Source organism: Diceros bicornis, chromosome 40 (genome assembly GCF_020826845.1).
Source record: "Diceros bicornis minor isolate mBicDic1 chromosome 40, mDicBic1.mat.cur, whole genome shotgun sequence".
In the NCBI taxonomy this organism is placed as follows: domain Eukaryota; kingdom Metazoa; phylum Chordata; class Mammalia; order Perissodactyla; family Rhinocerotidae; genus Diceros; species Diceros bicornis.
The window spans coordinates 18,898,902-19,029,885 of record NC_080779.1 but is presented as its reverse complement, the minus strand read 5'-3'; the positions used below and the strand labels follow the sequence as shown (position 1 = coordinate 19,029,885).

At 43.1% G+C, this 130,984-nt stretch overlaps 2 protein-coding genes across 5 annotated transcripts; both read right to left on the bottom strand.

Moving 5' to 3' along the window:
• Window positions 1–8,809: 8,809 nt before the first annotated feature.
• On the bottom strand, window positions 8,810–50,146 carry FBLN7 (fibulin 7). Of its 2 annotated transcripts, XM_058534610.1 has the most exons (8): window positions 49,834–50,146; window positions 29,935–30,094; window positions 25,384–25,554; window positions 16,037–16,162; window positions 13,713–13,853; window positions 12,534–12,671; window positions 11,592–11,730; window positions 8,810–10,197 (listed from the first exon to the last, which is right to left on the bottom strand). In XM_058534610.1, exons 1-8 carry the CDS (start codon window positions 49,906–49,908, stop codon window positions 9,825–9,827), a joined length of 1,323 nt encoding a protein of 440 aa, XP_058390593.1. In that variant the 5' UTR covers window positions 49,909–50,146; the 3' UTR covers window positions 8,810–9,824. The 2 variants fall into 2 exon arrangements, with proteins under 2 accessions (XP_058390593.1, XP_058390594.1); XM_058534611.1 differs by lacking the exon at window positions 13,713–13,853 and having other exon boundaries at window positions 49,834–50,143.
• A 19,487-nt stretch (window positions 50,147–69,633) lies between these two features.
• TMEM87B (transmembrane protein 87B) lies at window positions 69,634–128,903 on the bottom strand. Of its 3 annotated transcripts, none has more exons than XM_058534609.1 (19): window positions 128,702–128,903; window positions 124,406–124,466; window positions 119,826–119,917; window positions 117,096–117,224; window positions 115,816–115,869; window positions 114,450–114,540; window positions 112,908–112,969; window positions 112,484–112,667; window positions 109,506–109,605; window positions 104,655–104,748; window positions 102,668–102,739; window positions 99,523–99,631; window positions 99,383–99,441; window positions 98,053–98,156; window positions 96,749–96,822; window positions 87,594–87,667; window positions 85,473–85,525; window positions 74,188–74,218; window positions 69,634–73,047 (listed from the first exon to the last, which is right to left on the bottom strand). In XM_058534609.1, the coding sequence occupies exons 1-19, from the start codon at window positions 128,858–128,860 to the stop codon at window positions 72,988–72,990; spliced, it is 1,662 nt and encodes a 553-aa protein (XP_058390592.1). In that variant the 5' UTR covers window positions 128,861–128,903; the 3' UTR covers window positions 69,634–72,987. The 3 variants fall into 3 exon arrangements, with proteins under 3 accessions (XP_058390592.1, XP_058390591.1, XP_058390590.1); XM_058534608.1 differs by lacking the exon at window positions 102,668–102,739 and adding an exon at window positions 101,362–101,433; XM_058534607.1 differs by lacking the exon at window positions 102,668–102,739 and adding an exon at window positions 101,362–101,433 and having other exon boundaries at window positions 117,096–117,170; window positions 128,702–128,899.
• Window positions 128,904–130,984: the final 2,081 nt, after the last annotated feature.

Here is a 130,984-nt window from a genome sequence, read left to right as displayed (position 1 = left end):
GTGGGAGCTGCATGAAGGCCCATGAAACAGTCCTCCTGGGCCCGCTCACGAATTAGCAAGGGTCTGTTGTTCAGAACCCTCCAGGTCAAATCACAGGATTGGGAAATACGGGTTCAGGATAGCAGTCATGCTGGCCTCTGTCTCCTCATTGGCCTCCCTCTTTGCCTCTGAGACCTCACCTATACTTCCTCTGTTGTCAGGAAGCAGCTTTAATGAACATCAGGCAAGGGCGCTGCTCACCCTCCGCCCTCTTTTGGGCTCAGCTGCCCTCACACCCCTTGTCTTCAAGTGACCTCTCTGATGATCGGGAAGCAACACGAGGGCCTTCGCTATCTCTGTCTTGTTCAAGGCTGTATTCCCTGAAAGGATCAGACACATAAGAGGCCCTCACTGCGTATTTATTAAATCATTAAAATATTAAAACGTTAAAGGAGCACTGTTTTTTTCCATATGAAAAATGGTGGAACTTTAGGTGAAAGAATAAGAAGGAAGGATTATTTTTTTTAACGCCTTGAAGTGGTAGAGGCCGAACCATGAAACAACACGGATAAGGATGATGTGTCCTTCTGCTCAAGTAACTCACGAATCCCCCAGACAAAGGCAGAAATGAAGGTGGGCAGCCAACAGGGGGAGAGAGAGCATGCGGGAGTGAGCACAGCTGGTGCTTTCCCTATGCATAAGCCAGGTGCATCCATGCCTCCCTCTGTGTGACCTTCATGTGCACATGGGAGGTGCTCTCTAAGGCTTTGCATAGTTCCTCCTGAGCAAGCCATCCTCTGATCTCATTTCCAAACTTCGGACTCTAAATTAGTACCAGTCACCAACAACCCAGTATACACATCATGGTTAATCACCACACACCAGTGGATCCAGGGACCATGGTGGAGATCACTGGTTGTTCTACTTGGGAGTTGATGCCCATCAGTCAGAGACCACCAGAACCCACCTAGAGTCAACAAAGTCAGGCTTATTTGCTGCAGCAAAAGAGACTTCATATCAGGAGACTGGGGGACATCTCAACAGGAGGGAGTTGAGGAAAGAAAATTCCTGAGTTTTTGAGACTAGAGTTAAGTCATGGGATGGTCTTGGCAGGGGTGCGTCAGATTTTGTAAACTAGAGTTAGTGGAAGAGTCAGTGGTCTTGTCTTTGTGAGTGAGCAGATGTTAGGGGTTTAAGCTTAGATGGTTTGTGACCTTCATGTCCTGATTGGGTGCAGTTTATGGGGTGTGAGTCCTAGAGCAGCCCATTTGGGAAAGTTGTGGTTTCTATTTCAATTCTCAGTCTCCCCCACAGCCTAGCTGGCAGCAGGGCAGTTTTTCACTCTGTCGAGGGGAAAGTGTGGCAAATGAGAGATGGAGGAATGCTAGGAAATGACCTGCCTACCCGACTGCCCTGTCTCCCGCCCCAGCGAGGGAGAGCTGCATGCAGCGATGCCAACAGAGACTGCCAGGGCGATTTCTCAGATACGGGGAAGGCCCTGACCTCGGAGGAACGTCTCTGGAATTCCCGTCCGTTTGTGTTTTGACTCACTTTTTTTTTTTTTTAATAATTTTATTTATTTTCCCCCCAAAGCCCCAGTAGATAGTTGTATGTCATAGTTGCACATCCTTCTAGTTGCTGTATGTGGGACACAGCCTCAGCATGGCCGGAGAAGCGGTGCGTCGGTGCGCCCCCGGGATCCAAACCCGGGCCGCCAGCAGCGGAGCGCATGCACTTAACCGCTAAGCCACTGGGCCGGCCCTTGACTCACTTTTGAGCTAGGTTATAAATGTGTTCTCCTTCCGTCTGTATAAGAGGAAAAGGAAATGCACACTGTGCGTTCTCTTTCTTAGGGCAGAACCTGACTCGAATCAAGTCCTTCTCTTGCTCTATAATGTCACCTGATGTTAATGAAAGCAGGGCTTCCAAGAGGAGTTTTAGTCAGGCCTGCTTGTTCACTGGTGGACCATGGAGGAGGGGCTTCTGCAGCTGGACTGCGGGAGTGAGAGCCGCATCACCTGCTGCTCAGGAATATTGCTGGAAGGGTGTGAGGGGCGGGGGTGTGTAGGGGCTGTGCGGAGGGAGGAGAGGTGTCGAGTGAGTTTTTGATCCTGTGGACCCTGAGGGGAGAAGGGCTTTGGTTTTGTTTGCGGTCCTCTTGGCTAATCCAGGGTTGGGATTAAGAGTATGAATTCCTTCCTTATCCCTGGAGTCAATGAATCTTTTTATGAAATATGCTGATTGAGCCCTTTGTTTCGGCATTTACTGCTGAAATAAGGAGAATTATGTCATTACTAGTTATAAAATTAGCCAACTTCTCTTTCAAAAAAAGAAAAAAGGCCATAATGTTTGAAAATCAGCCTCCTGAATGTCCCCAGTGTGACTCTACGCTCATTGCAAAATGGCCTTCTTCTCTGACTCTCAATTTAGCAGCAGTTACGCTAATCAAGTGATCATCTTTATCACTTTTAAGTGATCCAAGATTATTGATGAAGAAAAGGATGGCTGGGCTGGGATGTGGACTTTTGAAGAGAAGTGTGTGCGTGGCAGTTGGTGGCTGTCCATGTTCCCCGGATGGAGAGGACCCCTCTCTCAGCGAGGTGAGATGATGCACCCTCAGCAGATGTGCTGGAGGGGAGACTGGGATACAAGGTGCATTCGTTTCCTAGGGCTGCTATAACAGAGTACCACAAACTGGGTGCCTTAAAACAACAGAAATCTATTCTCTCACAGTTCTGGAGGCTAGAAGTCTGAAATCAAGGTGTGGGCAGGGCCACACTCCCTCTGAAGGCTCTAAGGGATAATCCTTCTTTGCTTCTTCCTAGCTTCTGGTGGTAACTAGCAATCCTTGGCATTTCTTGGCTGTGACAGAATGACACCAGTCTCTGCCTCTGTTTTCTTTCCCTGTATGTGTGTCTGTGTCTCTGTTTTCTCTTCTTATAAGGATACCAGTCATTGGATCAGGCCCACCCTAATCCAGTATGACCTCATTTTAATGTAACTAATTACATCTGCAAAAATCCCATTTCAGGCAAGGTGACATGCAGAGGTACCAGGCTTAGGACTTGAACATATCTTTTTGGAGGACACAGGTCAACCTACAACACAGGGCCTCATCTGTTCTCAAAGCAAGAGGTTGGGATAGAGCTGGGGTTTGGCCTTTAAGACCTCCTGAAACTCCTCCGTGTTGCTGGAAGCCTACCTCAACCTTTGAGACATACCAATCTAGCCCAGTTTTGCAATTTATCAACTGTGTGTGGAGTTTTTGTTTGTTTTTTGTAAAGCAGGTATAAGGAGTTCATTCCACTCCTCAGTCCATAGCATGATCTCATCATCAACGATAGAGGGATTCTCTCTTATTTTATTTTTTCTCTTTCTGCCCTGAGTCAGTCGGGATAGTTATGGTGGGGAAACAAACAACTCTAAAATCTCTGTGGCTTAAAACAGCAAAGGACAATATTTTGCTTGTGCTGCTCACATCGTGGGTCAGCAGTTCACCGTATCACTCGGGCACCTGAGCTGACAGGGCAGCCTCCACCTGAGTGGGGCCAGTTCCCATACTAGAGTGGAGAGAACTCTGGGGGTTCCAATATCTGCAACTACATACTTGGCCCTGAGGAGACTTGCACCATTTCTTAGCCAAGACTAGTCCCACCACTGCGCCCAACCACAAGGGGGCAGAAGTCCCAGTGAACCATGGGCCCAGAGGTGAGAGAATAGGAAAGATTTGGCCAAATTCACCCATGTCCGCCACAAATGCCATCTCTTTTATTTTGTGGCTTGTCCGTCACCTTGTTCGTGGGTTTCCATTAAGAATTTCCATCTTTAGGAGGCCCTCACTCTCCTCTTTCCTTCCCACTCACCTTTCTAATATTCCCTCCCCCAATCCCCTGTCTCAGGGCCCTGCTCTTTATAAACTAAATTAAAGCCAAGTTGTTTGTGGCAGCGATGGGTGGCCCCTCTTAAATAACGTATTCACATTGGTCCGTAAGATTCGAGGTTCTTCAGTCATCAGTCGGTAGACAAGTATTGAGCACTTACCATGGGCAGGCAGATACTGGGGCTACATCAGCGAGCGTGAGACAAGACGCCTGCTTTCATGGAGCTGGGATTCTAGCCCGTTAGATGCAGGATTCTTTGGGCTGCAAATAATAATAACTCCTCAAACCCAGTGAAACCATAACTGCGTTATCTCATATTGCAGGAAGTCCAGAGGTGGGAAAGTTTCTAGGTGTATTTCGACTAAGACCCCAGCTCCATTTCCTTTGACTCGGCCTTTCGCCAGGAGGCTTTTTCCTTACACTAGCTTCTCTCATTGTCAAAAAATGGTTCCAGCAGCAACTGTGATGACATATTTCCTCTCATTCAGTGGAAAAGAAAGAGACTTTTCCAGCCTTTCCCTTCGCTCTGCCTGGGACAATACCTGGACATGTGGCAGTCACCCAGGGAATGCCAAGCATGGCTGGCTCTAGTCTGGGTCTCCGACACTCACTGGCCAAGGACGATTCACTGTGGTTGCCTTGGAGCATGGAGGGTGGGTGGTGGATGGTCACCTGCCCTAAGACACAAGCTGGAATGAGGAGTGTATTTGTTTGCTAGGGCTGCCATAACCAAGTACTAACGACTAAGTGGCGTAAACCACAAAACTTTCTTTTCTCACAATTCTGGAGGCTAGAAGTCTGAGGTCAAGGTGTCAGCAAGGTTGACTTCTCCTGAGGCCTCTCTCCTTGGCTTGGAGATGGCCACCTTCTCCTCCCTGTGTCTTCACGAGCCTTCTCTCTGTGTGTGTTTCCTGATCTCTTTTTATAAAGACACCAGTCATATTGGATTAGAGCCCACCCCAATGACCTCATTTTAACTTAATTATCTCTTTAAATACCCTGTATCCAAATACAGTCACATTCTGAAGGACTAGAGGTTAGGACTTCAACATAGGAATTGGGTGGGGGTGGGGGGGCACAGCTCGGCCCATAACAGGGAGAGAAGGGGTCTGAGCAACACAGGCTTCTTTTTGGAAGATGGAAAAGGGAAATAGATCCTGGGTGGGCAACCAACAGGGTCCGTGCTGTGGGGAGAGACAGAAAAAAACCAAGTAAACAGATAATTTGAGATAGTAAAAAGTGCTTTTAAAGAAAATGAAGCAAGGTAAGGTAATCAAGAGGGACTGCAGAGGGGTGAGCAGCACTGGCAAGGGTGGCTGGGACGGCCTCTCTGAGGAGGGGATGTTTGAGCTCACACCAAGTGGAGAGCTGAGTGAGGAGCTCTGCAGGGAGAAAGCAGCAAATCCAAAGGCCCCGAGGTGGGAGTGAGCTTGGCAGAGTCAAGGGGCAGAAAGGAGGCCGGGGTCTTTGGGAGCATCATGAGCAGTAGGCCAGGAGGTCGGCAGGGGCCAGAGCATTCAGGGCCCTAGGGATTTGAGGTGGCACTCTAGGATCCAGCTGCCTTTGGGGAAACACAGCGATTAATTAAACATGGAGTGTGTTGACCTTCCACATGGCCAGGTAACTCTGCAGAGGTACATCTGTCCCATGGGCAGACTCCAAACCACCTAAAACCAGCACTGGAGGAAGAAAGACCCCCTAGAGGGTGTGTTCTGGTTTCCATCTTTCAAGGCCCAGCCTCCAGCCAAGTCTGGCACTCCCTGCTGGCTGAAGGCAGGAAAGAAGGAACGGGTACAGCAGCTTCTCTTAACCCACAGGACTCCCTCCAGCAAGAGGTGAGAAACAAACTCTTTCTATGAGGGAACTTGATGGCTTGGGTAGGGAAGACAATTGAGTCTAAGAAGCAGATATCTTTATCTACAGAAACACGTCTGCCCAATCAGCCAACTATAAAAGGAAGGAAGGCAAGCTATTGTATAAGTGCCGCTGCGTGACCGTTGGGAATCCTGGCATAAGTAAGCAACGTATACGTACCATAGAACCTGTTTTTCCCTTCAAAAGAATATCTAAAGGGCTTCCTGGAGATACAGAACTAGATTGCTAAAATCTAGTTTTTCATTTGAAAGTGGTCAGATTCAGAAAATTCTCTCAGGCCAAACCCAGTTTTCACCAAGTCAAACACTCTTGTTTCAAGTCAGCTGACATTTCCGTGGCTTTGCCAATACTGGATTTTGTTGGAAATCCTCCTGAGAGTGAGTATGCCAGGATGTGGCCTGCATTTCCCTCTAGGGTTCCTGTAATAAGAACCATTTTCAATGCCAACTTCTCCATGAACTGGTCCTGACCCTTCCAATGGTCTCTTTCTCCCAAGCTCTGACCTTGGGGATCTTGCAGCTCATGCACATTGGACTTGAACTCTGTTTCTACCACGGTCAAAAGTACCCCCCTGTGAGATATGTAAAGATCTTATTTCCCAACTTGAATATAAACCCTGTCTTAGGCAGAGATCATCTGTTTGAAAAGAACACCCAAAAGGGCTTGAGCAAAGGAGGACTGAAAGGACACATCTGATAAAACCCACAGGCCCAAAGCCAGGTTTCATGAGGCCCTGGAACCCTAAACAGGAAACCAGGAGTGGCAGTTTTAAAACATGGCCCTAAAAATCCTTTGAAACATCTCAATTTGACTCAACTCATGAGGACTCACTGGTCCATGTCCACTTCCCTTGACTCAGTGGCTGCTTGATCTCTAATTATCATTCCCCACTAAAAGGAACCAGGGATCCTTGGGGAAAACTGGATGACTTAAGAGCTGTGGCATAAAATATACAAGATGAGTTGAAACCTCTTGTCATACAAGATAACTATGAAACTATCGAAGACCACTAGGGTCATATCAATGGAATCAGCCAACTTGAAACAATTCCCAAGAGCCAAAGATAGGACAGTTTGACCAACAGTAAGGAAAATAACTGCAGTGGATTGAAACATACATCAAGTCTGTTTAAACCATGAGTCCAGACTGTACTCAAAGAAGAAAACAGCTCTCACTGAACAGCATTGAAAAATGACTGGGAAGCACCTTGGAAACTGACAAAGGTGAAAAAGTCAAGAATTTATCCTGCCTTTCCTATACAAACCAAACCTCAGGGTAACCAAATAATTGATGAAAGGAAGTTTCTCTTTATAAAGTATGCCAGCTAATAAACGAAGCACTAAGAATATTATTTGCAACCCCTAAAGAAGTAATGGATCTATGCAATCATCATCAATGGCTGCTAATATCAGAAAAGAGAAAACTAGAGATCATGTGGCTCCCACTGGAAGTACCTGTCACCACCAATAAAGCAGTCTTGCAAAAATAAATGTAACTGGACTCTGATTAAATCTCTAGATATAACTACTAATATTTAAGAAACAGAGAGGACAGAGGAACATGTTAAAAGACACTACAGAGATGCACTCGGGAAAACCCAGACTGTGAGAAATTCTACAGGACAAAGGACCCAGTACTCTGTCTTCTAACAAGCCTCCAGGTTATTCCATTATAGGCTGAAATGTGAGATTAAAGGAAACTTAAGAGGCATATCAACAAATTTCAGAACATGGACCTAATTCAAATGAAGAAATCATGAGGCACTCAGAAATTTGAACAATGACTGAATATTTGAAGGTATTAAGGAATTATTGCTAATTTTTTAGGTGTGATTGGTATTGAGGTTATGCTTTTTAAAAAGTCCTTATTGTCTAGAGATACATGCTGAAATCTTTACAGATGAAGTGATACAATGTCCAGGATCTACTTCAAAATCATCATAGGGTAGAGTGACAGTAGAGAAGAAAAAAGATTGTGTTAATTATTGAAGCTGGTGAATCCGACATGGAGTTCGTTATACTAGTCTCTCTATTTTTCTATATGTTTGCAACTGTGCTTAATAAAAATTTTAAAAGCCCCCTGCCTAAGAACATAAAACTATATTACCTTGAAGGGGATGCAAATTAATACCTGTTAACTATTAGCTCCTCGGACTTAGCACAGACTAGAACTCTGAAAGGACGAAGGAGAAGTTGGTTTCCACAGGGGAAAGTGAATTGAGAGGGTATAGAGAACACGATATTACCTAGGGAGGAAGGGCCCAGACATAATCCACAATCCACAGTCCCAAGCAGTCAGACATTCATATGTTTGTGCTGTGGGGACTGGGGCTCAGTCCCAGTGTGGGATTTCATAAATGGGAAGCAGGTTTGATGATGGCAGATCTCGGTGATGCAAACCACTGCTTTCGACTGTGCCTGGTTGGCATCCAAGTCATCATTATATACCAGGTTAGATGGGGCACCTGTTCTGTAGACCCCAAAATCACTCCTCACCTGCTGGGAGGTAAGAGGCTTGTCCCTCCGAACCACCCCTGCCCCCAGCAGGAGGGAATAGCACACCGCTGTGAAATCTCACTTTCAGGAACACGGCCAGGCCCTTGGACTCTCCCATCTGGTGTTCTGCACAGGGTACAGGCAGGCTTCTGACCTGTCACAGCACGAGTTGGAAACACAAGGCTTTGAATGATAGTTTTAATAAAGTCTTGTAACAACCCAGAAAAGCAGATTTGCGGGCCCTTGTTCTGTTGCTGGTGACATCACAGCTGAGCCCGATGTCAAGAGAAGAAAAATTGCCAAAGCAACTCTTGACTCTCTCACCCTTTGTCTGACAAAATAAGACAAGCATGGGTGTCCTAGAAACCACCTTGATATAGGGCTTGATCACTAAACTGGCAACATACTTCCTCTGGTTCCATCTCATACCAAGGCAAATACAAAGAATTTTTACATAAAATGTGTGTGATGAAATCTCACCAGTAGATTAGCATATATTTGGATACCGAAACTTCCTCAGAGCTCAGTGGGCTTCTAGGTTTTAACTTGAATGGTTTCCCCTACCCCTCCCCACCCCACTCCCAGCCCCAGCCAGTGTTTTCTTTCTTCAGTCACCTGGAGGGCATCATCCCTTGGCTCTTCTATCAGAAGTAGAAGGCCCTGGAATGAAGGCAATTCAAGCACTTTCTTAAACTCTCCATGGCCAGATGTCACCTTACCAATCTCCCATTCGGCCAAGCCACATTTCTATTGGTGGAGCAATCCTAGCATCACCTGTGTTTTCTTTCTTATTCCTTTATCCCAGTGGATCCAGCCTAGACAGGAAGAGAGCCAGGTATCCTCTCCTAGAAGGAACTAGGCTAGCTCATGTTCAGGGACAGGCCAGGTGGCCAGGGGGGAGCAATAGACTATTTCTCCAGTTATAGACCAGGCTATGTTTTGAGATATGATTTCTCAAAAGGGAATTAATTCAGGCAGAATCTATGCTTTAATGTTGGTTCCTTTGTCTAGAAGAATCTGCGTGGGGGTTCCAGGCCCTGCCGTGGCTCTCTGATGAGAAGGCTGGCAGGCATGTCACAGAGGGGAATGCAGACAAGAACAACATGCTGGGTCGTGGCAGGAGACCCACCCCCTGTGCCACAGGGACAGGGCATGACTGAGCCCTCAGCATGGCTAGAACTACTTCATAACAAGGCTTGACTATAACAATACAGGAGGACTGACAATCATTTCAGACACATACCATGAGCTTTTCCCTCCCAGCTAGTTCAAACTCACAATGCTATCCACACAGCATTTTGAAAAGTTGCCCATTCCCCTGTAAAAAAGATTCAAGAAAGTTAGTGCATAATCTAAGGGAAGGCCCTTAAAGGAGGAAAACATGTGATGGCAGCAGCTTGGGTCTTGTGGCTGCCCTTGTGTGTCACTCCATGGGACAGCATGCAGCACTGCCCTAGAAACCTGGGTGAACAGCAGGTGGGCAGGGGCCAGGTGGGCTAGGGAGAGATGTCTGTCGCAGTCAGTGCCCACAGCTGTGTCTTTGGGGAAGAGAAATGAGCCCAGATCTCTGTACCCCTGTGCCCTCATGGCACCCTTAGAAGTCATAAGGGGACACGAAGATGGTGACCTTGGACACGTGGTTGGCCTGGAAGGAGCGGTCCAGGTATTCTGACATGTCAACGTCCACCTCTAGTGTCTGAGGCCCCTCCAGGGTCTGGATCAGGATCAGCTCCCCCGTCTGCCGGTCTGAGCGCTGCATCACAAAGTGGCCGCGGCTGTTTCCTCCCACGATCCCAAACCGCAGGCTGTTGGGTCCAGGTCGGCCAGGGGCTGAGGCCGTGGCCATGCGGAAGAGCGTGATGGGTGTCTTCAGGTTGGAGGGCAGAGAAAGGTAATGGAAGGAGATGGTCTTGGGCAAATGGCGGCAGGGTCTGCTGTCCATGGGGCAGGGGTTTCGCTCACACTGGCTGGAGCAGAGAGGCAAAATGTAGGGAGTCAGCCTTTGGGAAACCCAGGAGGGCCTGCTCTGACCTGGCTTGTCTGCCCCATCACCCAAGTGACCCTTCCCAGCTACAGGTCCCTCACCACAGGTGCTCTGGAGCTACAGGCAAGTAAGTGTGGCTGGTGTCGGGTGTGGCCAGGGCAGAGGGGCTCCCTTGACCCACCTGTATAGGTATGCATGTGTGTGTGTGTGTGTGCATATATATTTATGTATGCTGTTACTATAGTTTTTCCAGAAATATAAAGCTGGGGAAGATTAAATAACAATGGTGCTGGTATTCAAACCAGATGCCCCTTCTACATGTGCTGAGACCTCTCTCAGTAACAGCGGGACCCTAGCAGTTAGCTGGCAACTGGAATGTGGTGCTCCCCACGTGGTGAACTTGCAAACACCCCATGTTTATTCTTAAAGCAGGAACCCCTGTCCTCCTTAGCCAGGGTCAGGGTCTTGTGGAAGTGTTTTTGATACTTCTCTATCTTACCCAGCATAATACTCAGATGCCATTTAGTATATTTGGTGACTCGAGTCATCACAGTTATGCAGGTTGAATATCACATCTGGCTGTTAAACAGGGATGTCCCCAAAGCCTATGACATACAGGTCCCTCTGTCCCTTCGCTCAGTGACTCTTGAAGGTCCTGGCGTCCTCACTCTCAGTGAATAACTGCCACTGACTTCCTCGCTGCTTCTAATCTGCTCTAGCCCAAACAGCCATTCAAGGATCTGAGTTTGTCAAGTCATTCATTCTAATGACAATGCTAAGGCTCTTGTGATCTCTTTTTTCAGAAGAAAATACATAGACTTTGTGATAGTTGTAGTTATTCTCCTTAAAGGCCTGTCTTTCATATTTTGGAAAAAAAAAATCTCTATTAGGTGCTGAGGTTACTAGAGGTCGAACTTCCCAGTACCAGAGGAAAAGCAGAGTGATATAATGCCAAGTGTACAGGATATGCAGTGTGACTGGGGTCTACTAGTTACTAGCTCTGTGAACATGTGAAAATGATCCTCTCCCAAATCTGTGTGATATACACCTGCCTCCTGATAACGTCACCACCACGGTCTTCCCTCCAGTGGCCCTCCCTGACAGTGCCATCATCCTCCATGTCAGCAGGGGAGTCCTTGGAACATCACTCCTATCAGGGCAAACTGGGTTCTTACTGCACAAAGCAGCAGTGCCTTAAATGCAACCACTTAAGTAAGCTCAGAGAAGCCAGACTCCCAGCTCCCTGTCTTTCATCTTTCCTTGGACATAACTGTACCCTATCCCAAGAACCTCTGGGAAGAATCCGGCCCAGCCACCCTGGGAGGCCTGGGTGAGGGATGTTTGTGCCCAGCCATGGGTGGCCCCGGCTATACTCACAAGGGAGATGTCTTCACGTAGCTCACGTTGCTGCTGCCCTCGGGGCACTCCGGGCTGACGCACTGGAAGCCTCCACCGGTGTTGATGCACAAGGTCCCCCGGGGACACACGTGCTGTGGGCTCACACACTCATCGACATCTGAAACACGGGACACCCAGTGAGGGTGAAGATCCCCCGACGTCCCCTCCATCTCTGACAGGGCCACATGAAAGGCCCTGCCGGGAACTGGAATGAGGTGCTCCACACATGGTGAGCTTTCCAAATACCCAACACTTCTTAAAATAGGAAACCCTGTCTTCCCTAACCGTTTCAAATCCAGGTCTTTCGGAAGTGCTGCAGAACCATGCTGGGGAACTCCCCTCCCTGGGATCCTGTCCTCCTTCCCCGGGGTATGACAGGTTACAGAGGTGCTGGAGAGCACACATGGGTGTTACCAATCACAACGCTTCTCTCAGATCTGCTCCTCCTCAGCCAAAGTGCCCTAGAGTCTTCCCTCCATGGCTACTGTCACGCCCTTTGACTCAAATCTTCCTGAAAGCCTTCCTACTCAGCCTCACCCCATAGGCCGCATGCAGACATCCTCCTTCTCCTTTGTATGAGTTCTCTGCTCCCTTCACATGTGAGTTCCCCAGCTGGAGGCTGGGTTTCTTCCCAACCCCACACAGTCCTACCCAGGCCTTCACGAATACTTGTGGGATGGATGGACGGATGGATGGCTATCTGGATGCCTTCTCCCCAGATTACTCACTACTCTGAGCCCTGTAGTGGAGCCCCACTAGGATGTCACTGGGGAACCCTCTTTTCTCTCACATTCCATGTCAGCCCATCGAGGAGTCCTCTGCCCTCTCTCCTTCTCCTCTAGTAGTTCAGAGGCATTGTCTGGTATCAGCTGGGCTCTCTCCAGCCCCACAGACGCCTGCCTCTGCTGCAGTCTCGCTCACCCTCACAGCTCTTCCCATCGGCCAGGGTCCGGTATCCACTGGGGCAGGCACAGCGGTAGGAGCCCGGGGTGTTCACACAGGCATGCATGCAGAGCCGGGGGCGCCCCTCCTGCCCGTAGAGCTCGCATTCATTCACATCTGGGGACAGAAGTGCCCAGTATGACTCCAGGAGCCATGCAGCGGGTGTCCACCCAGGACGGCTGTGCCTCCATTCCTGGGGGCAATGGCAGCTGTGTCACCATCTCTGACAGCTGTGGCTAAGTGGCTGGGTCTGGTGCAGCCACGAAGCCCTATCCCCAGCAGAGCACTCAGAAGAGGAGCAGGCATGCTCCCCTTCCTCCCAAGCCACGGGCCCACAGGGCTGAAGGGAGACGTGAGGGAGCTGGTAATGGTAGACCCTAGGTGGGCTCCTCTGTCTATGGCCAAAGACTAACCGGGGAGACCCTGCAGAGGCTGCAAATCAGGCCCGCCAGCCCTGGGAGCAGGGCTCCGGGCTGCAGACCCAGACTCCCGGCCTGGTTCGCAGCCCTGTGTCAACTCTCCTCTTCTTTGGCCTCATCTTTGGGCATGGCCTAAGAGGGTCTCATTTCTGCTGCTGTAAAATGATGCTGTTAGTACCAACTGACTGATTCTCAGGCTTGAACCCGCTGGTTTGACTTGTCTTCAGAAGGAACTTTGGTAATCAGGAGAGGTTAGCAAAAGTGGGTCAGTCAGTAAAGTGAAACTGAGAGGGGACCAGGGAATGAGTCCCAGACCCCTGCGCAGCTCCGGGGCCTGTCTGCTGTTCAAGCTCCCCGCGGCCGCCCGCCCATGTGGTTCCAGCCAAGATCGAGGGGGTGAGGGGGCTCAAGGCTCTTCTAGACGAGTGAGCATGGCTTGGGTGGAGACCCTCTCAGATTCTGACATGGGGGCGAGCCTGGGCTGCTTTCTCTACAGTCTTGCATTCTTCTGACCGCTGATGTCTAGTCTTAGCAACCATTAGGTCAACAGTTACTTACCTAAAACGCAAAGTAGGTGGGGCTGTCTGAGCTGGGCCCAGGAAGCCGCCCCACCTGCCCCCTGTACCCTGGGCGCGAGGGCTGGGTGCGCCCAGAAGCAAGGGGGCCGCGGGTGGGAGCCCCTCGCCCTCCGGTGTCCTCCCGCCTCTGTGCCCCCGCGCCCCCCACAGCCCGCGCCTACCCTGGCACACGCTGTCGCCGGCCGCGGCGCCGCTCAGGTGGAATCCGGCCTCGCAGCTGCAGTGCTGCGTCCGCTCCACCTGCGCGCAGCGCGGCGCGCGGCTGAAGGCGGGGTCGCCGGCCACGCTGCCCTCGGGGGCGGCTGCGGGGAGAAGACACCCTCAGGGCCGGGCCCTGGCGCACCTGCCGTGGGCCCGACCTTGGGCAGGGGCCGGGAGGAGAAGCAAGACGGGGGCGCGGCCCCTTCACAGAGCTTACTCTGGAGTAGGGAAAGGAAAGACAAGTGATTAACCAAAATCCCAGCAGACGGTCCAGGGCCCACCAAAGGGGGCGGAGGGCAGGGAGCACACCGGCGTATAACGTTGCATGGAAAAAACAGGCCACGCAACTGCACACAGAGAAGGACGGCAGTGATGTTAAATCCACGTTTTCACTTAAAAAGGCTTAACACCAGAATGCTAACAATGATCACTGAAGTTTAAAACCGTAGAGTTTAAAACACGATTTTTCTTCATTGTATTTTTTATACTTTTCTAAAGTGTCTAAGCTTTTTTTTTTTTTAACCAAGAACATAAATCAATTTTCTTATCAGAAAAACAGTGTCAGTTTTTCGAAGTTATCAAAGGATTGAGAACTCTCATATGGTTTGGGGAGACTGTAGAGAAACGAGTGATAAAAGGAATCAGTTGCACAAGGGGACACATACTGTATGATTCCACTTATATCAGATTCTTAGAGACAGAAAGCAGAGTGGTGGTTGGGGGAGGTTGGGGAGAGGGGGAATGGGGAATCAGTGTTTCAAGGGCAAGAGTTTCAGTTTTGCAATATGAAAAAAGTTCTGGAGATGGATGGTGGTGATGGTTGCACAATAATGTGAAGGTACTTAATGCCGCTGAACTGTACACTTAAAATAGTTTAAATGGTAAATTTTGTTATGTATATCTTACTGTGATAGGAAAAAAAAAAGGTGACTGGATTAAAAAAAATAGTAATCAGAGAGAGGCTCCCTCGAGGACCTGCAAAGACATAGGCAGAGCTGATAAGGAAGGCTCCAGGCTGAGGGACCAGATGAGCAAGCGCCCAGGCATTTGCTGGGCTGTTCATGGATACTGTGAGGACATGTGCTGACTTCAGATGTGCCTGCTCACTCCCTCCTTCCCCTTCCTGGTGGGGATGCCTGTCATGGGGATACTTTAGGTCTAAAGTGCCCCCTGGACCTGAGGAACAATTGCCTGAAGGTCCTGACAGCAGAAGCCCTAACGTGGGGTTTAGAACACTCAGTGTCCAGGACTAGAAATTTGGAGTGGAAAGGGGGCCCACTTCTTTTTCCTTCTTGTTTGTAGGGAGCAGGAGAGGCAGTGGGGCTGCCAAGAAGGTTCTGCCTCTGGCCTCTGTTTTCACAGAGAGCAGCCTCAGGAGCTGTCAGCGGGCCTCTGGGCTCCCAGGGAGGAGGGCCTCATGCTGAGAAGGCGCCCCAGTTGAACAGAATCAAGACACATTAAGGAGCAAATCTCTGGGAGCAATATTTAAAACTGACCTTGGGCTGGGTCCAATGCAAGGATAGCAAGTATCGACAAAGCTTCACCTCTCTGGACACTATGCTAACTACCAACTCCTCCTCCCCACACTGAGATTCCACACAGAAATCAAGACGACCAGACAGGCCCAGACAGGACACTCCAGGCTTTTCTGGCCAAGGAACAGAACGTCTTTTGGATTTGACTTTTTATATAAGAAACTTTGGTTGCAGTATAGTATGGGAACCCCCACCCAGCCCCCATGGATTCCTTATCATTGGATTTTCTTGCCATCTGCAAAAATAGCCACTGTGTGACTTCTAGACCTGCTGGCCGGGGATATATTGGGACTCAAGATGTGGCTAATAACCTCATCACCAGTCAAATGTCCAGTATCCAGGTCTGAAAATACTTTGGTCTGTATCAATAATAATAACTTTGCAGGATGCGATGGGAGCGTTTGAAAGGAAGCTGTTCTGCTGATCTGCAGAGGAAATGTCGACCAAGCGAAGGTGGCAGCAAGGGAACTTCTCTGCCAAATTCCCAGTCTGGGGAGTTTTCAGGTTGGGAGTCAGTCCTTCCACTTGCATTTTCTTCCATAAGAATGATCAAAACTCTGGTTACACAAGAGAGCTAAACTCCATCCCAAATAACCACCTCAAGGAACCAGTGGGATCAATGGATGAAAAGCCCACGTTTCCAGGTGGGGAACTGAGCTCCCCACCTGTCTGCATTTAGTGGCCCACCACCAGGGTCCTCCTCTCTCTGCGGTGGAACATCCTCACCCAGTCCCACAGCAGCTACGTACCAGTCTGGGCCTGATGCTGACAGCGGCTCCCAGTCCTTCCTGGAGGACAAATGCATTTGTACTGGTTGATTCCTTCTACACATGTCCCACCATTTTGACAAGGCTGGCTGGAGCATTCACTGATATCTAGGAAAATAAATAATTTTCAAATACAAGTATGTGAGTTCCAATTCTAAAACAAACAAACAAAAAGCAAAGATAGGTTAACTTTCTTTACATCGCAGGATGACTCCAGCTTTCCACCTCCCTACTCTGCCCTTGCCACTGTGCCCACAAGCAAGAGCTGGGAGGGGGGCAAGGGGGCTGAGATGTAGCCCACCCCCCATTCAGCAAACCACATACCCAGGCACACACTGTGCCCACCTGGAGCTCTGCCTGCGGGAGCTGGTCCATAACCCCTCCGTGCTCCTCCCAGAGGCAGCATTTTCCAAGTGTAGACAGCTGTAGCCGGGCAGAGTCAGCTACCTGTGGGCATGTTCCCACACTGCCTTTGAGTCAAGCCCTACTGCCCCCCAACTCTGCCCCTATCAGCCCAGATAGAACACCTTTTTTTTTTTTTAATTTTTATTTATTTTTTCCCCCAAAGCCCCAGTAGATAGTTGTATGTCATAGCTGCACATCCTTCTAGTTGCTGTATGTAGAACACCTTTTAAACAAGAACTCAATTCAGTGGAGTTACAAGAGGGAAGGATGGCCCATCGGAATGTCCAGAGATGGAGAAAATCAGCTCTCTCCAAATTCCCACGCAGAAGCCTTCCTGTGCTCAGCATTTCCTATGCAATCAAGGAAGTTTCTCTTTCTTAATGTTGGAAAGGGAAATGTTCCTTGCTCATAAACGCAACAGTCCTGTGGAAAAGCTATTTCTAGAGAGATGCATATTTAAAAGTTTAACAGGTTTTCTCTGTGTGGTAGAATTACAGGTAATTTTTCTTTGTTTATTTACACATTTTTGTACTCTTCTATTTTTCCAAAATCAGCGTTTATAAATTTTCTAATGAGAAAAAACGAGTTTTTAAAAACCTCAGGCCACATCAGCTTATGAATTCCTTAAGCCCAGTTTTAATGCACAGAACACAGGCCGTTTCCACCAGAGAGAGGTTTTTCAGTTCACTGACTTGACCACAGCATCTTGGGAACAAAACTGGAAACATCTCCTGTTGGCATAAGAACATCCTGTCCTGCTGTGTCTATCAAGAGGAAGAAAAAGGTGCTTTGCTCCTGATGAGAACAACAGCCTGGCTGTGGGTGGGCTGGCAGGGACTTCGTCTTCCCTTCAGCCTCCTTGTGATTAGGATGTTATGTAGACAGTTACATGGTTTCCATTATCAGAAAGGACCCAGACCATCCAGATGCTACTTATGAGGGGGAAGGAGCCATTTCAATTTCTCAGTAACCTCCACCTGGTTGCGCTCTCCCTATACATTCTGCTTTCAGATGACCTGTTTCCAGGAATGTGTCTGGAATGACACCGTATACAAATGCCACAGAGCTTGAAATTCCTGTTTCTACCCATTGTCCAGCCCCATCATTGCTCACCAGGGGAGTCTGAAAGTGGGCAGACCACTAGGCCATGAAGTTGTGGGCAGACAGCCAAAAACTGTGAACACTTGTATCTTTCAGTCTGGCCACAGTGGGACCAGCACCATTGTCTCTCCCCCACTGGGCCTCCAGTGGAAGGCACTGGGCCTGGCCGTGCCTGGCTGATGTGAGTGGGGGGTGGGGTGGGGGTCATAAGCTCCACAGAGAAATGGTGCCCCTGGACCCTGTGCACTGTCTCCCCCTCTGGATCTTGTTGCCTAGGATTTTCATTTCCACACAGGCTCTGTACAGACCTCTTTGTTTCTTATCTTGATGTGCTGTCAGGAGCATTCCCTGGCCTCATGCCCAGTCCTGGCATCCCGTCTGTGTCCTGAGTGAGGTACAGTTGTCATCACATCCACACCTGTCCAGGCTATGGCATTTAGTTAAGTGCATAGAGACCTATGAGCCGTCAAGAGGGCACTGGCAGAGGCTGCAGGAGAGGCTGGCAGCCAAAAGCATGGATGGTAATTCTGTTTTAATCTCCTGTTGCGTGAGCACCTACTACTTCCCGGGAACTGAGCTAAGTGTTTTACGTGTGTGATCTGATGTTTTTTCTTTTATTTCTAATTCGTTTTGTCATCTCGTTTCAATTTTCCATTTCTCCAATCATCTCATTTCTGAGGTTTTCTAATTTTTTTGTCTTTTAAAAATTTCTTTCAGCTTGTTTGGAAATACTAGGTTACGGTTTTCATCTGTTTTATGGGCACATCTTTCTGGCATTTCTTCATTGTCTATATAGACTATTTTATTTTTTCTTATAATATTGGTAAGGGATTTGACAAGAGTCCTTTTCTGTTACTTATATTTAAGTGAAACAAGTTTTCCCATATGGCTTTTCTAACTTCCTGAATCTCCGTCTCCCACTTCTGTGGTTTCCGATGTGGTGCTCACACTTCTTCAGCTCTGACATTTTGCTCTCCTCTCCCACTTTTCTCTGGACCATCTCTTTCATTTGCCCCTATTTTCCTTGTTGGGTTCAATTTAGATTCTCCTTCCATTAGAGCCTCCTCAATATTCAGGTTTTGTCCTAGAAAGTTTGAGAATTCCTGGGGGCCAGACTGCTCCAACAACTGAAACTTCCTATTGAAAAGATGAACCCTACACCTGGGAAAATTGGCCCAGGAAGGCCAGTACTGAGACAGATCCTGATAAAATTATTGGATTTTAAAGAAAAAGGAAAAATCCTTTGGGCCTCCAGGCAAAAAGACCAAGATACTTACAATGGCTACAATGGTATCAGTTAAAACAGAAGACATAGAGGAACACGTTTAAGATACACAAGAAAAGAAAACGGGAGACAGGTATTTTATGTCCAAACAAACTGACATCCAGTGGTAAATCTGCACACTGTCTGAATGTGGAAGAAGTTGGGGAACTGCCCCCCTGAGTCCCTCTTAAGGAATCGACTGGAGAGATGTCCACCTGAGGATGGCCGTGTTGCTCACCAAGGTGCAGCATCACAAAAGAGATGACTGACAGTCTTGCCCAAACAAAACAAAAGTCTCACCTGAATCTGATCAAGCCTCTGGAGTTAGCTACCAGAGTTATAAGAAATACAGAGACCAGAAGATCATGTTAAATGACCCCAAAGGGACGCAGTTATTAGCAAAATCGAGGCTGTGGGAAACAACACACTTTCTTCAACAAATAAACTGCAAAGGAATGACATGGTGGTGGGGAAGAAGACTATTTAATAGACTAATTTAATATTTAATAAAGATGTAAGAGACATATCAACCAATTGTAAAAGTATGCAACTTATTTGGACCCTGGTTCAAACACAGTGTTAAAAATATGTGCGATAATTGGAGAAATGTTTACTCTGACCAGGTATTTAATGATATTAAGGAATTTGCTGTGTCGATAATTATTGGGTTATGAGTACATGGTGGTCATTATACTATTCTTTCTACTTTCATGTGTTTGAAGTTCTCCATAATGAAAAATGTTTTAGATTGCTTGTCTTGGCATAATTTATGATTATGCAAACTTGGAAACAATAGAGGAATAGTTAAGTAAAGTATAGAAGAGCCCTTATGAGGAAGTGCTTCATAATCATTAAAAGTTTTGTTTAGAAAGAAAAGTTAATGGAGATTTGCTTGTGTTAATACCTATACACAGATGATACTGAATATGTAAAACTTGCATATATATGCTTAGATAAAAGTTTGGAAGGAAATTCATAGTTTTTAAATGTAATTCCTCATTCATTCATTCATTCAATCATTTGGTAAATCAGCCTGCCAGTGAGTTACTCAGTAACTATTTATTAAGTGGCTACTATACCAAAGGCAGCTCTTTCTACTCAAATCCTTTCTAAAAGGTGTCTGAGGAAAGGCCTCATGACACAGACGGTGAGTGAACTGGAGCTGTGCTCTCTTCTGACGCAAAATAACCTTCCAGACACCCAGCCCGGTGCCACGACCCAGCTTTTCCACAGTCTCCTTGTGTTTTGTCTCTGCGGACCCTTCTGTCTCCCCTGCCCTCCTCCATCTGACATCTCACGGCCCCTCGGGTCTCGATTCTGAACCACTTCTTTTCTATCTCTACCCTCTCCTCTCGGGTGCTCGTCACCATCCACGGATTCAAATATGTTATGCCAATAACTCCCAATTGCGTATATAACTCCCAACTGACGCTCCTTCACCCTTGAGCTCCAGACTTTCTGTCCATCCGTCCACCCGACATCTCTGTTGGGAAAGGCAGCCTCATGCATGTGGTCTTTCCACCCCCACTCAGCCAAATAAGAATGGGCCCTGGGCCTGGAGCACTTCCTCAACGTGAGATGAAGAGCCACACAGCCTGTGGCGGGTGTACACCTTGTGTGGGAATGTCTTTCCCTGTTGCACGCTCAATGAGCACTCTTTTGTTCTGCTTACATGCGTATGTTGTAAGCAGAACAAAAGGTAGCCCTCGGGCACACCCTCAGCCTTCAGTATTTCAGACTCCATGGGGAAGGGGTTGGGGTCCTTCCACTGCAGCACAAGAGGGGTACACACAGGCGATTTGCCCTGTGTTAGCTGTGGAGAGAGACCCACTGGCCACGTGTCCGACACCCACCACCGAAGCTGATCTTGCTCTGTCTGTTCTCTGTGTGAGTGAAGCGCCCTTCCATCCAGGGCCCAACCTCATTGTGTTTTCCTTGGCGACTCCAATACCAAGACACAGTGGGCAGAAGTGTCTGGAGTCCTTGGGATTGGTAACCAGCGCACTGTGTCTGCTCCCTTGGGATAGATAACCGGTGCACGGTGTTCTGCTCCAGGATCTCCACAGGTTGAATTAACGGATCTCCACTGGGATGTGACACAGACATTTTAACTGAACGTGTCCAAAATGGAAGTCTGACCAATGACTCCCACACAGATTGTTTAAAAAGAAACCTACATCTGTCGCTCAGTCTTCATTATCTCTGTAAGCGACACCATGCAGTCCATCACCCAAACCGGAGTCTGGGAGCCTTGACTTCTCTTCCGTGCTCACAGCCCACATGGGATAGCAGCAAGCTCCAGGAGTTCTGTCTCTAACTCTACTTTCAATCTCCGCTGCCATATCCCTCCCCTGGACTTCTCCAACAGCCGCTGGAGTGGCTTCACGGCTCCCATTCTTGTTGCCTCCGGTGCACTCCCTACACAGCAGCAACACACACATCCAATTACCACTTCTTAAACCTCTTTATTAAACCTGCTTATTGTGCTTGGAACTAAAATCCTACTGCCTGTATGGCCTCCGTGTCTTCACGAACTGGATGGGTGTCTCTCTACCTTGCCTTGCCCACTCAGCTCACACACTGCTCCAGCAACAAGGTGGGATTTTCATTTTTATATTTTATCTTTTCATTTCTTCAAACATGCCAAATTCTTCCCTTCTTCAGGGCCTTTGCACATGTTACTCCCTCTTCCTGGAATGGCACCTTCCCCATGCCGCCCACCTGCCCGATCGCCACATGACTAGATCCCACTCATCCCTTCAGTCTCAGCATCATTGTTGCCCCCAACTGTTCCTCGCCCCCATGGTATTTATTCTCAGTCCCTTGTTAGATCCCTTCAAAGCACTGACCACAATGTCTATTCATTGACCTTTGTGTTTGGTTACCTGTTTTACTGCCTCCACCTTAGAATGTGAGCCGCACGAGGTTGGGCAGTGTCTTTAGATTCAGTGATGAATCCCTGGCACTTGGCACAATACTTTGTGCATAGACGGTGCTCAATGAAAATTAGCTGAATGAATGAATGAAGGTTAATAAAAAGGGAGAGGGCGGAGATGACTGATAAAAACCATTCTTTTTTACTGGCATAGTGGTAAGGGACAAACGGATTTATTTCTCTCAAGTTTTCTCTTTGGTTACCCATGTTGTCAAAGGGACAAGGCCTGTGGCTATGGTTCCTCCAATTCAGAAAACTTCAAATCTTAAAAACACACCCTTCCGAGACAGAAAGGGATAAAAGGGAAATAATCCAGGAAGCCAAGTGGCTGCTTTCCATTCTGGAGTTCTGGAGCCTACCTCTGCCCGCTTGGTTTTTTAATGGCGCAATTACGTGTAATTTCCTTTCATGCTAAGTTGGGTTCATCACCTTCTTTCCAAGCAGTTGACTGGGGATGGGGTGAGGGGCGGTTATTACCAAGCTGCCAAATTTTTCATGGACACTGACATTTTGAGTCTTGGAATGAATCCCGTGATTAAGATTATTTTCCCCCACTGTGGTCACAACACACAGTGACTAAGATTGCTGATATGGAAATGAAGTGGATGCACACGATAGCTGCTGATGAGAGTCTAGAACCACCCTGAGGTGGGGGGGGTGTCCACTGGACTGTTGAACTCCAGCCATGTCCTGCCCACACTGTTAGTACTGTCACGGTTGGTCACCAAATAGCAGACAGAAGCACCGCTTCTCCCTCTTGACAGGTTTGGGTGGCACCTTACTAGAGACAGCACCCAGTCATCAGATAAATTCCTGCTGAGGACAGAAGTGTCAACCCAGGCACCGTCTACTAACTTGGGGAGAGGTCATGGCCAGCAGCTAGTTGAGCCCCGTGGCTGTGACACATAAGTGTTTTTGTTCCATCACCACCAAAGGTGGTGTAAACCCCCCTGCCCAGTTTACACTTAAAGAGATGAAAAATATCCATCTAAGATTTCAGCATGGACTGGTCACCTGGTCGCCTTGTTCCCTGAACCAATCCTTCTCAGATTTTAGATAGTAAATGTGGCCCTAGTGGAAGTCCAGGGTGGGCTGCACCAAGTGGTCCTCTGGCATGGAGGTCAGGGAAGAAAGACCAATGGCCAGGAAGAAGGCTAAGGGAGAGGGGAGACAAAGAACACAGCAAATCTGGAATGAGCTGGTAAGTTCAAGGGTGAGAATCAGGAGGAGCACTGGGTTAGACAATGGGAAAGGTCAGGAGATGCTGGCCACACTTGGCAGTGGTCCTCCAGGGAAAGTCTGGCTTCACATCTCAGGAAAGGGGACTGCTCAGGGGGACAGGCACCCTGATCCTTGTAAGGGCCAGCTTGGCCTTCCCTTCCCAAAACGTCAGTGCAGGTGGAAGTGAGCACGCACAGGTACGTCTCACCCGGCCAGGGCTGACACACTTAGTCAGCACATGGCCTACTTGTTGACGTTGGCTTACAGCAGGCAGCCATTCTGATTGGTTAGGACCCAAAATACATCAGCACTTCAAAATTTTCAATTCCTTTCTGCTTCTGGCAGTGACAAGAACCTAGAAAATGGTGTTTCTCAAAATTTAGATAATATCAGAGTCATACTAAAAATGCAGATTTCCCAAGTCTGATCCAGAAAGATCTCACCCGACTCAGTAGACCTGTTGAGGCTTCAGAGCCTGCCTTTTACAAGCTTTCTAGGTGACTCTAGAGCACCTGAAAGTTTGAGAACCCCAGCACACAAGTCATGATACAGTGGGACCCTCTTTTCCATTAAGGGGGTCCTGCTGCAGGGAGGCGAGGCACCCATACCTAACTGATGCATGCAAGTTCAAGAGGGAAGTGGGCAGACATGCCCAGGATCCTCTGGGAAGGCATCCTCTTCAAGCTGCTGAGATGGAGCTGGGCCGTGGGGAGCCCTTTGCGTCCCTACCTTTGTCAAGCAACTGTGTGTTCCTTTGCCCAAGCCATTTCTTAAAACTATGTTCCTGAGCCTCTGATGTTTCTAACCTATCTACCTAAAAATGCATTCTTTCAGCTCTCTGACGAACTCATCTTTGCATTTAAACCTCATGATGCTCACTCTACATGGATATAACCACCGAGGACAGAATATGTGGACAATCCCTGAGCAACACACCTGGGTAAAAATGTGTTTCTCCCCGCAGCACTGCCAGGGAGCCCGGGCTGCTGCAGCCCTTCTGAAGAGCAGGATGGCAGCACTCGAGTCAAAGGAAGTGAGCATGCGGCCAACTGCCCCCAACTCCAACCCCAGAGAGCTGGCCCAGAGACAAGGGGAGATCAGAAGACCTTATCCGCACAGTTTGTGGTGGAGGATGATGTGGCCATCAGAGGCAGCTGAGTGCTCTAAGAAAGAAATCAACTGGGGTCTGTAACTCAATCTGTAAGTTAAAAATACAGACACCCAAAGCAATGACAATAAAATGTCATTAGGCTCCCCCTTTGCTGCCAGTTTATCACCCATAAGGTGCTTAACCCGGATGGAGATCTTTCAAGGTCAAGGGTAAATCCAGACACTGGCATTTCCCCTGGTGTGTTTGCGTGTTACACGGCTTATATTTCCTGGTTGGTTCTCAGCCTGGTCTGAGAGCTGGAACCATTAGACCATTGAACCATTGGTCTTCCCAGGAAATGGGAAACGGAAGTCTAGCTCCATGACTGTGGTTCTGGTTGCCCTGTGCTTCTCACGTCAGTCCACACTCATCTTTAGAGATGGCATATTTTCTGATGTTCCTTTATGTTTTCAAGTTATTTTATGCATTCAAAGACCTCTCCATGCTGTTCTTCACAACCTACTTACTTATGGAATATTTACATTTCTCCTTCAACTCTTGGGCTAAAATCATGGACATTCTGCCCCAGCAGACGTCGCATGAAGCCTGCTCTAAAAATGTCTGGTATGCATGATTTTTTGACCATAGATTTTTGAAAAGCCAACACACTATGCGTGCCAAGTCTCATTTTCCTCTACATCAAGAAAGTACTGTTTTCAAGCCTAGCCTTTTCACGCCTCCCTCTCATCCCAATGGTCTCTCCTGGAGCCGTCCACACTAAGTCCCAAAGCAGACACAAAGGACACCTGAGGAATTTCCTTAACCCTACAGGTCACTAACAGCCTCACAAACAAACTGCAGCCCCAGGAAAGAGCAGCCACGAGGAACGCTTCCCTGGAGGACCTCCCTCGTGTCCCTCCCCCCAACGCACAGAAGTACCCCAACGTCGGTAAGAGCAGAGTGAGGTGTTGAGGAACATAGACTCTGGGGTCAGAGTGTCTGGGTTTGAATCAGCTCAGCCTGTCCCCCAGCTGTGTGGCCTTGGGCAAGTCCCTTCACCTCTCTGTGCCTCAGTTTCCCCATATGCACAACAAGACTAAATTGTTGGGAGGGTTTAGTGAGCTCAGGCGGATAGAGGCCAGCCCAGGCCTGGCGTGGAGGTGAGTCATCAGACACAATGGCCACTGTTCTGCGGTTGAGGAATGGTGGAGGGATCAGGCAGAAAGTGTCCCACAGAATGACCCTTTCTATCCAGCAGACCCCTGTGGGGCTTCAATGGGTCCAGCGCAGGGGGATGGGAAGGAGGGACGTACCTTTACAGTGGGGCTGCTCCTCCGTCCAGGTGCCGTTGGGAAGACACACCACGCTGCTGGGCCCAACCAGCCGGAACCCAGGGTTGCAGGTAAAATGGACTTCGTGATCCACTAAATACTTGCTTCCAAACTTTTTGCCATCTGGAGGGGCGTTCAGAGCAGGGCAGGAAACTGTAAGAGAAAAGGAAGGCTCAGAACCATTTAGACATCGCTCTCAATTACAAGGCTTCTCATCTGTAAGCGCCCCTCTGTTGAGGGCCTACTCCAGGCTGTGCACCAGGCTGGACGTGTTAAATGCGATGTCTCATCGAATCCTCAAAGCACTCTTGGGCATGGGTAATACATGCCCGCTTAGTGAACGATGGGGAGACCGCGGCTCAGAGACACCGAGTGTTGTGCTCGGGGCCTCGCAGCGAGAGAGGGTCAGAGCTGGGACTCCCCGCCGGGGTGGCTGACCCACCCACTGGCGCTGCTTTCTCGGAGCTCCAGCCACTCTGGGTTTCCTTAGGTCTCCTAACAGGTCGGCCTCGGCCCTACCTCCAGGCCTTGGCTTTTGCCCTTCTGTCTGCCTGGAATGTTCTCTCCCCAGAACTTCTCATCTTCGGCTCCTCCTCACTCATCAGGTCTCAACTTGAATGCCACCACCTCCCAGAATGTTCTCTGACCACCAGGCTTAGCGAACACCTCCTCAAGACACTCTCTAACCTATGAGCTCACTTCGCTTTCTGCCTAGCCTTTGTAACCCTTGGAGATATCTTATTGACGTGTTTGTTTCCATATTTGCTGTCAGTCTCCTCCCTCAGAATGCAGCTCGAGAGGGCAGGGATGACGCCTGGCCTCGTGTGCCTGCTGCATCCCCGGCACCAGCCCGGTGCCTGGCACAGAGTGAGTGCTCAATAAGAAACTCTTGCCCAAAGGAATGAATGAAAAATTATTTATTGAGTCCTTACTAAGTGCCAGGCACTGTATTAGGTGCTTGGGATAATCAGTGAACAAGATAGATAAAACCCAGCTTTCAGGAAGCCCCTTCTAGCAGGGGAGACAATTGATAACAGAGATCCATAAGCAAATGGCAGAATGTGATAAGTGTCATGTAGAAAATGAAAGTAGGGTCTGGTGCTGGGGATGCCAGAGGAGGGGTGCCATTGTGAGTAGGTGGTCAGGGTTGCCTCACTGGAGCAGAGTTGAAGAAGGTGATGGCATAACCATGCAGATAGCTGAGGGAGACTGAGGGAACAAGCCAGTGCAAAGGCCCTGAGGTGGGAGTGTGCCTGGCAGGTCTGAGGAATGTCAAGGAGACCATGGTGACTGCGGTGAGTGGAAAGTAGTTGGGGATGAAGTCAGAGAGGCACCAGAGGGTGAGAGAGAGCAGTCTGCACAGGGCATCGGAAAGGAAAGAAAAGGCCGTGCAACTTGCTCTCTGCATGAGACGGGGCCATCAGAGGGTTTGAGCGAGGCATGAAGCAACCAACTTGTACATTAACAGCGCCACTGGCTACAGCTTGAGTGTCCAGTGTCAAGTGCGAGAGCGGACAGGAAGGGAAGCAGAACCCAGGGGCATGAGGGAGGCGGCTCAGACCAGCCGGGAGCTGCGAGAGGAGACAGATGGCTTGAACCCTGGCTGTGCTGTGAAGGCAGAACCAACTAGATTTCCTGAAGGACCGCCGTGGGCTGCAGAGAGACAGAGGAGAAGCTCCCATTCCTCCTCTACCTGCAGCTGAGGGCCACACAAGGCGGGCGCTTGTTTAATGAGGGAATGAATGCCCAAAGTCGGGATAGGCTGGGGTTGGAGTTCGTTTAGTTGGAAATTCAGAGGTACTTCTAAAACACTTTAAAGTAAGTTCCAAGCGTCATTTGTAAAAAGGGGTTAGATGAAAACGACGCTGTTGCTTCAACTGTGTAGGCTGCAGCGAGGGAAAGAATCACTCAGCATCCCTCACTCGGGGACCGTCTGCCCACACACTGCTCAGAGGCAGCAGCAGGCTGCTGTGGCTCCGCCCCCATAGCCCCCCTGTGTCCTTCCTGCAGCAGCCGTGGCAGCCTGGCCCGGGGGAGAGGGGCAGGAGCCGGCCCCTCTGGGTATCTCAGTGCCCTAGGGTTACTGGGAACATGTGACCGTTGCTGCATCACGCTCCTTTAGCAAACCTCCCACTCCGCACCCAGCGGTGAGAACCTTGTGAGAAGCGAGCGTCAGCCCCGGCCCGAAGGTCGGGCGCTCCTGGGTTGCTGCCTCACTCCCTGCAAATAAATGACTTTATAGTTCTTTTTAAAAATCGACTACTTTATTGTCCTGAATAGGATTTCAAATGCTTTAGGAGAAAGGAGTAGTGTCTCTTTGGGGATGAGAAATCTTCAAAACTCTCAAAAAAGAAAAGTACCTACTGGAGCAACTCACAGGTCACTCGTACCTGAAGAGGCTGAACGCATCTGGCAATGGCAGGTGCTCAATGAATGTTAGCAGGACTAAAGACTGGATACAGATTGATTAAAAACCAGTTTGCAGTCACTTCCCAAATGGGAGCCACAGGCTTCTGTCCGTTGGAAGGATGTGCCCCTTGGCTGGTTCATTTCACTATGAGCACATCCTGGTGAGTCTACAGGGCCACAGGGAAGGTTCCTGCACCTTCCGGAATGAGGTTAACATGTAAGGAATGAGGTCAGCGGTGAAGCAAGCCTGGTGATTTGGGGACAGGAAGGGAACGGGGCTGCCTGAAGCCGATCAGTCGTGACGTTCCCCGGAAAGAAAGGCTGGGAAAACAGGAGGGAGACACTCAGAACAGAAGCCAGAAAGAGGAAGGCCAAGAATTCTGCAGGACTAGAAATTATCCTTCCTGACTCCCAGCAAATGGCCTTAAAAAAAAAAAAAAGCAAAAGATAATTTTCCCACTACCTGTAATTTGATCTGGGGCAAGCTTCTGGCTCCCCCGCCCCCCCCCCCCGCCCCCGGCACAGGCAGGATCCTGACAGCTGCCTGCACCCTCTTCTCGCCCCGCCCCCCACACACCCAGCCCATGTCCAACACATGGGAGAGACACAATGCACAGTGGCAATTTTTTAAAAAGAGAATTGGCCACTTTAGAAAATCTTGCATGGTTCAGGGAAGAAAGACCCTGAATCTGGGGATAAGAGGATTAGCAATTTAACAATAGCTACCTTTCTGTCTGTACTAGTGGGCAGAGGCCCCTAACACGAGCAGGGCAGTTTTATAAACTATGTCCTGCAGATTCTTCTTTGAAACTCCCAAGGACTGTAGGCAGCTCTGATCCCATGAAAACAGAAAGGATCTTTGGAGTTGAGCCTCTAGCAGGAAAAAAAATTACCAGATCTGGGACCTGCTACTGCTAACTCACTTCTCTTGGCCTCAGTATCCCCATCTGTAGCAGAAAGGAAGGATGTCCTGCTTGCCTCTCGGAGTCTGGCTGTGATGAGCCCCACCAAGGGCTGGGGCCTCACGACGCCTGGAAAGTGTGAGGAGGTTTGGCGGGTAGGCCTGGTTCTGCACCGGAGGAGCCAAGGAAAACAGGAGTCGCCTCAGGGCTGTTGAGACTCTGGATTTGCTACCATAATTTCCTTTTCAGGTAGGAAATCCAACGCCTTCCCAGGAAACTTCATCTCACACAGCAAAGAAGGCCCTTGATGAATGTGTCTTAAGTGAGGAAATGACCTCAGATATTCCATAGACTCATGACTTAGAACGAACAAGGTGACGTCCTGCCTCCGACCCCCATCACCCTGAGGAGAAGCCAGAGGAAACCCAGCTGCCCATTTCTGGGCCTTGGCAGTGGGAGAGCCATTACTGGGACAACCAGGAAAATGCCCCAGTGTCTGTCCGAGTCCTCCCTCAGAGAAGGGAGTCGGGGGGGGGGGCCCACTGTAACCTCACCAGACAAATGGGACTTGCCGTTAGTAGCCCCTCCCTCCCACCCCACTGGCACTAATGGGGGACTCATGTCACAGACTAATTTTCAGGCCTGAAAAACTGAAGCCAATGTTGGTTCATGGACTGTACCAGGCGTGCCACACTGGTGCGGGGCGTTGATGGTGAGGAGGTTGTATGTGTGTTCAGGGAGGGTGTACCTGGGAACCCTGTGTGCTTCCTGATGAATTTTGCTGTGAAACTAAAACTGCTCTAAAAAACAGTCTATCGAGTTAAAAAAAAAAAAAAAAATGGAGCCAATTGGGGTCTACCCGGGTGGGGACAGGGAAGGGCAAAGCAGCTCCTGCTCTAAAAGTGGTGCCTTTCCACAACTCTATCAAGACGCTATGTAGACATGAGAGTTGTTAAGCCTGGAACGCGATGGTCTAAGAGGAAATGGGTGGCATTCAGACAGCGGGGAGGAGAGCTGGCAGAAGCTTTTTCAACCCACTCACCTCGCACCCCCTACCAGCCAGAGTTAAAAAATGGGCCCCGGAGGGAGGGTGAGGCAGGGAAAGGCCTGGGAATCCACTGTGAGACACGGCGGGGGGGCAGGTCGGGATGGGGAGAGGACCCGCAGGTGAAGGGCCTGAGTGTCCTGCGGCCCCACTCAGGGTGCCGATTTGGGGACCCACCGGGGGGGGCGTCGGGGCCCACTCTGTTCACCGAGCTCTGCAGCGCGGCCAGCCGGCTCTTCATGTGGCGGATGCCCTCGGCGAAGCGCGTCTCCTGGCCCTTTAGCAGCTGCTGCAGCTGCCGGATGGCCGTGAGGAGCTGCTGCTTGTTGAGACAGTTCTGGGGAGAGAAAAAAGCACCATGACCACCCATTGTGGCTGCTTCAGCCCCACACGCTCTCTCTGGGCTTCCAGAAGTCACCCGGGCCCCTGGGCCCAAACAGCCCTCGTGGCTCACCAAGCACAACGCGGAGGTGGCCTCACAGAGCAGGCGTCCTTCCCGGCCGAGCGTTCTGGCTGGACGGTGACATCTGTCGAGTTAGGTCACCGAATGACGGCACCAAGCGCGCACGTCATAGCCCCAGTTCACCCCTCATCAAAAACGAAATTCCCATTTTCAGAGCAGAACTGGTGATTCTAAATGATTGAGTGGTTGAACAATTATCTGAACACAAAGTGCCTTCTCGTGAACAGCCTGTTACTTCCTAACTCTTCTCTCTAACTTAGTGCTCTGAAATCTGGGCCTTGGTGAGTTTTTTCTTTCTTTCTCCCTTGGACATTTTAAAAGCAGATGGATGATAAAACCTATAAAACAAGGAGAACAGGAATGCCCAGTTTTTCCTATGCTTTTAAAAGTGTAACAGGGCAAATAAGAAAAAACTCAACAGAGTCAAAGAAGCATTCAATAAAAGTCAACACCTAGTTCTGATGACTCTTAAAAAGCTTAGAAAACAAAAAAGAGGTTGATGCCTATCATGATAAAAGACTATCTGACTTAAAGCAACACCCAACACCATAGTTAGTGATAAAAATGTCAAGGTTTCCAATCTCAATTGCCTTTAAGAGCCAGGACGTGAGAAGGAGCAAAGGAGGGGTGAATTCAGTGGGCAGTGATGGGACCTTGGCCTTGGGGGGTCACGTGGCGGTTGTGTGTTACCTCAGCATGGCCTCGTCTAACCTGACTCATACAACCTGTGCAGAAGGAAGAACGCCACGAAGATATCGATGGTTATCTTGAGAGAGAGGCGTATGGATCATTTTTAATTTTATTTTTTATACTTAACTTTTTCCTACAATGACTATTAGTTTTATAATTCAAAAAAATTTTCTAAAAGCCAGCAGAGTGGCTGGAGGCACGTGGCCTCTGCAGCCTGGGTGGTTTCCAGCATACCCAGTGGAGCACTGCCACCGTGGTGGAAACGGAGCCACTGCCGCTCTCCCAGGGAGGCTGCCAGGCCGCTGCACCTTGGAGATCCCACCAAACAGATGACTCACTGGCCTGATTCAATGGACACTTTAGACGAAGCTGAATTCCCGGTTGCCCCTGGAACTCGTTAATCCATGAGGGCTCCTTGGCCTCCACCCTAACCAAGGCCTGACTGGGCCTGGCCCCAGATGCAATTGCTGAGAAGAAAAGTCGTGTTTGTTTTCCTTCCTCCTGCCCCATTGTGGTCCTTGTCACCCAGGTTCTGGGGCACCTGGGCAGTGACCTCCTGCAATCCCTTACCTGCCCAGCCCTGCACAGCCATCCCACCCAGACTTGATTTCCCACACCCACATCCCCTCCCTTTAAAAAAGAACAAGAACTGCTTTTAGAGATGGCTTCATAGCTTATGTGTGATTTACATTTGTGAAGTTCTTCACAGTTTACAAAGCTATTTGCCACTTCAAAGAGTACTACTGGCTGGCAGCCACTCTGTAAAGAAGGCCTGGGGTTGTCTCTCTTTCACAGATGGAGATACAGAGGCTGAAAGTCAAGCGACTTGCCCCAAATCATGCAGTTGAGGAGCAGAAGAGCTGAGCTGGGAACCCTGCTGACCCCCATCCCAGTGCCCACCACCACCACCCTAAGGCGGCCGTGCCCAAATGGACCGCCTCATCCTGTCTCATTTGTTCTTCACATGCTCCTGTGTGGTGAATGGTCTTACTGAGTAATTTGCGCTAGGGATTGATAATTCTATGACCCAAGCGAAATACCCTGCGGGAGTGGATTTCTAACTCCGGTACAAATTTCAGGTCAGGGAGCGTGGGGAGTGGGGGCAGGAAGTGGGGAAGGAGTGTGGAGAAAACATCCCTCACCACACTGAGCCAGGCGAGCAGCTGCCTCCCTTTTCTACCAGTCGGCCAGGGCCTTGACAGCTGGGAAAGGGCTGGCTGGGCCGCAGCTGCCCAGGGGGCATGGAAGGGCTAAATTTTAAAGTGCGGGAGAGATCAGCGCCAAGGCCTCTGCCAGGCCCCTGGGAGTGGTAACATGGGACACCCGTAAGCAAAGAAAGAAGGGCAGCCTGTGCGGAGGGAAAGTGGCCCAGGTTCCACGTGGCTGCTGGGCCAGTGGGTCTAACCTCAGTGCTCCTACGTCCGGGCACAACTGGCCTCTGCTTCTAGTGGCAGAGGAGCCCTCCTAGCACCCGCATTGTGGACAACAGTCACCAGCTGCTTTCCGTCTAAGTGCTCGTTACGGGTGAGATGTGCTCATCTTGCCGGTCACAGCGGAAAGAATTTCAAGACCAAGCACACTAAGGCTGCATCCCAGGTGGGGAGGGAGATGGGAGGGTTTCGAGCAGACTTGCTGAGGGAAGGTCTGGAAGCCTGGCCCATCCCTGCTTCCGACCTTGCTGGGGTGATGTCAACAGAACAAAGGGTGGTGCAGGAAGATCCTTGTGAGCCCAGAAACAAACCCATGCATATATGGTCAATTAATTTATGACAAAGGAGCCAAGAATACACAATGAGGAAAGGACAGGCTCTTCAATAAATGGTGTTGGGAAAACTGGACAGCCACAGGCAAAAGAATGAAACTGGACCACTGTCTTACACTGTGCACAAAAATCAACTCAAATTGGATTAAAGACTTGAACATAAGACCTGAAACCACAAAGCTCCTATAAAAAAACATAGGTGGTCAGCTCCTTGACATCGGTCTTGGGGATGATTTTTTGGATTTGACACCAAAAGCAAAAGTAAACAAGAAGGACTACTTTTTATCAAACTAGAAAGCTTCTGCACAGCAAAGGTAACTATCAACAAAATAAAAAGGCAACCTACTGAACGGGAGAAATATTTGCAAATCATTCATGTAATAAGGGGTTAATATCCAAAATATATAAAGAACTCATACAACTCAAGGCAAAAAAAACCAATCCAACTAAAAAATGGGCAGAGGAACAAAATAGAAATTTTTCCAAAGACATACAGATGGCCAATAGGTACATGAAAAGGTGTTCAACATCACTAATCATCAGGGAAACGCAAATCAAAGCCACAATGAGTAGATCTTAAAAGTTCTTATCACAAGAAAAAAAAACATTTGTAACTATGTGTGGTGATGGATGTTAACTAGACTTACTGTGGCAACCATTTTACAATATATACAAATATGGAATCGTTATGCTGTACACCTGAAACTAATATAATGTTATGTGTCAACTATATCTCAATTTAAAAACCATAATGAGATATCACCTCACAGCTGTCAGAATGGCTATTATCAGAAAGACAAGAGATAACAAGCATTGGCAAGGATGTGGAGAAAAGGGAACCCTTGTGCACTGTTGGTGGGAATGTACACTGGTGCAGCCGCTATGGAAAACGGTATGGAAGTTCCTCAAAAAATTAAAAATAGAACTACCATATGATCCAGCAATTCCACTTCTGTGTATACATCCAGAGGAAACGAAATCACTGTCTCAAAAAGTGGTCTGCACCCGCGTGTTCATTGCAGCATTATTTTCAATAGCCAAGACGTGAAAACAACCTAAGTGTCCGTCGATGGATGAGTGGACTAAGATAATGTTCATATATATATAATTCAGCCATAAAAAAGGAGGAAATCCTGCCATTTGCAACAACATGATGGACCTTGAGGGCTTTACGCTAAGTGAAATAAGTCAGACAGGGAAAGACAAATACTGTCTCATCTCACTTACATGCAGAGTCGAAAAAAACCAAACTCATAGAAACAGAGAGTAGATTGGTGGTTGCCAAAGGCAGGGGCTAGGGGGAGGGGGAAATGAGTGAAGGGGGTCAAAAGGTACAAACTTCCAGTTGTCAAAGAAATAAGTCCTGGGGATGTGATGTACAGCATGGCGATTACGGTTAATTAATACTGAATGTATATTTGAAAGTTGCTAAGAGAGGAAATTGTAAAAGTTCTCATCATAAGAAAAAAGACATTTCGTAAGAAAAAAACAATTTGTACCTATGTGAGGTGATGGATGTTAACCAGACCTATTGTGGTGACCATTGCACAATACATACATATGACGAATCATTATGTTGTACACTTTGGAGTAATACACTGTTATGTGTCAATTATATCTCAGTAAAACTGGGAGGAAAAAAAGAAATAAAGCTCCCAAGGGAAAAAACAAAAGAAGATCCTTGTGCTCCTGGCAATCCAGCGTGCCAGGGCCAGGGCCAGGGGGCCAGGGAAATGGAAAGAATTATTGCCTCTGGACCTGCGGTTTGATAGGTCTGCGGCGGCTGCTACTAATAGGGCACTTCCTTGATCCCAAAGTGCTCGGAATGGAGCCCATGGGAGCCATGCTCAGAATCTGTCGCCTGTAGTCAGACTTCGGCACAGGCATAACCGAGTTCATCGGCAGAGCGGGGTGATTAGGCTAGAAGCCTCACAGACTAAGTCAGGTGCTCGAGACGTCTGCATTATGGGGACAAATGAGGTCATGGGAGGGGGCTGAGGACCTAAGCGTTTCCCCTTTTCAAACTGAGAAAGCTTTATCATTTGGCTTGATCATAAAAATAAAACATATTCCCTGCAAAACAATTCAAAATACAGAAAAACACATCAAAGAACAAACCCCATGACCAGAGACAGCCACTGTTAACTTCTGGCTCAGTTCTCTCTTTTGGATGACACACACATGCCCACAGCACAAGTATCATCTTGCACAGGCTGGAGCATAGGACGCAGCTTCCGTCAGCTCCTTATTCTTGACACTGGATCCTGGCATTGTCTCCAGGTCAACAAGCGCAGCAACTCATCAGACCCGGGTCTCGATTTCACTTCTCTTCCTCTGTGCTCTTTTCAGTCTGGGGAGCGGGCTCTTTGCCCCCCTCCATTTGTCTGCCAGCTTCCCCTCCCACACCCACCACCATCTCCTGCTCTGGGCCAAGAGAAGCCACAGCATTTCCTTCTTAGTCCTTAATGAGGTCAGCCCGAGGGGACGGTGAGGGGCTTCGAGGGCCTCCAGGGCTGGGGGACAGGAAGAAGGCTGGACCCTCGGGTGTCACCCACCTGCGTTTCAGCCCAGCCTTGCCACAGCGAAGGGCTGGCTTTGGGCAGTCCCTTCCCATCTCAGCGTCCCAGAGGCTGAGGAAGCTGCCGTGTCAGGGCCCCCCCCTTTCACAGGCCTCTTCCAGGGTCCTCAAGGGCCCTCATTTTTAATGTTCTGCTCAAAGAGATCCCCTCAAATGGTATAAGTTTCCATCCCTTCAAAACCTGGCTTCACGCCCAGCTTAGGCCATTGACAATAAAGAATGAAAAATAATTTCTGTTTCTTTGAGTTATGAACTTATTGGAAACGGAACCAAGAAAAGACATGCAGTGAAACTGTTCCATCTTTGAGGAGAAAAACATCAAGATTTACCATTTCTGTCATCAAACTCTTCTTCTAAGGGGTGGGCGCTTCATCTAACTCAACACCACTGGCAGCGTTTGCAGAGAAGACTTGAAGCAGTGAGAGAAGTAGCAACAGGGGTCACCCATCCAGCTCTTCCCTAGCTGGGATGGAGGTGGCAGAGAAGGCTCTAGATCACAGTGCTGCGACCTGGGGTGGGCTGGGGGGGTGGTTTCTGGTCCTAAGGGACCTTAGGACCCTTTCTTGGTCCCTCCTCTGGGACCAAGAAGGCCACAGAACTATACTCCATCCACCGCCCCCCCCAGGGAAAATCTTGTCCATTTTCCCCCTAACCCATTCTCTCAAGATTAGTAACCCTGGTGACTCCCCAGAGCTCACAACACTCTCCTTTCTCTGAGACTAACCAGCGCTCCAGTAGAGGTGGGCCTCCAGAGCCATTTTGCACCCCGAGACCCCACTTGCTGGCCCAGGTGTGGCTCCAGACAAAGAACGTGCGTGTCCCTCCCAGCTCACGCTGCTCACGCTGTCACCATGCCAGAATGCATAGGCCTGACCCCTCCCACTCCATCCAGGCCTCCTTGCTGTCGGGGCTCAATTTATAAATGAAGCTGAAATGCCAGAGCCTGCTCTCAAGGCACCTGAGGGCACAAGCGAAGCTCTAGGGGTGTGTGGGGACATATAAGGGGGTCCTCAGGGCTTTTGTTCTTACATGACCTAGCTCAATAGTCTTCCTCACAGTGACAGTCTTGGCACAGTGACTATTTCCGAGGGCCACCTCAGTGATAGTAGAGCCCTGAGACTCATTCAGGCGGCCACGGATGACCCTGGGACCTCGGAGGGGCCGACTCTTGCGCTGGTTTCTCCTAAGCCACAGCTATGCGTCACGTCAGCGTTTTGTTAATGGGAACACAGATGTTTTGATGCCTTTAGGTCTATGAAAGGACGAGCTCACTTGCCAAATGTGTGCCTGCTAGCCAAGGCTTGAAGCCCTCGGCTCTGAGTCATGTCGATTTCGTGCGTGGTTTTTCTCCAGAAGTTATTTTTATTTTAGACCAAGACAGAGGCAGGTTATAACTCTGACTTCTCTCATCCCAGTGACCTCTACATAGAAGAGATGCACCCACATACAAGAGGAGAGAAAGTGGATGCTTCTGGGGAAAGTGAGAGAATTTCGCTTGGGGAGTTGCCCAAGGCCCTTGTATTAGTCAGGGTTCTCCAGAGAAACAGAACCAAGAGCATGCATAGCGTATATGAACACATCCTGGAGAGAGAGAGAGAATGACAGACAGATTGATTTTAAGGAATTGGCTTGTGCAGTTGTGGGGACCAGCAAGTCGAAATCTGCAGGGCATGCAGCAGGCTGGGGACCCAGGGAAGAGGTGATGTTGCAGCTTAAGTCCCAAGGCCAAGGAAGGCGGAATTCTTTCCTTCTCAGAGGACCTCAGTCTTTTGGATGTGGCCCACCCACATTAGGGAGGGGAATCTGCTTTACCTAAAGTCTACTGGTTTCATGCTAATCACGTCTAAAAAGTACTTTCACAGCAACAGTTAGACTAGTGTTTGACCAAATATCTGGGTGCCATGGCCCAGCCAAGTGGACACGCGAAATTAACCATCACAGCCCTCCAGCCAGAGCCTCCTTTGGGGCTCTGCACCCCAGCGTGCCCAGGGCATTCTGGGTTCTTACCATGCTGGCTGCCCATTCTTCTATATTTACACGCCAAGCCTCCTTCTTGTCTATTTTTTAAAATGGCCACAGGAGTGATGACAACAGCAGGAGCCAAGAGCCAGCACTGCGACCACACTTCAGAGAAGCAGCCCGTTAGATGCTCACGACAACGCCGGCATGTGGGCACCATTATTACGCCCACTTTGCAGCAAGGAAGCCAAGTAGTCACCTGGCCACAGTGACACATGCAGGATTCAAACACCAGTGCGCCTTCTCCAGGCCCTGATGTGAGAGGATGGCTGGACCCACCTCAGAGAAGGGTCCACGGAGAACCCCCAGAAGTCCTGCCTCCGCCCATCTCCTGACTCCTCTCGTTTTACAGCAGCCCTTTGCTGACCGTGACGGTCACCTCTGGTCACCATTGCCCCGGCCCCTTTGCATGCTCGAGGGTGGAACAAGTTACAGACAACCTGGAGTCCTCCTCACTGCGGATAGGATCCGGCTACACACTAGACGCTCATCGGAATGAATGAGGAGTGAAGGAATGAAGTAAGTGTGAGCCCAGGACCATCTTACTCATCTTATTCCCTAAACCCACTTTTTTCTTCCACCTGCTCGCCGCCCAGCTGACTTCTGTGCAGTGGCCACGTTCACCTGCAGACTCGGCTGTGCCTTGAACAGCATCACATTACCTTTAGCAAACATCTCCCCTAACGCCCAGCCCAGTGGGGAGCTCAGTTCACAGACACACGTGCACACACACACACGTGGCCACACAAGCAGCCGCAACCCCCTGCTGGAGCCCACCTAGCCCTGGGGCTTCCCCTCCCCTCTCTCCAGAACCTGGGGACCTCCTAGCTGCAGAAATGGGGCACGCTGTCCTTATTTCCTTAGGAGATTTAACCCAATATGACTATAGAAGAAGAGAGCAAGTTTAGAGAATAAAGAAGGAACAGAGGAGGAAAAGAAATTTATATATTGTATCTTCTCATTCACTCATTATTTATTTTTTGGTTGGTTGGTTTTTCTTTTTTTATATTACAGTATTCTTACTGAGGTATAATTGACACGCAACATTATATTAGTTTCAAGTGTACAACACAATGATTTGATCATTCATTCATTTGTTCGTCACTGCACAAATACTTACCAAGCACCCCACTATGTCCCAGGCGCTGACGTGAAAAACAGAACCATCTTTATCTCATTTAGTCCTCCTTGCAGCCCTGTTAGGGAGGCATTATTGTCTCCATTTCACAGCTAGAGAAACTGAGGCTCAAGGGCACCTGGCTGGTAGATGGTGGGGCTACCACGCACCACACTGCATCGAGTCCATCCATTCGGAAAGCACGTCCTGCCTTCTTTTTCCAGCCCCACGGAACTGGGATGAGGGGCTCAGAGAAGGCTCTGAGTTTGTCAGCGGCCCCTCTCAGTCCCCCTGACAGTCCCCCTCACACACACACACACGCACATGCACACACGCAGACCCTTCCAGGAACATTTGCACTGGGTTGCTGGTTGTTTTAGCGTGTGGCACACATGTGTACGCACATTCATACGTGATCCAAGATTTATGTGGCTTGTGAAAATCGACATCTGGATTTTACCAGAAGGCCGGGTCTCCTGCAGTTGACTCTAAGGAATGGAGGAGAGAGGGCGGGTGGGGAGAGCACCTGGTCCTGGTGAGCGGCAGGGGCAAATCGAACGGGAGGGACAAATGACCGCTGTGAGCCTTGGAGCCCTTATTCTTAGAGTGACTGACCTGAATGCTTGTGAAGGCTACATAAAATATGCTTTCAGATTTTCCTACACTCTCCAGCGAAAAATCCCAAGTGTTTCTGGGTGGGTGGGCCCCGGTGCCACTGAAATGATCCTGCCCTGGACCACGGCGCCCGTGTCCCACCTGTCCTCCCTGTGTCCTCACTTCCCAAGGACAGAGGTCAGAGGCCACACTGCAGCACTTCCTCGCTTACCCCGCTGACAACTCCCACCCAACAGAACAAAGGCAAGCTCCTCACCTGTAGCCAACAGAGTATATTCGTTTCCTGTTGCTGCTGTAACAAATCAACATAAAGGCGGCAGCTTAAAACAACACAGATTTATTGTCTTACAGTTCTGTAGGTCAGAAGTCCGACATGGGTCTCACTGGGCTAAAGTCAAGGTAAGATTCACAGGTTTCGGGGTAAGAACATAGACATCTTTGGGGGGCCATTATTCTGCCTACAGAGCCGTGTGTGGACAAGCCCTGCCACCTCCAGCTGTGCACAGGTCGGGCACCTTCTTCTGTCCACCAAGCTCCAGTATTTGGACCTCCTCTGTGTTTCTCCACACACCTCAGTAAGCTCATTTCTACCTCAGGGCCTTTGCACTGGCTGTTTCCTCTGCCTAGAAAATCTGTCCCTGGTCCTCAAAAGTCAGGCTCCTGTCTTTCCACTTCCACTTAGAAGGCCCCTCCTCAGAGAGCCCTTACCTGCCTACTTAATGTGGAGTAGCCTCTCAGCCACCCTCAAACACAGCACCCCATTTCAGTTGCCCACCTTCTGATACTCCTCAGGTTTGTCCTGTTTATCTCTCCCTGTTTGGTAAGCCGTGTGAGAGCAGGGCCTGTGTCTGCCTCGTCTTTCTCTCCCTAACACATACTGAGCACTTACTATGGGCCTGTTCTTTTTTTTTTTTTGCTGAGGAAGATTGGCCCTGAGCTAACATCCATGCCAATCTTCCTCTATTTTGTATGTGAGTCACTGCCACAGCACGGCCACCAACGAATGGTGCAGGTCCGCGCCCAGAAACCAAACCTGAGCTGCAGAAGCAGAGCACCCCAAACTTAACCACTAGGCCATGGGGCCGGCCCCATGGGCCTGTTCTTCGAACGTCATTCATTTTCTCCTTACTACAGTCCCACGAGACAGGTATGTCTATCATCCCCACTGTTCAAAGGAGGACACTGACTCACAAGAGGCAGGAACCTGCCCCAGGTCACCCAGCCTGGAAGAGTGGGAGCCAGGACGTGGACCAGGCGCTGGGCGTCTCCACCTGCTACACTGCCTCGGGGTCCCGCTGCCTTCCCAGGCCCAGAACAGCATCCAACTCAGCAGCAGGATAGGCCCTCAGGACACAGCTGTTGAATGAGTGCATTATCTCATTAGTTAGATTCCTTCTGGGAGGGTAAAATCTTTACCTAAGCAATCAGAGAAAAGGCCTAAATTGCAGGAGCCCCAGGGTGATACTGACATGTTTGCATGTTGTCACACTACAGTGTAAATGACTGATGGGTGTTATGCTTCTCTGGAAGCAGCTTCTCTTTTTTGCTCTTTTGCCTCTGATGCGACAGACAGCCCTGCCTTGGAGCTCTGTGGTGCTTTCCCAATCAGCCGGGAATCGTCTGATTCTCTCGGCTCCCTGGGCAGTGCACCGGGTCACTGGCCCCGCTCTCCGACCCCGCACTCCCTGCAGAGATGGGAAACACAGCCTGCGTGAGGGAAGGGCTCCTTCTGGGTTTGCAGCGCGCCCTCCCCTTCTGTTGAGGGTCTAGAGGCAACTTAGTCTCCAGCATAAAGAGAAGTGTCTGAGTCAGAGGCCAATGAGATGGCAACAGTGGGGCCAGGGAGCAGCTTGGAGACTTTTGAATCCCCTCCCACCTGCCACCTCCCTCCCCCCACCCCTTCAGTCTTTGATGTGAACAACTGTCATGTTCCAATCTTACGTGGAATCCCAGCCCCAGGATGAGTTCCTTGGGCCTCATTTCCCATCGAAGCTGCCTCCCTGGGAAGATTCTGGTGCCCAGACTGCCAAAGGAGCACACGTCTTCCTACACACAGGGGAAATACATGATTACTTCCTTGAAGTATAGATTTCACTTACTGAAAAGGGGAGGTTTGGATCCCGTCAAATTATAGGTGCTTAGTTTTTCTTTAGTGAAATACGTGTAATGGCCCTTATTTTAGGTCCCAGGCAGTTACTAGAAGCATGGAAGACTCTGGCGGAGGGTTTGAAAGGACGTAGACCGTTCTACCCACCCAGAGAGTCTGCCCTGTTGTCCCCAGGACCCCGGGCGGCACGAGCCTTGGGAAGGTTGGCCCAACAGCCCCACCATTGTGTCTATGGATGAAGACAGTGACTGGCACAGTCAGGGGATGGACGCCCCTCCTGGGGCAGCCGGAGCACAGGGCTGGCTGGGAAGCAGGCAGGGAGGGCCAGCACTCAAATGGTGACGGAGCAGCTCCACAGGCATCTGGCCTGGTCCGCCAGGAATCAAGTCTGGTGCCAAACAGGATCCTCCAGGGTGAGCTGGCTGGGAGGGCATTGACTCCTGACTGAAAGATTCCAGGCCAACCCAAGAAACCACTGTGCTGCCCGACCACGTCTCCTTCCCTAGCTGGCCGCATCTCAGTCCACACCCTCAACCCTCACTGCCCAGCGCCCCTGGGGCCAGAAATTGCCCCCAGGGAGCAAAGGGGACTCCATTCTTCTCTATAATCAGGGTCATCCTTGACAGGACTCGAGTCCCGTTCCTGAAGGTGCCAGGAAAAGATGTTGGCTGCTGGAGAAAGCAGAAGACACAAGGAAGGCCTCCCTGTCACCCGCCCTTAGCTTGACTCCACCCATCTGTCTAAACAAATGTGCCTGTGAGGAGTAAATCTCTGGGTCACTGTGCTGGAAGCTTTGCAGAAATGGTACAGTCCTTCTCCCTGTCCACATCCATACCACTTGCAAGGAGACTTTGCTGTTCTTCCCATGAAGAGGGAAATCTGTTTTCCCATCTCTGGATATGGGCTGGTCTTGTGACCTCCTTTGGCCAACAGAATGCAGTGGAAGCTTGGCACCAGTTCCAAGGCTGCGTCTCAAGAAGTCTTGTGCATCCTGCTCGGCCTTGGCCCTCTCCCACTGCTACCCCCTTGTGAAAAGCCTGGGCTAGCCGGCTGGAGGCTGAGAGGCTGTGTGGAGCGGAGCGGAGATGCACCAGGTATGCCACCCTGCACCAACCAGCCCCGGCTACCCTGGCAGATGAGTGAGTCCAGTCCAGACACGCTGAGTCTGGAAGTGACTAGCAGAACAGCCCAGCTGAGCCCAGTTCAAACTGCCACCCTGGTCTGCCTACTCCAGATCCAAAGCTGCTCTTTCAAAACTAAAAGCAGAGTCCTTGTCTGTTTTGTTCCCAGCGCCTGGGCCATTGTAGGCACCAAATATCTGTTTTATGAAATACCTCATTTTAGATCTGAGTGATTCACATGTCCCCGTTGCTTCAGCTCATCTCCATGCATTCGTATAATACAGGGGCTGGTGTACAAAAGTCCCTACTGTAGGGGTGGTAAACACTCCTGGTGCTGTGACCATGGCAGACTCCCCTAATCAATCATGCTAGCCTTTCACACTGAGCTCTACAGTGACCAACAACCCACCTCAGCCCAGATGCCCAGCGGTCCCAAGCAATGGCTCCGAATCAGCAGCTACGTTGACATTGATAAGCTGTCCACACTACCCTGGGAAGGAACACGCTTGGGTTTTCATTTTTCCACCCTTCTTCATCTCATTCGTTCTCAGACTAAGGAATAGTTCTCAAGTCCTCCCCACCACCCTCCCCCCACTCGGTCAGTAGGGGACAGTGGATGGGGACATCTTTCCTCCTCTCCCTCCTTCCTCTGGTCTTGCTCCCAACATTAGGACTCAGCTGCCGCTTTCTCAGGCACATCAGGCTCCCCATCTACAGCACTGGGACCATGGTGCTTCCACTGACTGCTTTAGAGTTTCAATGTAGAAAAGGGGGAATTTCTACAGCAGGAAAGTGATTTGGGAAGGCCTAACGATGGTGGATTAAAAAATCATTTTCCCAAGGATGTGTTCAAAAAAACAAGGGAGTAAGCCAAGAACAAGGAAGACATATGATCTAGAAAACGTAAACTCCAGCTCAGGCCACAGTCTCTGGGTAGCTGCAGGGCCACGAGCCCAGAGAGGGTCAGCAGGCCTGGGGAGGATGGGCTCCAGGGGAAGGCAGCCTGACAGAACGTCGAATAGGAAAGAGCTTTTAGAAACAATTGTGCTCATGTAGACGATGGACGGGGCAGAAGAGAAAAAACTTCAGGAAAACCAAAAAGTTACACAAGAAAGGAAGTTAATCATAGTAGACTATTTGGCTCTGCAGTGAACAGTGGAACAAAGAATTCATCTGTCATTACAGGCGATCAATTGTTTAGAAATGTGGAGTAATGTCCAGAGTATTTAAGAGCAGTTGCCTCGAGAGAGGACTATGGAGCAACTTCTTGAAAGCCACAAACTACCAAAAATCACCCAAGGAACAAAAAAGCTAACCCAAATAGTTCTGTATCTGTCAAAGAAATTGAATTCAGTTAAAAACCTTCCGGAAAAGAAATCTCCAGGCCCACATGGTTTCATTGGTAAACTCTACCAAACATTTCAAGAGGAACTCACACCAATTCTGAACAGTCTGTTCAGAGACTGAAGAGAAGGGAACACTTCACAACTCATTTTACGAAGCCAGCATTACCCTGGTAACCAAACCAGGCAAAGACAGTAGAAGGAAACGATAGATCAGGGATCAGGACACTTGATATGTAGAGAGAGGGCCAGAGAGGAAAAATGTTCATCTTTGCAGCCTGTACGGTCTCTGTCTCAACTACTCAACTCTGTGATTGTAGTGCAAAAGGGAGCTAGAGATGATACAATAATGAATCGGTGTGGCCAGATTTGACCAGCGGTGGGCTGGATGTGTCTCACAGTCCACAGTTTGCTGACCCTGCTATGCACCAACATCTCTCATGAACATAGATACAAGAATTCTCATGAAATTCTAGCAAACAGAATCTAGAAAAGTAGATGTATAAGACACCACAATCAATTAGGGTTTATCTGGGAATGTAAGGCTGGTTTCAAAATAAGAAAATCAGTCAAGGTCATCTACCTTGTTAATAGACTAAAGACAAACCACAAGATCATATCCATTGAGGCAGAAAAATCATGTGACAAAATACAACATCCATTCATAATAGATACTCTATCAAACTATGACTAAAAGGAAACCTCAGCCTGACAAATGGCATCTACAAAAACCAACAGCTAGCATCACACTTAATGTTAAAAAACTGGATGTGTTCTTCCTAAGTTCTAGAGCAAGGCAAGATGTCCACTCTCTTACTCAACATAGTACTGGAAGTTTTAGTCAGTGTAACAAGGCTAAATAAATGGCACAGAGATTAGAAGGGTCAACGTAGAAAAGTCCATTGGATTTCCGTATACTATGAATACACCACTGGAAATGAAAATTAAAAAAAAAATAATACCACTGATAATAGTTGCAAAAATGAAATACTTAAGTATAAATCTAACTGAGCATGTATATGCTGAAGACTAAAAAATGCTGATGAAAGAAATCAAAGATCTAAATAAATGGAAAGACATATCGTGTTCACAGATTGGAAGACTCAGTATTGTTAAGAAGCCAATTCACCCCTAATTGATCAATAGATTTAACGCAATCCCAATCAAAATTGCAGTAGGATTTTTCAAAGAGATAGACAAGCTGATTCTAAAATTTTAATGCAAAGACAAATAAGCTAGATTAGCCGAAACAATTTTGAAAAAGAATCGTAAAATCTTAAAATCAACCTGATCTTAAGTCTTACTATAAAGTTACAGTAATCAAGATGGTGTGTTATTGGTAGAAATAGACCCATACATGCATGATGCATTGATTTTTGACAGAGTTGCTAAGACAATTCAATGGCAATTCAACAGTCTTTTCAACAGATGGTGTTGGAACAATTAGATATCTATTTGCAAAAGGTAATCCTCAACATAAACCTCATACTTTATACAAAAATTAACTCCAAATGGGTCATAGATCTAAATGTAAAAATGCAAACTACAAAAATTTTAGAAGAAAATTTTCATGACCTGGGGTTAGGTAAAGAGTTCTTAGACTTGACACTAAAAGCACCATCCATAAAAATAAAAAATTGATCAATTTTTTATTTTTGACTCCATCAAAATTTAAAACCTTTGCTCTGGGAAAGACACTGTTAAGACAAGCTACAGACTAGGAGAAAATATTTGCAACTCATACATCCAAAAAAGGACTTATATTTAGAATATACAAAGAATACTCAAAATTTAACAATAAGAAAATAAACAACCATTACAAAAATGGGCAGAAGGCTTGAACAGACACTTTACCCAGTAGACTATCCATATGGCAAATAAGCATATGAAAAGATGCCCAATATTATTAGTCATTAGGGAAATGGAAATTAAAACCACAATGAGATACCACTACATACCTACTAGAATGACTTGGAAACAAACAAACAAACCTGACAATATTAAGTGCTGATGAGGATACAGAGTAACTGGCTCTTCTATACATTGCTGGTAGGAATGTAAAATGATATAACTGATATGGAATACAGTTTGGCTGTTTCTTACAAAGTTAAAGATACATTTACGATATGACCCAGCAATCCCACTCCTAGATATTTACCCCAGAGAAATGAGTATTCACAGTCACACAAAAAGCTGTATGGGAATGTTTACAGCAGCTCTATTTATAATGGGCCAAAACTGGAAATGACACCATGGGTGCTGTTCAGTTCAACGGGTGAATTGATAAACTGTATTACGTCCACACAATGGAATACTACTCAGCAATAAAAAGGAGCTCTGTATTCACAGAACAACATGGAAGAATCTTAAATGCATTATGCTAAGTTAAAGAAGCCAGACTCAAAAGGCTATGTACTTTCTGATTCCATTTAGATGAGATTGTGGAGAAGACAACCCTATAATGACGAAGAACAGATCAGCGTTGCCAGGGGCTGGGGTGGGTAGAGGGTGTGACTACAAAGGGCAGCATAATGCAGTTTTGGGGTGGTGGAACTGTTCTCTATCCTGACTGTGGTGGTGATCACGTACAGAATAGAGTTCTATGGTTAAAATCATGGAAATGTACACCAAAAACACTTTTTCCATTAAACTATAAAAAGCAATGTATCAAATGGGAGCGGGCAACCAAAAGAATGAACCTCTAATGGTGGAATTTGGAACCCTGTGACATCTGATGACAAGGAGAGGCTCTGGAGGGGGGAAACCTTCTGACACACCATAGCACCCCACAGGCGAGGAGGAGGCTGAGAGCCATCGTTGGGGAAAGAGGGTGAGGCCTGGGGGTTTGTTAAATGTTCTCTCTTTCTTGTCTGCCCAGCAAGGCCGTCTCTCTTCCAGCGGGAAGGCCACAGAGGGGCCAGTAATGTTGAGAAGGGCTCCACTCGTGGGATCCCCACACGGCTCCTCCTCCCCTACTTCCCCATGACCACCTGCTCTCCACCAGCCCGTCAGAAAAGCTGCAAGGTGACTCAGGACAGATGTGCTGACAAGAGGGACATGTGTGAGAAGCCATGGAGGTCCGCAGAAGAGAGAATGAGACCGTCCGTCCCCACAAGTTCACTGCTCCAGACTCTTGCCGAAAGCAGCCTCCCACCACCCTGTAACACACATGCACGCATGCAGTCACACACGTCAAGATATGCACTCACATACACACCCCATCACACACACAATCACTCAAACATTCACACAGACAAAAAGATGTGCACACACACTCACAGACACTTACAAACACATGCACACACACACAAATACACATCCATCATGGTTCCCTTGGGCTGTCACCTAACGCAATGAAGTGAGCACATTCACTGGCAAACAGAGGAGCCCACACAGGCTGTAGGCTGCTGCCTCTACCCAGGGGTCCTTGGGTCCATTTCCTCTGTGGCAGGAAACAGTCCCCATCAGTACACTTAATCTCCACCTGCAGAGTCTCCACCAGCCCACAGGTCTTACTGCTGGATCCAAGAGCCCCGGGCTCATACTACGTTCAGATCAGGCAAACTCCAGGGGCACCAAGTCACCTCAGGTCCTCCTGAGTCCAGTCGTGTGTCCACTCTGACTCCCCTGCCCTCGGCCCTCTCCTGGGTCCACAGCTCTTAACTCTGAAGGCTGGAGTTCCCCTGGGTCTCAGGCGCCTGCTTCATTAGAATCACTAGGGACCATTTTAAAAAACACATCAGCATCAGCCTGAGCCCCAACCCAGACCAAGTGAGTCAGAATCTCTGGGGTGAGGCCAGCATCACGATTTCTAGAAGCTCCCCAGGTGACCAGATGTGCAGCCAAGGTCTGCTCAGAGACTGCCCAGCCCCGTCCTGCTCAGACCAGCACCAGCATGACCACGCCACATTCATTCCACTGGGCCCCTACCTACCATGTGCTGGTCCCTGGGTAAAACCCCAGGTGTGCTCTCTGCCCCTGGGGCCCTGTAGTGGGGAAGACAGACAATAAACTCGAAACCTACCCAAATAAACCATTACGAACGTCATCAGCCCTACGTCAGAGCCCTTCAGAAAACCATAAAAGAAAATCCAAGGGCCGGGAGGGGACCTGTTTAGAGAAGGGCTGGGAAGGACTCTGGGAAGGGGCGCTTATTTGAGGAGAGACCTGACAGATGAGAAGGCACAGGTAAAGAGTGTTCCTGAGGCTCCCCCAGGCAGGGGCTGAGGGAGAGATCCCCCAACCACAAAGGACTTTGAGTGAAGGGCAGTTTCAAACCAATTTCTAGGGACAATCCTTTTTGCTGCCTTTCCCCTTCACAGAGCCCAAGGAGGCAGGTGCTTTTGCAGGCAAAGAAACCAAGGCATAGAGGATACGGAATTTGAGAAAGCCAGGACGTGGCAGGGATTGGACCCAGATCTCCCAGGAATGGAGCCTGAGACAGCTCACTTCTCTGCCTCTGCAGCAGCCGCAAACATCTGAGAACTGCCAAGGGCTCCTGTACCTTGCAGGTAACCTGAGAGACAGCAATAGCCCCATAAAATCAGATAATGGCAGGGCAGGGCCCCCCAGCAGCTCCTTGCACACCCTGTCCGTCCCCGGCTGGGGAGCTGGCTTGGGGACGCCCTGTCTGTTTCTGGCCTCGGCTCTGGGCCTGATTTCTGCTTTGTTTTGTAATCTGCAAAGCTGGTGGGAGACCCCTTGCTCTGTTGAGTGGCTTCATTGTGGCCCCAGACCAGGCCTCTGCTGCCTGCTCACCACTTCTGCACGAACACCCACCATGTCTGCTCTGAACTGAGTTCTCCCTGCCTGGAATCCCTTCCTGCACCCCAGGGGCTTGTGGGAGGTCATGGACGTGCTCGCCTGGTTGAGGAATTCAGTCCGTGGGTGAGTGTCTGTGGGGAAGAGGAAAGGCTTGGAGAGAGACTAAATTGGAGTCACTTGGAGTCACTCCTTCCTGGCTGTGTGAACTTGACTAAGTGACAATCTCCCTGGGCCTCAGTTCCCTCATCCACAAAATGGGATGACAATAGTCCCCACCTCATAGGGCTGCTCCGAGAACTAAGAGCCTGGAAGATGCTTAGCAAAGAACCCAGCAGTCATCAGGCGCTCAGTAACACGTGCAGGCTTTCCTTCAGCCTTCAGGTACTGTTACTGCTGTGGACGGTATTGTTGGGGGGGCGGCCCCCGCTCTGCACAGGCCACGCCCATCACAGAGGGCGGCGTCTCCGGCTTCCAGAGCGAGTCTGGCGCCTGCGGATGCTGAATTCCGCAATTCCAGGTTCACCTTCGGCAGATATATTTTTATCTGCATTCTTATCTTAATTTTAACCATCAATTCTTATTGGTTAATATACAAGTGAATCTGGCCTAGTAAATAAATCCAGTGCGACTCCAACAGGCACAAAGGGCAAGGAGAGGCAAACTAGACAGCAAGCTGCCCGCATGTGTGGGAAGACATGCGTCCTAAACCTAAGGCCCCGCGGGCTCAGGGGGAGAGCGCTGCACAACCCCCGCCTCCTCTGCCTGCAAGCGCCGCACACCGCTAAGCAAGTCCTGCGCGCGTTCAAGAACTGGTAGCCGTGTGGGCTGGCCCGGTGGCTTAGTGGTTAAGTGCGCGCGCTCCGCTGCCGGCGACCCGGGGTTCGAGTCCCGGGCGCACACCCACGCACCGCTTGTGCGGCCTCAGCGCGTCCCACATACAGCAACTAGAAGGATGTGCAGCTATGACATACAACTATCTACTGGGGCTTTGGGGGGGAAAAATAAAATGAATAAAATTAAAAAAAAAAAGAGTTGGTAGTGGTGAGAACGGTGTTTCAGTTCGAAATTTAAATGTTGGAGGTTGGAAGGAGGCAGCATTCTCCACTCCAATGGTGACCCGGAGCTTTTGGGGAGACCCAGGAAAGACCGGAGCTTTTGGGGAGACCCAGGAAAGACCAACCAACGTCTCCTAAATTCCAGGGAAATCTTCCTCCAACCCACGATTCTCACGCGGAGCCCTGTCGCAGCGGACCGAGGCTTTCGCACGAACTGCTCGGCTGGACCAGCCCCGGTGCTCCCAGACGCCGGGCCGCGATGCCTCCGAGGTAACAGAAGGGGCGTCCTACACCTCTCTCTCTGAAAACTGAACCCCAGCCCGAGCCTCGCTCCAAGCCCCCAACCCAAGCCTGCCCGCGGAAGGTGGCCAGCCCCGGTCCTCCGGCCTTGGCGTTGCCTCCCCTGCCCGCCGGACAGGGGAGAGGCGGGAGGGACACTGACCTGGGAAGCCCGCGACTCGGGGCAGGCGAGGAGCAGCAGCAGGAGGAAAAGCGCGCTGGGACAGCTGGGCACCATCTTGCCAATCGGAACCTCTCTGTTTGGCAAGGGGAAATCACTTTGCCTTCCCCGCCGGGTTCGTCCCAGCCGATGCGCAGCCGCCCCGGCAGGGCGCAGGGCGCCGGCGGCCCCGAGCGGCTCCGGCGGGAGCCCGGGAGCGCAGCCCGGCCGCCTCGCTCGGGAGGCGCAGACTCGGGTCCAGGCGCGCCGCGCGCAGAGCCCGGAGCACCCGCGGCCACGAGCGTCCGCAGCCGCCCGCACGAGACGGTCCCGGCGAGGCGGGGAGGCGCCAGCCCCTTGGCCGAGGCCGAGGAGGAGGGGCTGCCCGGCCAGGAATGCGCCTGGGAGCGCGCCCAACCCGCGCGGCTCCCGGAGGAGGCCGGGCGCGACGCCGAGGACGAGCGCGGGCATCCTTGGGCCCCGGCGGGGAAGCGCGGCCGGTGCCGCGCCCGCGTGCGGGAGGCTGGGACCCCCCCTGGCCAGGGCCGCTCCTGACCGTCCCCTTTCCCAGCTCGGGAGACTGAGGCTGACACCCAGCAACAAGTGGCAGAGCGGCGATTCGAATCCGGGTCTGTCCTACTTCAAAGGCCACGCACGGACACCTTCCTCCGCGGCATCCAGCAGACACGACCAGCTGGCCGGAAGATGGGCCTCGTAAACTTGACACGAGTTAGACTGAGTTCTCCATCCGACTAGACTAGGGTCCTTTTAAATAATGCTCTTGGGGTCCAAGAACACACACGCACGGTGACTAAGAATCTACAGTCCTCCTAATTTACAGTCCTCCACTCCCCAAACGGAAGGAGAAACTCAGTTTAAAATAGAGGCCGGGTTATCAGAACGTTGGGTACTTTGCCCAAGTCGGGTGGGAAATGCCGCTGGGAGGGGCAGACAGTAGCAGTCTGAAGTCCCCTGCGTCCAGGGGCGGTGGGAGGAACTGGATGGCTTCAACCCCGAGCTCCTGGAAAACATTATTTAAGTTCTTACTGGAAGAATGTTTTCAGAAGGCAACACAGCAGATGTCATGGTGCACACCAAGTCTGGCCAAGCCTCAAATCTGTTTTTCCTTTTCCGCATTTTATTTAGCAGAGCCCTCAGAGCTCAAGGAGTGGGGCTCAGAAGATTGCAGCCTCTGAGCAGGAGCTGTTTTCCATTGGAAAGCAGAAAGGAAAGTTGGAGTCCCCTGAAAAGCATGGGGCATGGTGCTAGCTGGCCACCTGAGCATTCCTTCCCCAGGAAATCCTACTGTGCGCTACCTCCACCTTCCTGCTGGAGGAAGTAGGGCAGGCCCATGAATCTTATTTTGCATTCCTGGTTAAACACCTTGAAGAGAGACCTGGGCAGAACCTTGCTTCTCCCTGTCCAGGTGGAAGGGGCCAGACAGCAGTGGCCCAGTCCGGGCAGCCTGTGGAAATTGTGGTTTTCTGCCTAAATCTCTCATGTGTTTGCTGTCTATGCCAAAGCCCAGTGTCCCCCTCTCTCTGTACTCTCCCCTGCTCCATGAAAGGATTCGTTCTGGTGAGTGTGGCAGTGTTTAGTATGTATTTTATCCCACCTCTGTTTACATGACCACCTCCCCTGAAAGGCCAAGCCTCCCCAGCCCTGTTCTGGCCATGCGCTGGGAACCAGACATTGGCAGATGTAAGCAAGCCTTCTTTCTCTCCTTGTGCCCTCTGTATGGGTTCATAGAGGCTGGAAGAGGCTCCTGATTTCACAGAGGAAGCAATTGAAGCAGGGCATGGTTGAGTGTCTTGCCCAAGGGATGCAAACTCAGCTCTCAGGGCCCTCCCGGGGCGATGCTGTTTCCAGGACAGCCTACCTTTGACCTCTCACCTTTCACTTAAATACACGATCATAGGCTCTCAGAAATTTTATTTACAGGAATAGAGTTTCTTCTGGGTTTTTTTTTTTTTTTTTTTTTTTGCTTTTCAACCGTTTCTAACTTTCAGCAGGCTTTTTTTTTTTTTTTTCTTTTCTTATTTACTAATTTCCATTTGTTACCCTTGTCCTATGGCCACCTTCCATTTAGCATTCTGGCATCTGGTCTGAATTAACCTTCTAAGGTCCCACTGCCCCAGCAGTACTGTCCCTTCTATCTGTCCTCAACTACCCTTGATCTGCAGTAATCGAGGCAGACCCTCCACAGCCCAGAACCTGTCAAGGCTAAAAGCAGACAGGCCATGAAAATAAGCCAAGTGCCCTATATTCAGGGCACTGAATTCCAAAATTTAACCTTTGACTTAATAAAATAGGCCTATCAGCTGTATTGTTTCTTCTATATTTGTTTTTCAAGAGAATATTCTGGAGTGTTGGGAGATTGCTGGGTGGTTAAACATCTAAAGAAAATATTTTTAAAGTTTTTTGGCAGAATCAATTGCCATCTCCTGGGATCAGTGCTGATACACTCATGTTCCCTGTGTAATGTAGGAACGCAAAGCCAGACAGGAAGATCTGCTGCAGAAATCTGTTTAAGACCCGACCCGAAGCAGCACCCAGTCTGAAACAGTCATACCAGAGCTGTCCTGTACGGGCCTCTGGGTCCCTCACGGGCCCCGCACCACGTTGCTTACCATTTGGGGTTTCATGGGCTTCTCTATGGCTGAATCTTGCCTGACGGCTCATTTGGAGCGCTTCTCTCCCTTTCCCTCCTTCACCCCACATCCTCTGTGATTCTCAACGTCATCAGCCCCCACTAAGCACCTACAAAGGGTCTCAGGAACAAAGGATAACAGGGCCTTGAGGAACAGGAGGGAGGGTGTTCTAGCAGAAGTGCATGACAGTCCAGTTCATTCATCACACAAATGTTTGTCCAGTGCGAGCTCCAGGCACGGCCGGTGTAAGGCGTTCCATCCTCCTTTCCCACTCCACTGAGAGCCCTAGCCAGCCACACCACACAGTCCTGTGCTGAGCTTTGAGGAGATTGTCTGCTTGAGTACGATGTCATGACAGCTAGAAGACACATTTACCCCTAGAAAACTGTTTCCAATTTTATAAAATTAAAACCTGTAGGAAAACACTTAATTCTGCCACGATTAAAGACCAAACACCAGTTAACACCTGCTGAAAGGAGGAGAACGTTGCGAATCTGTGAATGCCGTTCATGGTGAAGTCCAGATGCCCCTGGAAGGGCGCGGTGGTGGATGCAGTCAAGGACACACAGCCCTTGACATCAGACATGGCTGGGGCAAATCTTACCCCCAAATGCTGCCAGTGTGGCCTTGCAACTCTTCTAATCTTTGCAGGCCTATATAATCTTCACTAATATAATGGAAACAGTATTTATCTGAAGAGTTATTATGAAGTTTCAAAATAATGAAAATAAAGTGCCTAACAGTGCCTGGCACATAGTAGGTGCTTAGTTAAAGGGACGTTGCTTAGATTGACTCGGATGGTCCTTCATCAGGGACAACATAAGAAGGGAACCAATGTTTCTTGAGCACCCGCCATAAGCCAGGCCTTCTGTTATGCACTTCATGAGTGTTCTCATGTATTTCCTCACAACAACCCAGTGAAACAGGTACTGTTATTACCCCCATTTTGCAGATTGGGAAACTGAGGCTTAGAATGCTTCAGTAAGTTGCCAAGATGAAACATCAGGTTAGTAATTGGGAGAAACAGGATTTACACTTGGGTGTGTCTGATCCCGAGGAGCATGCCTTCTGCTGCACCACACTGCAGGAGAAACCAAACACAAGAAGTGGCTTGTTATCCTCCTTGGCCAATGTCTGATGTTTTCTAAGGCAGATATATCAAAATTAGCTTCAGGAGTAATTTTTCAAGGATACATTTTTACTATAAACTGAGGTCACAACTATACCAGTTAGGCCTAATTATAATACGCTCCAAGGAATTGTCGAAGTTAGTTCCTGGGTCTAGAGTTTAATACTTAATATTGTCCACAGTAGGCTGACTTTGCCAGGTGACTCTGCTTGCCCCTCCAGATGCGCTCTGCCCCCTTTCCCACCCTGCTCTCCTTCCTGGAGGCCAATCCTAGGGACTGCGTCATTAGGCTTGGCTGCCCTCTGGCCTCTGGTTGGTTTTGGCCATTGGGGATGCCCAGTGGGAGATGAAATGGAGAAGGGTGAGGTCATAAGATTGAGTCAAGCTGGCTGTGTCCCTTAATAGAAGATCAGTGCTCTTGTCAAGGTGACCTGTTCTCCTCAACTCTCTGTCCTTTGAGATTCCCGCAGCCACTCTCCCTCTCCTCCTCCTAGGCCTAGAGATAGTAACAGCCCGGCAATAGCAGCCCTGAGATAGGGTACTCCCCTGTCCACACCCTGTCCATATCTTTGTAAACAAATCCTCTTCAAGTTATCCTAACTTGAGCAAGCCATCTCTTGGCTTTTGACTGATAGAGTGACCATCGGCAGTAGGTTGAAAATGTCTTTTTGCCTCTAGAATTGTGGCTGTAATAGGAAATGAGGTGAAATACACACACGGTCGAGCTTGTGCGTGCACACTCTCTGGGAGGAGGCACTGAGAGGATATTGACTACCCAATTTCCAATCTTCTCCCTTACCAACACAATACGATTTTTGTTCAGAGCTATAATACACCCAGTTAAAAATACGCCCGACCACCACCTCTTCAGATTCCCTTGCAATTTAGACTCCCTTAATTCAGACTCCCTTGGCTATATGACCTAGTTCTCGCTAATGAGATGTAAGTGAAGTCTACTGGGTGATATTTCCAGGAAAGACACTGTTTTCTTGATAGAAAGAAACAGACTCAATTGGTGTATGTCCTTCTTCCCCCTGCCTGGAGCATGGGATCCAATGCCTGGAGGTGTAGCAGCCATTCTATGACTGCGAGGACCAGAGTCAAGTGCTTAGGATGGAGGTTTTAGACGAGAGAAGGTAGAGGGAGCTCACTTTCTTGATGATTTCCTTGAGCTGTGCCAGTCCTGGGCCATTTACCTCCAGACGTCTCGTTTCCTATGAAACATAAACCCCTGTTTGGTTAAGCCACTGGTGGTTGGATTTCTGTTTCATGCAGTGGAATCCAAATCTATGAGCCCATGCTGATATAAATAAATAACTGAATAAATAAATAAAAGGAGGAGAAGGCAACAACTCTTCCTTACAGAAAAATTACAATCAACAAATGTAGAAAAAATGTGAAAAATAGAAAAATCACTATTAGAACACTACAGTAATAATTGCTGCAGGCAAGATCCACCAATGAATTCTAAAATTAGCAGAAACAGGATATTTGCATAGTTTCAAAGTATCTCCCCCCAAATATTTACAAATATTACAAAGGGAAAATATTAAATTTACAGTGGATCAATGAGGCATGTAGACATCAACATCATGTCCCCTCTCATGTGAGGCACAGGGAAGGGGACATCACTTCTGTGATATTCTTGCCAAAAATGTATAACTTCAATCTAATCATGAGAAAAAATGAGATAAACCCAAATTGAGAGAGATTCTACAAAATATCTGACCAGTGTTTCTCAAAAATGTCAAGGCAAGGAAAGATCAGGAAAAACTGAGGAACTGCCACCGACTGGAGGAGACCAAGAAGACACAATAACTAAAAGCATTGTGGGATCCTGGAGTGGATCCAAAACAGAAAAAGGACATTCATGTAAAACTGGTGTAATCTGAATAAATGCTGCGCTTTAGTTAACAGTATAGTATCACGGTTAGATTCTCAGTTTTGATAAATGTTCTATGGCTATAGAAGATGTTAACAAAAGAGGAGGCTGGATGAAAAATGAAAATGGATATTTTCATTTCCTTACATTTCCTTTCATTTTCTTACATTTCCCAGTGTAAGGAAACTGGGCTAATTTTGCAACTTTTCTGTAAGTCTAAAATTATCTCAAAAAATAAATAAATATGTGTTGTGTACATCTGTGTATAAAATTTGCTTTTTAAATTTCATCTTAGGTCAGTTATGGTAAATAATAGTTTTCAAGGAATTTTTCCATTTTATCTAACTTTTCAAATTTATTATCTCTTATCTTTTAATATCTGTAGGATATGTAGTGATAGCTCCTCTTTTATTCCTAATATTGATAATCTGTGCTCTCTCTTTTTTCTTAATTAGTATAGGTAGACATTTATCAATTTTGTTTATCTTTTCAAAGAGCAAAATTTTGTCTTTGTTAATTTTCTCTATTGTTTGTTTAAATTTTGTTGGTTTCTGCTCTTATCTTTATTTGTTCAGTGGTACCCGGGATTTGTTTAAACCGGGTATGATAAGACATGCAGACATGAAAATAATTGTTGTGAAGGAAGAAGTTTTCATTGTACTCACAGTCCCCTAGAAACAAGAGCCATGGCACACCACGCAGGGTCACACAGGAAAGCATGAAGCTAGATCAAGGGGTAGAGAGAGAGGAACTGCGAGCAGGAACCTTTATTGTGGTTTTTGTGGGAAAGAGTGGGCAAGGCAAGATAAGAAGGTTTAGGATTGGATAGTTTGAATAATTTCAACAGGTTCTGGCCTATAGGGATGGTCCCTAGCTATCCCACTACTGGGTATTTATCCAAAGAACAGGAAATCGACAATACAAAGAGATCTATGCATCCCTATGTTCATTGCAGCACTATTCACAATAGCCAAGATGTGGAAGCAACCCAAGTGCCCATCAACTGAAGAATGGATTAAGAGGATGTGGTATATAGATACAATGGAATACTGCTCAGCCATAAAGAAAGACAAAATCATCCCATTTGCAACAACACGGATGGACCTTGAGGGTATTGTGTTAAGCAAAATAAGCCAGACAGACAAAGACAAACACAGTTTGATTTCACTCATATGTGGAAGATAAATAAACTCATGGATAAAGAGAATAGATTAGTGGTTACCAGAGGTGAAGGGGGTGGAGGAGAGGGCAAAAGGGGTGAAGGGGCACATAAGTATGGTGATGGATAAAAATTAGACTATTGGTGGTGAGCATGGTGCAGTCTATACAGAAACTGATATATAATAATGTACACCTGAAATTACGTGATGTTATAAACCAATATGACCTCAATAAAATAATTGGGAAAAAAAAGAATACAGAAAATATTGTTAATACGTTATTATTTTCTTGCTTTCAATTTCTTTGGTTTTACTCTTCTCTTTTTTTTTTCTAGCTTCTTAAGGTGGAAATGTGGATCACTGATTTTATGCCTTTCTTCTTTCCTAATATAAGTATTTAAAGTTATAAAATTCCCTCTAAGCACTGCTTCTGATACACCCCACAAATTTTGATATATAGTGTTTTCACTTTCATCCAGTTCAAGATACTTTCTAATTTCCCTCATATTTTTTTCTTTGAACCATGGGTTACTTAACTGGGTTATTTAATTTCCACCTATTTGGATTTTTCCCTAGATAGTTTATTATTTATTTGTAACTTAATTCCACAGTGGTCAGAAAAGACACTCAGTATATTTTCCATCCTTTTAAATTTATTTAGACTTATTTTATGGTTCAACATATGATCTACTCAGGTGAGCATGCAATGTGTACTAGAAAAGAACGGGTATTCTGCTGTTGTTGGATGCAGTATTCTATAAATGTCAATTAGGTCAAGGTGATTGATAGAATCATTCAGATATTCTATATCTTTACTGGTTTTTTTGTCTAGTTCTATCAGTTGCTGAGGGAAGAATGTTAATATCTCCAACTAAAATTGTGGATTCATTTTTCCCTTTAATTTGGTCAATTTTTGTTTTATGTACAATGATGCATCACTTAATGACAAGGTCATGTTCTGAGAAATATGTCATTAGGTGATTTCATCATTGTGTGAACATCACAGAGTGTACTTACACACACCTAGGCTATATGGTACTAATCTTATGGGACCACCATCGTATATATTCAGTCAATTGTTGACTGAAACATCATTATGCGGTGTATGCAATACATACACATTTATGATAGTTATAATTTCCTGATGAATTCACCTTTGTATCATGAAATTTCCCTCTTTATCTCTTTGCTTTGAAGTGTACTATATCTGATGTTAATATAATCACATCAGTCTTCTTGTACTTAACTGTTTGTATAACGTGTCTTTTTCAAACTATAAGCCTTCAACCTGTGTTTTTGTACTTAAAGTATGCCTTTTTTAGACAGCATATAGTTGAATCTTGACTTTTAATCCATTGTGAAAAATCTCTACCTTTTAATTCAAGTGTCTAGTCCATTTATATTTAATGTAATTATTAATGTTGTTGAATTTAGGCCTACCACTTTACTGTTTGTTTTCTATTTGTCCCCCTGTGTTTTTTATTCCTCTGTTCTTCCTCTCCTACTTTCTTTAATTGATTAAAGATTAATTGATTAAATAGTAAAAATTCCATTTTGATTTCTCTATTGGCTTTTTAACTACACTTCTTTCAATTATCGTTATAATTTTTTAGTGTTTGGTCTTAGATCACAATATGCATCCTTAATTTATCGCAGTATCCTTAGAGTTAATATTGTATACATCGTATAAAATGTAAGAAGCTTGCAATCAAATGGGCCATTTATCAACTCCTATAGTTGTCCTTATGCTATAGTTGTCATATATGTTACAACTATATATGTTATAAACCCACATAATGTGATATTATAATTTTTGCTTTAAATAGTCATATGTGTTTTAAATAAATTCATAGCAAAAATACTCCTTTATGTTTATAGATGTATTAAAACTTCTGGTGCTCTTCATTCCTTCTTGAAGATTCAAGTTCCCTCAGCATGAAGAACTTCCATTAGCATGTTTTGTATTGTAGCTTTATGGCAACAAATTCTCTTAAATATGATTTATCTGAAAATGTCTTTATTTTGATAGTTCTTGAAGGATATTTTTGCTAAGTATAAAATTCTGGGGTGACAATTTTATACATTCAGTGCTTTGAAAACGTCATTGACCTGTTCTCTGGCATCCGTTCTTTCTGGTGACTGGCCAGATTCATTTCTATCATTGCTTCTTTCTATGTAATGTCTTGTTTCTCTCTGGATGGTTTCAATATTTTATTTGTATCTTTGTATTTCTCCAGGTAAAACATGCCTAGGTGTGGTTTTCTCTGATTTTATTCTGATTGGTGTCAAATAGGCTCTTGAATCTATAAATTTGTCCCTTTCATCAAATTTGGGGAGTTTGGGACATTATTTAATCAACACATTTTTCTGCTCCATTTTCTCTCTCCTCTCCTTTTGGGACCCCAATTTCATTTTAGAACTTTTAATATTGTCTGATAGGTCCCTGAGGCATTGTTCTTTATTTTTTATTTCTTCTTTGTGTAGTTAAGATTGGATATTTTCTATTTATCTAGCTTCAAGTTCACTGACTCTTCTGTTACATCAATCTGCTTTAAAACCATTCAGTGAATTTTTTAAATCATAGTTTTTAAAAAAAATTTTTTGTTTATTGCAGTAACATTGGTTTATAACATTGTATAAATTTCAGGTGTACATCATTATATTTCTATTTCTGCATAGATTACATCATGTTCACCACCCAAATACTAATTACAACCCATCACCACACACATGTGCTGAACTATCCCTTTCACCCTCCTCCCTCCCCCCCTCCCCTCTGGTAACCAGCAATCCAATCTCTGTCTCTACGTGTTTGTTTGTTGTTGTTATTATCTACTACTTAATGAGGGAAATCATACGGTATTTGACCTTCTCCCTCTGACTTATTTCACTTTGCATAATACCCTCAATGTCCATCCATGTTGTCACAAATGGCTGTTTTTATGTTTCTCTTCTATAATTTCCTTTTGTTTATTTTATTTTTTGTGGTTTCTGTTTTAAAATTTTTTTTCCTGTTGAGATTTCTTATTTGCTCATTTATTATAGACATTTTCCTTTGGGTTCTTGAGTCTAGTTATAATTACTGTTCTAAAATCCTTGTGTGTTAATTCCCCATCTGGTGTCCTCTTAGGGTCAGCAACCATTGATTATTTTCTCAGTGTGCATCATTTTTTTTCTGTTTTACTGGTATGCCTAGTTATATTTGGATTATGCCTAGTATCCGAGGATTGCGAATGATATCTTGTAGATACTCCTTATTCTATGTTACTCTTAATATCATTTTAAAATTGAGATAAAATTGAGATATAATTCACATTCCATAAAATTCATCATATTAAAGGGTACAATACAGTGGGATTTTTAGTATATTCACAACATTGTGCAATTATCACCACTAATTCCAGAACATTGTCATCACCACAAAAAGGAACCTCATACGCCTCTGCAGTCATTTCCCACCCCTTCATCCTCTCAATACCTGGCAACAACTAATCTACTTTCTGTCTTTATGGATTTGTCTATTCTGGACATTTTTAAAAATAAATCATACAATATTTGGCTTTTAGTGACTGGCTTCTTTCACTTAGTATAATATTTTCAAGGCTTGTCCATGTTGTAGCTTGTATCAGTACTTCCTTACTTTTTATGGTTGAATAATATTCCATTGTATGGATATACCACATTACATTTATCCATTCATCAGTTGAAGGATAGATTGTTTCCAACTCGTGGCTATTATGAATTGTTCTACTATAAATATTTGCATACTAGTTTTTCTGTGAACACATATTTTCATATTTCTTGAATACATACCTAGGTGTGGAATTGCTGAGTCATGTGGTAACTCTTTAAATCATTTGATGAACTGCCAGGCTGTTTTTCAAAGTGACTATACCATTTTACATTCCTGCCAGCAGTTTATGAGGGTTCCAGTTTATCCACATCCTAACCAATACTAGTTATTTTCATGTTTCATAATGAATAAAAAGGAATATTATTATTATAGCCATTTTAATGGGTCTGAAGTTGTATTTCATTGTGACTGTGATTTGCATTTCCCTGAAGACTAGTGAGGGAGAGCACTTTCCATATGCTTATTGGCCAGTTGTATACCTTCCTTGGAGAAATGTCTATTCAGATCTTTTGCCACGTTTTGGTTGGGTTGTCTTTTTATTATTGATTTAAAGTTCTTTATTTTTAATTTTTTTTTACAGAAAATCTATTTGATATTTTTAAACTCAGTTACTCTAGCTATGGTTTGGCAAATCTTCTTTATATAGCTGAGTTTTTTATATAGTTGAGATACAAGTCCCTTATCAGATATATGATTTGCAAATATTTTCTCCCATTCTGTGTGTTGACTTTTCACTTTCTTGACAGTGAAAGTTTTTAATTTTGATGAAGCCCAATTTATGTTTTTTCTTTTATTCCTCACGCTTTTGGTGTCATATCTAAGAATCCTTTGCCCAACCCAAGTTCATGAAGATTTACCTGTATGCTTTCTTCTAATAGTTTCATAGCTTTAGCTCTTACATTTAGGTCTTTGATCCATTTTAAGTTAATTTTTGTACACGTTGTGAGGTAAGAGACCAACTTCATTCTTTTGCATATGGCTATTCTGTTGTCCCAGCACCATTTATTGAAGAGACTATTCTTTCCCCAATGTTCTTGGAACTCTTGTTGAAAACCAACTGACCAAAGACATATGGGTTTATTTCTGGATTGTCAGTTTTATTCTCCTGATCTACATGTCTGTCTTTGTGCCAGTACCACACTATCTTGATTACAGTTGCTTTGTACTATGTTTTGATATTGAGAAGTGTGAGTCCTCCTACTTTTTTTCTTCTTTTTCAAGATTATTTTGGCTATTCTGGGTCCCCTGATATTCTATATGAATTTTAGGGTCAGCTTTTTGGTTTCTACAAAGGAGTCATCTGGGATTCTGAATGAGATTGCACTGAATCTGTAGCTCACTTTTGGAAATATTGCCATCTTAACAGTGTTGTCTTCTGATACACGAACATGGGATTTTTTCAATTTATTTATATCTAATTTCTTTCAGCAATGTTTTTCAGTTTCTCAGTATAAGTTTGCATTTATTCCTAATTATTTTATTAAGTCAGATTTATTCCTAATTATTTTATTCTTTTTGATGCTATTGTAAATGAAGTTTTTTTCTTAATTTCATTTTTGGATTGTTCATTGTAAGTGTACAGAAATATGATTGATTTTTGTAAATTGATCTTGTATTTTGCAACCTTGATGAACTCATTATTAGTTCTAATAGTTTTTTTAGTGTATTCCTTAGAACTTTCTATACATAAGATCATGTGATGTGTGAATAGAGATACTTTTACTCTTCCTTTCCAATTTCAATAACATTTATTTTTCATGTCTGATTGCCCTGGCTAGAAGCTCCAGTACAATTTTGAATAGAAGTGGTGAGAGTAGACATGTTTGTTTTGTTCCTGATCTTAGAAGGAAAGCATCCAGCTTTTTGCCTTTGAGTACGATGTTAGCTGTGGGGTGTTTGTAGATGCCCTTTATCATGTTGAGAAAGTTCCCTTCTATTCTTAGTTTGTTGAGTGTTTTTTACCATGGAAAGGTTTTTGGCAAGTGCTTTTTCTGCATCTATTGAGATGATCGTGGCATTTTTATTAGTTTGTCCTATTAACATGATGTATTATATTAATTGATTTTCAGATGTTAAATGATCTATGCATTCCTAGGATAAATCCTCTTGGTTGTGGTGTATAATTCTTTTTATATGTTGCTGGATTTGGTTTGCTTGTATTTTATTGAAGATTTTTACTTCCATGTTCATGAGAAATATTGGTCTGTAGTTTTTTTTCTTGGGTTGTCTTTGGCTGATTTTGGTGTCAGGGTAATACTGACCTCATATATGAGTTGTGAAGTGTTCCTCCTCCTATTTTTTTGAAGAGTTTGTGAAGAATTGGTATTAATTCTTCTTTAAATGTTTGGCAGAAATCAATGGTGAAGCCATCTGGGACTGGAATTTTTTTGTGGGTAGTTTTTTTTTTTAATTACTAATTCAATCTCTTCATTTGTTAGGGGTTTTTTCAGCTTTTCTATTCTTGTGTCAATTTTGGTAGTTTGTATCTTTCTAAAAATTTTTCATTTCATCTCAGTTGTCTAATTTATTGACATAACGTTGTTCATCATATTCCTGTCCCTTTTCTGCTACTTTTTCTATATGTCTTGTCTGTTTTGTTTCTTAATTCCTCCATTACCCCCTTCTCTTGTGTTCAATAAAATTTACTAGTTTACGGGGCCGGCCCAGTGGTGTAGTGGTTAACTTCACGCACTCCACTGCAGCGGCCCAAAGTTCACAGGTTTGGATCCCGGGCACGGACCAACGCACCGCTTGTCAAGCCATGCTGTGGCGGTGTCCCATATAAAGTAGAGGAAGATGGACACAGATGTTAGCTCAGGGCCAATCTTCCTCAGCAAAAAGAGGAAGACTGGCATCAGATGTTAGCTCAGGGCTGATCTTCCTCACACACACAAAAAATTTAGTAGTTTACCATTTTAATTTCCTTGCCATTTCTGTTTTACATATTTGTATGTGTGTGTGTGTGTGTGAGGAAGATCAGCCCTGAGCTAACATCCATGCCAATCCTCCTCTTTTTGCTGAGGAAGACCGGCCCTGAGCTAACATCTATTGCCAATCCTCCTCCTTTTTTCCCCTTTTTCTCCCCAAAGCCCCAGTAGATAGTTGTGTGTCATAGTTGCACATCCTTCTAGTTGCTGTATGTGGGACGCGGCCTCAGCATGGCTGGACAAGTGGTGCATCAGTGCACGCCTGGGATCCGAACCCGGGCCACCAGTAGCGGAGCGCATGCACTTAACCGCTAAGCCACGGGGCCGGCCCCTGTATTACATATTTTTGAGTTATTTTCTTATTGTTGCCCTGGAGTTTACCAATAATAGCTTAATTTACAATTTAGTTCTGATTAATAACAACTCAATTTTAATAATATGCAAAACCTTTGCTCCTACGTGGCTCCTCTCCACCTATCCTTTATGATGTTATTGTTACAAATTACATCCTTGTACATTTTGTGCCAATCAACTTAGATTTATAATTATTTCTTTAATGAAGCTTTCTTTTAAATCTCATAGGAGAAAAAAGGGGGTTACAAATAAAAAATACATTTATACTGTCTTTTGTATTTACCTATATAATTACCTTTACTGGTACTATTTATTTCTTCATGTGGATTCAAGTCACTGTTTAGTGTTCTTGCATTTTGGCCTGAAAGACTCCTTTTAGTATTTTTTTGTAGGGCAGGACTGCTAGCAACACACTCTCTGTTTTTGTTTATCTGGGAGTGTCTTTATTTTTCCTTCATTTTTGATGGATAGTTTGCCTGGATATAGAATCTTGGTTGACAGGTTTTCTCCTTTCAGTACTTTGGATATGTCATCCCATTGCCTTCTGTCCCCATGTTTTCTGATGAAAAATCAGCTTTTAATCTTATTAAGTATCCCCTGGATGTGATAAGTCACTTCTCCCTTGTTGCTTTCAAAATTCTATCTTCGTCTTTGGCTTTTGACAGTTTGATTATAATGTGTTTCAGTACGGATCTCTATGAGCTTATCCCACTTAAAGTTTGTTCATTGTCCAGGATGTGTAGATTAATGTTTTTTACCAAATTTGGGGAGTTTTCAGCCATTATTTCTTCAAATATTCTTTCTGCCTCTTTCCTCCTCTTCTCTCTTTCTGATATTCCCATTATGCATATGTTGATATGTTTGATGATGTTCCATAGATCTCTGAGGCTCTGTTCACTTTTCCTCATTCTACTTACTTTGTATTCCCCAGACTGAATTATCTCAATTGACCTATATTCGGGTTCACTGATTCTTTATTCTGCCTGCTTAAAACTGCTGGTGAGCCTCTCTAGTAAATTTTTCATTTAAGTTATTGTACTTTTCAACAGAAAAGCATTTCCCTTTACTTTCCATTTGGTTCACTTTTATAATTGCTCTCTCTTTACTGATATTCTCTATTTGGTGAGACATTATTCTCATACTTTAGTTCTTCAGACATTGTTTCCTTTAGCTCATTGAACATATGTAAAATAGCTGATTTCAAGTTCTTGTCTCCTACATCCAATATCTGGTCTTTCTCAGGAACATTTTATATTGATTGCTTTTTCCCCTGTGTGAACCATACTTCCTTGTTTCCTTGCTTGTGTCATAATTTTTTGGTGAAAACAGGACATTTTAAATAATATAATGTGGCATCTCTGGAAGTCAGATTTTTCCCTCTCCCTATGGTATTTCATTGTTGCTGCTTGTTGTAATCGCTGTTGGTGACTTCTTTGAAGTAATTCTGTAACATCTGTATTCTTTGTAATAGATGGCCACTGAAGTCTCTACCTAGTTATCTAGTAGTCAGCTAATTAATGAACAAAGATTTCCTTAAACTCTTAGAACCAATAAATCTCCCAGTCTTTGTCAAGGCGCTTGTGTGTGTGGTGAGGCATAACTTCAACACGCATTCAGCCAATTTGCAAGTCTGCCTTAACTTTCACTTCTGTTTGCAGTCTTTACTGAGATGCATAGAGCCCTATGCATGCATGTGGCCTGTTAGATTCCCAGAAATATGTTGGAGTTTTCAATATCTCTCGGTCATCCCCTTCTCTCGTTTTTCCTTTTAAGGTTTTTGGTCAATCTATTGTTTCCCTCCGTTGTTCTTTATTGCCTCAGTGACAATAAAACAGTAAAACACTTGACTGCAAATGGTTTTAATAAACCCCAAGGAAGAGGCTTTTAACACTGGGCAAGCTCTGACCCAGGTCAAATAAAGACAAGCCCTTCCAGTGAGGACTTCCAGGTAATCACTAGACAAATCAATGACAGTTCTTTAGAAATGAGGCTTTGAAAGATCTCCAGCTCTATTCTGCTCCTTGCAGTACTGGGAATGTGGGCCGTTAATTTTGAAGGCTACTTCTGAGCTGGGGGACAGAATAGGGGAGTAGGACAAATTAAAACACCACAAAGTTTGCTGTTCTTACTACAATTCAGGCTTTTTTTTTTTTTTTTTTTTTTTTTTTTTTTGAGTAAATGCTCATTAGGTTGCTACAAGACTGGTTAATTTCCAGAGTTCTGAAAAGGTTAATTTTGAAACTTTTTATAAGTTTTTTATTGTTTTTATGATGGGACAACCTTGTCACACCCCACATTATTTTTTTAAGCAGGCAGTTTACTTTGTGGGACTCAAGCCAAACTTTGTCTCCTATGTTAACAGAAATCTCAGTGCCACATTTTTAGCCTTAGATGGGGAGCATGGAGTCTGCTTCATACATGCATAGTTCAGAGTGAGCTGGTGATTTGGGAAGTTTATACACAGAAGGTAGTGCTTACTTTCTCTGGTTCTCTCTTTCAGCAATGCTTCTTTTACTCTCTAGCTTCCATAATTCTTCTAATCTCTGTCTTCCAGGTCAATAAGTGAAATAGCACTTTTTGTATCTGGGTTTAATCTCCCCACTTGGCACCAACTGGGCCTGCTATCAGTACAAAAGCCATAAAAATGGGAAATTCACCCAGTGCAGTTCCCTTCATCCAAATGTTGAGTCTGTTCCAGTGTCTCCCTGCTTTCTGTCTCTCTCCAATGTCTTCGTAGTTGTTATTTTAATTTTGTCTGGAGTTGTTATTGTGGGGAAGGTTGGTCCAGTAGAAATATTTATGCATTATCAGAACTTGAAATCCACAAATGCATTTCATAATAATAAATTCATTACTTAAAAAGCAATTTCATAGTGAAAAGGCCAGCTGTTCATCTCCTCTTTTGTTATTAGAAATGTCTAATAATAATTCTTTGGAAGCAGATACATTAATGCCTAAACTATCTTTTTTAAAAAAAGGAAGATAAAATTTACGGAATACAATACTTTCTGTAGTGCTAGAAATAAAATAGACACTGTTACTAACTCTCTGGACTCTACTATGCCCAAGGAAATCTCTACTTATCAAACTAAGAAACAGAGAATCAGATTTATGGCTACGCAGAGACGGAATTTGAAGGCTAGAATGAAAGATGACAGTCATATAAAATGATGTAGCAAGGGATAACCAAAGCACATGCAGTAGCCCTCTCTCATCTGCGAGTTTTGCTTTCCACAGTTTCAGTTACCCATGGTCAGCTGCACCCTGGAAGCAAATGATCCTCCTGACGTATCGTCAGAAGGTGAATAGCAGCCTAATGCTATGTCACAACGCCTAGTCATTCACCTCCCTGCATCTCATCACGTGAGCACTGTATCATCTCACATCATCACAAGAAGGGTGAGTACAGTATAAGATATTTCGAGAGACCATATTCACATAACTTTTATTACAATATATTGTTATAATTGTTCTACTTTATTATTAGTTGTTGTTAATCTCTTACTGTACGTAATTTTTAAATTAAACTTTATTGTAGGTATGATATCACAGGTATGTATGTATAGGAAAAAACATAGTAATGCAGGGTTTGGTAATATCTGCAGTTTCAGGCATGGGGGGCTTGGAACATATCCCCTATAGATATGTGGGGACTACCGTAAAGTGTATTTCAGTTCAACTCTCCTGTGGCACCTCTCTTCCTCTGACCCAGAGGCTCCAGAGGTAAGAAAAGTAAACTAGGAGATGGGCTTCAACCCTGGCTTAAGGGATCTGGAGCCAATGAACCCTTCCTAATTCCCCATTTTCTCATCTGTAAAATGATCTCAGAGGCCCCTTCCAGCTTTCAAGTTCTAATGCTGAGACTGGAAATATGCCAAAATGATAACTGTTTTGCCAGGATGGTGGTACTTTTTATGTACATTTTTTTAAAGTTTTTTATTTCATCTCTAAATTTGTTTAATGGCATTTGGTAAGTAAAAGTCAATTTACATTTTTAAAGGCAAGAATGAGACCAAAAATGTTGAGATCAGAACTCTTCAGAGACGTTACTTTGGCACCACCTGCTGGATAGCCTTTAAAAGTTTTCTTGTACATAAACTTTCACTGCAGTTTCTTATTACATTCCCAAAATGATTTAAAGGAAATATTGTCAAAATTATCTACATCTGAATTCAGTACCATACCAGCTTACGTTAGTAGGAATTTAGCTATAAATCCACTATCACTTAAGGGGCATAGAACTTGCCTGGGTAACTTCATTTTAACACACATAGACAAATCTTAGAATGTGTATGCATTTATCTGGAGGAGTTTGTTTCAGCTGAGTCTCAGAAGCTCCTGTGACAATCACTGCTGCATTTCTCATAATCACCTTCACTGTCCTGTGAAGGTCCCGTGCACCAGGCACTTTAGATACATTGTCTTCTCTAATCCTCTAACAAGGATTATTAAATGAAACTTAATTGAAAGTTAATTAATTGAATGAAACTAAATGAAACACACGTTAAATGAAACTTCCTCTCTTTTGGGACTTTGAGGACAATCCTTTAAGGATGTTTCCCACAAGTATTAGACCAGCCATGTCACTTGTCAGGAAGGTGACTTTTGGCAAGTTACTTAGCCACTCTCTCAGTTTTCTTATCTCTAAACACTTTGGCTGTACCTACCTCATTGGCTACTGCGAGACTACAATGGTTAACAAAGCCCGGCACTCTCTAAGTACTCCCAACTCTCCCTAAATTGTCACCACTGTTATTACAATTCCCATGAAGAAAATTCTCCATGTTGCCTACTTGGGGCACGATGGGTTTTATTTATTAATGGATTAAGCTGTGATCTGAGACCACACTCATTTCTAGATTAAAGCCTAGTTATGGGACTATCACTTTTTACATATTTATTTCTCAGTATGTTTTCCTTAGACAACTAGGAAAACACTAAGGCAGAAAAGCTTTCTCCCCTAGTCCACTGCCCCAAAATAATCTGTGGCATAAGCCACTAGCCGTCTACCCAAATCCATCCTCTCCTTTCCCAGAACTAGAATAATTGGCGGGCATATGGTTCTTGACATTTCCCGTCTGGCTGGCAGTTTGAAGTGGCCATGTGACTAAGTTTTTGCCAATGGAATATGCTCAGAAGTGATGTGCATCCCTTCTAGGTCTAGCCCCAGGAAACTTCCCAGGCAGCCCCTTCCCCTTCTGCTGCCTAGATGCAGATGACAGGCCCTAGGAGGTGGTGGGCCCACAAGACAGAAATAAACCTGAGGTCCCTGAGTGACTGTGTGGAGGGGGGTTGCCCTGCCCACCTCCACACCCACCGCAAAACTGTTCCATGATCAAGAAATAAACTGTGTGTCTTAACCTACTGCAATGTTGGAATCAAGTTGTGACTGCAGCCTAGCTGAACCCAAAACAACAGTGCACCCGTGTCACTGTGGTGCATTTCCACTCAATCCTTTCTCTACTTTGTGCTTATACAGATACGAGTTCACATATGTGACCTTATATCGTATGTCTTAAAAGTTTTTGTTATCGTAAATGCTTCCTAATAACTTAATGGTTGCACAGTGTTCCATCAAGTAGCTGGTTAGACCATAAATCACTTAACTATTCTATTGTTGACATTTAGTTTGTTTCTAATTTTGTCTCTACTTTAAATATTGCTGTAATAAACATTTTTGTGTGGAAGACTTACTCTACGTTTTGAATCACTTTTTAAAACATCATAATTGGCATTATTCAAAGATTATAAACACACTGTTGAACTTCTTTTCACAAAGACTGAATCAATTACATTACTGTCATTAATGTGTTCATTTCATCAGACTTTGAAAGCAAAGAAATTTTATAAATATATAGTAGTATAAACTTATGTTATTTTGATTTTTTAAAATTTCCCCTTTTATTTTGCATTTTCTGATCATTACTGAGGTTGAACACTTTTCCATGTTTGTTAGTTAGTTGTACTTCCTCTTTCAATAATTTTGTTTATGCCTGCCATCTATTACAGTCTACATTTCCTGAGGTTTTACATAATCCAGCAGTAAGAGATATCAAGAATCAATCATCCAAAATTCAGAAACCATTTTATTAAAAGTCAGAACAAATATTAAAGCACAAAAATACATCAATTTTCTCAAACAAAAATCTCTGAAATAGTTTTATCCTACATTCAAAGAAATTTCTTCCAAATTATACAATAATTTAATCTTTTTAAATAGAAAAATATAACTTCTTAAACACCTAAACTTTCTCCCCAAATAAATGAATGTTTTCCTAGTTTTAAAGAATTTTCTTAATATTCTATTGAGCTTCTGTATTATAATGTACATTTCCTTAAAAATCTAGTTTTGTCACATATACATCCAATATAATGTTTAGAACTTTGAGCAAAACGTTAGTCTTTCCTACAAGTATAAGGCTTGGTGTTTTGTATTGCTTATTGCATGCTGTTGATCATACAAAGAAACAAGTACCAAAACTAGTGACTTACACATCTAGCGTAACATCTCTCAACCTCAAACTAGTCCTGTATAGCCTAGTGTAACAGGCTCAAATCCCTTTTTAAAAAAAGGATATAAAAATCAACCTCAGGTGTACATTTTTATCCTTTCAGTCTTGACGTTATAGTAGTGCAAACATCATGTACTGTATGAGAGGGGAAAGTCAGTATTCTCTACAAGATATGAAAGATTTTTAAAAATTATTTTCTTTACAGGAAAAGTTTGGGAACATCATCTCTCAAGGTTAAAAAATTCCATATTCATCTATTTTTCCTTATTTTTGAAATAAACTAAATCAACCATCTTATAAAAAATACTTAAATACTAATCTAACTCAAATCATGAAAATTCTCTTTTAAGCAAATTTCACACATCATATAAATCTAACATGAATTGCATAATAAGAACACTTAAGCATTTTGCCTAGAAACACATAAAACTGGACTCTTATCTTCAGATCCCTTCATTAATGAGGAGACCCATCTTGACGGCATCCTAAGAATAAATCAATCTGATAGCCTCAAAGGGCTTGAAGACCAGTTTCTGGAAACATCATGCAGAAGCAGGGATGATGAGCTGTACAGTGGTCCTGGGTGTAACTTCTCCCCAGTGTCCTTCATATGAACTACAGCTATGGCCCTAGGGCACCCCCTCCTGTTTATACGGGGGAGCTAAGAAGGCCCTCCACAGGAATATTCAATTCAGGTCACGAGACATCAACAGATGACACAATTATCACTGAAAGTGACAGATATGGTACATGCCCTTTGAAAAACATTTCTGACAAGGCTATCAGGAGGGATCTTGCTTTTTCTGGATGGAGAGAAAAGTCTGTATTTCAGCCTGTAGCCGATGCTACATGGGTAGTATCATTTATCCTTCCAGCTACAGAAAGAAGTGTTTCTATAAACACTACTGAGGTTATGTCAGAGGCCGTTGCCCTTATCATCACACCTACCATCGACTCCCCACTCCCACTCCACTAGATCTGCAGCTCCTCCTGGCTGGAAGCCCCAGACTCTGCACTTCAAAATTCAACTGGAGCCATGTGATGAGCTGGGGGTCAATCTGCCTCAAAATCTGGGGAGTGGTATTAGAGAAAAATGCTAGGATTGAGAAGGCAGTGGTCACCTCCAGCTCTGAAACAACCAGGCCAAGGGTAGAATACACCAGAACAAGAATGGACATAAATGCTGGGAACCGTAGTGGGTGGGAGCCCATTACTGTGGCAGAAACTGAATAAGGAATGGAACCCATACCACTAACTTAGAAATTCACTTCCTGGGAAGCATATCTCAAGCCACGGCATCTTGAAAACCATGGCTTTTCAGTAATGTTGGCCACACTGTTCAATGTTCAGTATTGAAAATAAATTTGAGAATATCTTTCAAGTGACATCACTACTAGAAATAAATCTTTTTTACTAGCCTGTATGATATGAGTAAATGAGAAATAAATTCAGAAGGTAGCCTTCTGAAAGAAAAAGTTTTGTTTTGTGGCTTCACAATGAAAAAGAATTGAAGGTTATATTTAAAGTGTTTGTACTGGTTAAGACTTTAATGATTCTCAATCAAAATTCTCTGAAGTCATTCTCAATTGCAAGATTAGAACTCCTTCAAATAAAGACAGACAAGATTCTAACTTTAACTCCTATTCTAAATGTCCACTAGCCTTGTATCTTTGGTTATGAAAGCAGCAAAAGATTCACATTTCCATCATACTACATTCAACTGCCTTTCAAGTTTAGAATATTCTGCATTAAAAAAAGATCAAAAAAAATTTCAAATCACACATTACATTTATAATGTAAGAAAATTATGTACAAAACATGGTTGAAGGTTAAGAAATTAATTACAAGCTTAATAGTGATGTCCTGTGCAGTTAAATATATGTTTTATTATGAAACCAAATATGCCAAGATTACATAAAGGATAAGGTTCTAGTTTCCTCAAGGCTCACTAATAATGAGTCTCCAGCTTGCTGGGGAGGAAGAGCTCTGGGGAGCCATGTGGCCAGGTGCCCCCCACCCGCCCAGGCAGATTCAGCAGCAGCACATGCACACACAGCCTGGGTGAGGGGGCAGTGGCAGAGCAAATCTTTGCAAGTGACCCTCAAGACCTCTCTCTCTGTGTCCTGTGTTCCCCTGAACTCAGACAGAGAACACCCAACTCCATGATCTGATGTGCATGGTGGTATTTACAAACAAGGGCTTTGTGCAGACTCATGCACTCACTCACCATCCCACACACACACAATCACACACACATGGGCTTTGTGCAGACGCATGCACTCACATACAATCCCACACACACGGGCTTTGTGCAGACACGTGCACTCATACACAGACACACACACAGCAAAACTAAACTAACCATATAAACATGCTTATGTTCCACTGTTAACCAAGTTTTACTTATTATCAGATCACTTCAGCATAAGTCAAAGAAAATTATTGCTGCATCAGGCAACTATAAACCCAAGAGATGGAGACACTGCTTTACCACACTTCAGAAGAATCATATCATCTATCTCAAAGGTCAGTGGACGAACAGTAGGAGTGTTTTACGTAATATAATTTTTTAAATCTGGAATTGTCATATTTTCCAGAAAAAAGAGAACCCAAATCCACACACCTGCCCCCCACCAGCTAATGGCATTTGGGCGTGTATCTTGATCATAATACTTTCTCAGAGCATTTCCAAGTCCAGGCAACTTAATGGACATTAAACTGATATTTAAGAGTCAGTTTAAAAAGAGCTGCAGAACTCTCCTACCACCTGAATTCTTAATTTTAATATGTAGATTTCCAAGATAATGGAACAAAAACTTGTTGCCCTACATCAAAACAAAGCTCTCTTTTAGTCTTGAGGAAGGACACTCCTTCACCATTAACCAGGTTTCATTTATATGGGTTCCAATCACATTATCTTTTCTGAAGAGAACATTTTTTCTGCCATTTCAGATCTGGTCATGATTTCCTAAAAAAATAAATAAAAGAAGATGTGCATCAAAATGTTGATTCTCCTTCCAGAACCTAACAAAATTCTCCAATCTTTGAACAGTCACAGTTTTGTGGGGAACTAAGTATATTCCACGATATACAAAGAAGTATTAGATACAGAAAATAAAAACCATATAATCCACACTCCTAATAATGTATAGTCAATTATCTGCTGAGAAGTTTAGAAAACTGTAACATCTTGCTAGCTAGAAAACATTTCAAGTTCAGAATCACAAGTGAGAGGCAGGGACAGAGCTAAAATGAATTTCTTAGGCATAGTTTATCTAGGGATTTGCCTCACTTTATGCAATTAATGTATTTTTGAAATTATAAATCAACTATTTCTCAAAAAATACTATAAATGCCCTTTTAAAAGTAATTCTATGGTATATCTTTCTGTAGAGTTAGAAATCCTGAAATTCAACTGTTTTGTAGCAAGGTACACGCATACCGTAGCCTTCTTCAAACTTCCCATCCCACTACAGCCAAATCAACACGCTGATGCCAAGGTCATTCCCCTTCCCGTTCAATGAACAGAGCTCTAGCTGCTCTCATTCTTTACAGCCACCACACAAATTACTCCTTGGTAATTTCCTTCCCTCTACTCTTCCTTTGTACAAGTGAATGTTCCCCACACCCAGCCTTTAATTATTACACTTCCAACTTCTTGTCTGGGGCCAGCCTTCAATGTCCAGATGATCCACAACTAAATTTTTTTCCCTAAAAACCTTCCTAAATCCACATCCTCTATTCAAATTTTCTGCTTAGTAAATGAAAAGGAGATAGAAACTTAATACCCCAGCGAAATATCTACAAGTACAAGAGATTAATTTAGACAAATTGTCATCTTCAAGTCTTCTAAACTCTCACCTATACACAAAATATTAGAAAATTATAGACTTCAAATCTCATAAAATAATTCTTCCTCTTTCACACCAAGTACTTCTCTTGCTCCTGTTTTAAATGAGGATCTTTAAACTTGACCCACACATCAGCACACAGTGTCTTTCAGCCTGCTCAATTTGTAGTCATTTTAAAAAGTAACTCTCAGACTTTCTGAAATACATTTCTACTCTGTGAAAATAGCTCCAAGAAGATAAGCAAAAATATATTTTACCTCATCTGAATCCACTAACACTGGAAGAGCTCTGAAATAAAGGAGAAAAAAACAACAGTTGACAATGTTATTAAAAGGGCAGTGTATCTACTAACGCTAAACACAGAATTGGGGTCCACCAATTCTCACTCCTGGACAGACACAGCCGACAGAAACGAATACCTAAGTTCACCAACAGACATGGAGAAGACTTTTCATAGCAGTGTTGTTCTTCACAACCCCCAAACTGAAAATAACCCAAATGGGTAAATTGTGGTCTATTCATACAATAGAACACTATACAGCAAAAAAAAAAAAATCTGACTGAACTATCAAGGGATAACATTTTTAAAAAGTGATACAAGTAATCTACAGTTACAGACATTAGGACAGCAGTACCTTTGGGAAAGTCGGGTCATGATTTGGGAGGAAAACAAGGGAGTTTTTAGGGGACTAGTGATGTTTCATTTTTCGATCTGGGTGCTGGTTACATGAGTGTGCTCATATTAAAAATTTATTGAGCTGTACACTTACTTAGGATTTGTGCACTTTCCAGAAAGTGTGCCATACTTCAAAAAATTTCATTTAAAAAGTAACTGATTATGAAAATAATTATAACTTCAAAAGGGAAACAAAAAACAAAGCAAGATCAGCAATTCCAGAGGTGAGTACATTGGAGGAGTATCAAGGACTAAACTACACAAATGAAGAATTCCAAACACAACCGACATCCAACCACACATTCCCTTTTTAAGCCCCTACTATTTTCCAGGGTGAATAGCTGAACAAGTGTCTGAGTGGTGATGTGCTACCTAATTTGAAAACCCACGTGTCATGTGCTTTTGTGAGAACTGAAGAGGGATGAATAAGCCTGACTGTAGAAATCACTTCAGTCTGTATACGTATATATCAAATCATGTTGTATACCTTAAATATATATAAAATTTATTAAAAAATATATATATATTTAAAAAGCAGGATGAGTAAACATATTACGATAGGTAGTTTTTCTGGAATCAAGTATTTGTTTAATGCCTGTGTCATTATTACCATTGACTGGATGTCTACCAGTGAAGGGTACCAGAGAGAGAAAGCATTATACAACATAACCTTTGCTTGGGAAAGATAACACAGATAAAAAGAAAAGACAAGTGTATAACCTCAATGGGTGACAGAGCGCTGACGGAGAGCGCCTGAAGGAAAAGTCTATGCGCCAAAAGTTACAACACGAACGTCACATCAATGCACAACATGAAGGCAGAAGAAAGAACTGGGAGTCTGACTAGATGTGAGAAAGGAGCCAAGTTAGATTGTGTGGAACAATGCTATTAAGAAAAATCCAGAGGCGAAGGCTTTAGGGGAGAAGTGAACCAGAGCCCTAGAGGCCCAGAAGACTGTCTGGTGGGTGCGTAGCACCTCGTTTAGAGATTAAACACTAGATAACACCTCAAAAATGGTTCCTTCTGTGAGCTTAATGATGATTTAAAACTTATTAAGATGTATTCAGCACATTGAAGAGGAAGGGGAACTATGCTAAGCTGACCTTTATGGTTATCAGAGATGAGGAAAAGTCACAATAAATGCCATATGAATATCTCATAATACACTAGATCATACGGTTATTCATGATGTTTAAATTATCTTACGATTTGCAAAATATCTGTCCCATTTCTATAGATGTATAAAAAAGGGTTTACATGTGTATAAGGTCTAAATTCTAAACCTGCTTCATCAATTGTACATTAATTTTGGGCAGCACTGTGCTCAACCTCCTGTGTGGAAGTTTCCAGAAGTGAACAAGCACAGGTTCCCAGGAAGTAAAACGGAAACTATCCTGGATTACACAGCTCTACTCATTTCACATAAGTGGTTCATGAGAACATAAACAAGACACTTAGTCCTTCACATTTCAAAGGAATTTTTGTAATTAAGCAGATATTTCTACTTACAGAAAGAAACAGTAGAGAGTGATGACTTTCTAAGACACAAAGAGAACTACCCAGGAGCCATACTGCTTTCTACCAACTGGTGGCACAGCAGGGGGTGAGTCCACTTAGACGATTTCCTTCTAAAGTACTCAGTAGTGAGTTGCTATCTGGAAGATAACAGTGGCCACCTAATCTGAATCTCTCCATACACACCCTTGCTGGAAAAAACATAAAATCCCTCAGGATTGCAAACAAAAGCAGGATTCATGTCTTCAGCATTACCAGAAGAACATCGCAAACCTGAAATTATATGGAAGTAGAGAAATAAATGCCAATTCCAGTCGATTCCCTGCTGTCACTGCAAGCTCATGAATACAGAGAGTGAGGAGAGAAAGGCTTGAGATACTGTGTGAAAAAGAGTAGAGGGGCAGGAAGACTTAGCCAAAGCACAGACAAAAGGAACCTCTGCAAAAAAATCCAACACTAAGTGTCAAATATTGAATACAGGTTAGGGACTTGGTAGTTTTCAGCACCTCCTACAGGGAAGGGGCTTAAAATGAGTGGAACCAAAAGCAGCAGCCTTGAACAACCATGGTTTTCAGGGGAGAGTCAGATACATGGAGGAGTGGTACCTACTGGAGATGTGACAGTGCAGCAAGTAAACAGAAGGAGATAAAAAGGGAAAATTAAAGATCCTGTAGAAATAAAAAAAACAAGACAACACCAACCTCCCCCTCTCCACACCTTCCATTCCATCAACATTATCCACAAATGAAACTATAATTCATGCAAATCAATGGAAAAAACACTCAAACTAGGAACTCTCACCACAAAATGGCTAGGAATAAGAAAAACAAATAAAACCAATTCCATATAATGGTGCAGGAAGAAAAAAAAGGAAAATGAAAACCAAAACATTTTACAGAAGAAAGCTATAACACAACAGTCCAAATTAAATAAGTTCAAATGCACATTTGGTGATATCAAAAACAATCTACAATAAGAAATTTAAAAATCAAGAGCATAAATGGATAAAAAACAAAATAGGAAGAATTTCAAAGAGTCAATCAAAGTCAGGAAAATAAAGAAAAAGACTAAATCATCCCAGTAATAAAGAAAAAATTACAAGGTATCCAAGGGAGATAAACAGAAATTTAATATGTGGCAAGAAAAAAAACTATGAAAATGAAAATGCTATAAAGAAAGAAGTAAAAAGGATCACAGAGAAAGCAGTAAAAATGGAAAACAGCAGGTAAAGGTGGAGAGAGGTCAGATGATTCCTCCCACAAAAACATTCACAAAACCTCGACAAAAATACTAAAAATAAGGAGCATCATGGTAGAGTGAGCTTTCCAGTAAAGTCTTCCCCCATAAGATACAACAAAAGGGTCAAGCATAGACCAACAAGAGACACTCACACAGCACAAAGGGACATCGGAAAGACCCACACTGCCACACATCTGAGAGTGGAAGTGCTGGGGCCCCCAGAGTAAGTGGGGAGAGGTAAGGAGAAATCCTCTCCCTTCCCATCAGATCAGCGACTCAGGTTGCGCAGCTCCCAGAGAAAGGGGAGGGGTGGCCCTCTGCAGGGAAACCGTAGCTCTTCAGGCTCTCTCAGCCAGTGAGAAACTCCACACAGAGGACTCAGAACTGCTGCAGGGGTGCCATCAACATCTGAGCACCCCAGGAGAGCGGATGACGAGGGGCGAGGGAGAAGCCCTCCCCACTCAGAGACCCAGCAGGCAAGGGTGAGAGCCCCTCGCCCCTACACGCCCAACACTGCAGCTCAGCCGATCAGTCTGAGCAGCCCTGGTGGAGTGCGGGCAGCCCACGGTGGTGGCAGAATAGCCAGGGCAGGGTGCGGGGGGCCATGGCGGTGGAACAGCCAGGGCAGAGCGCAGGCGGCTGCGGTGGCGGAGTAGCTGGGGTGGAGCTCGGGCAGCCCGCAGCAGCAGAACGGCCGAGGCGGAGTGGAGCACAGTCGGCCCGTGGCAGTGGAACAGCTGCAGTGGAGTTCAGGGGGCTCGGATTGCACAGCCCTTGACCCCAACACGGTGGTGGCAGGTAGAAACTGCAACCAGATAGTTCCAGGATGAGGAAAACCAAAGCCAATACAGCAACCACGATGCAAAAGTACATTAAATTGCCGGACCAGAAGGAAAATGACAAGCACCCAGAAATCAACCCTGAAGGCACAGAAATCCATAACCTAAACAACAGAGAATTCAAAACAGCTATCATAAAAAAGCTCAACGAAATACAAGAAAACACAGATAAACAATTCAATAAAATAAGGAGTTTCTTCACAAAAGAGATTGAAATCATAAAGAAAAACCAATCGGTGCTGATGGAGATGAAGAACACAATGGAGGAGATAAAGGAGAATATGGAATCTTTAAAGAACAGAGCTGACAATATGGAGGAAAGAATTAGCATTATAGAGGATAGGAATGCAGATATGTTCCAGATGGAGGAGGAGAGAGAACTAAGACTAAAAAGAAATGAAGAAAGTCTCCAAGAAATATCTGACTCTATTAGGAAATGTAACATAAGAATTATAGGTATTCCTGAAGGAGAAGAGAGGGAAAGAGGAACAGAGAGCCTATTCAAGGAAATAATAGCTGAGAACTTCCCAAATCTGGGGAAGGAGCAGGAAATACCAGTAAGTGAAGCCAACAGGTCACCTAAATATATCAACAGGCAAAGGCCCTCTCCACGACACCTAGTGGTAAGGCTAGCCAGAGTCAATGACAAAGAAACAGTATTAAGGGCAGCTAGACAAAAACAAAAAATAACGTACAAAGGAACTCCCATCAGGCTCTCAGCGGATTTCTCAACAGAAACTTTACAAGCTAGGAGAGACTGGAATGATATATTCAAAATACTGAAAGACAAAAACTTTCAGCCAAGAATACTCTATCCAGGGAAAATATCCTTCAAATATGATGGAGAAATAATAACTTTCCCAGATAAACAAAAGCTAAGGGAGTTCATGGCCACAAGACCCCCACTATAAGAAATGCTCAAGAAGGCCCTCAGGACTGAAAAACAGAAGAGAAAGAGAATACAAAGCTTGAAGCAAGGAGAAAAACTGGTAGATAAAATCAGAAAAACTGTAGATCTTTACCGGAATAGGTTAGCAACCACTTAAATACCAAAATCAAAGATCAAAGGAAGGAAATCACCAAAAATAAATATAACCTCATCACTTTAAACACACACCCACAACAGAAGATAGAATAAGTTGTGACAAGAATAACCTAGAAGGGGAAGAGGAAAGAGATTGAACTGACTTAGTAAAAGGCAATAAGAGGCCATCAGAAAATAGACTATCTCATACACAAGATTTTTTATACAAACCTCAAGGTAACCACTAAACAAATAATCAGAACAAAATCACATAGGATAAATAAAGAGAAAACTAGAAGAGTCATAAGACAGAACAACCAAACTGAACTGGCAGGCCGAAACACATGGGATAAGAAACAAAGGAAACGCAAAAGAACTGGAAAATAAGCAATAAAACAGCAACATTATGCCCTTATATATCAATAATTACTCTAAATGTAAATGGATTGAACTCTCCAATCAAAAGAGACAGAGTGGCAGGATGGATTAAAAAGCAAGACCCAACAATATACTACCTCCAGGAAACACATCTCAGCTCTAAAGACAAACACAGGCTCAGAGTGAAAGGATGGAAGACAATACTCTAAGCTAATGGCAAACAAAAGAAAGCAGGTGTTGCCATACTCATATCAGACAAAGTAGACTTCAAGATAAAACAGGTTAAGAGAGACAAAGAGGGGCAATATATAGGGCAATATATAATGATAAAAGGGACACTCCACCAAGACGTATCAATTATAAATATATATGCACCCAACATAGGAGCACAAAGTACATAAAGCAACTATTAACAAACCTAAAAGGAGATATTAACAACAACACAATAATAGTAGGGGATCTTAATACCCAACTTACATCAATGGATAGATCATCCAGACAAAAAAATCAATAAAGAAACACTGGACTTACATGAAAAACTGGACGAGATGGACCTAGTAGATATATACAGAGCACTCCATCCAAAAACAGCTGACTACACATTCTTCTCAAGCACGCATGGAACATTCTCAAGGATAAACCATATGTTGGGAAACAAAGCAAGCCACAATAAATTTAAGAAGACGGAAATCATAACAAGCATTTTTTCAGACCGTAATGCTATGAAACTGGAAATCAACCACAAGAAAAACACTGGGAAAGTGGCAAAGATGTGGAATTAAACAACATGCTACTGAACAACGAATGGATCATTGATGAAATTAAAGGAGAAATCAAAAAATATCTGGAAACAAATGAAAATGAAAATATGCCATACCAACTCATATGGGATGCAGCAAAAGCAGTCCTGAGAGGGAAATTCACAGCAATACAGGCCCACCTCAACAAACAAGAAAAAGCCCAAATAAGCAACCTTAAATTATACCTAACAGAACTAGAAAAAGAAGAACAAACAAAGCCCAAAGTCAGCAGAAGGAGGCAAATAATAAAAATTAAAGCAGAAATAAATGAACTTGAGATCAAGAAAACAGTAGAAAGGATTAATGAAACAAAGAGTTGGTTCTTTGAGAAGACAAACAAAATTGACAAACCCTTAGCCAGACTCACTAAGAAAAAAAGAGAAAAGGCTCAAATAAATTAAATTAGAAATGAAAGAGGAGAAATTACAACAGATACCACAGAAATACAGAAGATTATAAGAGAATACTATGAAAAACTATATGCCAACAAATTGAACAATCTAGAAGAAATGGATAAATTCTTAGACTCATACAACCTCCCAACACTTAACCAAGAAGAAATAGAGAATCTGAACAGACAAATCACAAGCAAAGAGATTGAAATAGTAATCAAAAACCTCCCCAAAAATAAAAGTCCAGGACCAGATGGCTTCTCCGGTGAATTTTACCAAACAATCAAAGCAGATCTAACACCTATCCTTCTCAAACTATTCTAAAAAATAGAGGAAGATGGAACACTTCCTAACTCATTCTACAAGGCCAACACCACCCTGATACCAAAGCCAGACAAAGACACTACAAAAAAGGAAAATTACAGGCCAATATCGCTGATGAACATAGATGCACAAATCCTCAACAAAATATTGGCAAACCAAATACAGCAATACATTAAAAAGATCATACACCATGATCAAATGGGATTTATACCAGGGACACAGGGATGGTTCAACATCTGCAAATCAATCAACGTGATACACCATATCAACAAAACAAGGCATAAAAACCACATGGTCATCTTAATAGATGCAGAGAAGGCATTTGACAAGATCCAACATCCATTTATGATAAAAACTCTCAACAAAATGGGTATAGAAGGAAAGTTCCTCAACATAATAAAGGCTATTTATGACAAACCCACAGCCAACATCATACTCAACAGGGAAAGTCTGAAAGCCATTCCTCTGAGAACAGGAACGAGACAAAAGCTGCCCACTCTCACCACTCTTATTCAACATAGTTCTGGAGGTTTTGGCCAGAGCAATTAGGCAAGAAAAAGGAATAAAAGGAATCCAAATAGGCAACGAAGAAGTGAAACTCTCACTATTGGCAGATGACATGATTTTAATATATAGAAACCCCTAAAGAATCCATTGGAAAACTATTAGAAATAATCAACAACTACAGCAAAGTCGCAGGGTACAAAATCAACCTACAAAAATCAGTTGCATTTCTGTGTGCTAATAACGAACTAACAGAAAGAGAACTCAAAATGATAATACCATTTACAATTGCATCAAAAAGAATAAAATATCTAGGAATAAATCTCACCAAGGAAGTGAAAGACCTATACAATGAAAACTACAAGAAATTACTGAAAGAAATCGATAATGACATAAAGAAATGGAAAGATATCCCATGCACATGGACTGGAAGAATAAACACAGTTAAAATGCCTATATTCCCTAAAGCAATCTACAGATTCAACACAGTCCAATCAGAATCCCACGGACATTCTTCACGGAAATAGAAAAAAGAATACTAAAATTCACACGGGGCAACAAAGACTTTGAATAGCTAAAGCAATCCTAAGAAAAAAGAACAAAGCTGGAGGCATCACAATCCCTGACTTCAAAACATACTACAAAGCAATAGTAATGAAAACAGCATGGTACTGGCACAAAAACAGACACACAGATCAATGGAACAGAATTGAAAGCCCAGAAATAAAACCACACATCTACGGACAGCTAATTTTCGACAAAGGAGCTAAGAACATACAATGGAGAAAGGAAAGTCTCTTCAATAAATGGTGTTGGGAAAACTGGACAGCCACATGCGAAAGAATGAAAGTGGACCATCTGCTATCATCATTCACAAAAATTAACTCAAAACGGATCAAAGACGTAAAGGTGAGACCTGAAACTATAAAACTCATAGAAGAAAATATAGGCAACACACTATTTGACATTGGTCATAAAGGAATCTTTTCAGATGCCATGCCTAGTCAGACTAGGGAAATTAAAGAAAAAATAAACAAGTGGGACTTCATCAGATTAAAGAGCTTCTACAAGACAAATGAACCCAGGATCAAAATGAATAGACAACTCAGCAGCTGGGAGAAAATATTTGCAAAACATATATCTGACAAGGGGTTAATCTCCATAATATATAAAGAACTCACACAACTGAACAACAAAAAAACAAACAACCCGATCAAAAAGTGCGCAGAGGAAATGAACAGACACTTCTCCAAAGAAGATATACAGATGGTCAACAGGCATATGAAAAGATGTTCAACATCACTAATCATCAGGGAAATGCAAATCAAAACAACACTAAGATATCACCTCATGCCCATTAGAATGGCTATAATCACCAAGACAAAAAACAACAAATGTTGGAGAGGATGTGGAGAAATGGGAACCCTCATACATAGCTGGTGGGAATGCAAACTGGTGCAGCCTCTATGGAAAACGGTATGGAGATTCCTCAAAAAATTAAAAATAGAGATGCCCTATGACCCAGCCATCCCACTACTGGGAATCTATCCAACGAACCTGAAATCAACAGTCCAAAGAGGCTTATGCACCCCTATGTTCATTGCAACATTATTCACTATAGCCAAGAAGTGGAAGCAACCCAAGTGTCCCTCGACTGATGACTGGATAAAGAAGATGTGGTACATATATACAATGGAACACTACTCAGCCATTAAAAAAGACAAAATTGTCCCATTTGCAACAACATGGACGGACCTGGAGGGTATTATGTTAAGTGAAATAAGCCAGAAAGAGAAAGACAAACACCGCATGATCTCACTCATATGTGGAATATAAACCAACACATGGTCAGAGAGAATTGTATTGTGGTTACCAGGGGCAATGGGGGTAGGAGGTGGGCACAAGGGGTGAAGGGAGACATGTATATGGTGATTGACAAACAATAATGTACAACCAAAATTTCACAATGTTATAAACTATTAAGACATCAATAAAAAAAAATTAAAAATAAGTAGTTGAAATGACCAAGGGGAGTGAGGATGTGGATGCAAGTAGCTCAAGAGATCCCCAGGAGAATATACAAAAAAAAAGCCACACCTACACAAACCAAATATAATGGAAAAATCTGAAAAGCAGCAAAAAATAAACGACACATTATACACATGAGAACAACACAACTAATGATTGACTTCTCTTCAAAAGCAACAGAAACCAGAAGATACTGCAAGGACACGTCAAAAGTGCTCAAACAAAAATCAAGATTTCTACATCCAGCAAAACTATCCTTCAAGAAGGAAGGCAAACAAATACATTTTCATATAAATAAAATTGAGAGAATTTGTTGCTAGCAGACCTATACTGCAAGAAATACTACAGAAAGACCTACAGGAAAAGGTCACACCTCAGACATACAGGAAGGAAAGAAGAAATAGTAAATGCACAGGTAAATATAAAAGGATATATATATATATATACACCTATTTTTCTTTTCTGCCTATTAAGAAAGTGTAATAGTCTATTGTCGGTTTCATAATGTATAAGCAGTCCTCACTTTGTACAAATCTGACATGCATGAACCTCAGTTACTATAGTTTAGTTAAATTATACCAGTCCCTCAACAAGACAATTCAAACTGCAGCTACTCAAAAGCACAATGAGATACCACTTCACAGCTACTAACAGCTAACATCAAAAAGGTGAGTAAAACAATGCTGGCAAGGACAAAGAGAAATCGGAAGCCTCACACATTGCTGATACAATTGCAAAATGGTGCAGCGGCTTTGGGAGACATCTTGGCACTTCCTCAAAATGTTAAACATAGAGTTACCATGTGATCCAGCAATTCAGTTTCTAGGTAGATACCCAAGAAAAATGAGAAGATATGTCCACACACGTCTAGAATCATCATATGCATAGTAATTAAAACCAAAGATAAAGAGAAAACCCTGAAGGCAGCCAACATAAAAAGATAAAACAAAACCCACATAACACACGGAAGAACAAACAAAAGAACTGATCCTGATAACCTTCTTTCTGAAACCATGAAAGCTGGAAGACAGTCAAGCGACATTCTTTGAAGTGTTGAAAGAAAAAACTGTCTATAACCAGCAAAAACACCTTTCAAAAACGCTGAAACAAAGACTTTTCAGACAAACAAAACCTTAGAGATTCCTTATGAGCATACCTGCGCTACCAGAAATGTAAAGGAAATTCTTCAGGCAGAAGGAATACCATGCTAGACAGGAACTATCTAAACAGGAACTAGATCAGAACAGAGAAAGGAAAGACTACGTGGAAATGTTATCTATCTGGCTGTTCTGACTGTTTTCTACTGTGGAAGCAGCTATCCGGAATTCTTGTGTCAAACAGAACACAGATCAAGAGGAACCCGAATAGCTCAAAGCTCCTGGAAGGGCTTCCTCTGCACCCTATTTTTCCTATGCTCATGTTTTCCCTCCAATAGCTTCCCCACCATACATGGTATTGTGATTACGTGTGTGGAAAAAAAAAAACATTTTACACATGTTTGAACTTCTCCACAACAGAAAGTTAGAACAAAATGAAACGCGTCTGACCCTGGTAACCTTAGATCAGAAAAGGCTGGAGTTGGTTTTAGGGCACAAGCATTAAAATAGTTGTTGTACAGCAAAAAAAGGAGGAGAAAGAGAGAGGAAGGCAGGGCTGTTCTCTTTGCAGTTCAGTGCGAAGTAAATCAGTCATTCACTGGTGATGGGGGCCTCCAGAAACACATGGAGGTGTGAGGTTTGAAAAGCACAGGACAAAGTAAGCAAATTATCCCTTTATACCACAGTCTAAATTTCAGACTCAAGCTTTTAACCGAGGATATTTACACATCTGTGAATGAAGAGGGAATATTTTCTTCCACCCACTTCAAATCTTCATCCTGTCGAAATAAATATTTATATATTAGCATTTGCTTATTTGCACCAGAAAGCAGAATTTTTAAATAGAATGTATATAAAACTTAAGTATTTAAACTCAAATGCAGGATATTCTTTTTATTTCCACATAGGTCCTAAGAAGTTAGCACTTATGCCATACAGAAATTATGTTAGCGTTTTCTTAAATAGGCAAACAAACAAAAATTTGGATTTCAGATGTTTGTACTTCCTGGTTTTAGTTAGATGTACAGGTGTTAGTTTTTGCCCTGAAAAGCCACAGTAAAAATACGAGTGGATTTATATGATAGAAAATAGCAAGAATATTGATTTGTATTGATTTTTTGCTCCCAGCATTCATTATGTCTCCTAATTTGTTCAAGTTTTTTGGGTTTTTGTTTTGTTTTGTTTTGTTTTTTGGTGAGGAAAATTGGCCCTGAGTTAACGACTGTTGCCAATCTTCCTCTTTTTGCTTGAGGAAGATGGTCCCTGAGCTAACATTCATACCCATCTTCCTCTATTTTGTATGTGGGATGCTGCCACCCACGGCTTGATGAGCGGTACATAGTTCCGCACCCGGGGTCCGAACCCACGAACCCTGGGCCACCAAAGCAGAGCGTGCGGACTTAACCACTAGGCCACTGGGCCAGCCCCTGTTCAAGTTTTTATATCATGAATTTATAATTTTTCAACAGAAAAAGATGATGATACAAATATTCTAAATTTTCAAAAGCCTTTTTATTTCTATCACTGGTATTTATGCTCATCTTTCAGCAGGAGACAAGAAAAGAAAAGCAGGTAATATGAGGTATCTAAAATTTTTTTTTTAACAGAAACTTGCTTATAGTTATCTCACTGGGAGAAAGGAAAATAATAAAAGGTATATGGAATATTTTGGTGTGCAATGTAAAATAAATCACAATGTTTCTTTGTGGTCTACCCAGCAACATGGAATACTCTGGTTCTAGTATTAATTATATGTTGCTCACCTAGACAGAGAGAGAGAAACTGAGCCAGCCTCAACAGGAACCCCGATTCTCTGAGTGAGTCTCAAGTAGAAATAAGTCAACAAGAGGCAAGGCCCCTAACTTCTGATCAAGAGCTGACTGAACTGAACTTAGAGGAATGAAAAAGTATTTCCTTGATGTGTTTGCAAATACTGAGCTTTAAAATGAACTGAGACAAACCCCTAAAATAAGAAGAAATATCTTAAAAAAATGAAAGTTTAACAGCCCTAACACCACATAATTAAAACTACTGTCGTTGTTTAAAGTTTAGTTAAATTACCATAAAACTACTCAAAGAACATATTTTAAAGAATTATTACGTTACCAAAAATACAAATCAGAGAATTTACCAAATCCAACAGATAAAACTGTTCTCCTGTATGATTGGTCCTGTCAGAACTTATATGGATACATAAATTTTTACACAGTATTAATCACTACATACATAACTGTAAAAAAGCAGAATATAAAACTGTATGACAGGAATTTCCATTTTGATTAATTACTTTCATAATTATCACTTTTATGCATAAATTATATGCATAAAATATTTAAAACCTCATCTCTATCCTCTATTTTACCATTTTATTTAAGCTTCCATAGTTGAAAAAATGCTAATTAACTGCATAGGTAATACATAAAGTCTTTTTCCTAACAGTTAACAAATGTTATCGGAAACAGCTGCAAAAATCACTTTAAAATGCTGAAAAGTTAACACAAGCTTTTACTATAACAGAGCTTCTCAATCTTTAATGTGTATATGAATCATCAATGGAATCCTGCTAAAAAGCAGATTAGGATTCAGAAGGTCTGGGGTAGGACTGAGATTCTGCATCTCGAACAAGTTTCCAGGCGATGTTCATGTTGCTGGTCCAAGAACAGCACTGGAGAAGCGAGACTCTACAAGTTACCGCGCTCAGACTTAACCAGTATCGCTACTTGCTAACACTTATTTTCATACAAAAAATCTTAGTAAAAAAATGGTCTCGATGGTATGAATGTGACACTCACACAGATTTCTAAAGTATTAAAGACTGCGATTCTATTAAATATAAACTGTACTCACAAAATTTTCAGATGTAGACGGTTTAGCTGTTCCATTGGAAACTGTTTTTGAGACTCTTAATTTTACTCCTTCAGCTATAATGAGAAACAATACACTGATATATATATGAATACATAAAATAATAGTATTTGCCTTTATAACCTCACATTTAATAATCCAGTAAGGAAAAATATTATATATTTTTTTAAAGTGGAGTTGATAGTGGAAGGTTTGGGCAGGTTGCTGGCTCTAACATACCACTTGGAAACGTAGGAGACGTGGAAAAAGTTAATCGATTTGACAACTGTTTGCAATAACTACCAGGGTTTCAAGTTAACAACTTGAATTAGCAGTCTGAATTTTAGAAGGGTTTAAATAAGCAAGCAAACACAAATATATCACCTTAGATATTTTCAATACATTTTAAAGTTTATGGATTTAAAAATCTATAGGATTTGCAGTACATACTCAAGAATAAAACACCTTCGGCTATCCGTTTACTTCTCTGATGTATAAATTGTTGGAATGTGCTTATGGTACAAACAAAACAGGGAAGAAAAAGGTTTTCTTTATATCCGACCAGGGCTCTTGGTTATGTCAGCAGTTTCAGTAGACCTGGAACTAGGCTGCCTCACGTGGAATTCTGCCTCTACCTGTGCAACCCTGGGCAAAGCGACTACCTTTCTGTGACTCAGCGTCCCCAGCTATAAAATGGAATAATAATGTCTACCTCGTCGAGTTCAGATGAGCGCTAATCAAGGTGGCATATATAAGGTGCCTGACACACAATCTACGCCCAGTGAGTACTCACTCCTTATTGCAAGAATTTGCAAATAGTGCTTCTCCATAAACTAGTAGGACAATTGGTACATTACGATGAGATCAACAGCATAAATTGATATAATGAACGAAAATGAGGTTCTTCAATCTAAAAACGTTTCCCATTTTTTTGAAATCCCAACATTTGAGATCTATTCTCTCAAAAGGGGCAATACACTTATTTTTAAAAATTGAGGTATAGCATATATAAAAAAATACATAAATTTTAAATGTACAGTCTGAAGAGATTTTACAAACATATACACTTGTGTAATTAGCATCCCAATCAAGACATTTAATATTTTCATCATCACGGAGGGTTCGTTAAATCCCTTTCCAGTCAATCCCAGTCCCACCAGATCAACCATTGTTCTAATTTACATAATCACCAAAGCTTAGTTTTGCCTGTTCTAGAACTTCATATATAGAAGTATAACCTATGGACTCTATATTCTTTTAGACTTGGCTACTTTCACTTAACATAAAGGTTTTGAGATTTATGTGTAGAGGGTTGGTTATTTTTGATTACTGAGCAGTATTCCACAGTATGGGGATACCACAATTACGTTATCCATTCACCTGTCCATGGACATTGGGCTTATTTCCAGTTTTGGACTACTAAGAATAAAGCTGCCGTAAATAAGAGTGTAAATTAATGTCTTTCTGTGGACATCTGCTTTCATTTCTCCCGGGGAAGTACAACCACGGTAGGTTGTATGGTAGGTGTTATATTTAACCTTTTAAGAAACTGTCAAATTGCTTTCTAAAGAAGTCTGACTACTTTACATTCCTTCCAGTAGTGTATGAGCCATCCAGCTGAACCATATCCTCTCCAACATTTCACGTTGTCAGTCTTTAATTTTAACCATTCTAGTGAATATGTAGTGGTATCTCACTATGGTTTTAATTTGTGTTTCCCTGATGACCAATTATATCAAGCACCTTTTCATGAACTTACTGGCCATTCCTTTGTCTGTTTTATTTTTTTGCAGGGAAAGACTTGCCCTGAGCTAACATCTGTTGCCAATCTTCCTTTTTTTTTTTTTTTTCCTCCCCAAAGCCCCAGCGCATGGTTGTATATCCTAGTTGTAAGTTGTTCTAGTTCTACGTGAGCCACCACCACAGCATGGCAACTGACAGACAGGTGATGTGGTTCTGCAACCAGGAAGCGAACCTGGGCTGCCAAAGCAGTGAGCACCGAAGTTTAACCACTAGGCCATCAGGGCTGGCTCTCCTTTGTCTTCTTTAGTGAAACGTCTATTCAAGTATTCTATCCATTTTTTACAAATTGAGTTATCTTTTATTGGTTTATAGGAATTCTACATATATTCTGGATACAAGCCCTTTGTCAGATATACATATTGAGAATATTTTATCCCAGTCTACAGATGGCCTTTTCCTTTTAAGTTTTTCTTGATGAGCATAAGTTTTTAATTTTGGTGAAGTCCAATCTACCAACTTTTTAATTTTAGTTACTGCTTTTTGTGTCCTAAGAAACTGCCTAACCCAAGGACATGATATATGTTCCTGTTTTCTTCTAGAAGAGTTATAGTTTAAGCTTTTACATCTAGTTCTGGGATCCATCTTGAATTAATTACAGTGTGATGTGCGCAGGAGTCTAGGTGATTCTTTTCCCTTGTGTTTATCCAGCTGTTCCGGCACTATTTGTTGAAATATTATCCTTCCCTAATATAAAGCCTTGGTGCCTCTGTCAAAAATCAATTGACCATATATGTGTGGATTTATTTCTGGACTCTATTGTGATACATTGACCCATTTTTCTATCCTTATGCCAATACCACATTGTCTTGATAAGTATAACTTGAAATTTTTCTAAGTCTTAAAATCAGTGTAAGTCCATTAATTTTATTTTATTGAGATATATAATTCCCACACCATAAAATGCACCATCTTGAAGGGTGCAATTCAGTGGATTTTAAGATAAATCTGTCACGGAATTGTGCAATCATCACCACTATGTAATTCCAAAGGATTTTCATCACCCCAAAAGGAAACCCCACATCCATTAGCAGTCACCCCCTGCTCACTCCTTCCTCCAGCCCTGGCAGTCACTCATTTACTTTCTGTCTCTATGGATTTACCCATTCTGCTTCTTCTTTCACATAAATGGAATCATCCAGTATGCGATCTTTTGTGATTGGTTTCTTTCACTTAGCATAATGTTTTCAAGATTCATCCATGCTGTAACTACAAAAACGTTAACACTCTTCTAGGTCTTTTGCTTTTCCATATACACTTTAAAATCGGCTTAACCATTTGTATTTTTCTTTAAGTCAGCTGGAGTTATGATCGGGATTGTAGTGAATCTACCTATCAATTTGGGGGAAACGACAGCTTAACAATATGGAGAGTTACAATTCATTAACATGTTCTCTCTCTACATTTACTTATTCTAAAATTTCTCTCTGCATTGTTTTATAGTCTTCAGTGCAGAGGTTTTGCACATTTTTCATTAAATTTATTCCTAAATATTTTATTTCTGAAGCCACGGTAAAAAATATTTTTAATTTCATTTTCCAATTGTTTTAGTATATAGAAAAACAACCAATTTCTGTATATTGGACATATATTCTATGACTTTGTTATATAGTCATGTATCACTTAATGAGAGATATATGTTCTGAGAAATGTGTCATCAGGCGATTTCATCGTTGTACAAACATCATAGTGTGTACTTACACAAACCTAGATGGTATAGCTTACTACACACGTAGACTGTACGGTACTAATCTTACAGGACCATTGTCGTATATGTGCTCCGTCATTGAAACATCATTATGCAGCGCATGACTGAATTCACTTATTAGTTCTACTGGGGTTTTTTTTGTAGACCCCTTAGGATTTTCTATAGACAAAATCTTACTGTCTGCAAATAAAAGCAGTTTCATTTCTTCCTTTCCACACTTTACGTCTTTTATAGCCTTTGGATTTTTGTTTGTTTTTTCTGTTTGTTTTGCCTTTCTGCACTGGCTAGGACCTCCTGTACAATGTTGAATCAAAGTTGTGAGGAGATATACTTGCACTTTGTCCCCAATATTGGGAGAAAAGCATTCACTATTTCACTATTAAGTATGATTTTAGCTGTAAAGCTTTTTCATACCATTCTATAATTAGTTTGCTAAGTGACTTTTTAAAAATCACAAATAGGTGTTGAATTTTGTGATACGTATTTCTGCATCTACTGGGATAATTATGTCATTTTCTTCCTTATTCTTTTAATGTGATGAATTATACTGGCTGATTTTCAAATGTTAAACAGCCTTGCAACCCTGGATAAAGGCCATTTGACAACGATGGTCTTTCTATATTCTGCTAGATTTTATTTACTAACTTTTTAAAGGAATTTTATGCCTCTACTCATATAGTGATATTGGCTTGCAATTTTTTCTTGTATTGTCTTTGTTAGATTTTGGCATCTAAGTTGTGCTGGCCTTATATAATGAGTTGGGAAGTAAAGTATTCCCAGCTCCTCTACATTCTAAAGAGTGTGTGTAAGATTGGAATATTTCTTCCTTACGTATTTGAAGGAATTTACTAGTGAAGCCATTTGGGCCTGGTACTTAATTGGAAGATTTTAAATTTTGAAACAATTTAATAGATAGAGGGCTATTCAGATTTAGTGGCATAAGGTTAAAATTAAAATTAGATTAGGGTAGTTTCTTAAGTATAATTTTCAAGGAATCTGTTCATTTCGTCCAAATGACCAAATTACCATCATCAAGTTGTTCATAATATTCCCTTACTTACCTTTTTACTGTAGTAACGTTCTCTGCATCATTTCCAACATTGGAAATGTGCCTTGCTGTACTATTTTGTCTTTATTTCTGGTTTAGACCGCCTAGAGGTTAACCCATTTTTATTAATCTTTTCAAAGAAATTACTTTTGGCTTTGTTTACTTTTTCTATTCCCCCCCATTTTCTATTTCATTGATATCGGCACACTTTATTATTTCCTTCCAGCTAATTGCTCTAGGTTTTATTCGCCATTCTTTTTCTAGCTTCTTAAGGTAGATACAAAGATTGCTGATTTTACTTGTTTGTTTCTTCTTTCCTTTTTCTATTGGTAATATAAGCACTTAAAGCTATTTATTTTCCTTTAAGCACTGATTTAACTGCATCCCACAAATCTGACATGCTGTGCTTTCATCATTCAGTATCAAATATTTTCTAATATTCTTTCAATCCATGAGTTACTTAGAAATGCATTGCTTGGGCCGGCCCCGTGGCTTAGCGGTTAAGTGCGTGCGCTCCGCTGCTGGCGGCTGGGTTCGGATCCCGGGCACGCACCGATGCACCGCTTCTCCGGCCATGCTGAGGCCGCGTCCCACATGCAGCAACTGGAGGGATGTGCAGCTGTGACGTACAACTATCTACTGGGGCTTTGGGGGGAAAAAAATAAATAAATAAAATCTTTAAAAAAAATAAAAAGAAATGCATTGCTTAATTTCCAAATATTTGATTATTTTGTTGATATCTTATTGTTATTAGTCTAATTTAACCATTATGGTCATAGAACGTGTTCTATACGATCGCAATCCTTTGAAATATATGGAGACTTTTTATTTTATTTATTTATTTTTTTATAATTATTTATTTATTTATTTATTTTCCCCCAAAGCCCCCGTAGATAGTTGTATGTCATAGCTGCACATCCTTCTAGTTGCTGTATGTGAGACACGGCCTCAGCATGGCCGGAGAAGCGGTGGTCGGCGCGCACCTGGGATCCGAACCCGGGCCGCCAGCAGCGGAGCGCGCGCACTTAACCGCTAAGCCACGGGGCCGGCCCCTGGAGACTTTTTAAATAGTCTATTTTGTTCAATGTGGACTTGATCATTTATTCTGCAATTGCTAAATGTAATGTTCTGTAAATATCAATCAGGTCAATTAGGTTGGTAGTTTTATTCAACTCCTGTACATTGTTACTAACATGTGTACTTGTTTTATTAATTACTGAAAAAGGAATATTAAAATATCAAACTATGACTGTATTTGTCTATGTCTCTCTTTAGAGCTTCAAAATTCATGAAGCAAAATTTGACAGAACTGTTATTAGCTATATACACATTTAGGATCATTATGTCTTTTAGATAAATTCACCCTTTTATCATTAAGAAATGACACTTTTTAAAATCACTGGTAATACTTTCTTGAGGTTTACTTTGTCAAATACTAACATAGCCACACTAGCTTTCTTATGTTTAGTGTTTTCATGATATATCTTTTTCCTTCCTTTAACCAGCCTGTGTCATTTTTAAAGTGTCTCTTGTAGACATCGTATAGTTGAGTTTCACTTTTATTTTTACAGTCTGACAATCTGCCTATTGAGTATTCAGTCCACTTGCACTTAATATAATTATTAAAATACTTAGGTTTAGGTCAACCATATTGCTATTTGTTTTACATTTGTCCTCTCTGTCCTGCCTTTCCTGTATCCTTTTAGGTTAAAGAATATGCTTTAATACTCCATTCTATCTCTTTTACCTACTTTTTAGCTATATCACTCTATATTTTTAAATTTGATCTCCAAAGATTCCAATACGTTTCTTAGCTTAGCAGACTCTACTTTGAATATATGTAAGAACTGTAATACAGTACTGATTTCATTTACCCCTTCTCCTATCCTTTGTGCTATAGTCATATTTTACTTCTATGTTATAAATCCAATAATATATTACTTTTGCTATAAAATGTCAATTAACTTTTAAAAGATTAAAGAAAAAAGTCTTTTACATTTACTGATGTATATTTTCAGTGCTCTTCCCTCCTTCATTCAGTTTCTTTTATAGCTGAATTTCAAACTGATAGCATTTCTATTCAGTCTGAAGAATTTCCTTTAGCATTTCTCCTAGTGCAGGTCTGCTAATGACCAATTCTTTGAGCTTTCATTTATCTGAAAATATCTTTATTTCATCTTCATTTTTGAAATGTTTTTTTGCTGGATAGAGAATAAGTTGACACATATTTTTTTCCATTCAATACTTTAAAAATGTCATTCCATTGTCTTCAGGACTCCACTGCTTCTGAAAAGTCTGCTGTCATTTTGATCATTGGTCTCCTGAATCTAATGGATCTTCTTTCTCTGGCTTCTTTTGAAGAGTTTTCTTTGCTTTGGTTTTTAGCAGTTTGACTGTGATGTCTAAGTATGGTTTTCCTTGTATTTATTTTGTTTTGAGCTCACTGAGCCTCCTTGATCTGTGGGTTGCTCTTCTTAATTGTGGAAATTTTTTGGCCAATATTTTTTTCAAACATTCTTTATGCCTCATTCTCTCTTCTTCTCGAGCTCCATTAGCTATTTGTTAGTCCGTTTAATACTGTCCCACAAGCCACGGAAGTTATGTTCACTTTGTTTCCAATCTTTTGTCTCAGGTTTTTGGTTTGTAAAATTTCTTTAGTCTCCAAATGTTCACTGACTTTTATTCAGTTGTATCCAGTCTATTCATCTACTATCAATCCTATCCAGTGAATTTAACTCAGATATTCTATTTTTCAGTTTTAGTATTTCAATTTTTTTTAAGTTTCCATATCTCTCCTGAAATTTCCCTTGTCTTCACCAATCTTTTCTTATAGATTCTTTAACATATTTATAATAATTATTTTTAAAGTTGCTCTTGCTAATTGTTAACACTGGGTCCACCTCCAGATCTCTATTGACTGATTTTTCCATTAACTGTGGGTCACAGTGTCAGTTTCATACCATGTCTAGTAATTTATTACTGCATACTGGACACTGAGGATGGTATCATATAGACTCTGGATTCTCTTCTCTTCCTCTGGAAGTGTTGCATTTTGTTCTAGCAGGCATCAAATTACTGCTGGATCACTTTGGTCTTGTGAGGGCATTCTGTTAGCTTTTATTAGGGTGGGTTTATTTCAGTTTAGATTTGGCCTAGGGTGAATTTCAGTGGTCCTAGAATGTGTGGCCCTGCAAGATTTTAATGGAAAGCCCAAGGTGTTTACCCAAGCACTTTTAACTTGTTGAGATTCAAATTTCAAACACTCTAGTGGGCAGCTGCTGAAATTTCTGTTCTGCTTCTTAGCCTAATGGCTATTGTTTCCCCCGTGGCCTCTTGGAATTTCACTTTGCGCATGCCCAGTTCAGGCATCAGATAAGATTTGAGAGACTTCATGGATTTTGGAATTTCCCCCTTTGTGGCTCTCTCCTTTCTGGATTTCTTCCCTCAATTTCCAGGCATTCTTACAACCCCAAACTTGACTCTCCAATTCCTTGCATCAGTAAGACTGCACCTATCTACTTGACTTCTAACCACTCTACTGTCACATCGACTGGGATGCACTCTGGACAACAGCTCTATAAATGTGGAATTTATTAAGAGTGGTTCTCTTCTTTCAACAGTCAAATCTCTTCTGGTTTCTGCCTGCTTTTTGTTGCTCTCCAGTGCCTTCAAACAGTTAATTTTTAAAAATATTCTGTCCCGAGTTTACACTAGTTACCAGCAGGCAGGTTACTTAGTCCAATACAATTCACTCCATCATTGTTGGAGCCAGAACCTCAACACACTGAATTTTAAGATCTTTGTTGCAAATAAGTTTTTCAGGTTTCCTTTCTTAATAGTCAAGTCAGAAAAACATGAGTTAGTTAGTTGTAGGCGAGAATAAGATGAGAGGAGGTGAAAGGAAGTGGGGACACTAAAGACACATTGATTATGTTGCAATTTTTGATGACTGGGTAGACTATAAAATTTTTACAGTTTTTTGGACAATTAGAGCACAAAAACAAACTGGAAAAGAATACTACTAATAAAAGAAACCAAAGTAAGGCAAAATGGAACTAATATAAAATTACTCTCAACATCTAACTTACTTATTGATGTTGCCTTAATAAATGCTTAATTAGAATATTATGGTAAAATTAATAAAATGATAAAATGCTATGTAGAAATTAATAGAAAGATGAAAATAGCACTAAAACCACAATTAGAAATGCTTTGGGCCTGACCGGGAAATTACAGATGTGCATACTTTTAAAAGAGGAAGAAGATGTGATTCAAAGAAATTTAGCAATCATCAAGATGAATGTTATTTAGGAGTGAGGCACAATATATACCAAATCGTTCCTATGAAAAAGTGTACCTACCTCAATATTCAGACTTTAAGAGCAAACAAGTAACAAAAGCTCAAACTACATTAACAATCTCAAAAATTTCATTACTGACTTTTCTTTTTGTGACTGCCTACCATAATACAGGTTTCTGCAGATACAGTTTTAAAAATACTTTATAGGAAAAAAATGTATGTGACCTTGCATCACAATAAAGGTACAATATTTCTGTTACAATACATACAATGGTCATTTAATAAGAAAACATATCACTCACTTAAATTTTCAGATGTTACCATGAATTCTTCAATTTCATCATCCGAATCATCTATTAAGGGCATGAAGGCATATCTATATCAAAAACAAGGAGTAGTTTTACTAGCGTGTTTAAATACGTTCAGTTTTCCGTTTATATCTTAAAAAGTCATTGCACGCCAAAATACCTACATTTTAAAAGTTTCTCATAAATTAAAACAATAAAAATGTAATCATTTTACTCTCAAATTAGCAAAGATTATTGTGAAGAAGCTATGAAACTGCACCTCCCAAACCCTGTTGGCAAAAGCATAAATGGATCAAATCTTTCTGGAAAGCAATTTTGCAATATACAATGTTCAGGGAAGGGAGTTTTCTGCTGTACTTTTCTCTCTGGGTCATGTTTACCTGCCTGCCCACTACTTTTTCGCTTATCCCCTGATGAAACAGAAGTCGCTAATCTGATTGGTGAAAATAAAGCACACTGATTGCCACATTTACTAGGTCCAAAAGCATTCAAAAAGCATTGTTGATAATGGCAAAAACCTAGAAAGGAAGTGTCTGTTAATTAGGGACTGCTTATATAAATTATGCAACACTCATATTCTGAAATGCCATATAGCCATTAATGGGATAGATCTATACAAGATGATATGGGAAGATACATCTTAAACAACAAAGTGCAGAACAGTGTACATATGTATTTATGTACTATTATTACTGTATGATTTTAAAAAGAGAGGGAGAAACACACACACTGGTATATACTTTCTCATTTTCTCCTAGAAGGGAGTACAAGAAACTTCCCAGCACTTTCCTTGGGGAAGAGGAATGAGGCAAGGGAATGCAGGATTTCCTATCACATGCAGTCGACAGCACAACCTTCTGAACTTAGCATTCAAGCTCTTTAGGATTTCGGTCCCACCCTTCCTTTCCAGCATTATCTCCCTCCAGTGTAAGTGGTTATTAACCAAACTGCATGCCTCAATGACCTCCAAAGTACACCATATTTTTTCCCACTACCCCAGAAAACGAACATTCTTTCCCAGCTCAGTCTTCACTGCCCTGCTCCCTTCTTCAGGCATAACTAATATAAACGTTGCCTTTTCATGGAGCCTTCCTCACCCCTCTTCCGTCTTCCCCGGGACTTGGTTTACACATCTCTTACTTCACTGTCTTGCACTTGTTATGTCTGTCTTCCTACTTGACTGTATACCCCTTGAAAAGCAAGGACTACTTCCCCACAGCTTCCGTAAATGCGTTTTTAGCACCGTAGCAGGTGATCAACAAACTCTTGCCAAACTTGAATTTTCCTACGCTAGGTACCTTTGATTATTTGCTGATGGTCTCCACAAAAACATTATTACTATAAGAATAAGCGAAAAAAGGAAGCTCCAAAATGCATCATCAACCCAGCGTTCCATCCAATCCTATAATAAGGACAATTCAAACATGAAAAGTTAATTTTCTGATCAACATAAACATCTAGATTTCCCATTGAAATAGTGTACAATGACAAGTGCTAATGAAATCTTTCCAATCAGTAACTTCCAAACAAATAAGGACATATTTTTTCAAGAAACATAAAAATTAAGAAATGCTATCTTTATAAAATCAACATTAATGCTTATTTCAGCCTTATAACCAATGAGATGAATAAAATCCTAACATAAATTGTAAAGTGTCATAATAAAAAGAATTAGAATTTAAAAGGGGCTTCAGAGGTCATTTAATCTATTTTCTAGAGGACAACAGTCATGAGGCAGGTTAATAGCAGAATTAGAACCAAGCTGACACAGGATATTTTTGACACTGATGACCTTAGAACCTCTGACGCAAAAATCTCAATGCAATGGTTTTCCCAATAGATTATCTTGCTTTTAGTAACACAGGAGATTTTATTATATATTGCTTGAAATGTTTCTAAAGGGCTGTTTAACATTATAAACATTCCCTTCCATAAAATTTTAGGGGTAACAGAAAAATTTAGAAAACAAAAATAAAAATCCAAAAGATACTCTTAGAATTCCAAGTGAAAAATACTAAGGTGAGGGAAGGAAGAAAAGGAACATTCAGTCTCTTCTCTCACTGAATTATCCCCAGGGCAGCAGAAGTCCAGGATTTTCAGAGGGCTGTTTGTAATTGTTTATACAGAACTAGAGACTAGCTCCAAATCAAGAAGCCCCCAAAAGAGGGCCTTTCGTATTTTAAGTCTAAGAAATGTATCTTCTTCTAACTAGAGAACCCATGGAGAGTATCTCCTGAATGTTCATAATGAGTATACCATCCTAGAAACAGGTCAGACTTTTAAGGTTTACAGTTCTATTTAGAGACAAACAACCCAATTTCATGGCATGCAGGAAGAAAAAGATTTCCTGTTACCTTAAATTCTATAGGGAGAGAATTATTTTTCAAAATATATAAAAGGAAGTGGAGAAAAGGGCATAATTGGAAAAGTAGATTTAAGAACTTTTTCAGATTCACTTAAAGGAGGCAAAAGTTTTTATAATTCTATATAAAATAATTCAAAGTAAACAGAAAAATCTCCACTAAAACTACTTCTATTTACAAACACAAACTAAAGTCTTCAAAATTACACAAAATAAAATAGTATAAATAAAAATGAAAACTATTTAAAAACGGAGATTATACTTACTGATCGACATTTTGCAATTCTAAATGTCTTAGTTGTCCACACCATAAACACTACAGAAGCTGAAACACACCAAAAAAGCCATCTTTGAAGGAAGATGCAATACTGAAATAATTTATTATAAGGAAAATTAAATAGCTTACCCAGTACGGCAAAGATGAGCGTATTTGTAAAGTGCCTGTATAAAGAAAATTTCACTGTGTTCTTTCTTAGCCTTAGAGTCTTCATAGTTTGTGCCAAACTTATAAAAATGTGAAAAAAGTTAAGGAAAAACATTTCAAATAGTAATAAACAGTTAAAATAAAAAACAAAATAAGAGTCTTCTACTACACTTCCAAAACTAGTACTGTTAAATACAGTTCTTATAATTTAAAGTTAATAAAAACACAGAAAACGTTATTTTAGCCAATATTGTATGATCATGGTACTAATTTTATCACAGATTTTGCTTTACAATCTACCATTCTCTGAACTAAATAAACTTCAAAGAAAACACACCAGCAAGAAGATCTATGATGTGCTCCTTCAGTGCCAAGCTCCCCAAACACAGGATGGAGTCACCCACTTACTGTCAAGTCCCCTCAGGCCAAACGCTCTTTACAGATCACATTACGACATGCCATGGGGCTTATACTTTTCTGTCTCTCTTTCTTTCTTACTTTATTCTTTCCAGTCTATTCTCCTTTTATCTTCTAAATGACCATAACTAAGAAGTTAGGTCATCTATCAATTCCATTTTATAAATTAAAAAACTGAAATATTAAAAAATAAAATAAAAAACCAAAAAATAAAAAACTGAAATATGTCAAATAAAACAAATCTGGACTGGGGTAAGCAGAGACTTTATTCAAAAGCTTACTGCAATAGGGAGGACGTTCTGACTTGAAGATCTGCATGAGTCCGAAGGTCAGGCAGGAAAGGGCTTCACTTTCACAGGGAGGCGTAAACAAGAGTAGAAAGCAAAAGGTGTAGGGAAGTGGGGGCATGACTGACCAGGAAATGACCTTCCTTGGGGTGAGAGGCTCAGGAGAGGTCAGTAAGGAGGGCCGTGGGTGATGAAAGCTCAGGGACCTGGGAGAAGGAGACCGCTTCACTTGGTCCAGTCTGGTATTTTGCCCAGATTGGTCAGCAAGTACACAGGTCTGCGTCTGGCCGTGGCCTAGGTAAACCACGGGGCCTCCGGGAGTCTCAGCTAAGTCCTTTGGGGAAGGAGGGTTCTTTGTAGTCAGCCTCTTCCCGGAACACAAAAGGGTGCGGGTTCTCTTAACCATGGCTGTTTTCCAGGAGCATAGGGCTCAGGTCCAGTTCAACATTAACAAGTATGAAGAAGCAAAAGGGGCTTCTCCACTGACTCCTCAGCACTGCAGCTGGGATTCAGGCCACAGCTCTCTGTTGGTGAACGGGAGTTGCTTCCTCTGGAGCACAATCACCAAGCTTTGTTCATGAACCACACGCTGAAAATAACAGAGTTGAGCCAAGGAATGGAAGTGGCAAATTTTGCATTTATGCCTATTTTAAATTCCAAATACTTCATTAATCAAAAACTTCATTTTAGTACTAAAACTGCCAAAACTGCTTTCTTAATCTTTCCAAATGACCAGTAAGTTGCAAAAGAAGATCAATTTGTAAAATAACACAATCCAGCCAATTAAGGCTACTCTCAGAATTTCCAAAAATGCAAATACGCTTTATTCTTTAAACATTACCAAGACAAATACTTTTTAAAAATTCTTGACTAAAACCAATTTTCTGTGTTAAAAATCTAATCTTAATCATTCAAAAGTGTTTTTTAAAAGCCAAGGAATAAAAAGATCAAAAGCAAATTCAAAACTGCCTAAGCCTCCACTTACCAAGACACTGCTAAACTTAGGTAAAGCGTAAATCACTTCTCCCGTTAAAGGAAAGTAGTAAGGAAAGCAAACAGGTCCGTCATCCTGAAGTGAGAAGCAGCATGGCAGCGCTGCTGTGGCAGGAAAGGATATCCACCAGCACAAGCCAGAGTCAAGGAGACAGAGAGGGAGACTGGCCAGGAGCACAAGATCAGAATCATTTGCCTGCAGCAAAACAGCAAAAACACAAAACAAACAAGCAGAAAAAAAGAGCTGGCAGGGCTTCATGAGAAAGGCTATGGCTTTTGAATTTTTCAGGCTATTTTTTCTATTACTTTAGAACGAGATCCTTAAAGAATTAGCTACAATAAGTTCATTAAAATCAAAGGAAGCAGGTCCTTATGCAAGCACTCAATTCCATACAATGACAGAAGAGAAGACATTAAGATGTCTGGGCAGCTCAAACCTCATCCATCACGGCCCCTTCTCCAAGTTCACTGCCTTGAGGATAGCAAGACTGCCCCCAGCCACCACAATGAGACAGGCAAGACATCTTTGAAGCCTTCTCTCCCTTCTTTTGCCACCCGTTTCTAGCGAGCCTATCATTTAGAGTCTTTTTTCCATTTCCTCTGCCCTATTTCTAACCCTCATCATCTCCTCTTTAAATCACTGCAAATGACTCCTTACTAGACTTCCTGTCTCTAGTCTCTCCTTTTCCAAGTCATCCTGTTATGTCATCCTTGACTTCTTTCTAATACAGAGTTCATGTTATTCACCTGAGCAGCTTCAATTCCTCTCTACTGTCTACCTTCAGAAGGAACTCTAACCTCTTGAGCGTGTCATTCCATCTTTCCCTTCTGGCCCCACCTTCCACGATTCTCCCAACATGTTCACCTACAGGCAAGCTACAATGTCTGGGACATTCTGCCACTGTCCCTATATGTTTATGCTTCCAACTATTTGTTCCCCTCAATTCTTCTCAGAGATGCTTTCCCCGATTCTCTTCCTACTAAACCTCTATTTGTTCTCCTAGTCTCAATTTAAATGTTACCATCTCTATGAAGTCTTTCCTGACTTTTATGCTAGAATTAATTTCTCTCTTTCCTCCCTTTTGCACGGCACCTCTCTAAAATGGCAATTACAATTACCATATTGCTCCTAGTTATGTTTTTGTCTCCCCTACCAGATTGTCAATTCTTTAAATGCAGGGACAATATCTTTTTCTTCCACGCTTCCTCACTATGGGGCACATACTGAGCACTTAAGTTTGCTGAACTAAATAGAAAAAAATAAAGATATTCTTTGTTTGGAGAACTGTTATTTTTTCACCCTCAACTAAATTCCTATATTGAGGTAATAATAATGGACAACTATATTTCTTTTATTATTATTACAAATTAAAAATAATCTGATTTTAATGACACAACAAACTACTTTAGAAGGACATAGTAAAGGATATGAACCATACAAAAATGGAGTCAATAACTGCTAAAATAATGTCACCCAAAAGAACAGATAAATGGTAAGAACCCTAAAAGATAAAAATAGGAAAAAAAAAACTTGAATGTAAAAGTTTCATTATACTATGGGAATTATCATCCAATGAAGAAAAACAATTTAGCTCATCTCACCTCTTTACAAAAGCCACACACAGGGTTTTATTTCCTAATAGAATTGTGTTTAAGCACATGGAAAGTATCTGTTTTGGCAGCAACATATGTTAATTTGTCAACAACTTCTTTGATGATAAGGTAAAATTGTACATGGAATGGCAAATAAAAAGCATCATGTCCCCCGTCCCACTTAGGTCAACTCTTTTAATTCTCCCCTCTCCAAACCAAGTCTACAGCCAGGGCCACTAATGAAATGGACTCCTAATCTTTCCTCCTGCACCTGAAGGGACGTGGAGAAAAGTAAAATAAGGAAAAGGAATTGTGTGGAACAGTATAAACAAACCACAGATGAGACACTCTAACTAATCAAGAATTGACAGAGAATCATATATAAAACAGTTACAGCAGTCGCCCCTTATCCCCAGGGGATACGTTTCAAGACCCTCTAGTGGATGCCTAAAACGAGGAGTTACCAAACTCTATACATACTATGTTTTCTCCTAACTAACGGGCTAACAGGTGGGTAGTGTGCATACAGCATGGATACACTGGACAAAGGGATAATTCACGTCCCAGGTGGGAAGGAGAAGGACAGTTCAGGATTTCATCACACTACTCAGAATGACGCACAATTTAAAACTTAGGAGTTGTTTATTTCTGGAATTTTCCATTTAATATTTTTGAATCACAGTTGACCGCAGAACTGAAACCACAGAAAGCGAAATCACGAATAAGGGAGGACTACTGTATATCTAAGGTGTTGACTATGTAAAATTTTAAGGAAATAAAATGTATATACTACATCTATATGCGGGATATTTATCTTTTCTATTTTCTTTCTAGCAAAGGTTAGACTCTTGTGAATTACATACATAAATGCAGAGTTATTATTATGTAAAGGTAAAAATAATACCTTTCAATGGATCAAAGATGAAAAGAGCAGGTGTATCTAACACAGAATGCAGATGTATCAAGGTCAACAGGAAGAAGAATGAGGCTTTTAACGTCATTGGACAAATGTCCTGCTTTAAGGATCAGGTCAAACCATGTGAAGTAAACTTGACGTGGCAATATACAGATTAACCACTCTGCACAGTGATCTGATTTATACATCTAATCCAAAAGTCATTTTGGGTAAAAATCACAAGATTCTTTGAATCAAGTAAAATATAATAAGCTTCTTACTCACTCAGTTGTCAACCATATTATTAAGAAAAACTGAGAGCTAGAAATCTAGGAGTCTTCACAGACTTAAATATTCTGACTCTTCTCTAGAGAGCAAAGCATTGCTTGCCATATTGCCAGAGTCATTTTTCCCTTGAACACTACCTCCTCCTTGTTCTTCCAAGAGTGGGCTCTGCTGAATACCCAAAATATTTCCACAAGTCAAGGAGAAAACTTATAACCAAATGAGACTCAAGAGAGATGAGATATACTGTCTGTATGTGTGAGGGTTGTAATTAACTTTCTGCTTACTTACACATGTGTAAACCAAGGGTGAGGGAAGAAATGAATGTGTTCAGACTGCATAATGACAAAAGACAAAACGTTCTTTATAAAGAATAACCATGCATATTTTTGAGATGAAGCTAATTCCTGAAATGACATCAAGTGGTGCCTTCATAATCAATCGTATCATTTTAAGAAGTGCTCTGTTTAGCCTTTTAATTTCAGGAAGTATTAAAAAAGGAAAATATTCCACAGGAAAAAAAGCTCAAATTGGGCCTTCTTCATAAACTTTCTACTTTAAAAGCTCATCTCAGGCGATATAAAGTAAGATCATATTTCACAGTAACAACAAAAAGCGGAGAAGTGGAATTGTGTAGTTTTTACCCCGATGACTCTCATCACGCCTTCGACAGCTGCAAAGATGAAGTAAAGAAGCCCTAGTCCAATCACCCGGTGCATGACTGTTCCTAGACGAGGCCTGGAATGAGGAAGAGGAAACAGAGAAAAAGAAAAAGAGAAAGCCTGGCTGAGTAAAATGCATCTGAGTACAATACAAGCCCATTTCCAATGCCAAGAAGTTACTATCTAATCAAATCAGTCTGCGCCTGCCTCCGAGGTACTTTGTTTCAGGAAACAACGTATTTCTTGAAAACAAAGCAGAAACAGGCTTAGAATAAAGGGGCCTCCTTCTCTAAGACTGGAAGCTATACTGATGCCCATGAAGCGACATTGTGAGGCCACACAGGTGCTGGAGAATTTTGCTGCTGAAATTTAAGCAACATAATTAACATAACCCAGGTGCTACTTCCACAGAATGGAAGAGAAGACTGACGAAACCTAGGAAGGTAAATGCCAACTTTTAAGCATCACTGGCAAAACAATAATTTAATTCTTTCACTAACATCGATTAAGAACCGTTCTGAGAAATGTTTTGCTAGAGATAATCTACTGAGTTTACGACTTTGGCAGAGATTGAGCAGGATATCAGGAGATCGAATCCCATTACCCTCCTTCTCTTAATACACAAAACAGAGTGCTAACAGACTTTAGTTTTCATTCTTTAAATTGAAAAGACTTAAAATAACATTTTTGATTCTTTAAAAATATCAATGAGATGGGAAAATGCAAAGATGGTGATTTTTGCAATTAATAATTTGAAACTAGAACCGAAATTTCATGACATTTGCAAATCAGAATTTATTGTACATGTTTTAATTCAAAAACCCTCTTAATTAGAAGAAAAAACTGGCTTTGAAAAAATACTTAAGATACTCATTTTAAAACAAAATCTAAGTAAAAATTAAACTAATATTCATAGCTCATATTTAAGACTGTTTATCTAATTTAGTGAATCTAAATTCTGATTCATTATAGCCAGCTAACTGGAACCCTCCGACAGCCGGTATTACTGCTGCCGCTTTGTAAGAGCTGAATACAACAAGCTGACAGCGAAGGGATTCACTCAAAAAGGGCTTGTGCCCTTACACATCAGCTCAACCTTTTACTCCTTTTGCAGCAACCACACTCCACACCTCGGCACCCCATGTTCATCACTAGAATCATGAGGTACCACAAGATTCCACAAGAGGGTTTTGTGTTCTGTATCCGTACTAAGCCCCACCCCCTCCACAAAAAAAGGGATTTGAGAAGGAATCTCAATAAAATTCCAATGAAAAGAAAGTTTCCTGGCTAAATCTTGCTAACTACATGAATCCTGAGCTCACAAGCATACATGCGTGCATTTGATGCATATTTACTGAGTGCATGCTATGTGCCAGGGACTGCACTGGGGTCTCAGCGTAAAGCAGGAGACAAAACAGGGAAAGCTCCTACTGCACTCAACGGGAGGGAAAAGACAACAAATACTAACATATACATCAAGAGGCCCTGTAAAAAGGATGAGGGGTCAGAGTGACCAAGGGTGTGCGCTACGTTAGGAATCCTGACAGGGCTATCTTCCCTGGGAGACGACAGTGGAGCAGAGATCTAAAAGAAGTGAGGGAGCAAACTATCCCCGGGATCTGGGGAAAGAAGCTCACAGGCAGAGGCTCTACTGCCTTGTGAGGAAATGTTTGTTGTGTTTAATGAACAGCAATAGCAAGAAAGCCGGCAGTACGGAGCAGAGTGTTCGAAAGGGATAGTGGTAGGAGTTACATTTTAAAAGGATTATCTTGGCCACTGCTGTGTCTGAAAAGACTGACAGGAGCCCAGGGGAGAAGCAAGGAGACCAGTCAGGAGGCTACTAAGGTAGTCCATGCGGGAGAAGATAGTAGCTTGGACCAGGGTGGAGGCTGTAGAAGGGATGGGAAAGGTTCGTTCTGGATGTGTTCTGAAGTCAGAGCCATGGAACTGGATGAGAGTGCCCAGGGGTGCAAGTCACTAGAGCAGAGGTCTGGGGCCTGAGCCTGGGCACTCCAATGCTGGAGCTCAGCAAGACCAAGAGGCTCCAGCAGAGACTGGGAAGGAGCAGCCAGGGCTCCACCACCAAAGCTGCTGACGGGGCACCTCCACGAAGGCTGGTGATTTGGCAAGGAGAGGTCAAGGTGACCTTGACAAGAGCAGCCTCAATGGAGAAATGGGGCAGAAGCTCACTAGGGTATGTTCAAAAGAAAATGAGGGACTTTGAAGTGGCAAGTACAGACAACTCATTTGAAAAAGTATGCTGCTCAGGGGTGAAGAGAAATGAAGCAGAAGCAGAGGAGAGGGCCACGCGGGATTAGGGAAGGTTCTGCTTCTGAAGAGGACAGAAAAGACAGCATGCTGATGGGAGTGACCCACCAGAGAGGAAAACTGATGATCCAGCAGAAAACAGAACCGACTGCTGGGGCAGCTTCTCTGACAGATGAGAGGTAACAGGATCCAGAGCACAAGGCCAGGGGCAGGACTTCACCACGAGCAGGGATGGTCTGTGCCTTTCAGAGAGGAGCAGAATACTGCTTCTGGTCCACATGTCGGGGGAGTGACACAGATTTGCGGTGGGAACGCGTCGGAACTCCCTTCTGATAGCTTCTATTTCCTCAGTGAGAAAAGAACCAAGATGAGCTGAGGTGGATGAAGGCAGGCAATCGGAGATGTGAGGAGAGAGAAGGAGTGAAACGGTCTTCTGCAAAGTGGGCAAGTGAGAATATAAATCGACAAGGGGATCTAGAAGAACTGCCAGCAGCAACAACGGCGAACTTGAAGTACAGGGTCACGAAGTGAAACGAGCCTGGACAGTGTGGTCGCGTGTTCTTCTCAGGCAGATTCCGCTGCTCAGGTGTGAGTCTGAGGCAGACGGGAAGCCGGATTTATCCAGGGAGGCTGACGAAGGGAAAGGCAGAGGGTTGCAGGTGTATGCAAGGATGTTAGTAGCCTGCTGGACCAGGAATATAAGCTAAAGGAAGAAGGGGAGGACGTGAGAAGGGGAGGATCAGCGGAAGGCGGGAGCATCGAACGGCCGGAGGCCACACCAGGGTCAGAGAATGACTGGAGCTGACACATTAGAGCAAGTAAACAGGAAAGAGAGGAGGTGACAGAGGAGGTGACCCCAGCTCACACAGATCACAACGAGGCGTGCCGATGTCCTCCTAATCGCAGATGTCAGCTCTGCAAACACCAATAACCCTTGGGCTGAGGGGGAAGAAAGAAAAGTGGATTGCTTAAAGTGGCAATTATGAAGAGGGTGCAGGGTCATAATAATAAAGCCTAGAGCACAGCCATGGAAATCAGTAGCTGAGTTGGGGTGACAGGCAGGAGCAGCAGAGGCGAGGAGGTAAGATCAGGTTATTTAAAGGCTCATCCACATGGATAGTGAAATCACAGGGAATTCTGACAGATGAAGTGTTGAGGAGAAAGACAGTGAAGCACGTGCTCAGAGAGTGAAGGGATGAGTGGAGAAATCTGGAGTTGACGGGGGGCTGCAACAAGAAGATGAAGCAGTGGTCCAGTCTGAAGGCCTGAGCTTCTAAGAATCAGAGGGTTTTAGGGAAGAAGGAAGAAGAATGGTCTGAAAAAGGCAGTGAGGATAAAGAGGACAAGCTCTCCCATATCCACGCTCTGTGACTCAGGTATGAGAGAGAAAAGATCTGCTCGAGAGGGTCCAGAAGAAGCAGGTGTTCAGGAGACGGCCAGATTTCAGTCAAAAATTTTGCTGACTTGGCATTTATCTTCTCCCTCACAATGCCCCGATACAGTCACAAAAGCATGACTATGCTGTTTAGGAAATAGAAAATGGTTTGAACTTCCAGAATCATTTTAAATTTTCCATTACCCTTAAAGTTGATTATTTATTCATCCAACTACAAAACGTTACTGGAATTCAAATTCGGGATCTTTATTTGAGGACAGTATAAAATAAGCCAGTACAGTCATGTGTCGCTTGACAATGGGGACACATTCTGAAAAATGTGTCACTAAGCGATTTCGCTGTTTTGCAAACATCATAGAGTGTACTTACACAAACCTAGATGGGACAGCCTACTACACACCTAGGCTGTATGGTGCTAATCTTATGGGACCACTGTCATATATGCGGTCCACTGTCGACCGAAACATCGTTAGGCAGCGCATGACTGTACATGGAGATCCTTTAAAAACATGTTCAGGCAAAAATTACATAAAACTTGGATGTAAGGCAAAAACATTTTAATGTCATATGGGGGTAAAGCCACCCAAGGATTATAGAAGGAAAAGTACTTCGTCCAACTGACTGTTTACTATAGATTAAAGATCTCAGACTTCGTAAAGTGACAGGCTAGCTGATAGATCTTTGCCTGGTACAGATGCAAATAATTTCTGTTCAGTGGAAATGATAACCCCAAAGATTACAGTCTGTTGCCCATAGAACAGTAACCAGTTTTGTATACAACCCAGCAATCTTAATGTAATCTTTCTTTATTCATTTGTCTGTAAATATTTAGTTCTTTTTTACATTTTACTGGTTCCTTCATTAATTAATGAGTTGAATAAAATCTTTGACATCTATTCATTTAAAAAAAAAAAATGTTCAGGCAGATATTTCCCTATGGGATTTGTATTATGCTATTGAGAAGTTGCCAGTTTCGCAGAGGTCATGATGTTTGTTGTTACGTGCCGTCAAGTCGGCTCCGACTTCTGGTGACCCTCTGAATGAGTGATGTCCACAACGACCTGTCCTCAACAGCCCTACTCTGCAGCTTCTACAGACTCACGCCCATGGCTAGATGGATAAATCACAAGACTGGAGACTCGGTATCTTTTCAACACACAAATACTTACTTCACAATGCCATAACCCAAGCTCACAATGATCACAAGGAGGCGTGCCAACGTCCTCTTAATCGCAGATACCAACTCCGCAAATACCAATAAACCTTGGGCTAGGGGGGAAGAAAGAAAATAATTCACTCTGTGTCCATCTGGAAGGCCGCCACCAAGATTTTAAATATGTACTGTGTACAACTACATTCTGACTTCAGACAAATTAGCTATATTTGATTTAAAAATCATCTAATCCGACTGATGTCTGAAACCCTCAGTGAAGAGGAATTCACTATCTCATGAAGAATTCACTCCGTGTTCGCTCAGCTCTATTGGGCACAGCTTTCTTATGTCAACCGGAACTGTCTCCCTTAGCGTCCCTCTGTTCTTCTTCCCCTTGAGGCTACAAAGAACTATGTCCCTCTTCTTGTCCTGTGAATATCTGAACACCATAATGTCCTCTGGAGTTCTTTTCTCCAGGATGTCTTCATCATTTATTCATTTTCGCTCTACTGAGTGACTACAATAGTAAAAGATACACCGTGATCCCTGCCTTCGGGAAGCTTGTACTCTGGTTAGGACAAGTAAACAGACAGAACTTAGGATGGTGTGTGCTAGAGCTAACACAGTATCTCCCAGGACTATGAAGAAAGCCAACCTAACCAACATTTAGGGAGATGCAGTGCATGTGGGTCCAGAATAGCTTCTCAGAGGAAGTGTCATCTAAATCAGAATTTGAAGGCTAAGTAGGAGTTAACTATTTGGGGGAAGGAAAGGGGAAAGCAAAGGAAATAGCACATGCAATTGCTATTGGAGGCATGGAGGAGAAAAGCAGAAAAGCAAAATATGCTGCAAGATGTGAAGTTCAGTATGTCTGCAGCAGAAAGGGTAATGAGAGAACGTCAAGAAAAGAGGCTAGGGACAGAGGTAGGGACCAATCACATAGGGTTTTTAGGCCATGCTACAAGTCTGGACTTGATGCTAAGGACAGCGAGAAGTCAACGATAGTAAACAAGGAACCAGTAAACTACAGCCCATAGGCCAAATCTGGCCCTACATTTGTTTTTGTAAATAAAGTTTCACTGGAACACAGCCATGCCCATTTGTTGTCTGCGGCCACTTTCACGCTACAATGGCAGAGTTGAGTAGTTGCAATAGAGACAGTACGGCCCACAGAGCCAAAAACATTTATTATATGGCCTTTGCAGAAACAGTTTGCTGACCTTTGGAATAAAAGGGACAGCTTTATTTTATCAAGATTGCTCTACTTAATGGCTTGGAGAGGAACTAGACTGCAGCTGAGGAAAATGCTCAGGTTATTCCAGAAATCCAGGTAAGAGATGATGAGAGTGCTGACAGTGAAGATGGAGAGAACTAGAAAGACATTCAGAAATCAGTTGTACATCCACCAAATTGTTTTTGTTTTCAGTTCACATTTCTCCATCTTGTCTACAAGAAATCTCAAGAGACCTTGTCAATACCTTGAAGAAGTCCAGATATATACTAAGTTTATTACATTTTCCAACTGCCAATCTAGCAGCATAAAAGAAAGAAGCTAATCTGACACAATCTATTCTTAATGTACTCATGCTGGGTCCTCACAATCACTGTTCCCTATTCTTTTAGAAATTTTTCTAAGGCCTATCCTTTCAGGATCAATGCTGGGCAAGACAGCCTAGGTTACAGAATTCCCACTTGGAAAAATCAGAAACAACATCGGCCCATGCCCAGCCTTCTGGCATCTCTCCTTTTCCACAGGACTCCTCAAAGACACTGATAGCAGTCTAGGGTTTCTCTTCCTAGCTATTCTGGTGTCATCTCAAACAGAGGGCTTCAAGTCATGGGGACGGCACATGGTCTCTCATCTCTTCATGGATCTCAGGCTTTTTCTGCCCTCAACAAAAAGTTCACGCCATCCTTTACTCTTTCTAGACAAGAGATGACCATCACTAACGACAAAGGAGCAGAACTGCCTTCTCTGACATTCAAGAATGCTTTAATCCCCAGCCATAAGCAGCAGCCCCATCCTTCCTTCCTTACCAGGTTTAGAGTGCACACACACAAAAGTATCACTAAAACTTCTTATGGAGTAATAATTCTCTAATATGCCTGCCTGCATGTCTGTCCTTCATTTATTCTTCTGTACATGTCTTTTTAAACCTTTTATTTTGGGAAACAACAAACATTCCCCAACATAAAGAAAGTAGTAGAATGAACTCCCATGTACCCAACACTCAGCTTCAATAATTATCAACATTATGCCAAATTTGTTGCATCTATATTCCAACTCACTTTTTTTTCCTGAAGTATTTTAAAACAAATAGCAGACACAACCACGCCCTCTGAAAATCTGTAGCAAGATCATTTGTAAGTGACCACTCAGAAGCACATTCCTGAGTACTTTCCACCCTTTCCAGAGGTTCAGCGATGGAATTAACCATACTCTCCTTCTCTGGCCTTTTTGAAATCTACCTTCTAGAAGTCTGGGGCCCACATCTGAGGATGACCAACTACATGCCCTCTCTGCCTCACACGTAAACTGTGTCGACTGCGACGGGGCCTCCAATGGTCACGTGAAGTTCTTTGCAAGAGTGAAGATGCAGAGAGAATGCAAGAAGGCTACAGGCACCATTCATCCCAGGGCTACTGATTTTAGCCCCCGTGGCCAAATTTTCTTTTCTTTTTTGGAGGAGAAAGAACAAGAAAGGGGATGGGGGAAAAAACAGAGAAATATGTTAAAAGGATCGGCAGCACCTAAAGTTCCCTGTCTAGAACTTTGTGTTGTTTTAGTCCCATCACTGGTAGGTGAACCTTAAGGAATGGGAATTTTCTTTTCCCCAGGAGGAAAGTGAGGGAAAGTCAGCATGAAGGAAAACAGAAAATGAAGACAATACACATTGGAGCCCACTATACGAAGGGGGACCTCCCACAGCTCTGCTCACAAACGCAAGGAGCCTCCTGGACCACATCGTATTTATGGAGACCATCACAACTTACTTGATAGCCCAGTGCTGTTGATGTTTTGATATTCAGAATAAAAAACTGCCTTTTCAAGCATTCCCAGGAAAATAACGGCTGCAATCCAGAACTGGATTCTTAATATATCTTTCCAGTAACAGGCAGACCAGATCAGCCAGAGTAGGCCATATAAAATATAAACGATACACATCACCATGTAAAACTGTAGGAAGAGAAGCAATTTTAGTCAGGTAAGCCTTCTGATCATTTGAAAATTGACATTCTACATTCCAGCATCCAATCCTTTATTTTCCAGTCACTCTGGAACCAGAAACAGAGAGTATGTCAAAGCATTAGCTACTAAGGGATTATCACCACTGAGCTCTTAAAATTTTTTAATTTTCCAATTAGGATACAAAATCAGTAAAAAATAAAAAAGGAAAAAATGATGAGAAATACTCACAATCATCAGAGGCCAATCTGAAGCAGAGATATAGCCATGAGGCCCCATCATAGAAAGAGAAACTGGCAACGGTGAGGGCAGGGATAAAGAAATTAAAGAATTAAATTAACAATTGGTCTTAAGTTTTTAAATGTAAGCTAATTTCTCAGAAGGCTCCAAGAATACAACCTAAAAAATGCTGAATTTTTACCTAGCACACATGTGGTATTGGATAATTACTAGCTGTTTGATTATGTAATCTTATCAAGATACCTTTACTTGTACACATGCTGTTGTGAAACCTGGGCCAAATCTGATTGTACGCAGACAGCAAAGTAGTACTAGCCTTAGACTGGCCCCTTGCTGAGTCGCTGACTTCGCTGAGAACTTTGTTTTCCTTAACGTAACTTGGGAAAAATTACTGAACTCGACTATCAAGTTTGGATTACTGTCTGAGATAGCAATAATAAATAGTGTCAAATATAGTGCAAGACTCGCAGGGCTGCTCAGCAATCACTCCAGTTACTAACCAGCAGGGGCTTAAAACTGCCTGCTGGTGTCAGGGGAAAAGACACGCCACCTGGGAAGGAAGGGGGCACAAAGGGGGCGCTGGCAGAATGGCGTCAAAATACCTGCTTCCTCTGTCTGGCATGGTCTGGCCCATTTTGTCTTCTCCAGGAGGAAGCCCTACTTCACACTCTTCCAGAGCAGTCACCTCCACCAGCGTCCCCCACGGACCCCCAGCTCTGTGCCTACTCTGCAGCAATGCCAGTCTCATCTCACTGCTTTCTGCCTCCCCACTGGCCTGGGCACCTCTCAGAGGCAAAGCCTGGCTTTACCTCTGTGTGCCCAGTGGATGACTCAGAGCGGTTTGCAAATCCCCAGGACCTTCACACGCTGTCTGGCTACTGTCAGCCCAGCAGACCTCACTCTGGAAAATGACAGCCAGTCAATTCTAGGATATGTGAAAGCATTCATTCCCTTGAAAATTGCTTATTGTGAGCCCGCTTTTGCACTGGGCAGTAGGGACTACAGCTTAACGAGGCACAGAGGGTCTACCTTGGCAGGAGAGGAGCAGGGGAGCTCACAGATGACAGAAGCCACAGTTAGCGGACATACTACTACTACTTCTGGGTTACAGACAGAGGTTTAAAAAAAATGTTTTTTTCAAAGAACAAAATTTTAAACCACTGATGATGGCCACTTTCAAGAACAGAATATAATCTACTTCAAATACAATTAAGACATTGCTTACCCATTTCTACATGTTAAAAAATTTTTTTTTAACCTGGAAGGATAGAGAATTTTATATCTTACTATGAAGTTTAAAATTTTTTTAATTTATCTTAAATTAATTTTAAATTTCCAATCCACTAAAAAAATAAATACTATAATTAAGATAAGCATAAAGTTTTATGTCCCCCAAATAAACAGATTAGTCATTTTTGTAACAGAAATTCATTTTTGAATGTTTTAATAGAGAACGTAGAAAATTTGAGTCAATGACAAAAATACAGAATACAGTAAAAGCAGACTGTAAACACACATGCAATTTAACTATACCATTTAAATTCCACTTTGCATCTGTTTTTTCCGTTTTAATAGAAACAATAAAGATATGAAACCCATCTCTCTGTGTTCTGGCTATCACATCCTGAAACAAGAAAAAAAAAATCCTTTATGTTATTTTTTTTAATTGCTATATAAGATATAGCTAAGCACTTGTTCACCACATTTTAAAACAACTCTTAGTAACTGAACTGGGTACCTTTTAAAAAACGCACATAATACAGTGAAAAGGAATGGGAGGCAGAGGAAAGACAGTGGACAGTGGAAGGATTTCCTCCATTTTTTTTTTTTACCACCATCCTCCCAGACCCAAAGGGATGGAGTAAGAAAAAAGCTTTTTCCATTCTTCAATGTTTTCTACTTTTTACATTTCTACAGGTTCTCCCCCCAATCTTACCATTCTACGTTTTATTTAATATTACCATTCAAATATTTTTTCCAATATTACTCTTCCCATATTTTATCCTAATATCATCAAGCATTCAGTTTTTCAATGTGTGTTTTTAAAATTGAACTCAGGGAGGAAGAAGTCAGATAACATTGTTAGAAATGACTCAGATTCATGATATATGCTAAATTATTTAAATTCTTTAGGGTATTATGTTACTAGTTTAGTCCCACTGAGGACTAACACTGCCCACTGTAATGCCTATGAAGCCTTCAATGCCCCCACACAACTGAACCAAACTTTTCACATTCCTCCGTCCTGAATATTGCCTATCCTTTTCCTTCATTTCCTAATCCTCCATCTGCGACAGAGTTTGTGCAAAGCCAAGAGAGAGTTCAATCACAGCCACTGTAGAAGGAATGCCTTTCCACTGTCAAACTACCCTTTAAGATGGGTGAAGAAAACCAGAAATGTGAAGAGTCACTCACAGTATAAAAGCAAACATTAAGCTCTCCTAAACCTGCTTTCAGTCCCTACACCCTCCTTCCAACCCTCTGGACCTCTTGGTCTTCTGACTCTTGGTATTTGCCCAAAATACCAACCTCCCCGCCCCTGTGCCCACGCTCCACTCATGATTTCTATTTCTTTACATCCTTAACGATGAAACATACTATTCCATTTGGGGATCTAAAAGTGGAATTTTATTTTTTAAAGAAAAGAAAGGCTATATAGAAGTTAATTTTAAATTATACCTTCAGGAGATTTTTTAAAAAAACAAAGAAACGAGTATATACAAAATTCATGTACACATATGCAAGAAAATATACTGTTTTAAATAATGTTTCTTTTTTCTTTCCCAATCCTAATAACCCTACTTTATATTACTCTACAAGTATCCATCCATCAGCAGATTCTTTTCAGTTTTACTGTAAGTTGTATATATTTGATTTAAAGACAAATAAAATGACTCACCTCTGATCCTTCCTGGTTTGAAACATTTCTGATATTTGTTATTAGTTCTTTATTCTGGGGAAAAAAATGCATTTTATATTGCTGCATTTCTATGGGGAAATAGTTTTAATAATTAAGAAAAAAATAGTTTAAGAAAAAAATATATATTTGAAAGCTGAACACCAGAGAACAAATCTTATTGTACCCCAAACATGGTAACAAAATCCTGCTTTTGAAAAATTACTTCCTTAATAAGGATAGTGGTTACTGTGGGTGGGGAGGGTATTAGTAAATAAAAGGGGGCTCTAGGTGCTAAAATGCTCTGTACTTGATCTGGGTCTACACGGCTGTGTTCAGGTTTTGAAAATTCATCAAGCCGTACACTTCTGATATGCGCACTTTCCTATATGTTTATTACACTTCAACACAAATTTTTTAAACAACTCCTTTAAAATTTTTTTTAAATTTATTTTCATTTCTTTGTGTGTGAGGAAGACAGGCCCTGTGCTAACATCTGCCAATCCTCCTCTTTTTTTGCTGAGGAAGACTGGCCCTGGGCTAACATCCATGCCCATCTTCCTCCACTTTATATGGAACGCCACCACAGCATGGCTTGCCAAGCGGTGCGTCGGTGCGCACCCGGGATCCGAACCGGCAAATCCCAGGCCTCCGCAGGGGAGCGAGTGCACTTAACTGCTTGCGCCACTGGGCTGGCCCCTAAAATTTTTAATAAAGATATATTTTCATTTCAGAATTTACAGAACAAAAAATAAGTTAAAATGACCCATGGCCTCACTACCAAGGGATGGTTGCTGTTAACATTTTAGAATCTAATCTTCTAAGCTAGCAAGGAGAAAATACATAAAGGAGGAGAGTGTTCAAGTGTGTTAAATGCTGGTAAGTCAAGTAAGAGGACAGATCTTTGGTAAGAGTAACGGATCACTGGATTTTACAACACGGAGGTCACTGGTGACCTTGACTAGAGCAGTTTTGATGGAATGATGGGGGCAAAAGTCCGACTGAGTGGACAGAAGAGAGAGGAAGTGATAGCAGATCATGAAAGGAAGATAAAAGGATCCTCTTTCATGAATGTGGCTGCAAAGGGGCACAAAGAAATACAACAATGGTGCCAATACTTTACTTGTTATGGACTACCATACACACAAAAGAACTAAAGTTAAAAATTCACAAATTAAGCACTTCTCTTTATCAAAATACTGATAAAACGGAATTAGAGCTGATGCTTGTATTTACTGGGAGTAAAATAAATTCTATTTTAACACGGCAAGACAGATACTCACATTCAATGAGGGAAACACCTGTAAATCACTGCTGCAATCTAAGTTTTCATTTTTTGTTGTCCGACATTCGATGTTCTCGAAATAATGACAAAAGTCTTTATTAACACTGTCATGATTTTGTGACAGCTCCTATCCAAGGTAAAATTCTATGTTATAATTTATTTCCAGACTTCTTATCCAAGAAGTAAAACTTTATATCTAAATAATACCAAAAATTTATTCAGTTTGGAACAGTGAAAATATGCAGTAGAACAAAATACTGAAAAGAAAAAAGTTTTGAATATAATTTTAAGTATAATTGAGGTGATCATAACGTTTTAGCCATTCCAATGTGCTCAGACAAAGTAATACATAATACAAGCATAATCTTACAGTAAGAAAAGTGATTAAGATATTAACACAAGGAAATGGTTCATCGAGAAATAAAACATACTTTGTCCTGGAGCTACCTCCATTTTATCCCATGTATAAAAGATTTTACAGAGAAATAAAGCAATATTTGACTACTAGGAAAGATAAACCAAACACTTAGCAACATAAAGCAACGATGGCAAACCCAACTGAGTACAAGGGAGACACTTATTTACACATCAGTGACCTGAGGTTCTTTGCTTCCTAGATGGATGAATAAAACCATGCCCATAATGGCAGCTCCCAGTCATCAAGAAAAAGTTAAGTTGGCTCCCACTGGCCAAATAAGGGACGATTTCAGCAAAATAAATAAAAATACTAATAGATTATAACCCATATAACAAAGTAAAAATCAATGAGTCCACACTGATGACTGACTGACTGACTGACAGACAGGCAAGAGAGAGCTCATCCTCAGAGTAGAATGCTAATAAATGTAGAAGAAGACAAAGAATTAGAAAATCACCATTCAGCAATTATCATAGTAACGACTGACTCATCAGGCAGGAATTAAAGGATGTTAAAAGAAGGACTGATGAAAAAACAGTATATTTACATACAAATACAAAAGTATTTCTTCACAATTTATTGTTAATAGCAAAAAGAAAAGTAGTAACGCTTTTTTTGGAAGTTAAAATTTTTGTTATTGCAGTAACATTGGTTTACAACATTATATAAATTTCAGGTGTACATCATTATACTTCTATTCCTGCATAGATTACATCCTGTTCACCACCCAAAGACTAATTACAATCCATCACCACACACATGTGCTTAATCATCCCTTGTACCCTCCTCCCTCCCCGCTTCCCATCTGGTAACCACCAATCCATTCTCTGTCTCTCTGTGTTTGTTTTCTGTTGTTTTTATCTTTTAGAAAAGTAGTAACTTTACAGTAGAGACACCTAGCAGAAACTTCCTTATCCAACTGATCAAAGTTAACATCGCCAAAACTGGGACAAACCAGTATTCTCTGGTATACCTGCCAAAAATATAACCTGAATCTAATCATGAGGAAATATCAGACATAAATTACATTTTGTAAAATTAAATGGCTTGTACACTTCAAATATATCAATGTCATGTCATAAAAGACCAAAAAAAAAAAAAAATCACTGCAGAAATGCAATGTGATCCTGGATTGGATCCTGTACCAAAAAAACCACTGTTAAAAAGGATGTTATTGGAAAACTGGCAAAATTTTTTTTTTTTTTAATAATTTTATTTATTTATTTTTTTTCCCCCAAAGCCCCAGTAGATAGTTGTATGTCGTAGTTGCACATCCTTCTAGTTGCTGTATGTGGGACTCGGCCTCAGCATGGCCGGAGAAGCGGTGCGTCGGTGCACGCCCAGGATCCGAACCTAGGCCGCCAGCAGCAGAGCGCGAGCACCTAACTGCTAAGCCATGGGGCCGGCCCTGGAAAACTGGTAAAATTTTAAATAAGGTCTGTTTGTTAGATAGTAGTATTGTAACAATGTTAAATTTCCTAAATTTGATAATTGTACTGTATAATCTAAGCGAATATCTTTGTTCTTAGGAAATACACACTGAAGTATTTAGTGTGAAGGGGTAAAATATTTAGGGATAAAGTCAAAAAGGCAGTATAGAGGAAAATGGCATCTTTCACCCCAAATGGAAAGACAATACAAATAAATGTACGGAAACCCACACATTAGTCAAGCTAGGAACCAAGAGATAACAGATAAGCTGAAAAGGAAATGATTCCAAGCAACCATCATGAGAAACGTCAAAAGGCCTTAATAAGGGACACAGGAGCCCAGTGGACGCTCCAGGGGAAGGGGCCCAGGTCCAGAGCCAGGGGCTGGAGAAACCCGAGCCCGGCCTCTTTTTCCTCCCCTCACACTCTCCCCTTCCTTTCCCTGATGTCTCCGATCCTCACCTCTTTCTGAGATCTACTTTTACTCACTAAATCTACCTGTACTCACTAAAGTTCTAGGTTCCCTATTACTAATTTTTTGAATGAAGTGAAACTTTTATATTTCTTCCTTAAATTAGATTGATGTTTATTTGTATGTGACACACATATCTCTTTATCAACAGTTCCTACACGTCTGATTTAAGCATTTACTAACATTTTTCGTAAGAGACAAGGAAACTAACAGATGTGTATTCTTCTCAGAAAGCATATACTTAGACATAACTAAAGGATTTATTGCCTAAGTCTCAAAATAAATCTGAGGCACTTCTAAAACTACAGTCTTATTTCCAGCCTCCTCACCTGATGAGCTAATAAATCTTTATGCTCATAATTTTTCCTTCATAGCTTTACATACATTAAAAATCTGTGTTTTACTTACTTCCAGCTCAGCATAGGCATTGTCACAGGTATAATACTCCAAATACCACTGTATGGTAAACTTTACAGGCCTGGAACAATTGAATGACTTAACTGTTTAGAAAAAGAAAGTCTCTTTTAATAACAATAATAACATATATACTCTAATATAAACTTAAGGTTTCAAGAATGCAACCTAAAATAGGCTACTTTAATGAAACAATGAGTAAAATAGTACCTAATTTCTCCAAAAAGTCACTGCAAAATGAGACAGACAAATTCATTAAATTAAATTATTACAGTTAACCAAAAGTTGCCATACTACTATTTATTTCATCTCTATGCTAAGTCCAGTGTTAAAATCAACTGAGTAGCCTGATATGCTAAGTCACTGTTTACTTCACTCTAAAACTGTTCTCTTCACTGAGTTATTCATTCACAAAAGACTGAGTGAGTACCCCTTGTGTGCCAGGAAGTGACATAATGGTAAACTAGAACAACCTCTGTTCTTGACATAAAAGGTACTGGGGGAGGAAAAGGCAGGGCACCTAACATGGTCTAGGAGAGCATATAGAATGAGGTACTGGCAGGCTTGTTGGAAGAGGAGACCCTTAACACAAAGGACGAGCGGGAGTTAGCCAGGTGAAAAGGACGGTGGAACGGTATATGCAAACGGCCAGGGTGAGTGAGAGCACAGCCTAAATGTGACCACCTGAAAACAGTGTGCTATAGTCAGAACACAGACTGGGGAACAGAGAAGGGCTGAAGGTGGAGAGGAGTGCTAAAGAAAACTCCTAAGGGGTATTACTCTCTGCTAAGGAGTTTTTCCTTACATCGAATATTACAAAGCACCACCAAATGTTTCAGGTAGGAGGGTAACATGATTAGACAGACTGAAAAGGATTAAGTCTAGAATTAGAGAAAGCTCTTGTAAGAGTGTCATCACAACATGGCAGCTGGCTTCCCCCAGAGACAGTCATCAGAGAGAGAGAGTAAAGCAGCAGCTATCTTTTAAGACCCAGGGTCAGAAGTGATACAACACTACTTCTGCCATGTTTTATTGGTCAAATCAACCTTGATGCAATACAGTAGGGGATTACACAAGGTCATGAATACCAGGGGGTAGGGATCCTTGGGAGTCATCTTGAAGGCTGGTAACCAGAGGGAACCCAAACTGAGCCCAGAGACTGAAGTTCAAGAGGCCGAGGCTGGTAAAATTTCCGGGGCAGAGTACCCAAGAGTTGGGAGCTGCTCTGAGAAAGAGTAAAAGAAATCTGTATAGAGATCTCCTTGAGTCTATGGCTGCATTGCAGCCTGCCCATGCATAGGGAGCAGCCCAACTATTCTCCAAGTTCACAGAGGGCTGGGAACTTGGATTTTCCACTAGCCAGAGTGGAGAGGCCTCATTAAATACACTAAGCATTCGGGAGAGACACAGAAGGGTCACACCTTAGAAGTGGTGCTAAATTAGCCCTACAGTCAAGACTATTCCAGATCCATCCTAAAAGAAATTAACAACAAAACTGGAAAGAATTGAAATGACCCAAAAGAAACTTAACTGTCTGCCAGAACAAAGTTGTTAAAAGAATATAACATCATAGCACTCAAGAATGTAAAATTCACAATATCACCATCCAAACAAAAACACTAGATATAGGAAGCAGAAAAATTTGAATCATAACCATGATATGAATCAGTCAATAGGATAAAGATGACAGAAATGACAAAGATGATGGGATTAGCAGACAAGAATGTGAAAACAGCTATTATATATATTTTCCATAGGCTCAAAGGCATAAAGGAAAATATGAAAATACTGAGGAGAGAAATAAGATATTTTTAAAAGGACCCAAACTACTAGAGATTAAAAAAAAAATACAATATCCAAAATAAAAATTTCATTAAATGAGATTAACAGATTAGATACTGCAGAAGATCACTGAACCTGAAGACAAAGCAACAGAAATTTCCAAAATGAAATAAAAGGAGATTGAAAACAAATTAACAAGGCCTCAGTGATCTGTGAGACAATATCAAGCAGTCTAACATATGTGTAAATGGAGCCCCAGAAGGAGAGGACACAGAGGTGGGGTGGGGATAGAGTGTCTAAGTCTATGATCCAAGGTAAGAGCTGAGATTTATTTTTTTCAGTGTGGATATCCAGTTGTTCTGGCATCATTTGTTGAAAAGACTATCCTTTCTCCAGCGAATTAGCTTGGCAACTTTGTTGAAAATCAACTGACCCTGTATACATGGGTTTATTTCTGAGCTCTGTAGTCTGCTTCATTGTTCTCTATGTCTATCCTTATGCTAGTATCACACTGTTAGCATTACCGTAGCTTTAAGTTTTGAAACTGGATAGTTAAAGCCCTTCAACTTTGTTCTTTTTCAAATTGTTTTGGCTATTTTAAGTCCTTTGTATTTTCATATAAATTTTAGAAACAGCTAGTCAACTTCTACAAAAAAAAGTTGCTTGAATTTTGATTGCAATTAATTGAATTTATAGATCAATCTGGAGAGAACTGACAGTATGTTCGCTATAGATTTTTCACAGGTGCCCTTTATCAAGTTGAGGAAGTTTCCTTCTATTTCCAGTTTTCTGAGAGTTTTTATCATGAATGGGTGCTGAGTTTTTTCAAATGCTTTTCTGTATATATTGAGATGATTATATGGTGTATTTCTTTTATTCTGTTAACATAGTGAATTACATTGAGAGATTTTCAACAATGGCTCCACATGATTGCATCTTGAATGCGGTAGCAAAAGAGGGGTCACCTAAGGGAAAGCCAGATGTCTGATCCACCAGACAGCATGGACACATATCCAAGGTACCAATTCTTAGCTTTGCAGGCACTAAAATCTGGTTCTGTGGGAACAGAGATACTCAGTCTCACTCTTTTACCACATCACCAATGTCATATATAAACTAGAATGCCCAATTAGTCACTTACAATGAATAGTAACGTAAAGTGGATACGTAATGGTAACTGACTCTCTCCCTTCAGCATGCCTTCCTGGATGCCCAATGGTGATGAGAAGGCTGCTTGGTGAGCATGGCCCCAGCACAAGGAGGCTCAAGTGGATGCTGCATCCCCATCTGCCCACCACATGTCGCAGCTATAGTCACAGTTCAAGAAGACCTCTCTCCCATTGACGCTATTGGACACTGCCAGCTTTTGCCTGACTAAATCCTTATTTTTTTATACTTTTGCTCCTAACTCCCTTCTGCTGCCTCATTCTTTCTATAGATATGTTAATACAACTGTCTTTTTTTTTTTTTAAAGATTTTATTTATTTATTTTTCCCCCAAAGCCCCAGTAGATAGTTGTCTGTCATAGCTGCACATCCTTCCTACACGTGGGATGCAGCCCCAGCACGGCCGGAGGAGCGGCGCGTCGGTGCGCACCCGGGATCTGAACCCGGACCACCGGCAGCGGAGCACACGCACCCAACCGCTAAGCCACGGGGCCGGCGCAATACAACTGTCTTAATTGTGGCCTACTTCTAAGCTGATCTCAGACATTACATATTGATTTTTTTTTAATCAAATTCTGTATTTCACTGGTCCATATAACTTCTTTTTCCCCAGGTAACTTTTTTGTCTGCACCAGTTTTTAAATCTTGTTTGTCTAGACACGGAGATATGAATTCATTAAAGCAATTAGATGCCAAAATTTTTTCCTAACCCACCTTGGACTTCAATTTCCTCTTACCAAGCTCTTATCATTACTGATGATCTATGATATCACCAAGCTGCTTTGAACCACCTCTGCTTTCTAGCTGATGGCTGGCCTACTGCCCTCAGCAAAGGCCCACATAAGGCAGTCACCCAACAAATGATCACAGCACGGTGTGACAGAGAAAAGGGGCATGGCTTTGAATCCCCAGGAATTTGCTCTACCCAACAAAAAACTACTCCTTATCCTAAAACTTTAACCCTGGAAACCAACTTACGTAGTCAAGTTACTGGAAACACCAAGAGGAGTTAGATCACAGTAAATATGATCCAATGTAAACCCACTAAAAATACTGAAAACCTTAACTCGGGAGCCCTCGCACATCAGTATTTACATACACAACACAGTCCCTAACAAATACTTTCACTTCCATAAGCCCTAAAATCCTAATAAAAATGTCAGTGTCTAGTAATTTTTATTCCATACTATGATCATGTGTATATTTAGAAAATTTTCAGGGGCATAAACATTTTATCACAATCATGACATTTCATTATATTCATAAAAGGAATTTATCTAGTTTTAAAAGTTGAGACTCAGAGTCAAATTTCACAGAAGTCAAATACTTTTTTGCTGAAGCCTACTTTATTAGACTTTAATTATAATTTTTAAAGAGTGATCATATTACATTTTCTGAGAAGGATCAGAAAAATCCATTCTTGAAAATAACCAAGACTTGACTGAAACAAAAGAAATCTTTAAAATGTTAGAACCACTTAAAAACAAAATATTTGCCTAGTTTATAATATATATTATAATGTTATATTAGTTTACATTAAATTAATATAAAAATTTATAATATATTACATGATATTACTCATTTATAATATATTATTATATTAGTATATTAGTTTACTATACTTACCAGAAAACTTGATCTCAGTAGAGTTAAACATAGTTTTCCTAAATACCAAAGGTCCTGATTTCTAAAATGAAAAACAAGGAAATATAAAAAGATTCTGTTAAAAAATTTTTTTCTCTACTGTTTAAGAGTTTAGTTTCACCTTGGAAAATATATATCGTTCTAATCCTGGCACTCCTCTCTGTGACCAGAGTGATATTTTTTTTCTTTTTTTTGTGATTAGCCTTGATTTTGAAGATTAGCCCTGAGCTAACATCTGTCACCAATCTTTCTCTTTTTGCTTGAGGAAGATTGGCCCTGAGCTAACATCTGTTCACAATCTTCCTCTTTTTGCTTGAGGAAGATTGGCCCTGAGCTAACATCTGTTCACAATCTTCCTCTTTTTGCTTGAGGAAGACTGGCCCTGAGCTAACATCTGTGCCAACCTTCCTCCACCTTGTAAGTGGGACGCCGCCACAGCATGGCTTGACAAGCAGTGTGTAGGTCCACGCCTGAGATGTGAACCCACGAACCCTGGGCCGCAGAAGCAGAACGTGCAAACTTAACCACTATTCCTTCGGGCCGGTCCCCAGAGTGATTATTGCTTAAAAACGTATATCGGATCACATCACTCACTTGCTTAAGACCTTGTCCCGCATACCTACTCCCTGCAGTTAATATGAGGCTCTGGAATGCTCCTGCCTCTAGCATCTCAGCTGGGACCAGCAACACGAAGGAGACAGGGCTGCTGCCACTGCACAATTACTGTTGCTGTGACAGATCTGTCTGAGCAATTTGCAGTTGCTCTCTCTCTATATGACTGTACTTTTGATAAAACAACCATCCCTCTCCCTAAAGTGTTGTGGTTACCACTGTGTACTTAGACCATTTCTTACTGCAGCCTACAGGACCCTGCATAATCAAGGTATGCTCACCTCTCTACTACCTTTCTTTCAGTCCTTCAAAAGCATGACACTCCTTCCTGCCCTCAGGACCTTAGCGGTCAACCTGAAAACTTACTTAAAAACCCTTCCCTGTCACTCTTTCTTCACTTACTTGATTCCTTCCTACCCTCCAAGCCCAGTTCAAAAGTCCCCTCCTCAGGAAGTCTTCCACCATGGCCCACACCAGGCCAGGTCCTCCCTTACATGGTCTCTAGGACCCAGCCTTTTTCACAACCCTTTCCACAATTAAAATGAAATAAATAACGTATCAGTCAGTTATTTAACGTCTGCCCTCACCAAGAATAAAAATGCTGTGAGAAGGGACTGTTAAACGAACAAGTGGTTAGGAATGAAAGGAAAAAACTGATAACACAGGTAGCTCTTCTTGATAACCTCTCCCTCCTCCCCAACACAGTTTCAATAACAATAAAACCACCAGCCTGGATTCCTCCTCTGAGCTTTCAGAACCACATACCCAACTGCCTAAAGGTCATGTCCACTGGGATGTCCAAGACATTCCACACTAACCTGCCCTAAACCAGAAACATTCCTCTGTTCCTCCCCAACCGTTCCTACACTGCCCACCTTGGTTGTAGGTGATGCCAACCAGTCACCCAAGCCATAGTTCCTTCTAGTCCCTCATCTCCATCCCCCAGTCTCCAAGGCATGCCTACTCTACGTCACAAACACTTCCCACATTTAGCTCTTCCTCTCCATTCCTGCCACCACTGCCCTAACCCAGGCCCTCAACATTTCCTGCCTCCACTTCTGCAATAACTTAACTGGTACCTATGCCTCCAGATCTGAGCCTATAATTCATCCTTAGATAGCAGCCACAGTGGTTAGCATTATATCTAAAATCCTTCCATGACTCTCCCTCATTCACACCCAAACGTTGCAACTGGTGGCCTGGGGGCCTAATCCAACCTATAAATGGGATTTGTTTGATCCACAAGGGGCCTTTTTTTAAAGTTTTGAATTAGTTGATGCAATAAAAATATGGATCTCTGCTTCACTTTAAACAAAAATGTGCCTAGCTTGCCAAAAGGGGCATATAATCTATAGTCTACCGCACCTAGACACACTCCCTCCGGTCCTGAACCTAGCTCACTCCACTCGTTGATATGACTTGCCCCAGCCCCCACAGGTCCTTGAGGTCAGACCCCTGGCCACAGGTTCAAAGCCAAGCTCAGGCTTGGAAGGCTTACAGCGACCTGAGTCCCCTCTATCACTCCTGCCAGAATTTCACTCGGCAGAAACACGAAGAATTTCCTGCACCGCTGCTGCTCCACTCCTTCATTCTTCTTCACCAAGGTAACATCTATTCACCTTTTTTTTTTTTTTTTTGCGAGGAAGACGAGCCCTGAGCTAACATCCGATGCCAATCCCTCTCTTTTTTGCTGAGGAAGATTGGCCCTGGGCTAACATTGCACCCATCTTCTTCTACTTTATATGGGACGCTGCCACAGCATGGCTTAACAAACGGTGCGTTGGTGCGCGCCTGGGATCCCAACCTGTGAACCCTGGGCCGCTGGAGCGGAGCACGCGCGTGCACTTAACCGATGCGCCACCGGGCCGGCCCCCTATTCATCTTTTAAGATCCAGCCAGGCACTGACTCCAGAAAGCTGGATTGGTGACCCTCCTGGTGCTCCAGTAATATCCCAAGAATACTCTTTACTCAAGCAATTACCCAAGAATCTAATTACTACTCATCAGTCTGTTGTTCTACTATTGCATGAGCTTCTTGAGAGAAGGGGCTGTTGCCTAAAATTCACCTTTGCAACAGCAATAGCCAGTGTAGTGCATGGCACACAACAGGTGCTCAAACCATTTGCTGACCTTTACAATCAAAAGAACCACTTCTGGAGAGATTTGCAATACAAAAGAAAGAAAGCCCCACTTTCCTTTCCTGTTCTGAAGGACAGTTCTGACCACCTGAAATGGGAAAAAATCAGCCTGTTCTTTGCAAAGAAGGGCTTCATGGACTGCTACTGGCCTGAGTCACACAGGACTAAAGATCATGTGAGACCCAAGGAAAAATTTCTCTTCCTCATGCAGGAAGCAAAGCCATTCTCTCTCAATGGCCATCGGAGTCTCACCACCTGGCGAAGATCTTTACAGATATGGTCAGGTAGTTTCATAATCTGTATGCAGCTGATTCACTTCCAATATTGTTTATTCTGATTTCGTTTATGATATTGCCCCTTCACTACAGAAGCAGCATGAAACCATGAGTGTGGTTGTCTGAGTTTTGCTTTTTACTGTTCAGAGAAATTCAATAACAGAGATATGCACGCTATATCACTGGCACACATAATGGGGCACCGACCCGGAAGAATCCGGGAAGAAATGGTTGTACTGGGCCTTAAAGATTCACAAAGATACCTACTTGCATTTGTCTGTGTAGCTTTTATGGTGTAGGAAGTATTGTAGTCTCTGGCACTACTTTCTTTTTCTAACTGAGGAAATCAAATTATAAGTTTTGCCTTGAGAACATGGACATCATTTCGATACGCGTGGAAAATACTCATCTCAAACAGCTGGATGAGTCAGCTGACTCTAGAAAAGCAGGAGATAACGCCTCTTCCCGATTTCCTGTCCCTCTATAGCGAGATTTTCCAAAATTCTACCCCTGCATTCCTCCCACATCATCTCACGTAACTACTGGATGCCAAGTTCTCAAACGGCCTGCCCTGGAAAGGAAGTTTCCACACACTCATGCCTCCAGACTAGACTTTCCAACACTCCATCACACATCTCGCCCCATCTCCACACCACCACTCCCGGAACTGTGATCGGAACCCTAGAGAAATTCAGGAACCCAGGAAGAGGGAGAGGCTAACGCATGGTCCCTTCTCATTTAAAGGGAAAACCGAAAGCGGCACAGGGGCTTTCTAAGTTCATGCCCAAACTGAAGCCCCGGAACGTCCTCCCTGTGGCCTCACGGGTGTGGCCCCGTGGCTGCAGCCGGGCCCGAGGAGGGGTCAGATCCCAAACATGCCGCTAGGAGTGCCCAGATTCGGGGCTCAGGTCTGAATAAATGAGGACCTGATCTAGGCAGGACACGTCAGGGCAGACAGGGGGACCAGGAGTCCGGGAAAGGTGGTCCTCCAGATCAGCAGCAGCGCTTAGAAAGCAGAGCCGTCCCCATGCACAGGCGTGACGGATCTCCCCGCAGCCTAGGGCGGGCCGGGGGAGGGGGCGCTCCCCCCAGAACAGACAATAGGCTCCGGGAGCGTGTCAGGGCGCCCTGAGCAGGCCCAGCACGAAGGCCAGAGGAACAAGCCCGGGTCCCGGCCCGGGGGGCCGAGCGAGCCCCGGGAGGGCCCTGAGGGCCCCAGACGCGCCACGCCTCGGTCCCGACGCTCCACTTACGTCGCTGACTGTGGCGGCCCAGAGCCCGGGCTCGGGGACGGCGCCCACCGCCGCCGCGGCCCAGCACAGGAGGCAGAGGCCGACGCGCAGCAGCGCGCCCCCGGCAGGAAGGCGGCGGCGCGGCGGCAGCCAGGCTCCCACGCGGCAGTCGGCTGCCATGTCGACGCGGAAGCCGCACCTGGCGCTCCGCGACGCCCGCCACGCCCCGGGCCCGCACCTGGCGCGGGGGCGGGCTCGGTCCGGGCAGCGCGGCTCCGACCGGGAGGTGGTGCAGGGTTCAGGCTGGGGCGAGGAGGCGGGGCCGGGGAGGCGGGGCCGGGCCGGGAGGCGGGGCCGGGCGGGGAGGCGGGGCCGGGCGGGAAGGCGGGGCTCAGGGCCGGGCGCAGGCGTGGAGCTAGAGGAGGAGCTGGAGCGTGCAGAGGAGGGGCGGGCGAGTCAGAGCGTGGAGGTGGGCCTCCGCGCTGGGCCGGAGGGAGGAGGCGCGGCCGGGCGGGGAGGCGGGGCTCAGGGCCGGGCGAGGGGGCGGGGCCGGGCGGGGAGGCGGGGCCGGGCCGGAAGGCGGGGCTCAGGGCCGGGCGGGGAGGCGGGGCCGGGCCGGGAGGCGGGGCTGGGACATGGAGGCGGGGCTCAGGGCCGGGCGCAGGCGTGGAGCTAGAGGAGGAGCTGGAGCGTGCAGAGGAGGGGCGGGCGAGTCAGAGCGTGGAGGTGGGCCTCCGCGCTGGGCCGGAGGGAGGAGGCGCGGCCGGGCGGGGAGGCGGGGCTCAGGGCCGGGCCTGACTAGGGAGGCGGGCCGGGCGGGGAGGCCGGCCTCGGGGGCTGGGCCAGAATGAGGAGGCGGGGCTGGGAGGAGAGGCGGGGCCGGCGAGGAGGCGGGGCTAAGGGCTGGGCCGTATTAGGGAGGAGGTGCCGGGAGGAGAGGCGGGCCTCGGGGTTGGGCCGGAGTGGGGAGGCGGGGCTGAGCGGGGAGGCGGGGCCGGGTGGGGGCGGGGCTAAGAGCCGGTCCAGAGTGTGGAGGCGGGGCCAGGCGGGGCTCAGGGCCCGGCCCCAGTATGGAGGCGGGGCTGGCCTGAGGCGGACAGCTCAGGTTCCGGACTCCGCTTGACTGCAGTTAAATACTTATGGGATGGAGTTGCGAGCTCAAGTTCTTTTGCTTTCTCTGGCTTAGTTACTTGAATCCTCTGCACATGCTGCTGCCCTGACCTTCTCAGCTCAGGGGAAACAAATTGTTCTCTAAATTCTTGGAAAGTGTCTGGAAAATACTTTGAGGTCAGGGTCAGTTGAACTCAAAGCATTGTGTTGTGAGCATAACGTCGGTGGGACAGTTAATAATTTTCAGAACAAATAAAGTTGCCTGATTACTTAAAGCTCAGAGGGGCAGGTCTGGGGTCTGTCTTATTGTGTACTTCGCCCAGCATCTTCAACTGTGAAAGCTGGATAAACGTCTTGCTGTCAAAGAGAACAATTTTATTTACTATAAAATGTAAATAATGTCCAGAGAGAGAATACAATCCTAGATTAACAGTGTCATTAACGTAAAATGGGGTCGATTTATAGTCAAGAGGCCCTGGCTGCCTTATCAGTCACCCTAGTCACTTAGCCAGTAGTTATTGAGGGTCTAATAGGTACTAAAGATTGCACATGCATTCGTGCCTTTCCCAGTAAGCAGTGTGATCATTTCTATGTCAGTGGGAATAACAGTGTCAGAGGATCACATGGGAGCATCCAGCAGAGCTTTAGAAGGTAAGACTGGTGGGAGGAGAGGACATGAGGTGACATTTAAGCCCTGCAAGAATTAAGGATGAGTTAGCTGTGGGGTTGGTTTGAAGGTGTTTTAGTTAAGAGAGAACAGCCTGTGCCAAGGCCTGGAGGAATAGAAAGACTCCAGATGACTAGATATTTGTGTGAGATGGACACTGGCAAGACTTGAGAATATTTAAACAGTACCAGAATATACAGATGCTCCTAAGCCATGTTAGGAAGATAGTGTTGTAGTCTGAGAACATCAGAGAGGCAGTTGTGGGGTTTTAGCAAGGAGGATGAGGTGACTAGAAAGATCATTTTGGTTGTCGTATGAAAACTGTGTTAAGGTGGGCAATGGGATGACCAGTGAAGAATATTGCAATAATTTGTGTGATCAGTTAAGAACAAGTCAGAGATGGTGGCCTCAACCACAGAAGCAGCCGTGAGGATGGAGATTTGAATGGATTCCAGAGACATGGGGGGTGGAGATTTTACATAAAAAAGCCTTGGTGATTGATTAGATACTAGGGCTTAGGAAGGAGA

Excerpts from the sequence above, each read along its gene's own strand:
- FBLN7 (XM_058534610.1), bottom strand. The coding sequence starts at position 49,908 with ATGGTGCCCAGCTGTCCCAGCGCGCTTTTCCTCCTGCTGCTGCTCCTC. Across the intron at positions 30,095-49,833 it reads CCGAGTCGCGGGCTTCCCAG|AACTGTCTCAACAAGCAGCA; the intron begins GTCAGTGTCCCT and ends TTCTCTCCCCAG. Across the intron at positions 25,555-29,934 it reads GGGCCCCGACGCCCCCCCCG|TTTCCTGCCCTGCTCTGAAC; the intron begins GTGGGTCCCCAA and ends TTTCTCTTACAG.
- TMEM87B (XM_058534609.1), bottom strand. The coding sequence starts at position 128,860 with ATGGCAGCCGACTGCCGCGTGGGAGCCTGGCTGCCGCCGCGCCGCCGC. Across the intron at positions 96,823-98,052 it reads CCATCAGCAAATAATCAAAG|ATATGCCTTCATGCCCTTAA; the intron begins GTACCTAGCGTA and ends TTTTTGATATAG. Across the intron at positions 73,048-74,187 it reads TGTTAGTGGATTCAGATGAG|GAAATCATGACCAGATCTGA; the intron begins GTAAAATATATT and ends TTATTTTTTTAG.